The following is a 127,806-nucleotide window of genomic DNA, read 5'->3' as shown; positions in this document are numbered from 1 at the left end:
CATCATCTTTTTGCAGGAAATCTTCAGAATCGTCATCAATCTTCTTTCTATTTACTCAGCGTGCGCGCAGCTAGCAACAACAGTAAAAATCATTGTAATTTCGTTGTTTTATTATAATTCTTTTTTTTCGGGTCGGATTCTTCGAATTTCACTGCTTTTTCAAAATAATAAAAAAAAAAAACATGAGCCTTGAATTGAGCTGTCAAATCAACCGTGTTGCTAAACATGCCATTTTTAACAACCAAACAAAGTCAGCTCAATGACTAGCACTGGCACACTCGGCACGGGCTGCACAGCTGCGGAACACTGAGAAAAAAGTTGACGCATAATATGTGTGTGTTGATTGAACGATAAGGCGGTAAGTTTAATAAACCACGAAACCACAATTGGGTTCTTTAAAGCTGGGTTTAGACAGGGCAAGTCAATTGATCGACTCAGTTGAATTCAATTGGCTTGAAAAGTTGAGCATGATTCAACTTTTTTCAATTCAAGTGAGTTGATCAAGTCAGTTGAATGGCATGGTTTACACGTTCAATTCGCGTTCAAGTCAGTTGAATTCAACTGACTTGATCAATTGACTTGCTCTGTTTAAACCCAGCTTAAGGGTATTCAGGTAAATGCATATTCGTAATCTGCATTAAAAATTGAACCCAAACCTAAAATTTCACCAATTTTGGTACACTGGAACTATTTTAAATAAGTACGATTTTATTTGCAAAAATCACATTATTAGCGCCCCTCGGTGTCACTTTGTATAGGAACGAGCTGTCAGTTTGTCAGTTTAGTATTCATCTTTGGTTTAGTGTCAAATAGTGAAGTTATTATTTAGCTTTAAATCTTGATTTAAAAATCGAGATGAAAGTGTGTGGGTTCGAAAAAAATATCGCTGTGCTCAGAAAACGAAGCTCTTTCAGATGATATATAAAAACCGACATAGGGGAAATGCAGGTAATGTCGGCCTAAGTGTCCCTAATTTGGGCCCATACATAAATTCTGCAATCAACTAAATTTTCAATAGCAACCAAAAATATCCATTAGTAACATCCCAATAACGCGTTCATCTAGATAAAATTGATAAATAGCAGAATTTTAGCGATGGGCCCAAATTAGGGACACGTAGGCCGACATTACCTACATTTCCCCTATTTTTCAAAATTAAAGAACCCAATTGATGATAATGAATCTTGAACCTTGTTTTTCCTTTTCATTCTACTACTATTGTATCACTTTCACTTTCACTATTTACTTTCACTATTACTCAACTCTCCGTATCTCGATATAGAACATGAATAGCCTACTAGACTGTTGTCTGCTATTTTTTACCCACACACTTACAACCAACGCAAAACAAACACATGCGATGGTCGCGTACAGCTGTAAAATATGCAATGCAAAGTTCGTATATGTTTTATAGGCCATAAATGTATAGACCAGTTAAGGGGGTACTGTTAAATTTGCCTATATGGTAGTAACACCGACAAACCGACATCCCAACAAACAATTCAGAGTCACAAATAAGCATATATATTGAATTAATGCTGTATAACAGTGTACAATGCTGAATAAAACGTGTTGTCGAATTATGTGCTGAAAAAAGCTCATTGAGATCGATAGATGCACCCTAGGATGCACCTTTGTTCCACTGTTTGCTCTGATCTGATTAATTTACTTATTAAAAGCTGTAAAAGCGTTAAATGTCTTCCCAATTCAACGTCAGAAGTTTGATCTAATAACCAAGCTAATAACAAACTGAATAAGTGTAATTTTCACATACATTGACAGTTTAACTCGACTATTTTCAATTAATTTAATAACATGCTTAATTAGACGTCTAATAAATGTTTTCTAGCTCTATTATTAGATTTCATTGCATTGCTTTACAAAACTGTTGAATAAAGGGAAATACAGTCAGCATAATAGCAACAATCAATACGAAACCAACGATTTTAAATTGGATCACTACTTGATTAGCCTATTGGTCCCGAGCAAATCGATTAACGTGCTCCATTCTAGTATAAATTCCAGTACTACACTATGTTTGTTTTGATTCGCTATGAAATTTTGACAGGTAAAATGAGGGTTTCGTGGATTTTCCTATGCTTCGAGGGGTGCATCGATTAGCTTGGGACCGAAGATAGTACCAGAGCTGAGCCAAAAAGTTGAGCTCGTTTCTTCGGGACCTTCTGGTCTTAGAGTTACCTCTATGGTATTACTCCATCACTATTCGGTTTTGATACAGTTGTCATTCTTGCCTTCATCCCAAGGAATCGATTCTCATTAAAAGGTCCCGCTATTTATACCCTTCGGAGTGTTGAAAAACCCTCCAAAGGCGCGCCCCGTTGTCAGTCAAAATTGGATGTCTTAGCAACAAAAATAAGCAATGACACCGATAATGACCATGCATCAGAACCCTTGTCTTAACCACTTCAAACTATGGAACAACGAATAGAAGATTAGGAGTCACATAAAGGGTGATACGGTCAAAATTTGGTCAATATCAACTTGACGTATTTCTTTCAATTTTGCATTTAAAAAACCTGAACACCCCTCATTTTGAAGGTGTGTGTGTGTAGAATGTTGCTCCTATTTTGATTTTGGAATTCACTCTTCAGTTGTCAAAATGCCGTCCAAGCAAGAAGAGCAGCGTATCAAAATTTTGCTCGCGCATCGCGAAAATCCGAGCTACTCGCACTCAAAGTTGGCAAAATCGCTAAAAGTTGCCAAATCAACCGTTACAAATGTAATTAAAGTGTTTGGGGAACGTTTGTCGACAGCCAGGAAGTCTGGATCGGGGGGAAATCGAAAACCGGAAGCCGCTGAGACGACAAAGAGAGTTGCCGGTAGTTTCAAGCGAAACCCTAACCTCTCTCTCCGAGATGCCGCAAATAAGCTGGGTGTATCGTCTACAACCGTGCATCGAGCCAAAAAACGAGCCGGACTATCGACTTACAAGAAGGTAGTGACTCCAAATCGCGATGATAAACAAAATACGACGGCCAAAGCGCGATCCCGGAGGCTGTACACGACGATGCTGACGAAGTTTGACTGCGTGGTAATGGACGACGAAACCTACGTCAAAGCCGACTACAAGCAGCTTCCGGGACAGGAGTTTTATACGGCAAAAGGAAGGAGAAAGGTAGCAGATGTTTTCAAGCACATGAAACTGTCAAAGTTCGCAAAGAAATATCTGGTTTGGCAAGCCATCTGTACCTGTGGCTTGAAAAGCAGCATTTTCATAGCTTCCGGGACTGTCAACCAAGAAATTTACGTGAAAGAGTGTTTGAATAAACGTCTGCTGCCTTTCCTGAAGAAACACGGTTGTTCCGTACTGTTTTGGCCGGATTTGGCATCTTGCCATTACGGTAAAAAGGCCATGGAGTGGTACGCCGCCAACAACGTGCAGGTGGTTCCCAAGGACAAGAACCCTCCCAACACGCCAGAGCTCCGCCCAATTGAGAAATACTGGGCTATTGTCAAGCGGAACCTAAAGAAGACCAAAAAAACTGCTAAGGGCGAGCAGCAGTTCAAGGCAAACTGGCTTTCTGCGGCGAAGAAGGTGGACAAGGTGGCTGTACAAAATCTGATGGCAGGGGTCAAGCGTAAGGCCCGGCAATTCGGATTTGGAAAAGCGGAAGCCTAACTGAATATTTTTCCTGAATTTTATACTAATTGAACTTGAAAAAGAAATTTAATTTGATTTTTTAAATAAACGATTTCACCGATTTACACGCGTTTTCCCTTGACCAAATTTTGACCGTATCACCCTTTAGATGAAGACTAACTCAATTTTTCCTTGTTTCAAGATCATCCTCGGTGAAAAAAAAACTAATCTTATCACTATCAACAAGGCATAAAAAGTAACAAGGACTATAAGATGTGTTCCTTGGATTACTGTAAAATCCTTTTCCCCTTGTTTGAAGTAGTCAGGACTAGGATTCGGTGGTAGATCTTACATCCCGTAACGTACCACGAAAAGGTGATCTACCCACGTTACGGGGCAAGCACCTAGGTTAAAATGAGATGTAATTTATTTTAAATTTTAAACAAATAAAGAGCAAAAAAATCGGAGTTGTCACTACAGGTTGCATGGAAAGCAATTTATGCGTATTGCCGCGGTCTTCTAAATTCGTAGACTATTTTGAATAATATGTTTAGGTAATGGGCAGCAACAACGGTCAACGGATAAATGATTTACAGGTTTTATTTCTTAAATACTTGACATAACGATTGCCAGCAACGCCGGCTGGGCGTATCCTATGGCTTACCCTCCCTACTAACAAAATTCCACCCTTCCCGTGACACTTATGAGGGGTCGTAGAGTTCTCTGCATCTCTCTTAAGTAAGTGTCGGACTAACATTCCTCCCCCATCCCCACCAAATGCAAGGACGTGGCCAGGACAGCTCTGGTCTGTTGGAGGGAAACACATCCTTTATCTAAGAGGTAGTAATTAATCACAAATTACTATCTAACAGCAACGGATGAGGATGCGCCTCCTTCTTAACAACAGTTTAGAGCTCGTACCACCTACGACATTGTGCAACCTGGTTTATGCTATGCTATGCTATGCTATTGCCGCGGTCTTCTAAATTCGTGAAGTTTTTTGGTTGTAAAAAGCAACAGCTCTTAACGAAATCTATTTCGGTATTCCAGAATGGTAAAATGGTAAACCAATCATAACTCATATTTAGTTGTTTTTAAACAACTTCTGTAAAAAATCTCGCTATTTTAAACGCAATTCGCGCATTCGACCATGACAGTACCCCCAAAGAATGATGATTTTTTTCGGACTGGTTACGAATTTCGCATTAATCACTGTAATTAAATTTGGTTGGACAGCGATGAAGTGACCACAATTTGGTTTGGGATCACGAGAACGGGCCCGTAAAGATGAAATATTTTTAAATCATGCGGGTGTCACCACTCTGAGGATGACACCCCGGTGGACTACCTCCCCTCTCCCCAGGTAACGCCACTGGTTAGCACAACTCCACCGAATGTTTAAAGTAGTCAAGGAAATCACCAAATTGCAATCGAATGCGATGATTTTGAACGGGAAAATCCGTCCAATTAGTATACATAATTCAGGGGAACTACAAAGCAAAATCAACCCTGCAATAACCGAACATAAAATTGATCTTCTCTGAAGAAGCGATTCGTTTCAACTGTTCGTGAGTAGAATACTGAGCGACAGTTATGATGACACGCGTTGGAGCACATTAAACCGGGTAGGGGGATTTACAATTGATTGCGAATGCCATTCATAATAATGAGAGGAGTGAATTTCTAGACATAGTAACGAACGCACATTTTGTGGACCAGGTAAGTTCACGCCAAATTAAACGGGTTGATGTGATTGTGTCGGTAATTTAGTTCAAAATCTGCTTATCTGTAAGGGAGCAAGCTTCCATTTCAATTTTCTTATCAAATTATGACAGATGGACCTATTTGTATTGCTGCTGTTGGGACTTATAAACCGCATCTTTGTTTCCTGAAGCTGATATGGCCGTTATTATCGTTGTATGGTGGATGAATTTCACCATATTTGATGTTTTCACATGCTGGATGAGATAGCGCTTTTTAATCAATGTGCAAATATACTCACTACGTTAATTATTGCCAATAAAGCTTCTTATGTCTTTATTATGTGTATCATCGAATTACATTGGTCAAATCTTCTCAACAGTTCCATGGCAGTTAGCTTGATTTAGGGTAAATTATTCATCGGCCTTAGATAGCCTAGTCAGGAACGGTATTACCATAGAGATAACTCTAAGATCAAAAGGTCCCGAAGAAACGAGCTCAAATTTTAGGCTCAGCTCTGGTACTATCTTCGGTCCCAAGCTAATCGATGCACCCCTCGAAACATAAGAAAATCCACGAAACCCTCTTTTATCTGTCGAATTTTCATAGCGAATCAAAACAAACATAGTGTAATACAAGAATTTCAACTAGAATGGGGTACGTTAATCGTTTGTTTGGGACCAATAGGCTAGTCAAGTAGTGAGCCAATTATAAATCGTTAGTTTCCATCGGTTGGTATTACCAAGCCAGTCATAGACATTTTTCTGGATATTTCTCGATTTCCAATTGTGCTTGCCACACTATATGTAAATTTTCACAAAAAGTTTTCAATGTATAACTGGGGAATTCTTTTTTAAACTTTACTAACGTGATTTTAGCTATAGGCTAGTTCTACTAGAATAAGGAGCAAGAACACCCTAAAATCTGCCTATAGGGAAGGATGATCATTTGATTAACGGCAAAACAGATTATAACTCGGTGATGGGTTCAAGATAGTTGGTTTAAGAAGGAAACTAAAATTATTATAAATATGATTGATGCTACAATTTGACTCTTAATTTGAAAACAATAAATTAACCTTCTCCTCGAAGTTGCAAGCTTATTTTAGATGGTCATAGATTATATTACATTATGACTAGGGTATGCCACTCTCTATGTCTGTTTAGCCGTTGAATAAGAAAAAAGAAATCCCGAAAATCAGGGGAACTCCCTGAATCCCGCCACATTCCAAGAGAAAAGGAAATCCCATTTGCACTATACGAAACGCCATATTAATGCATGGCAAGTTACATTCATCCTCGATTCTGTACATAGCATCACCCACTTCACCCTTCTTCATCGTCTCCAAATTCCGCGCCATGCAAGACGTCCTTGTCGACCGCGTGGTGCATTCTGCATACATCAACCCATACATGTAGCTCGTGGACTGTAAACAATTCTCTCCTAGCCATCCAGTTCTACCGTTTCTACTAGAGCACATGTGCTGCACTGGCTCCGAGAGAGAATCATATTCAGGAAAGTCACCCATTGACTGTGGGAGAGCGCCGCCAACGCCGAGAACATCTCCCAATCACATCAGTAGGTACCTGAATAGTAGCAGTCTGTATCGGTATATACTAACCTTACACTTGAAATTGCATAAAAGTGTTTGAGTTGCTCCGGCCGAGATTCAGTCTAATGCGGCATTTCGCGAGGTCAACAGCTGATTTTGTACCTTTGTTTTTCCACTTCGAGGGGGGGCTCGTGAGTGTTTTTCCTTTTCCTTTATTTTCGGTTTTCCCGTGTGTCCCACCGTTCTTTTTTTTTCCGATTGTGATAAACTTTTCCTAAACGAAACCTATTTTTAAGTTTTGAACCTAAACGAATCGAGTAAAACATGTTGTGCAAGTTCCCATGTGCTGCGAACTGTATTTGAAAACAAACTAAGAAGATTTGTTTGAAATTTCGCCGTCCATTGACCGTACTGTAGAACTATTTCAAGGTGCCTCGTTAGTTTTTCGGTGGTAAGAACAAAGGAGTAAAACCGCTGAAAGTGTTACGGATATTTGTGTGTTTTTATTTGGAAACTCGCGTTAATCGCGTGGCAGATGTGATACGAAATATTTACAAACAAACTAGTGTGCAGTTAGCTTGTGTTGTTACAGTGGAACGAATCACTTGGACGAATTAATGGATAGTCACTCAAGTCGGTCCAAGCAATAATTACGGTGAGTGTTAATGGCAGCATGAAGCATAGTATTATTTACTTTTAGAATTTGGAAAAAAGTGCAACGTGTACCTAGTAGAATTGATTGGTAGCATTGGTGCTATTTATAGCAATTTTGTCATCGCTCTTTTTGGCACATAGCCATTCGATTGACTGTTCCATAGCAAGCAGTTAACGCATCTTACGATGGAAAATGTAAAATTAGAATCATCAAACCCAAATTCAAAATGGGAAAAATTATATACGATTCACCTGGTTAGCAGATACATACCGCACGTCTCCATGAGAAACACCTTACAATTATAACTGCCTCAAACATTCTACCACAGACAAACAGACATAACACATTGTATGTTTCTCTTTTTAAAACATCGTCGCTAAAATATTATCGCTATCTGTTGAGTACACTGGTGTGGGCAGTACGCTGAAGATGGCGGTAGTGTGTGAATGTCAAACGCAAGGGAATTGACCATGCGCGCCACAGGTGGCGGTACTACCAACTAAGATTCTTTAAAATATACCGTTAAATGCTTGTTCGATGAATAGCTTGAGAGTGTTATGTCTAATTGTCTGTGATACTACATTCAATTTAATTTGGTTTAATTGGGTTCTTTAATTCTGAAAAATGTATCGTTTTTTATACATCATCTGAAAGAGCTTCGTTTTCGGAGCACAGCGATATTTTTTTCGAACCCACACACTTTCATCTCGATTTTTAAATCAAGATTTAAAGCAAAATCATAACTTCACTGTTTGACACTAAACTAACAAACTGACAGCTCGCTCCCATACAAAGTGACACCGAGGGGCGCTAATAAGGTGATTTTTGCAAATGTAATCGTACTTATTTAAAATAGTTCCAGTGTACCAAAATTGATGAAATTTTGGGTTTGGGTTCCATTTTTAATGCAGAATACGAATATGCATTTACCTCAATACCCTTAAAGAACCCAATTATAAGCTTAATTATAACTGATTATCCAAAGTGGACAACACACGAGCAACCATATGCCAATACTCGATAATAGAAAAAAAAAATTATTTCGTGTTTTAAGTTTCAATATTTCACCTCACTCCACTACTCTTCGAAAACAACGTAATTTAACTCGGTTAAGCCCATCAATGGGATAGAACAACTCGGTATTAACAGTCCGAGTACCAAACCTGCAAACTGCTTGGCAATGCTGTGTCACAGCACCACTGTCCCGTTATCGAGAAACGAGCTTGCTCACAGAATCGATACACAGTTTTGGTACTGTGAGCATTATGAGCCCTACGATCGAAGTGTGCTCTGCTTCAAAACGGACGTGAAAAAATTCTGCTTTCAAATTGCTCGTATATTATGTTTTCGTCGCGGTTTTCCAAGTTTTATCTGAAGATGATTTGCCAGTTTTGAAAATCGATAAGTTTTTTTGAAGAATAGTTTTTCTTTTTATGGCCGAAAGAAGGTTTTTCCAAGTGCATTTATGACCGGTATTCCGATTACAAGTACAGTCAGATTCGAAAAACAAATTATAATCCAATTTTGTGCAAGATTAGCTTGTGAGACCACCGAAGTTACGCTTTATTCAACCAGTTTTACCACTAGGGTTTTTGATCTAATTTCCGTCCTACTAAGCACACCCCGCGCTTTACCTCTCTTTTTTAAACGGGTTTGAACAAAAAATTGAATATTTCCTAGGGGCATCCCACTCTAAACTATAGCTCTAGTATCAATTAAGTATTTCCAAGTATCTGAGAAGTATTCTTAAGTATTTTTAAGTATTTTAAGATTTGGATTTTTTAATCGTAGTGACCGGTTACTAATGTAGTTGTTTGTTGTTGTATATTCCGTCAATGATTACTTTTAATCACGTATTAAAGCATAATAATACTAGTTTCAATATGTTTTAAATTAAATGAAGTAGTGTGATCATGTTTATAAGGAAGTATTGTCGCGCTCTTGTTAAATTATCATTTGATGACGGTCGAAGTGCGCCGCTCATAAGCGCGATGCAACCCCGCCCATAAGGATTCTACACAGGTGTGTAACTTAGATAGTATTTCATGGCAGCGGCTTGAGGATCGAATCCTGGATAAAGAGCCGCCGCATGTTAAATCAATGGGCGCAGTCGTACGGCTATAAACAGAGAACAGGTATAATCCCATTTTGAGAAATTATCCTGCCACACACAATATTTTAATTCTAGTTATGAAATTGTTCATCAAAAACATTTTACTTTCAGCGAACCAGTTAGAGCAGGGATGGCGAATTATTTATGATTTCGAACTGGCTGTTTAGTACGATATCAAACTTTTGAATTATATTGCTTAGCTGGAGGTTAATGGTGCCGTTGTCGTTCGAACTCGTACACTCCCGATCATAAGTTTAAGGACACCCCCAAAAAAGTATGAAAAATTTGTTATGTTCATATCTCTGTCATGTTACGTCCAATTTTCGTTCTCTTTAGATCATTTGAAAGGTATTGAATGGAACATTCCTCGTAGGCAAATTGTTCAATATAATTTTCAAATTTTGTGTGCTAAAAGTTCACCCAAAGTTACAATATTTTTCAAAATTTACTCTGAAGAATCGTGACTGATTTTCTCAGAATTGGGTTGGCCAAATTTTGGAATAAAAGGAATAGTAGAACACTTATGCTATACCATTGATACCATTCAAATAACCTTTGGAGATCGAATATTGAACGTTAAATGAGAGCTCATTGAACAAAACATATTTTCATGGTTTTTTTGGGGGTGTCCTTAATCTTATGATCGGTAGTGTAACTAGATTTCAAACTGAACTGCCAAAATAAAAGCGTATGTTGAATGTCAATTCGGCTAAGAACTATCAGCAAGCTGCATGATTATGAAATTTTTGATTTCAAGCTGGCCAAGGATGCTAGGACTACAGTGGTTATTTGCCAGAGGCCAATGAAGCATAACTACCAGCAATTCGTTGTGCTGGTGGGCTCGAAGTTGAACTAATTACAATTGCCACTGGTGGTCGTATCGTACCGCGTTTTGATAAATTTACATCGGTAAAGATGAGTTATGACGGACTGGTGAGGGAGTTGAGTGAGTATCCTGATAGCAACCGAAGGCTTTATGTGAAATCAACATGAATTTCTCACTTTTACCAGTAAGTAAGGACAAGAAAAATATTAATCTGTTCTGAAATTATAATTTAAAACAAACCATTGATATACCAAATAAAACGATTTAGTTCCAACACGTTACTTATTTGTACTAATTTCATGTAAAATAATCCTAAGTTAAAATGTATGAATTTATTTCAAACCATTCCCCAAACAGTCCAAATTAAAGTTTTAACACATAGCCGTTTCTGATGAATGATAGAATCAATTAGAGAACGGATCTGAGATTAACACGGAGCGAATATGTTGGTTTGACCATGTCCAGCGTTATTACGGCTTACATCTTATTTTGGGCCTAGTAAGCACAACCCGCCCTTTACCTCTATTTTTAGAACGAAGTTTTTCACAAAATTGAATATTCTAACTGCAGATGCTTTCCAAATTTATTGAACTTTCCGTACGTATCGTAAGATTTGATAAAAAGAAACAAATTGTGGATATATTGTTAAAAATCTAACACTGCTTCTTGACGCCAAACTCAGCCTTCGGATTCTAAACTCATATCACACTTTCTTATTGACTTCGTTCGGTAGATTTGGAACAGAAGTATCGTACCAAACGCATAATTGACTTGTTAACGCCGTAATCATGGTTTGATTTGATGTTTTCTGCTAAATAGGCCCAAAATGGGTGATTAGGCCGAAGTAGCTCTCTACCCTAATAAGCCTTAAGCAGGAGAGCATCGAAGGTTCCAAATCCGAGGAAATGTGATTCCCTTCTTATTCGGCGGCAATCTATAGGAGATGTGGCTTTGCGGATGGTGCAGAAAGCTTTCGCAACTTCTTATTCAGCTTCAATCAGCGTAAAGGCCTGAAGTTATCGTCCAACGGTCAAGAACCTAATGAACGAAAAATCCATCTTTATGGAGACATGGTTTTGGGATAGAAACATTTGCTTAGGGAATTTGCTTCCACACGCAGTTTCTTCCACAGTAACTTTTCAAATAGTTCGTTATTCTTGCTTTGAATCACATGTGAATCGGTTTGGCAATGTAATATTCCTTGAATCAAAATGGTCGCCTCCTCGATTCCTACAGAAAAGCAATAAATTAAAAAATAATACTTGATTTTTCCAAATACGCACACAAAAATTCTCGGAAGACACCGGGTAAATAATCGAATGAAATCTGTCTAGCAACGGAGGTAACAAACTAGCGCTAAATATTTCTTAAGTATTTTTAAGTATTTGCAGGTATCTTAGATATCAGTAAGAACTTTCTGAGTATAATGCGAGAAATACAAAGTTTAGAGTGGGATGCCCCTAGAATATTTCTGTCAAAGATGACTTCTAAATTTATTGACCTTTCCATACGTACCATAGGATTTGATAAAGGATCACAAATTATTGAGATATTGTTTAAAATCTAATACTGCTTCTTGATTCTAAATCCGTCCTACAAGTTTTAATTCCGTCCTAACGCATTGAAACGCCATTAGATTTTCTTCGTCCTACGGATAAACGTAGAAAAACGAGATTCGCAAGGAGCGCTTCTTTTGTTTTGAGAATAATGAGCGTAAATATTCATACAATGCGCTCTAACAGGATTTATGTTGTAGCTAATGAACTAACACATCGGAACAAACCTATTATTGATTTGTGTACGGTGAAATCATTGATATTATTGATCTTTTCTGATCGATAGAACGGAAATAGGCGATCACGACGAAGTAGCGCTCTACCCTATTTGATCCGGAAAACAACCAGCAAAATGGAGTGGCTGTTCGGTAAGAAAATGTCTTCGGACGAGATGATGCGCAAGAACCAGCGGGCTCTGAATTAAGCGATGCGGGATTTGGATCGGGAGAAGATGAAAATGGAACAGCAGGAAAAGAAGATCATCGCCGACATCAAAAAGCTGGCCAAAGAAAATCAGATGGATGCGGTCAAGATTATGGCTAAGGATCTGGTCCGGACGCGACGGACTAAACATAAACACGAGCAATGACGAGGAGCTGCATCCCAAACCCCATGATAAACAAGGAGCGGATGCATCCAACGAAACTTTTAAGCGCAAACGAATCATTACCAACATAGGAGAAAATTCGGTAGGATCCTTCCATTGCATTATTTGATGATTCTTCAATATTGTACAAATATTTACACATTACACACAACTACACATAGTAACTCGGAGCGTTTGGTACGGTATGTCCACGCATCTTTCCACCCCTGTAGATTCAAGAAATGTTCCCATTCATTTCCAAGAATCAACTTTGCGGCAAATGCAACGCATTAGTCCTGGCCGTATTGATGTTAATATCATATCTCAGATATGCTGTAAACATTAATTAGACAAGAAAAATGATCAGACCTCATCTAACCTAATCATTTTCCAGGATGCTTTCTCGTACTGACTGCGTTTGTATTAGATTAGATTAGATTAGATTAGATTAGATTAGATTAGATTAGATTAGATTAGATTAGATTAGATTAGATTAGATTAGATCTGAGCATTATGAGCCCTACCGAAAATATTGCAGTAAATATTGACGTGAATATATTTTGAGGGGTCCCACTTATAGCCTGACACCGCCACTGAATGGCATAAAATAATCCTCAATCAATACTGTCGCTCATCGCAAGTCGGCCCCATTGCGTTTTTGTCAATAGAAATGGTATCAAATGACCCATATTTTCATTATATGGATGAAATCAGCAACTTTGTTCTGAAAAAGTTTGGAAAACACCAAAACGGGTTATCCCATCACATAAGAACGTATGGTGCGATGCAAATCTAAAACGCGTTTTTCTCGGCTTGCTGGTTTGTGCTATGGGACGGACTTGCCATGAGCGGCAGAATACCTGCTAAGAAATTCGATACTAGACTAAAGGGTGATACGGTCAAAATTTGGTCAATATCAACTTGACGTATATCTTTCAATTTTGCATTTAAAAAACCTGAACACCCCTCATTTTGAAGGTGTGTGTGTGTAGAATGTTGCTCCTATTTTGATTTTGGAATTCACTCTTCAGTTGTCAAAATGCCGTCCAAGCAAGAAGAGCAGCGTATCAAAATTTTGCTCGCGCATCGCGAAAATCCGAGCTACTCGCACGCAAAGTTGGCAAAATCGCTAAAAGTTGCCAAATCAACCGTTACAAATGTAATTAAAGTGTTTGGGGAACGTTTGTCGACAGCCAGGAAGTCTTGATCGGGGGGAAATCGAAAACCGGAAGCCGCTGAGACGACAAAGAGAGTTGCCGGTAGTTTCAAGCGAAACCCTAACCTCTCTCTCCGAGATGCCGCAAATAAGCTGGGTGTATCGTCTACAACCGTGCATCGAGCCAAAAAACGAGCCGGACTATCGACTTACAAGAAGGTAGTGACTCCAAATCGCGATGATAAACAAAATACGACGGCCAAAGCGCGATCCCGGAGGCTGTACACGACGATGCTGACGAAGTTTGACTGCGTGGTAATGGACGACGAAACCTACGTCAAAGCCGACTACAAGCAGCTTCCGGGACAGGAGTTTTATACGGCAAAAGGAAGGGGAAAGGTAGCAGATGTTTTCAAGCACATGAAACTGTCAAAGTTCGCAAAGAAATATCTGGTTTGGCAAGCCATCTGTACCTGTGGCTTGAAAAGCAGCATTTTCATAGCTTCCGGGACTGTCAACCAAGAAATTTACGTGAAAGAGTGTTTGAATAAACGTCTGCTGCCTTTCCTGAAGAAACACGGTTGTTCCGTACTGTTTTGGCCGGATTTGGCATCTTGCCATTACGGTAAAAAGGCCATGGAGTGGTACGCCGCCAACAACGTGCAGGTGGTTCCCAAGGACAAGAACCCTCCCAACACGCCAGAGCTCCGCCCAATTGAGAAATACTGGGCTATTGTCAAGCGGAACCTAAAGAAGACCAAAAAAACTGCTAAGGGCGAGCAGCAGTTCAAGGCAAACTGGCTTTCTGCGGCGAAGAAGGTGGACAAGGTGGCTGTACAAAATCTGATGGCAGGGGTCAAGCGTAAGGCCCGGCAATTCGGATTTGGAAAAGCGGAAGCCTAACTGAATATTTTTCTTGAATTTTATACTAATTGAACTTGAAAAAGAAATTTAATTTGATTTTTTAAATAAACGATTTCACCGATTTACACGCGTTTTCCCTTGACCAAATTTTGACCGTATCATCCTTTATAATTGTTGCTATTCTTGTCCCGTCAGTTGGTTCTTACGATAAACTGCAATATAGAGCAGCCATGCGTGTAATGTGCGGTTTAGCTATTTTAATTGCAGTAGAAAATGAATGCGGTCGCTATGCCAGTATGAATGTCAACAAACTAGGTGAATTGTACTCACCATCGTTGGGATAATATTCTTTGGAGCGCAATAAATGATAAGAAGAGATTCTATTCTCTCGTCTTCTTTTTCCCGGGTGAAGTTTCTTGAAAAAAAAAGTTGGGGGGTGGTGTACAAGACACAGCCGCATTGTTGACGTAGGACTACGAAATTTTTGTTCGATTTTCTAGTTTGTTGTTTTGGATATTGTTTTGGAATTAAGTGAATTTCATAACTCAACTCTTTTGTAGAAAGTTGTGGTGGCCATGAAAAGGGCTGATTGTTTGGGTGGTTTTGTATAACCAGCTGACGGTTGAAGAAGTGCCTTCCAAGATTGATGTTGTCCTCGGAGTGTTGGAGGCCTTGGGCAATATGGAGGCCCTGCAATACGGTCGAGAGCATGACACGATGTTGGATTGATGATTCACCTTAGGCACGCCAAGCGCAAAACCGTCACGGCCATGGTTGTCGTCTACGCTCTAAAGCGACAGGGACGCATTCTGTACGGTTTCGGAAATTAAAACTTATCACCAATGTAACAAAACGGCCATTTTCAGGGCCACCAAGTTCATTTCAGAAAAGAGTTAGAATATAATTTATATAGAGTATCCCCTGCTTCCAAGTTTGGTTACAAGATTACAACTCTAGAGACTGCTTCAAAAAGAACTATGTTCCGTCAACTGTGTGCAAAGTTATTAATCATATTGTCGAGCAGTTTTGGGACAACCTTCTACCAGCGATTTTACGGAAATGAAACAATAAATTCCAGATTTTTCAGCATATAACAAATAAGACCCTATTTTCTCGAGGTTGTAGAAGAAAAAATATCAAAATATTGTTCCACGTTAAAGTTCGAGTGGTAGGAAACGTCATTTTAAACTGCTCGAATGATGTGATCCATTAGCAAATGAGCAGTTCGTGACCAAAACTGTGTATGCCAAGCATGGGTGTGGGTAGCATTGGTGCTCAGCACGGAAAACAAATCCAAGGAAAAAAAACAGCATTTTGTGTGGTCGTTGGGGGCGTGTGGTTTTGAATTGCCAACAAAATGTTCCGCAATTGTATCCTCCCTATTCGTACACGCCCGAAGATCGGAGGCGAATGTCACTTCGACTTGTTTCATCTAGGAACCATTCTCTGATGACTGTGTTGGGGAAGCAGGACATGCATGTACGTAATTGGTGGATTTGTTAGTTATTTAGAAGCTTTTGGACAATGCTTGACATTTATCACTTTTTCAATAGTTTCAATTTGAAAATCAACAGTCAAGAGCATTGATATCGATGCGTAGAAATGTTTCTGATCGATTGGTGATAACATAATTGAAATTGGTCCAGGGGCAGCTAAGTTATTAACGTTCAAAATCTTTCATAATTTCATTTTTCGCTTTTCATAAATTGTACCCCTATCTTCCCGAAAGACGTAGTCCTACGCAAAAAAAAAATGGTGGGGTTGTGTATAAGACACGACCGCATGGTTGACGTAGACAACGTTATGCTGTATGTGAAATTCACGTGCATTTTTCTAGATATTGATTTAAAATCCAGTAGAATTGACCTATGAGTTCGGTCCTATGCACATATTTTGGATTTCCCGAGGGATTTCCTACTTAGTAAAACTTGGTTAAATTTAGGACCTCATAAAAATGCGATATATTTGGTTCCTAAATTACAATCAGATATGAGTAAGGCTTGCTTCCGGTGATTCATTGAAGCGTCTAACAATTACCGTCATGATGGTCGATATTCCCTATCACTTCCCGTTTCCTAGGGCACAAATCTTGGATGTTTGTGACATTACGCATGAAATTGAAACTCCTTGTGTACTACACTGCAGCAAACGTGCGGCTTGTGCTTAATAGGCCTTATATGCATCATTTGGCATAAAAACACTGAGCGATTATGTGGTGCAAAAAATAGTGGCTTCCAAATCTATCACAGATTACAAATTCGACAGTGAGCATACATAAAGACGTAACCGATGATCGATTTTCTCTTTTGGTAATAACTCGCTTAGATTAACATTTCTCGGTGCGTTTGCTGTTGCTTTTGATAGCCAATACAACCTGTTACAGCACTACATTGAAAAAAAAAATCAAATAATATTCAATCTGAACATTTCATTAGGTCCTAAGTAACTTTGATCGATCCTCTTCGACGACTTTCTCTTTCGTTAATAACTTGAGCACATAATCGTTTCTACATGGGAATGTCTTTAAATGGGCGAGGGGATACAAGAAGAAAGTCGACGAATTAGAGATGAACTAGCCAACGGCTAAAAATTACCATTATAATTACCAATAAAGTTAAAAAAAAGTCGACGAAGAAAATCTTGTCCATGTTAATTAGGACCTGATGCAATGTTCAGCTTGAATTGTTTCCCTAAGCTGTAGCAATGGAAAGAGAAAATCGATGAAGAGAATCTATCATTGCAAGTAAGCCCTTTTGAACCCTCACTGTCGAATTTCAGTACCTAGTACTGAAAAAAAAACTCGACGGTACCTATTTAAATGCAATTATAAAATCTCAGATTTTTTGCTGATGGAGGCGAGGCATGGCAAGCCGTTCTATTTCAAAATTCTCCAAGTAGGAGAGACTTAGAATGCTTACCTCGTAAGTCCCTCCTCCTTGGAGAATTTTGAAATAGAACGGTTTGCTATGCCTCGCCACCATCAGCAACAAATATGGGATTTTAAAAACCGTTCTATAGCATAAATTTCCAAGTAGGATGGACTTTCATAGCTTATAGCTGCAGCTGTGTAGGGAAATCCTTTTTTCCCACCACAGAAACACCATTTTTTCTTATGCAAAATAATGGAGAATCAAATGGAGGGATTTCAAGCTAAAATATATGTTCCTATCACGAGATATTCACGATTAATACCGAAATTTCACAAAAATGTCCAACCCGTTTTGTGTGTGTGTGTGCTGCTGATTTTCACTGTTGCCCAATGCTCAGGGAACTTTCATAAATAACGTAGTAGTCAAGGGGGATAGCAAAACACGCTACGAGGAGGAAGGGGGGTTAATTGGTCAAACAAATTGAGCGTATATTATGAATTTTAATTCCAAAGCTGTGTCCCAACCCAAGTAGCAATGTTGGTCTTACGAGGGTTCTGTAGACCACAATTTAGACTTGTAGCTTGCTTTAAAACCTCGGTAAAACTTGCAATGTTACTTGAGAATGGACGAGTTAAATTTAACTCGTGGTTAAAAGTGACAGATGAGTTATCGAATAACCCTGCTATACGAGCGATGTTATTTCGGACCGACTAGAAGTTAAAATTTGATAACCGTGGCTGAGTTCTATTTGAAAACTGATCAATTTCCGGGATTTTCGAACATTGAAAATAACTTTCGAAATGTCACGTTTAACCACGAGTTAAATTTAACTCGGCAAATGGTACACAGCCCAAGAAGTATTTCTCGATTACTTTTTCGAAGGGACGTATCAGCTTTTGTAAACAACGCATTTGATCGTCGATTTGGCGTAACTGGTAGCTCACCCACGCATGCTAACACTAGCATCAGATAGAGGCAATTTTCCCCTACCTGATATAGTGGTGTTAGTATGTGGGGCAAGCTATCAGTTATGCCAAACCGACGATAAAATGCGTTGTTTATAAAAGCTGATATGTCCTTTCGAAAAGGTAATCGAGATTTGTAGTTATCATTCAGACAAGGAGCGCTTACGCCATCGAGGCGACGCCGCTACCTGCAGCCAGTGATCTCGACGGGAACGACGCGCAAAGTTCGAGGTGCAAAAGTCGAACGCTGCGCGCTTGACAAGAACCGCCTTCCTACTGCTGCTGCTGCTGCTGCTACATGCTTACCCACCGTTCGAAGCAAAAATGAGTTGAGGCTTTTTTTTCAAATAAAATTTACCTTTATTTTCTGTTTTTTATGTTTCAACATTTGGTTTAACATTTCAATTGATTAGCCTTTGGCTCTTCATCTTTGTTCTAGTTAATTGGTTATTCTAATGTGATGATTGCGTTTAGCGCTAATTTACAGAATACTCTTTATGGGATTGTTTTGGTTTGAATTAAAAAAAAATGATAACCTACCTACTTGAGCACAGGAACCTGCCTAACTACTTAAACTAGGTTGCCAAATCACGAATGATCTGGTGGTTTGATCGCAGAACATCCAGGCCTGATTGTAGTTTACTCGCCAGAGCACGGATCACTCGAACCTTATAGATGATGGAGGTGTCATCTGCGAACATTGACAGGATACCACCACCCGGCAGGGGAGGAACATCTGACGTGAAAATGTTGAATAGGATAGGCCCAAGCAAGCTACCCTGAGGGACCCCTGCATCAACGTTGAACGTATCAGAGGGGACATTGTTCAAGTAGACCTGGAATGATCTGCCCGACAAGTAGTTTTTGATGATCTTCACGAGGTAGATCGGAAAGTTGTATCGATGCAGCTTGTACACTAGACCATCATGCCAGACATTGTCGAACGCCTTCTCGACGTCCAACAATGCCATGGCAGATGTATTGGAAACGGACTTATTCCGCTTGATGATGTTAGTAACCCGTGCGAGTTGGTGGATGGTAGAGTGGCCTTTCCTAAACCCGAATTGCTCTTTGAGAAAGATGTTATTGTTATTTGAAAACACCAGCAGACGGCTGAGTATCAACTTTTCGAATAGCTTCGAGATGGAGGACAAGAGGCTGATGGGGCGATAGCTTTGGGCACTGGTAGGATCCCGGCTTGTGTATTGGACTCACTTTGACTAACTTCCAGCATGCAGGGAAGTAGCCAAGCTCCAAACATTTGTTGAAGATAATGGTAAGATGGTTGAAGAACTTGAACTCGAGGTTGACTTCACCATCCATACCCGCAGCCTTCATGTCTTTAGTGCTTCTAATAGCTGCATTCACCTCATCAACCGATATTCTACTATCATCATGCTCTACTATGGGGGTGTCAGCGACTCTAGACATTGCCTCCAGTACGGCAGGCCCATGGGGGCTCACCATGGTTTGGCCAAGATTATGTGAAATCACAAATGTTTGCCAAGGGCATTGGCCTTTTCAACTGGGGTTATGAGTAGGGATGGGCCAAGTTCTGGTCAACAGAGAAAAGCGGAGGGATCGGTCTCGACTTATTTTTCAAAATTCATTTTCCAAAATGGTTTTGCGCAATCTGGGAGAGAGCGAATCCTGTTGGCAAAATCGTTATTTCTGAGTTCCACCATCCTGGCCTGGATAATTTTGGTTAGCCTATTGACATTGGTCTTCAAGTGGGGCAGCCCAGAACGCTGGAACTGCCTACGAATGGTGTTACGGAGCCTGATAAGATCTTTGGTTGGGCTGTCAAGGTTCAGAGTATGACTCACCTGTCTGGATGCTGGTACGTGTTGCTCCCTGGTACGGGATTCGCCTCTTCGATGGTTTGCAGACACTGATCGACTTCTTCGAACGACTACGGTAGGACGTCGTAATCGATTGCTGTGTCCACACAGCGCTGATACTGCTGCCAGTTGACACGATGGTAATTTCACCAGGAAACTTGAAACCTATTGGCCGAGGAACCTACTTCGGCCACCACCGGATAGTGGTCCGAACTCAGTTCCTGATAGGCGATAGGTTGAGAGATGTTATCGCCAATGTTACTGATGGAGATGTCGATGGTAGCATGAGCTCCGGATCGACTCAACCGGGTGGGAGTGTCCGGACACAGGATGTTGTAGTGGGCTTCCTGCAGATCGTTGTATAATATTGTGCCGTTCTGGTTACGCCGAATATTACCCCAGGCTTGATGCTTGGCGTTCAGGTCGCCAGCGATGACGAAATTTTGCCGCCGTCGTGTTAGCTTGATGATGTCTCTTCGGAGGTCTGCGGCCGAGCCGTCCCTAATGTTGGTTTGCTTGGGGCAGTAGACCGCGATGATGGTGATTGGACCAAGCGATGTGCTCACCTTAACTCCGATTGCTTCGATAATTTTCAGCTGGAAGCATGGTAGTAGCCGGCAGCTGATGTTCCGTCTCGCAGCGATGGCCACTCCCCCTCCCCCGGAGCTGGTGCGGTCAAGCCTTACGAGCCTAAAGTCGGGAAGGAAGACGTTCAGCTCGGGCTTCAAGTGAGTCTCGGTGATGACGGCTATGTCGATGTGCCGTTCGTTGAGAAAGTCCACAAACTCGATGTTTTTGCTCTTCAAGGAGCAAGCATTCTAATTTACGATCTTGATGGCTTCACGGTCCATACTTAGTGACAAGGGACAGGGCAGCGTGTAGCTGTTCAGATCGAGTCTTGCATGTGCGCATGATTATGATGACCTCCGTCACGAGCGTCACAAGTTCCTCCGAGGTGAACGGAGAATCGTCGACAGATTCACCTGAGACAGCACCAGCGTATGATAAACCAGGGGCAGTGGATGAACCTGGAATTGGCTGGGCCGCAGCAGCAGCGAGACGATGCTGAACTGTCCGACTGTTGGGAACCATTTGGATATTCGCAGGATTGACTTGTTGGTTGTTGAGAGGAAACGGGGCTATGTTCGGAACATGTCGATGGGGCTGGAGAGCTGGGTACTGGACTTCCGTGAGTACAGGAGGTGAACGATGATTACGGAGGCGACCAAGCTAGTTGTTGATTGTGACCTTCCGACGGATATTAATGAACTCCACTCGCTTGGGACATGGTTAGTACGGTACGTCTCCGTTCTATGATTTCCTGTGGATTTAATGTAAACCACTGTCTTTATTTAGTAAAATTATTCATTGCAATCTACATTTAACATTCAATAACCGCGGTACACAGTAGGCCTGGCCGCTTATTATTTGTATCACATAGCTACTAGCGACTAGATAAGCTAGTAGCATTAATATTGACAAGGAAAATGATGGATGTATTTCTATAATTTTCCAGAATTCTTTCAAGTACTGGCTGTGCTTGTGTAGACTAGACTAGGCTAGATTTATTGTTTATCCACAATTTTTTACGGACACTGAACAAACATACTAATTTCAATGTTTTACTTCCCTGTAGTTAATTGATATGTTCAATAAAAAAATTAAATAATAATTGAATCATTAAAAACATGTAAATGTCACTCTCATGAGTAGAATGACATATGTATTATCGAATACTGGTGAAATTAATTAGTGAAAATAGCTTAAAAGTGTTGTGTTGAAATTATACTAATGAATGGATGTTTTATCATATTGAATCCCCATCGTATCAAGCTGTAATGTATTCACAAATGTTTTACGGTACCCACAAATATGACTGTTTGCTACGTTCAATTTTGTGAAAACCAACAAGCAAGCCGGAAGAACAAATATTGATAATGCAATCCTCATCGCTGATTTCCTTCTCTGTTCTGCATGATCGAATTAAACATTCAAGTTCTGCCAACTATTTCACTTCATACCGCAAGTCTTCAAAATATGTCCATATCCATCACTCGATTGCAACACTATATAGTGACGAAAAAATCACTCATCCGATCGTTAGTCATTCGTTACCTTTTGTTAATAACTGCGCCAAGCCGTACTGCTTGTTCATATAAATGCAATCGATTTAGCATTATTCCCGCTATTAGCACCTCGCTTACCGTGCAGTAGTTTCTTATGAATGGACTGGTAGAAAGTGAGAATAAAGAAAAGCCCAGCTGGCTTGAAATTCCCACAGTCTGTTCGTGCAAAACCACCGCCGCCACCCAACGGCCGCCGCAGTCGTCATCGTCGTCAGCAGCGTGGGGTGTTAGAACAGTGAAAGGGACGCGCTACCGGCTTGTGTAGATCGATAATCAATTAGTGTCATGTTTCCACTAACCATCATCGGTTCCGATGATGCTCAATTGAAATTGCGAGATTAAGTCACCGTTACGTAAGTTCAAGGCTCCGTATGTTTCTACGTTAGTGTAAGGAAGTACAAACCAAGACGAATTCGCTGTAATGTTAACTAGCTAATGAAGCAGTGTACCTAGTTCCGTTCCGGCGTCGGCACAAAGAATCCCAAGCTGTCGAGACTCTGTTCTAGTGCCGTTATCAAGTGATGAGTTTCCTAATCGCTGTCTGGCTAATTATCAGACAGTTGATTTAGCATAACTGGTGGCAGCGTCATTACGTACAGATTCGCTTTTTAAACATTCCCGCTCAGACACTTCCGATGTAGCCGATTCACGGGTTCACAATGCTAAGCTTTAATTGCAACATTTACGCACGGCATGCTTTTTTCACGAAAAACAATTAAGAGAAATTATGCGCATAGATACCTTTGCTGAGTAGGGCGTAAGAATAGCTCTGAACACCTCATCGAACCCAGACGCTCGGATTCAATGTTGGAGATATCACGAACCAGGAAAACTATAGTAGGTATTCGTCACTTTAACACTCTTAGGTTATTCGTGGCTTTTCCGGGGATGAGATTTGAACTCGTGACGAGGTATGGATGCTAACCACTACGCCGAGCCCGTCTCCTTTGACGATAACATTTGTAGTAGGACGTTTGTTAGCTGAAAGCACACAAAACATGAGTTCCATGACCGCAAGGGTTTTCACGTCTTAATTGCTACAATAGTAAGCTCGGTAGATACATTGCCGTTGCGAAGCCGGCCGGCTGGCACGCACATTCGTCTCCGAGATTGTATTTATTGTCGTCATTTCAACGTAGCGTAGGTAGGGTAGAGCGCTACTTCGTCGTAATCACCCATTTCCGTTCTACCGAGCACAAAACATCAATATTGTCAATGATTTAACAATGCACAAATCGTTAATAAGTTTGTATCGATGCGTTAGTTCCAGAGCTGGTAAATATCACGGCCATCATTTGACGATGAGACAACAGGTCCTCTCACTATCACGAGACCACACTACCTATCATTAGCTTTCTTGTCATTTTTCGATGATCAAGCACTCATGAGAATAATTCTTATGCGGTTTTGACATCTACATTTCTAACTGATTTAGATGAATTTAAGCAAACTACCGTATGTAATCGGTAGAGAGGATATATTATTAAAATAATAAAATACAAACTTTAATAGTATTAAATGAGCTAGTAATAACGATGATCACAACACTGTCACGTTCTGTCATGACGAAAAATTCGATGAGATTTTGAAGAAAATCTCTATCATCGTTTTCTCATCCAATGATAGTGACAGAAGTATCTCTGAAAATATCGCGTGAGATCTTTCATTGAAAATGACATTTGCCAGCCCTGGTTAGTTCATAAGTTACAACAGCTACAAGCAATCCTAGCGAATTATTTTTTCTACCTTCATCCGTAGGACGAAGGAAATCCAATGCCATTTCAATTAGTTTGAAATAGAAACTTGAAATAGAAAATTTAAAAGTCATCTATAGTAGAATCATTCAATTTTTGTTCATATCCCAGCAAAAAGAGAGGTAATGCGCTGGTTCTGCTTAGTAGGTCGGAAATGAGATCAAAAACCCTATATCTGGCACGTATACACACTTGATCGATAAGGCCGTGTGTCATTCCAGTTGTTCTCTTTCACTGCTGGTGCACTGGGTTGTTCGTGATAGTTTAAATAAGTAACTGCATTAAATCTGAACGAGCTGAACATCTTGCTAAAGTGGCGTACCCAAGTTGATTTTTTCGCTTAAATTTGTAACGCAAATGTTCCTGAGAAAAAAAAATCATGGATCACTTTGCGAGCTTTCAGATCTCATTGACCGATAGGAATGTAGGAGAATTTCAGCACTGTCGCCCATGGAAAGTCTGTTCAATAGCACAAATCAGTTAGCGGTGTAAAACGCGTTTTGTTTGCTTCGTACCATTATTGCGTACATATTTTATTTATTTAAGAGGTTTTCAGCCTAATGGCTGGTTCGCCTCTAATTCTAAATAAATGTTGCCGCGCACTTCATTTTTATTCAGTTCCGGTTGAACGTTCAAATTTTCTCAACAGCATTGCGGCTCTATATGGAAGTCATCTGAAACCGAGTTGAAGCCACTTGAAGAAAGATGACATTGCCAAAAGATCCCTCAAAAACCGTGCTGCTGTTTTGATAGAAATTTTCTTTGCGCGTCTCTATCAACGTCTCTGCACTCTTGTCAGTTCCGAGTCTACCTGCAGAGTGCCTTGGAAGCAATAGTTTACACTCGTTCGGAAATCTGTTTGTAGTTGAGGATGGCTATTTTGTTTCTGTGGTGCTCGTGCGGGCGAATTAATTTTCCCATGCTTGATCGGCAGTTTCAAATTTTAAATTTCAACAAATTTCTCAAAAATAAACAAAATATGCAATATGATAAGATATCATATCATATCTGTGTACAACGATAGAGTCCTAGTCCTTTAAATTTGTCGAACCTCTTAACGGAATCCCTTTATGAAGAGCTTTGAGTGGGTTGGTTTATTTCCTTTAAATTCCGTTATAATTGCTTATCTTATAACGGAGTTTAAAGGAAATAAACCAACCCACTCAAAGCTCTTCATGATAGAGTCCTCATGGGAACTGGATTTAACATCCTTAGTTGATCAATGTTCTTTTTTTCTTATCTAATCTAATCTAATCTAACACCAACACAGCCAGTTCTTGAAAGCATCCTGGAAAATGATGGATATACCCCCATCAATTTTCTTGTCTATTTGATATATGTTTCACATCGAAGATGCGTCACACATATCAAAACGGCCAGGCCTACTGTGCAACATTTAAGGGGCAAGATGATTCAGAAAACATCAGGCCTGTTTAAATAGAAGATTTAAACACGATGCTCCAGAATACAATAAAGGGAAGAAACATACGTTCCGATTTTGGTAATTATATGATTGGTTGGTCGTTGGAGGTATCCAAGCTAGAAAGGTTAAGTGATGCTCCATTTTCTTCTGACGGTTGGGACATGAGCACTAATTCTTGTCCTAGCCTTTTATGGCTTATGGCTATAGCACCATTACTCGCTTTCTGAAAAGAGAAGAGGGAAAGGAAAAGGAGAAGGACAAGGGGGAAAAGGATTATGAACATAAACAATATTTTTGATTTGAAATATACAATATAGAAATGCATAACGGCGGTGGTCACTATCCGAGTCTTGTCACTATTATCAAGTCATAAAAAGTAGTAATCAAAGAACTTACTTCAAACTGGGGAATCAGGATTTTGCAGTAATCAAAGAATCACATTTTAGTCCTTGATCTAAAATGTGATCCTATGATTACTGCAAAACCCTTATTCCCCAGTTTGAAGTTGTCATGACTAGGGTTCGGTGGTAGATCTTATACCAGTAACGCACCACAAAAAGGTGATCTCCCAACGTTACTGGTTTGAACCGATAACATTTTACAAAATAGAACGAACTCACCAAGTTTAGTCAATTGAGCCTTAAATCGTTAGTTGATCAATGTTCTTTTTTGTGGAAATTTATTTTGATAAATACGTTAAATAGATATAAATTTGCCCCCGGTTTAAGGTCACAGTAACAGTAGTAGAGTAATCCTTTCTGACAATTTTAAGCGTCTTGACCAGTTACAAACCTGTGTAAACTGTTCTCGTCTTGTGAGGTATTTTATATGTACAGCATTAAGGAACAAAGTGTGAGAAGTTGTGCCATATTTTGGATAGCACATTTACGAGAGCTCACTAACTAAAACCACCAACAAACCATTGAAAGATTTATAAAATAACTAACTCCATCTAACTAACAAAGATCAGAACAATAAATATTAAATACTTTTACTTCAGCTGTCTAGCCGCTCAAAATATGGAGCTTTTCATAATATGGTACTTGCACGGTAAAACAATAGAAGTATAGAGTATTGTTCTCCTATCCTTTGCGTATACAAAACAACAATTTAGAATCAATTTTGGTTGAAAATCGACTTTAGAATAGCTAGATTGATGAAATATCCAATATCCCTCTATGCGGCGATTAAAAAATGACAACCACAGCATTTTCAGGGGCTTCCCCAAGCCCACTTGGTTAAAGCATAGATATAAAGCAAAACCATGCTAGAGGCTGTTGGTTTCAATTCCCGGTCCGGTCTAGGCATTTTTCGGGTTGGAAAATTTGGTTGCTTGATTTCGGCAATAATTGAACACATAACATCTTAAATAAAACAGCAAAAAGGTTATCTTCCATTTAATTCAACTAGGGGAAATGATGGCTTCGGCAAAACCTTAACCTATTATCGTCAGGGGGTAAACAACGTTCTTGGGAGCTCAATTTTAACATGTGTATACATTGTGTTTCAGAGCATCTATTGGTCAAATTTGAGTGCTCTAAGACTTTGTTTACCCCCTGACGATAATAGGTTAAGGTATTGCCGAAGCCAACATTTCCCATATATAAATTTTGGTATCTATAGTGGACCCTAGACGATAGCTTTTATTGACAATAATCGTATTGTCAATACATTCTATATTGACATCAATACATCGGTATTGACAATATTTCTGTATTAACATCATCATGTCAATAATTCCCCTCCGCGTCAATATATTGAAACGTGTGGGGTTCGCTTATGACAGATACGTATTTCGACTACAACGAAACTCCAACTATAAGAAAAGTATCCTCAATCTGTTTTGGCCAACGATGACAGTTAGTGACGGTTTGTGTTTGGCGCGCCTGACGTTCTCACGGCCAATGAGATCAACGTAAATGTGAGTCCAGTTTACTCATAATCATCAAAAACGCAATATTTGGGCAGCAGCAGTGGCGGAAACTTCCGCCAAAGATGCGACACCTGCAGAACAACAATGACGGTCGAGCACATACTAATAAACTGCCCTTGCTTCCACGGACCACGAGAACTCTACGGGATCCCGTGCAACATCCGAGACGCCCTTCAGAACGACCCGGTAGTAGAGGCACAACTGTTATGTTTCGGCAGAGTTAATGTACACGTGCATCCATCCCGCGTGATAGAGACACGCTTTCTATAAGATCGTAGGTGCCTGGTACATTTCGAGACGTATTATTTCGCGTTTCTTTTTTGTTCCTACGTGCCTCATGCGTGTCACATATGCTGTGTCTCATGAACTAAGCTCGGCGAGCTCCAAGGAGATCGGCAGCGTACCTACGTTCTGCGTGCATGCTAAAAGTGGCTGGTTGGTGCTAAAGAAAACAACAGAGAACTGTTGATCGAGTAGTCCTGTCACATTCTCGTGTTGCTGGTACAACTGATTGATTTCAGTCAGTTGGGGTTCAGTTTTTGAGGGTTAAGAGATTGTGGTTTTATAGAAGTATTTCAAGCGGAAGATGAGTTAAACGATTACGAACCAATTACCGGTGGGGTTATTTGTTACCGATCCATGCGCATGGAATTTTCATGGTTCAAAATATTGATTTAGCTCCACCAAGTTCAAACGATTTCAAATCAGCTCCTGATCATTTTCACAAAATTTGTTCTCATTAGGATGCGAACTCATACTGCACTTGGCCCTTTGAAGTTTATGTGGGAATTGAAAAATTGAACGTTAGGATAATTCGTTATTAATTGATTAGGAAGATGATGTTCTTCTGACATGGTTCATCTACTACTCAGCAGACAACATTGGAATAATAGGACAAAAAATCAAGGCTATTATGTCATAAGGGCAAGATGCAGTGTTGCCCTGAAAACAGCCGATTAATCCTACCAGCAAGTTATCAACTTGGAAATTAATTTATAACAAATTTCCTTGACGACATTCAATTAAAAAGTGGTTTTCAACAAAGTTGTAGCTGGAAAATTTTCACGTAAGAGGGGGGGGGGGGGCTCTGATGGACTACTTTTCCATAAATCATTATGGTGTAGGGCTAGAACGACAAAAAATACACTTGTCTTATAGTAATTCCTAAATAAACTTCAAAGAACCAGTGCAGAATCAGTTCGCCATCAAATTAGCTCAAATTTTGGGATATTGATCAGCTTGATTTGGATTCGATTGATCTTGGTGGATCAAATTGATAGGTATTTTGCAGCTGGCAGAGAACCAATAGTTCGGAGGGCCCTTTAAAAAAACTTCGTTGTTGAAATTGATTCGTGTGACTTCATCCATCAGCATTTTCAGCCTTTCAAGCTGTAGCCGACATAACTAGTTAATTCAAACATGTACTTAAATTTGATAACTGTTCAAATACATTTAGACAAAAAACATGGTGTGTGGGATGAATCCAACATATTTGTCACACTCAACGGTCAGTATCTGAATCGAAAACCATGTTTTCCAAAATGTTTATTTAGTAGGCTCAATATCTTTGAAAGCTCTGTGGAGCCGAAGGACTAAACAAATATTACAATGGAGATCTAAATCAATTTCCTATATATTTTTTGTGCTTGCACGAATCGAATCTCGACAGATCCGCAAACCCTTTCTGCCGGTGCCAATGACGATGTTCCTTAATAAGTAAAAAAAAATCTCCGTAAAATAGATCGGGTTGCTCCTTAAATGATTGATCAAAATACGTTAAAAATCTTAAAATGCTCAGTAAATATTTAAAGTACGCTCCCTAAAATGAAGAAAACTGTACATTAAGCATTTGAAAATGTTCCTTACTATGCACCGCTTTGCACCATTTTGAAGTGTAATCGTACCATATATCATCGGAAAAGCTGCTGTAGAAAGGTTAATAAAGGGTGATACGGTCAAAATTTGGTCAAGGGAAAACGCGTGTAAATCGGTGAAATCGTTTATTTAAAAAATCAAATTAAATTTCTTTTTCAAGTTCAATTAGTATAAAATTCAGGAAAAATATTCAGTTAGGCTTCCGCTTTTCCAAATCCGAATTGCCGGGCCTTACACTTGACCCCTGCCATCAGATTTTGTACAGCCACCTTGTCCACCTTCTTCGCCGCAGAAAGCCAGTTTGCCTTGAACTGCTGCTCGCCCTTAGCAGTTTTTTTTGGTCTTCTTTAGGTTCCGCTTGACAATAGCCCAGTATTTCTCAATTGGGCGGAGCTCTGGCGTGTTGGGAGGGTTCTTGTCCTTGGGAACCACCTGCACGTTGTTGGCGGCGTACCACACCATGGCCTTTTTACCGTAATGGCAAGATGCCAAATCCGACCAAAACAGTACGGAACAACCGTGTTTCTTCAGGAAAGGCAGCAGACGTTTATTCAAACACTCTTTCACGTAAATTTCTTGGTTGACAGTCCCGGAAGCTATGAAAATGCTGCTTTTCAAGCCACAGGTACAGATGGCTTGCCAAACCAGATATTTCTTTGCGAACTTTGACAGTTTCATGTGCTTGAAAACATCTGCTACCTTTCCCCTTCCTTTTGCCGTATAAAACTCCTGTCCCGGAAGCTGCTTGTAGTCGGCTTTGACGTAGGTTTCGCCGTCCATTACCACGCAGTCAAACTTCGTCAGCATCGTCGTGTACAGCCTCCGGGATCGCGCTTTGGCCGTCGTATTTTGTTTATCATCGCGATTTGGAGTCACTACCTTCTTGTAAGTCGATAGTCCGGCTCGTTTTTTGGCTCGATGCACGGTTGTAGACGATACACCCAGCTTATTTGCGGCATCTCGGAGAGAGAGGTTAGGGTTTCGCTTGAAACTACCGGCAACTCTCTTTGTCGTCTCAGCGGCTTCCGGTTTTCGATTTCCCCCCGATCCAGACTTCCTGGCTGTCGACAAACGTTCCCCAAACACTTTAATTACATTTGTAACGGTTGATTTGGCAACTTTTAGCGATTTTGCCAACTTTGCGTGCGAGTAGCTCGGATTTTCGCGATGCGCGAGCAAAATTTTGATACGCTGCTCTTCTTGCTTGGACGGCATTTTGACAACTGAAGAGTGAATTCCAAAATCAAAATAGGAGCAACATTCTACACACACGCACCTTCAAAATGAGGGGTGTTCAGGTTTTTTAAATGCAAAATTGAAAGAAATACGTCAAGTTGATATTGACCAAATTTTGACCGTATCACCCTTTAAGTACCATGAAATCAGCTGAAATGTTCAATAAAAATGCACAAATGCACACAATGATTTACTAAATATTTCAGCTGATTTCATGGTACTTATTAACCTTTCTACAGCAGCTTTGGATCAACTTTCAACACGGTATTTTCCAAATTTAAACCATACACTCTGGCAACATGGTGGCAACATGGTGATTTGATTGGTTGATCTGTTGCAGGTTGTAGCAATGGCTGTACCACTTTCTGGTTTGTTGTAGCGAGATGGTGGCGCTTGGTGGTCACTTTGTAGAATTGGTGCCGATACTCAGGCGCTTCCTTCTGACACTACTGTTGGTATACAAAGGCAAGGTCGCCCATTATCTAACCGAAAAGGTTATTTCTTCTTAGCGATTACGGACATCGACGAGAAAACGATGCCATCGAAATCCGCAGAGCAATGGTCAGCAGAAGCCACCTAGATCGTACCGTGCCAATCAGTAAGCGATTTGAAGGAACGGAACAGAAGGTCGGTAGACTTGGTGATATTAATAATTGGAATGGTAAATATTTATATCACTACACTGGTCTACACGCTCATCTGAGTTAAAGCCAACGATGCCCGCTCATGTCATTATTTTGCTGCAGATATTTCTAGATAAACATTTCAAAAGGTCCTATTTGCATTGAACGATTCTCTTCATCGACTTTCTCTTCCATTAATAGCTCAACTTCAAAAGCATTCCCTGCTGTGTTCAACGTTCTAAGCACAAGATATGAACTGCTGCTATCAAACTGTGTGGAAAAATTAACACCAAATGCATTTGCGTAGCGTGGTTATCAAAAGAGAAAGTCGATGAAGAGAATCGATCAAAGCAGATTGGATCATTTGAAATGTTCATCGAGATTTAGCACGGAGACGAACCAGCCCAGGGCTGAAAGTCTCCTTAATAAAGATATAAAAAAAATAAAAGATTTAGCACAGATCGCGCCATCACCCAGTGGGTCACCGCTTCTGTTATAGAATTAATCTGAATGCTCGATCACATGAGGCACATTAAAAAAAATTGAACATTTTTAAAGTAATGGTAACAAAGTACAAGTGAAAGCGTATTGGTAATACGCCAAGAAAAAAATGTTCTGCAAAAATTCTTCCACCCATTGAATTATCATAACATTGCTGCATTCGTAGCATTCCGATATAAACTATTCAAAATACGTAACATCCCATCTAACAATGTATACCAGTTGTGTTGCCGATAAATGGTTAAATTACGTTGACAATGTGTGAACGTCTTGCAACGGTCAAATCCCCGTACTAAACAATACTGTTACACTTTTTGTAGAATTTTTGTCCATTCTATATTTTGAAAATAAAATAGTCATGCAAGTGCAGTTAAGTGTTGAACCGAAAAAATTAACAAAGAATATTCTAATTGACCGGCAAATTAGTGGCTTTTGCTATTAGAGGATTTCAAGAATTTAAGCACTGCAAATATATGCTACCTTTCCTCTAAAATAGGAATGGTTTGTGCAAACGCAAATGAAATGTCGGTCAAAGCAACCAAGTTTCAACAGCCTGTATTTCGTTTACCTACACCTTCCAGAACTTAGAGCTCTGCTGTTCTAGCATTAATCGTAGCACATGAGATGAGGCACATGAGATCAGCGCGAGCCTCGCGCACGCCAGGATTTTTGGTGTCGCATTTGTTTCTCGCTCGTATCTTATTCTCGCGTGTCTCTTTCTCGCTCGTCACATGTTGTTTTCGTTGCGACGGGAGACGGTTTGTTGAGAGTCTCGGCATCACATTTTTGCACACACGAGGAAAATGTAACTCTGTGTTTCGCGAAGGAGGCCGGAATCGACAAGAGAGTTTAACCCATATATATTATTACAGGCTCTTGGCAGTTTCTACCGGTGGGGCTCTGCTGGGGTCCTCAAAACAAAACAGAAAATACCAAAGATGACAGCAACATAGAACAGTTAGGCATAATAAGTTCCCCTCTGGAACCGCAACCATCATTCAACTCCGTAAAATAAAAACTCTGTACCTTCTCTCCCTTTGGGATACCCCCTTCTGGGGTGTCCGGAGACGAACCAGCCCAGGGCTGAAAGTCTCCTTAACAAAGATATAAAAAAGCAATAACTCAGCGATGAGGAAATTTTCCTCATGTTGTGGAAACTACAATGTGTAGAATCGGAACCTATCTAACTTAAGAAGGGCATTACATAAATAATTGAAGAACCTTTTTTGATTTTAAAATATTGGTATGGATTTGGAAAGAAATATTGCTTACATCTTATTTTCGATACAGCTTTTATATGGGGTTTGATCCATTTATTGACTTAAAGCGTTTGCTATTTTATTTTATTTTTAATTGAGCACAGGCTGCAGTTAAAATGAATCTGTTAGAAGGAAGGGTAAAACGATGTTCAATTTAATTGGATAGCTTAAAACAAAAATTTGTTTTTTTGAATTATGAAATAATTAGATGCTATGATTATGTTTTTATTGTTAAGATATAAGAAGAGGTTGAAAAGAATGTGTTTGACACATTAAACTTGTTTAATTCACTTCATGAGAGTCACAATCAGCGATTTTTCACTCACACTCAGCGATCTGCAAATTGCTGATTGTGATTCATAGAAAGTAAAATTGATAGGTTTTATGCTGACGTAATGAAATTGGGTTGTTAGCGAAATGCTTAAATAAAGTAGCAAAATGGTTATCTTCCATTTAATTCCACTTAATTAATTTTGGTATCTATGACAGATACGTATTTCGACTACAATGTTCATCATTCCCACTAAAGACTTATCAAAATCTAAGAATGTCAAGATCATAGGTATAAAAATGAAACTACAATGTGTAGAATCGGAAGCTACCGAACTTAAAAAGCCAAAGATTGAGTGGAATTAAATGGAATATAATATTTTTCCTTATTAGAGAGCTGTAGAGATTTTTCTCTTTTACTATACTTATATCTTTGGTTTTTTTACTTAAGTAGGTTCCGATCCTGCTCATTGTAGTTTTATTTTTATATCTGTGATCTTGACCTAGGGGATGAGTACTTAAAGGGGTGGGAATGACACTGATGAAGACTGCACATTGTAGTCAAAATACGTATCTGTCATTGATACAAAAAAAAATAAATAAGTGAAGAATGGAAGATAACCTTTTTAGCTTTAAGCATTCGGCTAACAACCCAATTTCATTACTTCAACAAACACCTTGCAAAGGCTATGTCTAACGCTAAATGTTCCATTGATAGAATCCCATTTCATAATCTCAAGAGTCGGTACACCATTTTTGTTACGTCTAGAATCTGCTTAATTGAAATCTTCATTGATATAAATACAATTAACGTGTTTATGAGCGATATAAATCTTGCCCAACAAAAACAACATAAAAACAATGAATGAACACAATACCCTGTTGCCAGGTATGCCCATTGCAGCTTCCCTCGACCATCGTAACGTCGATAATAAATATCACACTCGAACAAGATCGTATCAGCCCATCGCGATAAATGATTTTCCCGATGTGCTACAATTGAAATGATAAACAGAACGATCAAAAGTTATCATACCAACTAAACTATACCAGAAAAAAATTCTCATCGGAAGTTTCCTCTCGATTTCTATAGGTGATACAGGTGCACCGCGTCGAATCGGCTCACTTTTTTACAACAACAGCAACAACAACAACCATCACCACTATCAGGTGTGCGCCTGCTGCAGCAATGTAGTGCAAATTATCCCATAATGCATACGAACAATAATGCGAAAATCATTAAGAATCACACTCCCTCCCTGGTAATTATGCAAATCAGAACACTGCACACTGTTAACCCGATTAGCCGATTGGGATAATCGGGAAGCAGTCGTTTTCCGCTCGTGTTTTCTGCTTGTATGAAAAACGAAATAAAATAAGAAGACACAGTTGCGTTTCTCAGTAAAGAGCAGTTCAACTGTCTTAAAATGAACAATATTCAACGTTGACAATACATAATTCCACAATTTTGTCTCAGAAGATTGACTTTTAAATACTATCAAATATGCACAAATACTTCCATTCTTCTAAGAATGCATTCATCGTATGATTTTACTAAATTGTACCATCATGAATGAAATTGGTGTGAGAAGCAGCCAAGTTGAATTATAAATTAAGATGTAACCGATCCGTTCCGTTGGTATAGATAGGTATTATTTCGATATCGTAAATCTATTGCGCAATCTACTTCACTGTGGTGGTTTCATACGGGAGGTTCCAATTAAGGGTTCGCTTGACATGCAAGGCTTAATTACTTAATCTAATTTGCGATAGTTATTATTCCGATTGGATGAAGATTTGATTCGATTCTGTAAAGCTCGAATTAACCGACGGACTAAACTCGATGAATTTCCCAGGTATATCGGCACGAATGAACTTTCCCGGTAATCGTTGACGTCTGCGGATTAATTAACCGTTTCATTGTTAAAGTTTATCAAATTTTCGATTGCATGAAAAATAAGAATTAATTTTCTTGGCGATGATTACCACCAGCCTTTAAAAATATTTGCTTTAAATACATTTTAAATACGTTAAAATGTAAAACTGACTATTATGAAGTATGTTTACATTCCAGACAGCTGAGGTTGTCAGGTTTTTATGCTTTCTTCATTGCGTGTTAGTTTATGCAGTAAAGTTAGTAAAGTTTTCATTTTGGGATTTGGGAGGCTGGCAAATGTCCACGTTAAACACTATTATTTTTTTAAATTTGTGATGATTGTCCACGTTGGAGGAGGGGGGCTAAAACCTCTCAAAAACTATCTGCATGGAATAGATTGCTGGAAAAGCATAATTTGTCATGCAAGTACATAATTATATAGGTGCCATATTGCTACATGTTCTCCTCACACTGGGATATATGTCATACTTTTATGTTGATAGGCGCCATTAATATTACCTACACTCCTTTGAGAGTAGAGATGAACCAGCCTAAGCCTAACACCCAGTGTGGATTTGGAAAATTTCAACCTTTCTTTCACGAACACAAACATGTTAAACTGTTAAATTACCATAAAAAATACCTTTACATTATGCTCTTTCAATTAGCATCAGAATTTAATTTCACAGCAAAACATTAATTTTGATATCACATCAAAGAGGATGCACTTCAATCATGTCAAAAATATGGTGTATTATTACTTGCCAAAAAGGACAAAATTATCATAAATACAACTTTTACGGCATTTGTTTATTTTTGTGGCCATAAAAATTACGTGAGATTTTCGACATGATCGAAGTGCATCCTCTTGGATGTAATATTAAAACTTATTTTTTTGCTGTGTTGAATTTTCATCAGAACTTGGATTTGTTGTTAAAATATATTTGGCATTCTTTGAATTATTGTACAAATATCCGGTGTATCGAAAGGCCTGCACACTAAGAAATAACTAATTTTACACGTGACGGAATCCATCTTTGACATAAAGGATCAGACGTAAACAAATATTTCATGTAAAATTAAGTGCTCCGGGACTGAAAAGTTCGTTACTCGCCGAAAAGTATGTTTTATTGAGTTGAATTTTGCGTCTGTTATGACTAAATTTTATGTCAAAATTGACGCTCGTATATGTCAGTCTCTGAGCACCTAAATTTACATGATTTTTTTCTAAGTGTGTGGGTCTTATATTGTACTGATCCATTTTCAATGGTCCATTTCAACGATTTCTCCATGTTTATTCAGCTTCAGTATGTTTATTTCAGTTTTCTTCTAGAATGTGCTGCAATTCGGGAAATGGACCATAGGCTTTCGATTGTTCAAATTGTTTTCGTTTCATAATTTTTACAGCTATTTTCCGGACTTCTATCCTGTGCGGTCTACATACATATAAGTGGAATTTTGGGACTATTTCTTGACAGTATGCGGTGCGGCAAAAGTTCGATTCAGCTGTGGGACTTGTTCGCAAACTTCATGACAGTTTTTGAGAAGTTTGACACAGGAAATCTTTGAATGCACAATGATGACACATTAAACATAAAACATTATAGCTTTTTGGCCAGAGATTTCCACCATAAATGCAATAGGACTGCATTTTAATGGTGTTTTTGGCACATTCTGCTCCATTTGTGTTTGTTTAAGATTAATAACACTTTTCAAACATTTGTGAAAACTTAGCAACTCATACAGGGGTTTTGGACACGAATTGAACTATTGCCCCGCTGTCTCTAAATGTTCTTAATTTATTTATAAATTGTCGTCAATCAGATTTATACTATTTTTTACAAGTTACAAGTCCTGTGTTAAAATTACGAATATAATTAAAGAACTGCTTCAAACTGGTTTTTGCCATTATAAAGTCAATAGTTTCACTGTTTATTGTAAGCAGTCATAATTTGATTTAGTGGACCAAATGTGGCATAATTTGGAGTAAATATATTTTGAGTTCGCAGTTGCCGAGAAGGTATGTAAAAATTAAGCTTTGATAACAGTTCTAGTGAGTCAATCCGACACTGAAAATAAAATTTCGTTTATACTACAAATGCGTTCGTTTACCCCACGAAACCATTCGTTGTTTTCTGCAACGAAATAAACTCGTATCATATAAAAAACTAGTTCAAATTCGCAAAATTATGTAGCTCGTAACATTCTTGTATTTTACGAAACATTTCCACACTCACTACGAATGTTCCATGAAATTAATACGAATTATTCGTATCTAAAAACCTATTGATTGAAAATAGTACGAAACATCGGTACGCACCCAACACAACATGATTACATTGTACGAGTAGCAGTACTTAGGGTTACGAAAATAGAGTTCAAAAATAAAATTGTGGTTGCGGTAGGCAAAATAAAAACTTTATAAATTTTTTATACTAGCTCACATAAAACTTTTATTTTTACTATGGAACCATTCCCATACACTACGAAGCTGCAATTCTGTGACATGCGAAAGTCGAAACCCGCTTTGGTTGACACACTTTATACTGCTCCAGTAGAAAGTAGGTGAGAGCCTTCCGGACCGGTAGCAAGTTCCAGAATCCCGATCCTCGATGCAGTGATCTAGGGGAATTAAATATTCGATAGTGCATAGAATGGAGGAAGTCCAGGTTGTGAGCCAGGTAACACTTGATATCCATTAAGTTTGCCAGTCACCTTCCGAAGTAACTCTGTCAATCGAATCGAGCGATTTCTGATATCAGCCGCTAGCCACTACTCACTGGCCAATTATATTTTGTTTACTTCTGCATTCGCGCCACAAACGAATCCAATTCTTGCAACAATTAATGCACTCGTAATGCTTACGAATATCGTACGAATGATTTCGTATTGTTCACGAATGCACGAATAATTTTACGTTCGTACGAAAAACGGTTCTTGTATTGACGAACTTTGCGTAATATTGGCATTATATCTGACGACGTGCAATATGAATATTTCGCTTAATTAACGAAAAAATTGTTTAATCTACCAAACTCATTTTACGATACGAGCGTTAGACAATTAAAGAAAAAAAATATTTTCGGTGGATGCGATACTATATCGTTCACAAACGAAACCATTGCAAATTTACGACGCACTTTTGAATTATGAATGTTGATGAGCATGCAGCCTGCTTCATAAGATGGAAGAGAAAATCTTATTCAACCTAATTTATGAAGAGCAAATAATAAGAATTCCTTTTGCACTGATTCTAATCGTTCCTCAATGTCCACGATGAAATTGCCACACTATGAAATTGCTCTAACTTTTTAACCGTTGGGTAGAATTTAATGAAAATTTGGAACAAGGATCTCTCGCATCGTTCCATCGCTAAAACGTTGGGAATCGCGAGTTCCACGGTGTCGCGAGTGATTAAGCGGTTCGAGGAACGGTTGACCACCGATCGGAAGCCCAGAAGTGAAGGAAAAAGTATTCCGTACAACACCAAAAATCACAACCGCGTAGTTGGGGCCTTCAACCGAAATCCGAACGCCTCCGTTAGGGATGTGGCTAAGAAGCTGCACCTAAGCCGAAGTTTTGTCCAGAAGGCCAAAACTAAGGCTGGGCTTCGAACGTTCAAGGTACAAAAGGCCCCTAATCGCGACGAGAAGCAGAACAAGTCCGCCAAAACCCGTGCCAGGAAGTTGTACCTCAACATGCTGACGAAAGTTGAATGCTGCATCATGGACGACGAAACATATGTGAAGGCCGACTTCAAACAGATCCCCGGCAACCTGTTTTTCACGGCCAAGGATAAGTTCAGCGTTCCGGAGCATGTCCGCACTCAGAAGATGTCCAAATTTGCGAAGAAATTCCTGGTTTGGCAAGCCATCTACACGTGCGGGAAGCGGAGTGCACCTTTCGTGACCCAGGACACGATGAACGGACAGGTGTACATAAAAGAGTGCCTCCAGAAGCGGCTGCTTCCTCTCCTGAAGGCCCACAACGTCCCAACAATCTTCTGGCCGGATTTGGCCTCATGCCACTACTCCAAGGACGTGCTGAAGTGGTATGCGGACAATAAGGTCAATTTCGTGCCGAAAATGTTCAACCCTCCCAACACTCCGGAGCTCCGCCCCATCGAGAAGTACTGGGCGATTATGAAGCAGCACCTTCTTAAACGACCTAAGGTAGTGAAGACAGTCGAGGAACTGAAGAAAGTATGGGTTTACATGCAAAAAACGGTTGATTCACAGGTTGTGCAGAATCTTATGGCCAGGGTTAAGGCCAAGGTGCGGGCATTTGCGTATGGACTGTAAATAAAATACGAGTAAAATGGTAAAATGAAGTTTAATAGTTATTTCTCAATCCCTGAAAATTTGATGGCAATCGGATGAAAACTCGAATTTTGCGAATCAATTTTGTGTGTGGCAATTTCATCGTGGACACCCTTTAATAGAGTGTGATCGATGAAATTGATTTGGTATAAGTATCGAATTAATATTTGCGCATTTTACTAAGATGTGAAAGATATATATTTTCCATGAACTTGAGGTTTTTGTTATAAGCTATCATGGATGTGGACTGACGTGAGTGAGATAGCTTATTTTGATTCAATTAAGTCAAAAAATAGTAAAAACACCGAGGAATAAACGTGAGGACTGCATAACCAGATGGTGCTCTACAGAGGTTCCATTATTTACGTGTATGACGGAAAATTTAAATATATATTTAAAGCATTTCTCACAAGAAAATAATTTTAAAAATACTATAGGTTGTGTCCAAAGCACGACCACATGGTTGACATAGGACTACAAGATTATTTTTGCTACTCCATTCAATTATATATTAATATCAAAATTTAGCTTTAGACAATCAGTTCATTTATTATTCATAATTAGGTTCACCCAACCTTACCACGCAAACTAACTAATTGTCACAACAAATCAACTTTAGAAACCAAAGTGCACCTTACACAAAGGATAAGTCACTTAGCACATGGTGCCAAAATTAGATTCTGCACAGCTTGTGCACATCCATCGGCACACCTTCGACACAATATCGTAGGCGTTGGATTGTTGTAAATAAAATGGGAGCACTGCTGGACAACTGTCATTGATGTTATTCACAAAATTACGTTCTGTTTGACTGTATATTCAGGAACATCCTCTAATTGATTGTACCAGATGAACTCAGACCAGCAGTTCACTTATAGATCAAAATATGAAATAGGTTCTAGACTGGGCTCAAGAGAAAGAAACCGTTAATCAGACCCTATTAGTACCCTTAATTCAAATAATACTGCAAATCACACAAAACAAACTACAGAAGTGTATTCATCATCCTCTATAAACGGTCTCCAACGATGTTCCCCACCGGTTCTAACTCTTTCCGGCCGCTGATAGACCGTTGCTTTTCACCTCCCAAAAGACTAGGTTTCTGGTCTGCCTTTGAGGGCATTATAAAACCCTAAAAAATACGACTTTTATTATCCTACGAACACAAAACACCGAAATTTCACATACCCGCCACTTCCCGCGTCGTTCCCAATCCGATTGGTGTGCGAAGTGATCCACCCCTTGACCTTACATCACAAATCTTATAGTTTCAGAACTGAAACTTATTTAACTTATTTTTGAGCTCAACTAAAAAATGATGCACTTCTGAACTATTACAAGTCCTATCTTTAAAGAAGCCCTTAAGTAAAAGATGCTGCATGAAATCAATAAAGTTATAAATCAAAATTTTCCACATGCCGGCGCCGGTTAGCGTGACTGCTTTCTAACACTCCAATGGGTCTGGGTTCAATCCTAGCCGAGGTCGGTGGGATTTTTCTGAGGCATAAAAATCTCTGGTCACGTCTTCCTTCGGAAGGGAAGTAAAGCCGTTGGTCCCGGCCCATGTGTGTTGAATGGGTGCGATATCGTTCGCAGGTGTGGAAGCTGCCTTCCTGCACATTCGATTGCCGTCAATGGATGGCAATCGATGTCCGTCGGTGATTGGCACTAGATTTTGGAACCAGAGACCGACATTAAATAAAGGAATGAAGAATGAAGAAGAATATTGAATAAAGATGTTGTAAGGCTAAAATGACCGTAACACTCCAAAATAGCTATAAAATTCCAAGAAAAGTAATCTTTTACCTGAAGCCAAAAACAATATAGTACGACAAAATAGTTTAAAAAAATGTAAAACAAATTAAAATATTTTGGAATGCAAAAACTGAGTTAAAGCTCCAAATTAGTCCAAAATTAGCAAAGATGATCTGAAAACACATGAGTAGTCAAAAAATGGCCTCAAGTGCAAAGGGCTTTTAAATTCGTAAAGTTTCCTGAAATGTCTTAAAATAATATTAATGGATCCGGAATAACTCAAAATCGTAAAATCGGCAAAAATTTCCGCACAATGGCTAAATTAGCCTAGAATTACCTAAATGGATTTAAAACTCATAAATGGCCTGACAACTCTTATAATAATCATGAAAACGAAAACTCTCATAATACCCTTGAAACGTTATAATGTATGGTTCAAAAGACGCTAAAAATGGCCCAATAAACTAAGCATTCAAAAATGCCTTTAATATGCTAGAATGGTCTTGAAATTTCCAAATTGGCCAGGAAACACCAAAATAGTCCTGAAAATAAATAGTGTAGCCAGAAATAATTACACTTAAATTGAAAATAAAAAATGAAATGTTTTAATGATTTTAAGACGGAACATTCCATTAAGAGAATTAAATTAGTAAAAGCAATGTTCAATGCTTGTGATCAAAATATCTGAATTTCCGTGGCCCATCTAAGGGCAGCTTGTAATTCACCATTCTATGGGCAAACAATGGTCCAAAATAACCCGAAATTCAATATCTCAAAAGGACCCTCAAGGGTAAAAGTTTAGGGAATCGATTGCACGTGGTTTCAAACGCCGCAGATCCATAGATGTATGTGTTTGGGCCATTTTACCGAGCATTTCACCCTATTTTCATCTATTTTCGAAAGAGAATGTTTTTCTCAGCTTCGTAAAACGTGAGTTGCCTTCTGGTTCTATCCCAAAATTTCCTAATATATAAAGTAATGGGCTCAATGCGCAGTGTTTTTCAAAATTTTATTGTGGATTGAAACTCATTAAATATATATAGATAAAAAACATGGAATGTGGGAAATCTTTAAAGTTAGATAAAATTTAAAGCATAGCTGATTTTAATCCAAAATACTTAAGAAGTCCTTATTTTTTTTTGCATTATATGCGACCCATTTAAATAATTGGAACCGTGGATCTACTTTAGCCCACAATCCCATATTTATTGAATTCCCTATACTTTGTGAACTGTTACATAAAAGCAAATTATTCGAAAAATATGTAGAAACATTAGTGAACGAAAAATAAGGCTGTGGAAAAATAAGTTCTTCATTAAAAAATGAAAATAGGGAGAAATGGCCAAAACCACATACAGTGAGGACCTTTAAATTAGCAGAATAGGCCGATTTTCATACAAATTAGCCAATTTGGCATGTTGCAGCAATGCTTTATTATGATCAATTGAGCTGAAATTTTAACACATAATTACAAATATGCTGAAGTTTGCGTGTACATCATATCAAATTATTGAAAACGCTTGCCGGAAATTGACGGGCTGGTTAAAAATGGCCAACTAATTTGCACGGTGTGCTTAAGAAAGTTAAGGTCAAAAAATTCCGAAATAGGTAGCCGCTTATAGACTATCTTCGTGGTTTATGGACAGCCCCAAATAATGCAGCTTTTTACAGCTTTTTTTCTCCAGCATGTGACGTTTATTGATTGCTTTCAAATATTTATCCTAAGGTGGTCTAATCAGCTATCAGGTAACAAGCTGGAGGTGGCACCAATCCCGCCAGGCCATTCTAGAAAATCTTCTGGGATTGATATTTCTCGATTCCTCTGGGCTTACAGTATCATTGTGCTTGGCACACAATATATATATTAATGCATTGGTAGGCATAGAAAGCTCTCATTTAATAACTGTGGATGTGCTTCATGGAACACTTTGTTAAGAGCGTCAAAACATCGAATAAGAATTAATATATCGATGATTCCATTTTGTCGGAAGCATGGCAAATCATTTAAATTCATTTCGTGCATTCATTTATATCAACAGAACTCCGTAAAATGATGTTTGATGCTCTTGTAGATTTTGATATTATCAAAAATTTTCGTACGTGACGTAAATCTGTACTTCTTATCTATGAAGAACTAGAGTGCGCAGGACATTATGTTTATTTAATTTTTGTTGCTCACATAAGTTGTAGTTAATATTGAAACCTACAAAAGCATCATATATCATTTTACGGCATTCTGTTGACGACAAAAGTTAGTGGCAAATGAATTCACGAAATGCACAAAACGATAATCACTACACAGCTTTATCTTGAAGCTAGGTTAAATATTGTTTACGCGTTTTTGTTGGAGGAATTTATTGATTTTATGTTGCTGCGAATCAAATTTATTTTAAATTAGTTATAGGGTAAACGCTCCTATAGTTGCGGTTCGTTGGAAACGGTAGGTTTCTATATATAATTGTATCTGTATGCTCCATACACATTTATATAAACCTAACGGTTTTAACGTACCGTGACTATAGGAGCGTTTACCCTGCAGCCATTCCGTAGCAAAACGATAAAATGGTTCTCAGAATTTCGTAAAAATTGGTAGTTTTGTTCCTTATCGCAAAATATTAGACCCGTTGTTTTTATTTTATTATTAGGGTGAACAGGTTGGAACATTTCTCGACTTTCCTTGGCCTAGAGAATGATTGTACTTGTCACACAATTATTCTGATGCTAAAATTGGTACAGCTCTCAATTAATAACTGTAGAAGTGCTTCATCACCCAACCGGGGGATGTAAGATTCGTTTACAATTATGTGGAATTCATCATCGGAGGATGTTAGTGGAGACCACATGAACGGAGGAAGCGATATACCGAGCTGCGGTCCAATGCAAGAAAATGGAGAAAGTAAAATGTGGAGTGTATTAGTGAATGAAATGAATCATTGACCACAAAATGCACGAAAATTGTAACTTAGTCGGTTTTCTGAGGTGTGGCCAAAATAGGAACCTATGGCCAATACTAATGTACTTCTCCTAGTAATTTTGTTTCAATATTTAAACGTTTCTTGTCTCGGGTGAAGTTTTTGTGCTTCAATTGGTGGCTGTAAACAATATGGTAGTCCTCAAATTAATTGTTTTTCAAAAACCAACTTTCATACAGTCTTGAGCAAAGTTGTCGCTAATTAAGTTAATTTCAGGCAACTTTGTTCTAACAACATTTTTTCTATCTCTTCAAGTTCTCGCTTTAAAGTAATTGACTTAGCATTTAAAAAAATCTCCAAACGAGGAGGGCGGCTCTATCTACGATGCAGGAAAGATTGTGTTTTGCTGTGGCTAGCTGCGCGCACGCTGAGTAGATAGAAAGAAGATTGATTCTGAAGATTTCCTGCAAAATGATGCGCGATGCAAGTTGATGCGAGAATTAGAGGAAGATTTTTCTAAGATTGATTCACTAGTGTGAGATTATTTCAGCTACTAGAATTGAAATTGTCTCACCCCCTCCACTCCAATTGACTTTTAAAACTTGTTTGAACGCTTGTTTTGCCAAAAAATAAAAATCCATACCTCTGACGCCAAAGTCACGAGTTCAAATCTCACCCCCGGAGAAGTCACGAATGACCCAAGAGTGTTAAAGTGACTAAAGAAAAAAAAAAAAAAAAAAAAAAAAAAAAAAAAAAAAAAAAAAAATTATCTGTAACTCATTTTATACAAAAGTTATATTCTGTTATATTTTAAAGTTGCATGACTTTTGACATGGGAAATTTTATTAAAAAAATGATTAATATAGCAACTTTAAGAGATTTTAATTCGTATAACTGGGCAAAAATGTGTATTTCAACAAGTTCTTAAAGTTTCATCAAGCCTATTTTCATTATAAATTTGATACAAAAGATTAACAGCTAAAAAACTACATTGTTGAGGTACACAAAACAGTAATTGTGAAAAATTGCTCTAGAATAAGATCGTTAACGTCGTTAAGAGATTAAATTTTTTAAATTAAATTAACTCAACTTCAACTTTGCTACCACATGTCTTTATTTAAAGTTAATTTTTGAAAATAAATTAATTAGAGGGCCACCCTAATGTTTACAGCCATCAAAAGAAGGGACTTTTCAAGCGCAACATCTTAACCAAAAACACCAAACGTCTAAATATTACAGCAAATGCTCTAGGACTATTCTGGCTGAATTCCCATTGTGGACCGCTAGATTGCTAGATAAGACAAAAAAAAGGAAGATTGATGCCTTGGGTAACGTTGTCTTGAAAAGTTAAACCAGCCTAACTTTTGAGGGGATAATCAACCGCCAAGAAACAATACTGTAAACCCCAAATCCCTACAGCGAAACGATCAAGTTTTTCACCTTTTGGACCACTGTGCATTGTTAACCGTTCTAACAACTTCCGTTAAGAAACCTTATTGAACTGAACTATGAATGACCGAGAACATTCCGGCTTGACGTGTGCCCCCATTCAGCTGAACACTAATTCGTACCAGAGAGAGAGAGGCTAGAACAGTTTTGAACAGATGCTAACCTATTGAACTACATATACGCCAAATTGGCTCACGTTTTCCCTGGGCACCCCGTAATCTTCCATTATCTCGCTTAGGTTCTGATTAGTTCACCAATAATACCAACCGATCGCTAACTGCGTCTGATTGTTTACACCTCCGCGATAGGAGCTGGCTGATTTGGCCGATTTGTTTATAAAGCGAAAAACTGAACTTAAGTAACATTTTCCCAGCATTGTGTTCCGGTGCAGAACGGCGAGAGCAGAAATTCTCACTCTCGGTAAGCTCCTTCACTCCCGTTTATCAGCGGGTAGTCGAGTCACAAAATCGGAGAGGCGCAAATTAACAGAGCTCCATCGTATTGGCTTTTGAGGCTCGCTTATGTAATTGAACTAATTGGATATGAACAAGCGAGTTCAACATCAGGAAGCCCATTTGTCGGAAGAGAGAGGAGATGTTTCCATTTTGGCGTTTGATTGTTTTTGACAACCGAAATTATGGAGGATGAATTCGCTGTCATCGTAGCGTAGGCAGAAACTTTTTTCATTCAGCATGCGATTGCATGGGATGATAAATTAGAATTAATTAAAGTGCTGACTTCGGTCAGTTATTTGATATATCATAAACGAATGGAAACCCGAGTGTCGAAGAATGATGGAAATGCGCGTAGCACACCACCATCAGAGAAATGTGCATTGCTTGCTCTTCGGTTGAATCGATGATGTTTGTTTATGAATTCATAAAGATAAAGATCTGTAACGGCGAAATGACGACGGTTTAGCGTCGGTTTTTTTTCTTATCCGCTTATTCCACGAAATCCCAAGTGTTTGGAAAATATGGCACTGCTATTGGACTACATTTCCGGTGCTTCCCCGCGCGGTATGTGAATTCCAGCTACACGACACGACACGACAAATCCACGAGTGATTGGAAAGACTCACTCCCCTAGCTTCCCTAGAAAAGCCGCAAAGAGTAGGGTAGGGACTAGGTGTTCACGATCGATCGACAGACTATATGCACTCTCCACCGGTAGCTGGGAAATGCTTGCGAGGTGAGCCTACGAGGAAACCACGCACACGGAAAGCGAAAAATGCGTCTGTTAAAGATCGCGCAGCCAACTCCACCCAAAGCTCATTCTATATACATACAGCATCAGCTAATTTCTCGCGTGTTGTTAAACGGCGGCGATTCTGATTGCCGATGGTGAGATGCAGCTGATTGGTGAGATGAGGGAGGATGCTGGACGCGCGATGCTGCCGATGGGGAGTGATCGGAGCAGCTATAGGGTGCGGAAATTCCTTCCCGAAACGTTAGTCTGTCGGTGATCGTCGCGCGGGTCGGATGCAGTAAGTCGGATACAAAGTGTCGGGTTTCTAGGTTTGTCTGGAAGTTATCACTCTGAGAACTGAACGGTTCTATCCGGTCGTAAAGATTGTGCAGTTAAGATTTTGTACCAGAATTATAGCGCCAAGTGACATTAGATAACAAAGCAAGGAATCGAATGTGTGTTCATTCAATGAAAATGAAAGCAGAATAATACAATTGGAGCGGTGGTGAAATCAGATTGTTTGTTGAAAAACAAAACAGCGAAGATATGTGAAATTGGTGTGATATCTAGATGCAAACGCATTCCTTGGATAAACACAGTGGTGTGAAAACAGCGCTTGATAATTTTTTTTTTGTTGCTTGTAAAAAAACGTAACGTGTAAACTGTTCCAGTAGTTTTTAAAGGTACGTTTCGCAGAGAAGAAATATCAATGAAACATAGAAGATATGAGGGTTGGCTTTATCTTAAAAATGTGTATGTGATTATGGTTAAAGACAATCCAAATGTTCAAACTTTTTATCAATTAAAAAAAGTTGTCATAAAGGAGTAGTGAATGGTACGGAAAAATCGAAAGAGAAAATATGACTTTAAAGCAGATACTGAACGAGCAAAAGTACTGTAAATACTCAAAAAGATTGTCAATAATAATGTGATATGAGAGAAAACTGAAAATATTTACGTAGAATTAAAGAAGTTAGATTTCGTGATTCACTTGTTCTATTCTTTGACTATATCAGCAGCATAGGTGACACCAGGGGGGCACAATCCCAATGGAAATAACTCGCTTGATTATAATATATAATCAAATTTGTACGTAGTTCGGAATATCGTAACTTTTTTCAAATTTCATATCTTAAAAAAAAAATTAAGTCTCCTAGAGTATCGAGTTTTTGTTGGAATCCAATATCTTGAAAAAAATTTAATCGGAACGATCATGGAATATTTCGATATATCAGATATTTGACTTATTGTCGTTTCAGCTGAAAAATAGGAAAATTCAATAGCGTAAATCGGTTTTACTCTCGTTCTGAACGTTATACATAGTGACGGAAGTAGTGCGCTGTAGCCGCTATATTGCGCACTACTTCCGACACTATGTATAATGTACAGAACGACGGTAAAATTAATTTTCGCTAGTGCCTTTTTCCAGTTTTCAACTGTAGTGACAATATATTAAATTAGCAATGTTAACCTGTCCGTCAACACAATTCATGTTCTAGAATCATTCCAGGAATGAATACTTTTCTATGCATGAAAATTGAAGAATAATCAGAAGACTCATAAGAGCATTTCTAGCTCAAATCGTTAAAAAAAATGTCAATTTTGTCTCGACCCCTTCTGATTTGAATGAAACATTGCTCACGTGTTCGCTGCTACTAATGGTTGCATTTTTCATTTAAATTAGATTTTTTTCTCCAGAGTAACTTTTAAAAAGGGCGTATAAAAAAATGGATTATTTTTTTTTCAAAAAATCATAACTTGAAAATTATTGATCTGATCAAAATGGCATATGAGAAAAAGTTTTAGTAGTAAATTAGTATTTAAAAAACGTAAAACGATGATTATCTCAAAACACCCCCCCTTCGATCTTCATAATTTTTTTTTTTCAAGAAAACTGAAAAAATGCTCTAATATTTGGTAAAGAGTATATGCTGGTAACTTTCTTAAAAAAAATTTATAATTTTTGAAATTTTTGTTGGTTTTTACAAGTTGGTGAAATTGCATATTTTTTAGTAAAATAGTAATTTATTTGGATTTTACGCATAATTTTCAAAAACTTTGTATGTAGAAACTTTTTTCTTAAGTCCAGCCGTTCTCAAGTTAATGCAATTTAAAAAAAATAATTATGATAATGTTCTACATTTTGGGCCATTTTCAAATGTTAGTCGTGATGTCCAGCAACGAGATGTTTTTCCATGAATATATATTAAAAAACAGACAATTCATTCTCATATATGGTAGCTGTCAGACTTACCCGTTTCTATTTAGACGCAGCGGAAAAGAAACAAGTTTATAAGTAAATACTCTCAAATATACCCAAATAATCAACAAGCCCACTCATGTGCCTTTTTTCTGTCCTCTATTAGTTGTTTACCTGGATAGAATTGTGTATGTCATAACAGAGGCTCAAAACATAAACAGGTAAACAAATATGTTATTAAACCTGTAATTGAGGTAAATTATCTAGGTACTTCTCTGACGTATACCATATTGTGCCTTAAGAGCTCATCCCGCGATATCACAACTACATAAAAAAAGCACCCCGTGGAGGCTTCTTACACTCACACCTAAAAAAGTTTGCTATAATCAATTGTACCTAATGAAGATAGGTATAATGTCAACATTGTAATTATTCTGCTACATATATATATATATATTGGGACGATCTTCACCTGTTCCATTCAGTTCATCTCTCTTAGCGTTTCAAGTTAAAAAGCAAGTAGTTTTTTACGATGGATAACAATTTCAAGTGTTGTAAACCTCTACCTAAATCAATTTCAAAGCATGACAAAGTAGCAGTTCAGTTGTTTATCTCAAAATTATTAGAATTTTTAAAGTTGCAAATAACAGTCCAAAAGTGTATTTTTATGTCAGATGTAGATGTAGATGTAGAAATTGAATGGCATTTTTTTGCAACTTCACACGGCAAAGGTCCTTGTGATGCGATTGGCGGTACCCTTAAGAGAATGGCAACCAGAGCAAGTTTAGCTAAGCAACACGAGCACCCTATAACGAACCCTAAACAACTGTACGACTGGGCAAATAGTCGTAAAGAAGATCTTCAAACAAAAATGTCATTTTGTTATGTTTCTACGGAAGAATACAAAAAGGCTGACACGGAATTTGATCCAATTTTTAAGAAAGTGAAACCAATTCCTGGAACTCGAAAATATCATTGCTATATTCCAGTTTCAAACAACCAAATTGCAGTAAAAATATTCTCTAATTCAAACGATACACCCAAATTATTCAATGTATTCAAATAATATGAGTTGTAAAATAAAATAATAAATATATACTGTTTTTTATCTCAACAAATCTTTCATTTGACCACATCAACGTGCTTCTCTTCCGCTGCCTCTAGATAGAAACGGGTAAGTCTGACAGCTACCATATCTGAGAATGAATTGTTTGTTTTTTAATATACAATCATGAAATAAAATCTCGTTGCTGGACATCTCGACGAACATTTGAAAATGGCCTAAAATGTTGAAAATTGTTATAATTATATTTTTTAATTTGCATTAACTTGAGAACGGCTGGACTTAGGAAAAAAGTTTCTATATGCAAAGTTATCGAAAATTATGCGTAAAATCCAAATAAATTATTATTTTTCAAAAAAATATGCATTTTCATCAACTTGTAAAAATCAACAAAAATTTAAAAAATTATAGATTTCTTTTTAAGGAAGTTATCAGCATACACTTTTCACGAAATTCAAGGGTATTTCATCAATTTTCTTGAAAAAAAATTATGAAGATCGAAGGGGGGGTGTTTTGAGATAATCATCGTTTTACGTTTTTTAAATACTAGTTTACTAAGTTTTTCTTTCAGTGTATTTTTTCCGCAAAGATAATTTAACTACCTAAAACTTTTTCTCATATGCCATTTTGATCAGATCAATAATTTTCAAGTTATGATTTTTTGAAAAAAAAATAATCCATTTTTTTATACGCCCTTTTCAAAAGTTACTCTGGAGGAAAAAATCATATTTAAATGAAAAATGCAACCATTAGTAGCAGCGAACACGTGAGCAATGTTTCATTCAAATCAGAAGGGGTCGAGACAAAATTGACATTTTTTTTAACGATTTGAGCTAGAAATGCTCTATAAGTAGATTTAAATTTAGGATGCTAATAGAACCATCTTGGTTGTTTCAATAGAATTCATTTTAAGATTCAGTATCAATGTCCTTCGAAGGTTCTTTGAAACTGTTTTTTTTTCTCCGAATAGCTCAAGAAACCCGAAGGGATTTTTGATTTTTTTGTGTGTAGAATTTCTATCCATAGAATTCTCTTTATATTCCCCCAAAATTCTTTAGAGGATTTCACTGTAGTTCCACTTAATTAAAAATCTCTAAAAAAGCGGATCATTAAATCAAGTTTTGTAAATTCGAACAGGTTCAAAGTCACATCTTGCTTTATTTTTTTTTAATTCAATCAAATGGTCTATTTATGATTCCGTAATTCCATAAAATTAAAAATATCAGTAAAAAAACATCTTGGACATAGTTAAACATACAAATTAATAGCGTTTTTTGCACCAACACATAATTTCTCAGTTAAATTTTCTCACAGGCCAACAAATTAAAAATCGACTTATTTGAAAGCAATGGCAGCTTTAAAACAGTACTGGGAAGCTTCACTAATGAATTTGACCTCTAGAAAACGTTAAGAAGCTCAATATTTTAGTTTTATGATCAGTGCGAAAATATTACTGTGTAAATACTCCTGTAGTTTGTGTGCCATATAAGCTTTATTTTACTATAGTTACTAATGGAGACTGGTGTTAAATACTTGGCACTGATGAAGTCTGCAAGTAGTAGACGAAATACGCGTATCTGTCAAAAGATAAGCAATTATAACGGAATTAAAAGGAAATAAATCAACCCACTCAAAGCTCTTCATAAAGGGATTCCGCTAAGAGGTTCGACAAATTTAAACGATTTATGGAGGTTGTTTGGCACAAAGTAAGCGGTGAATTTAATTAAATAGACAAAAGGTGATTTTCATAGATGAAGTGATAATCGTGCTCACTATCCACACTAGGGGGCACTTGCCCAACCTTGGAGCCACCAGTGATCAACAGTTGGGGTATGATCCTCGCCCAAGTAACAGCCTTTAGGCTGAAAACCTCTTAAATAAATAAAAAAAAAACAACCTTTTGGCTTTCACTTTGATTGATTGTGGTTATATAACGGCAATAAGCAATCTTTGTAGTTTCAATACTGCATTTAATAGTGCAAAACATTCTTTATTAGTAATTCAGCTTTATGCGGTTTATAAAAAGGTTCAGTAAATTAATCATAAACCTGCTAGGTATTTTAATGTATTGATGTCATGACAAAACACTCCAGAAAGGTGTTTTTTCATTATAAAAGGAATAATAAACCTGTTCTGTTTCAAACGGGATCCGAAAGCATATATTGTTGCTTTTTGGGGTCAATAAAGTGTATCTCAAAACCTCCCACTGTTAACTAATATAACTAAAAAGATAGATCCGTCTAGAGACAAGAGAAAAATTAAATCGAGTGGGGTTATCAAACGCCGAATCGCAAGGAAATGCCAAAGGATAGTCGAGTAATAATTCTAGCGATAGTAGAAGGATTAATGCTGTCGACGGAAGGGAAAAGAATCCAATTCCAAATCTTCCTGGGAGACCCAGCAGCTCCGACAAAACCGGTCAACAACAACAGAGCAGCCGACTGAGAAGAGTGAAGTGAATGCGGTTCACGAAGCCGTCAAATTAGACGCTTAAAATTAATGGGAATACAAGAAATATTGAAAATGGCAGCCTTCTCCAGAAATTGCGATTCGTTGATGATCCGAATAGCATCAGTGCCAAGCTGAGACTGCGGAAAACTGCCGACAGGAAACTTCAGAAGCCGTCACAGTCAGCTGATAATTGACTGCCTTCCAAACAATGTATTTCATTCGGCGAAAGGGTTAGCTGCTTGAACAATTGCAAACAACCGAACATAAACTTCATCGCATCATTCGGGAAAAGGAACACTTTTCGGAAACGTTTGAAGTTCAACCTGTTCCATGTTATGTAGATACACTTCCAAAGTAACTGCTTCCAATAAATGAAAATCGCCCTTACCGAGGATATCACGCAACTCGTTGATCCAACGCTGCAATAGAACCTCGTTGCAATGATCGCTCAACAAATTTATCAAAAGATAAACAAATTTTGACGTTTAGCTTTTTCCAGGCAATTTTGTTACCATTAATGTCGTCATAAAACTAAACGGAATATGATCAAGCAAAATGGCTTCAGATAGAAACAATTCAGTCTGCATATCGTTTTTCAAGATATTTGCAATGAATTAATAATGTTTTTGATTATCGGTTTATACTTCTGAATTCCTTTTCATCATGATTGATTTTTTTGTGAACTCAGCAAGCGACTAAGACAAACGGTGTAATTTTGGTTTTATGTATGCCAAATTGCTTTTATTGTAGTTAAAGTGTGGAACGCATTCGTGATATAACCGTTTGGCAGCATGTCAATCTTAAAGTGTCACGAAAATACACTCTTCAGAACCTTCTTCAGAGTGAGTCAACTAGCTAGATTCTAGTCTAATACCCCGTACAGACTATAGCTTATATCTAGATAGAGCTGGAATTAAGGCGTAATAGCTTTTGTAAACAATGACTTCTCTCGAAGATTTCTTGGAATTCAAGGCACGCCCACGCAATCCAATACAACCATCGGGTAAGGGAAGTCTTCTTCTACCCGATGGCGATGTTGATTTGCGTGGGCGAGCCTTGATTTTGTAGAAATTATTGAGATAAGTCATTGTTTACAAAAGCTGTTACGCCCTAATTCCAGCTCCTTCTAGATATCATGTAATATAGGCTGTCTTGCAATAATCACTCATACATCTAGTTTTCACTTTCCCAAGTAGCACATGTTGTCACCACTCCGGTGACAGAAACGTCTACCACGACCATTTTGCTTGAAGCCAAAGTTTTGGTTCTTTGGCTCGATTACCTATCTGCCAATCTAAGACAGCTGATGCAAACATTGAGAAACTATGCTCCGTCCACATAGAAGTTTGATTTGTTGCGCGACAAAATAATCGTGATAAATGGTCAAAATGCGCGTAAATGTAGGAATTAAATATTTCTTTTTTTTTAATTTTTATGATTAGCTTGCATGAAAAATTCAAGTTTCATTAATAATTATTTACATAAGATTTTTTAACGCATACGTGTCGTCAAAGCACATATAAACATAGCATAAAAACTATAGGCTACCCTCCTTCTTGGCAGAGGATTGGTTGTCACATAAAAGTTGCTGCTACTATTTTGTGACCAAATTATGTGCCGTAAAATTATTACAGCAACCATGAGAGCAACAGCAGTGCAACCAAAAAAGCGCAAGATGCGAGTTGATATGTAACCAATTCAATGTAACAAAACTAGTTACACATAACTATCACTATATTGGATTACATACAATCATAAATAAGTTAACTTGTAACGATGATTAACTTTAGTTTAATTTTGGGTTTGATTATTGTTTTACAGAGTAGTTTTTGTGGCATAATAATTTTGAGGCGTTGATAAAATTATAATAATCATAAGAGATATTTGTAACGAAAACACGTATCAGAAAAAAATATGCAGTTTCATATTTACGGTGAAGTTGGGAGTTTTATATTCATTAAATAAATGCGCTATCATATATATTAATTGAATTATTATCATATTTGTGATCATATATGATTCGGACAAAAATATTTTGTGTATACTGGGTTTGAGAGTTACACTTTTAACAAAAAGTTTCATTATATAAAAATTTTCTTGAGATTAGAATAAAAAAAACGTTTCGATTAATTTGTCCTTAATGTTCAGTTTTTACAATAGCATCACCATTAATTAAATACTCTACCATTTGGATTTAATAAAAAAAATTACTATGAACAAACAATTAGACTGTGATTGGCGAACCATTACAAAGCTGCAGAGTAGCTTTTATTTTTCCAGATCATAGATATAACAGTTGAGTTTCTATCTGGAGAAATGCGACTATTAAGGTCACATTGAAACTAAAATGTAACTGTAATGCGGCATACAATAGTTGCTTAGGTACATATTCGTCATAAAAATAAAGTTTCAGTGTAACAATTTTTCCGCACGAATTTGTGTGGCAACTCAGTTATAGTTCAACCAATTTACCATTTTATCTCAATATCGTGACAATCTGACTAAGTAGTTACCAATGACCATTGTGTGACATTAATGTGTCCTGTTACTTAGAAGGTCATGACGTAACTTCATGTTGACTTGATATGTAGCTGCATATATTTCATGGTTACTTTTATATAATAATTGTGTGACATGTTCCTCTTTCTCTCTTATAAAAAGATGTTACAGGTGCTACTTGGGTTAAATCCTATGTATGAGTGCTAATTGCAAGACAGCCTATATTACATAATATAAGCCATAGTCTGTACGGGGTATTAATGAGGTTTTGGTGAATGTATTAAAGGGAAAGCTATCTTAGGTTTTATGAATGCTTTTATAGTACCTTTGTAGTACTTATTAGTACTTATTTCTAATTAAATAACTTTTTGGACCCTCCACTAAATCAACACCGAAAATATTGTTAAAAATCTGGACGATATGACGAAACAATCGATTGACGAAACATCTATCGTATGAGGTGCAGTTAATGTACAAGTTACTTTCATGAGTTGGCGAAACATAAACCCAGGCTTGTTATGCAAAATGTCGGAAAGATTGCAATGCTCAAATGTGGTCATGAATATGATTTACAGCGTATCATAAAACTTATGAAACCCGTTAAAAATTTACTGCGTTATGAAACTCGGGTTTTTCTTATCGCCCCATTTGTTTCTTATTATCACATTTTCCGCTAATTATGGCTACAATATTGTTTCCCATAAAAACTACAATTACAAAAACAATTTAAACAAATCACCATAAAAAAACGTAAATAGATCATAAAATTCCAAAACGCGTTAACTGGTATATAGGTGAGGAGACTAGTGATGATTTTTTTTCCTATTTCGCTTCATGCATTTAAATGTGGATTGTCTAAATAGCCAGGCTTTATTTGTATTGTACTTTATTTGTGCTGAAAGTAATGAAGAATAAAGACAACACTATTGCGAAGACTATCATGATAAACTCTTTGCAATATATGATCGGAACGGTAGATGGAAAGCGATATATTGTTTGCAAGACTTTGTTGCAACAAAAGCAGTTGAAGACACCACTTTCTTGACCGTAGATTTAACGTAGAATTACGTGCTCGGTATCAATATTTCGCGACTGTGTTAGGGAAACCACTTTTCTCATCATGGAAACGCCTCGTTTTCTGATGACAGAATTACGCATATTCGTGCACAAAACGCACGCATTTTTTGATTTATTTAATAGATAATAATAAAAGCGAATTGGAGGAATTTCTTGCTAAAATTTTCTAGCCGCGAGATATTCGCGATAAATCATATAAATTCGAGATTTTTTTGCTTTTCCTAGTGAAGTTCTTGGCATAGATGGAACACAGCGACGAGCAACTGAATCCGATCAGTAGCAGTGCGGCTGCTTCCTCCTTCTTCGGTGAATCGAGTTCGGCGAGACCGGATGGAATTCAATTTTGAAATCTGTGTTAGGCAAAGCGCTCTTCCCAGGCAATCGGTGATAATTTTAATTATCATAGCAACAGGTGCACATTCGTGCAATTTTCAATGGTGACCTTTTGAAAATTGATAAAGTCTTAATTTTAACAGATTCATAGAAACATTTCAGAATTAAAATCCATTATCTCTGGATCAAAATCAGACCAGCTTCATGCCAAGACCGACTTTGCTTTTTGAAATTTCACCCCCAATGTTGCATTTAAAATACATGGTTTGTTAGATTTTAACTTATGGGAACTGGCATCCGTTCATGACCTTGACAAATGTCCAGAAAATACTCTTTAACAAATTTATGGTGGTCTTGAAAAGGACCGTTTTGTCGTGATGGTTGACTAATGCTGAGCTATTAGGGTGCTCAACACAGATGAGGCTGGCGAGCTTTATGTTGTTTGGAACGAGGATGACGCGCTTGGCATTTGGCTATTTGGTGTACAGCGAATCCGATCAGTAGCGGTGCGACTTCTTCTTCCTTCTTTGGTGAATAGGCGCTCATGTGGGCTGCAGCTCGCTGCTTGCGTTTAGCCTTTCGTTGTGTACTGGAGAACAATGTTCAACGCCACGCGCCGAAAGCACTACCGCTGCTGCTGATGATGACGACCAACTGGACACCACCACACACGGTGATTGAATAAGCACATAAGTTCGGCGAGACCGGATGGAATTCGATTTTGAATTCTGTGTTAAGGAAAGTGCTTTTCGCAGGAAATCTGTGATAATTTTGATCACTATTGCAACAGTTGGACATTTGTGTAATTTTCAATAGTGATATATTGAAAATTGATTAAGTGTTCATTTTATACCCCGTTCACATTACAGCCTATATCACGTAATACAAACTGTCTTGCAATGATCACTCATTCATAGGATTTCCAGTGAAAACTAGATGTATGAGTGCTCATTGCAAGACATCGTATATCCCGTGATATACACTGTAATGTGAACGGGGTATTATTGTTTAGAATTAAAATCCATCCGATATTGACAGAGTTATGAGTAGTCAAAGCCTGACCAGTTTTCGTAACGCGGTTGATTTTGATTTTTTGAAATTGCACCCTCAATGTGTTGCTGAAAGACGTAATCCTACGTCAAAAGAGCGAACGAGCTAAATTAGAATCTTTAATCAGAAATTATTGCTCATTTTCACTCACTGGATTATCAATGTGAGCTGTGTTTACCTGAGCTGATGCAAGAAGATGCTGATGTAGTTCGCAATCCATTTTCTTTCTCAATAGATGTGGAAGTCTTGATGAAACACAGGATGAATATTTGGACCTGAGAAATGATTCCTCATCTCGTGATTTGTTCCGTGAAAAGGATTTGAACCAGTGGTTCTGGTGTGCCACGTCGTATCCCATAGTCTCCTAGCAGACATTGAAAATCCTTGTCCCATTTGCATCTTCGTACGTACTACGAAGCGGATTTTCAACTCTTCTCCACATTAAAACCATGACAAGAAACATTTGAACGTTGACGAAGATATGTAATTGGCATGATCACAAACGCAGCATCGTAACTAGATTTGAGATCTACAACAATATTATTTTTGATTCCCTGAGCTGTGTCAAAATTTGTTCAAGATCACTCATTAAGAGAGATCATACAAATGACAAACACTGTGACATCCATTTCAAGGTCAGATAATATCAATTGGCCGCCTGATTGACCCTAACGCTATTCTAATGCATCATCCAGTGCAGTGCTGGTATCAGTACTGATTTACTACAGTACATTTGAAAATCAAACATTTTTTGTCGGCCCTACCATAAACCAAAACAAACGGGTCAAAAATGTCATGACATTCCTAAACTGATTTCTATCGGCTACGCAACATTTCAAGACCCAACGGTGCAACACAGTTTTGTATCGTTTGGAATATTGCTGCTTTCTGGCTAATTCCCGCATATATTTGACTTTCATAATTAAGTTATATGAACGAATACTAACCACTCCAATGTATATAAATTAAAATTGGGTAACAATTAGTGACTGCGGCTGTCGGCAAATGCAAGCGAGAACGAAAAAAAAAAAAAAATCACATCGGATGATGGTTATGAAAAAATTTCAACAGTCATACTGTCATAAAGTCACTACGTCATAGTCGTCTAACAGTGTTTACTAAAGCACAGAGAATAGACGTTGTGAAATTTATATAAAAGCAAGTGTAATGATTCACATTGCACTCAAGCGCCACCATGACAACATAATGTCGCTGGTGTTGCAGATGAACATGTCATTGGAACGGTAATATGGTCGCTATTTTGAAAATTTAGTCGATTGCTGAATTTATGTATGGGCCCAAATTAGATGAATTTAGGCCGACATTACATCCATTTATCCTAACAGCAATATTGACTTAAATTATATACAAATCATTAAAATTATTATTTTATCCTATCAGTATGAGTAAAATGAATAAACTGATATTTTACTTACCGTGCAGGCACAGACAAACAGACGTAACACTTCATTGTGTATCTTCGTTCACGCATTTAACGGTTGATTTGAATATAATAAGTTCCGCGAACTACTCGCCGCAGCGCTGGCATCGGATCACTTTGACGTTTCTATACATTCTATAGAACTTTTATGCAATATTGCTTGCGAGTTGAGGAGCAAGCTTGTTTTCCGCGAGAAGCCCTAGAGATGTCGTTACTGAGGTCCTATGTTTTGAGATACTATGTTTTCAAGAAAAACTTTTTCAAAGAGTCACGTCTGTTTGTCTGTGGTGCAGGTTACAAACTCTTCGGCAGACATTTTGCATAATTCATTTCGAACGCATCAACATGAAAAACAATTTCATTTGAAACTGATGTTATAGCCAAGACTTAATATGATCAAAATAACATCAAGATGAAACATAATTGAAAATCAAGGGGCAATCAGCTCTGCACACTGTGCCGAAACACATCGTGGCACACTGCTCGGTGGGTCATGGCACACGATGACAAGTATGACACAAAATATAATATGAAATGATCACGGTTTTGTGTTGACATTTTGCCAATCGTTGCTAAGGTTTACTTCTTCGTTTACTTCAAAGTAAGCGGGAAAGGGATTTTTTTGTCAGTGCCATTTTCCAGCGAAATTGTCTCCAAGCATAATAATAGATTGCATAATTGACGATACTCTCTTTGTCCTTATGCCTTCTGGGGGATGAACCTCTACAGAAAGTCCACACGGCTTTTGAGAGATGTCTATACTTTGAGGGAAGTTCAAACGATCTATTCAGAGTCACCACGCCCCGCAGAATAGGCCAGAATTAACTAGAATTAAGTTGAAGATGCTTATTTCGGCCAGTGGTGGCGGGGGGGGGGGGACACCCCTCACCATCCCTCTCCAAAGGGGGAGTTTGGTAAAGAGAGATGAAAAAACCGATTTGTACCTCCCTTAAAAGTTGTCCTAGCTCGCTATTCTAATATCTATATGCAATCTTCACACTGCCGTACTCTAACGGAACTATCAACTCTATGCTTACTTCTACTCCATCTATCGTATAAAAATTACCACTACAGTCTGTTATTTGAAATAAGCATCTTCAACTATGTAAATCGTTGACTTCACGTAGAAGTAATACTAAAAACATATAGTCAAAGTAGAATTAAGTATTAACTTGATGGCAATAGGATCCGGACCAAGAGTCAATTGTATGGGTAGTAAGGAACATTTAAGTGATAATTTACGGTGTTAACAACACCCCAGTGCCGAATGATCCTACCATTCTTCAGATGTATCTGTAATTACAGCTGTTTCTCCCGCAGAACACCCCGGTTCACCAATCAGTCAGCTCATTCTATGGACTGAACTCGGATTCGATTGACTGTGGAGGTCTCTCTACGCTGTTTCGCAACTGTTTATATCACCGACGGCAACAGCAACATTAAGAAAGATTCTGCTAACAGAATTGTGAAGGTAACCACACCGGAGGTAACAGAGCCAATCTAAATCGCGGTATTAATGAACGCAATCGGAACCGGCAGCAGTTTTAGGGGGATTAATATGCAATTCCGGCATGACCAAGAATAGAAAATATGAAGGAACAACAAGGTAGTCATCAAACGACTTCAACCAGTATCGAGTCAGACGAATTTAGTAGTTACCTAACCACCGACAAACCGACATGAAACTTAAGATTAACTCTTGATCGAGAATCCATAACGGCCGATTCAAATGTGCAGCGATTCCATCTGTCAAAACCATAGAAATGTTTTATCAAAATAAAAATAATTTGTCCGAAATAAATCAGAGACGAACCAACTCATAAATTTTGTACGCGTGTTCGTGGCTAGGATAAATATTTTCCGCGAACACGGCGGCAGATGTCACTTTTGTGCTTTGATCAGAAATTTCTTTGTAATTTGTATGATCATTCATGTCGGTTTGTCGGTGACCTAACCACGACTGCTGACACTGGGAAGCTACTGTAGGTCGATTGCTGCTACTACTACCACCGGTAGGCATTTTAGGTCGAGTCATTCCTATTTTTCAGATTGTAGCATTACCCGAGTAGCATGCTGATATTGCAGACAAGATTCATCTTCCACTTGCCGGTGGGGTACTTGGCTTCGGAAAACGTCTGCCAGAATGACGCACGGTAGAGAACTTTCTTCTCCTGAATGGACAGCTTCTGCCATCAGTCAGCCTTCTCTTTCTCGCGGAGAGGCTAATCTTCGAGTGCCACTTCCTTGAAGCGGATGACCGGTAACCAGCTCGTTGAATATTATCTTGGGATTAAGTTTCACGACTTTGCCTTGATAATGTAAATACACAATCTCAAAAGTCATAAATGCTGGGTTGCCAAACTCATGGGTTGCTGAGACTGATAGATTGATTGCCATACTTTGGCACGTTCGGCACAACGCTTGACCTAGCTTTTGGCACAAATAAAGTACTCGGCACAGATTGGCATAGATTGTTGAAAATACATTCACTCAGAAAATATTCAGATCTAAATAGTATAAAAGCTACGCTAAATCACAACTCTCCCGACCGACGCTTCGGTCGGTATAAAAAGAATACGAACTTAGTATTAAAATTGTTTATATATTGTAATGTTTAAAGCAGTGATATTGATAGGATGTACACAACCTGTTTATTGGTGTGGATGCTTTTTTTGATTTCTGTCGAGTAAATAACTGATTTTGAAAAAAATAAACAAAGTGGTGTTCTCAAATAGTGGAGATATTTGGCCCACACAGATAACGTACATCTAATTGATTCCCGTAATCCACCTGGTTTCATTGTTGTCATCCATCCGACCAAGCTCAACTACAGGGTCGTAAACGTTTCAGTTGCATGTCGAAAATTTTGTCTAATCCTTATAATTTAAATGTAAAAAGTTGTTCGTTCTTTGCCATCGAGAAGGCGTTCAGTTGTAGCTCCTCTCGAACACAATTCGGCGGGACTGATTATCATAGAAGTGTAGATTTATCAAATCCTTGCAGAAAATATTGATTTCATCTTTGAAGCTAGCTCCTCAATCTTTTTCAGCCCGACTCACAGCTCCTTAAGAATATTTAACTATTACTACCGGGTCCTTATTGTTTCTTGACTGCCACTAGAAGTGCAGTCTATAGTTGGTTTTTCAATGACCGATCCACTAGACGAACTGTGAATCGAAAATGAAATTAATTGTAACGACTATGGGTGCCATTGCGATTGATATTCCCAAGTTACATTGCAAGCTTTATAGATGTTTTATAGCATTCTACAAGTCTAAATCATGGTCTACAGAACCATCATAAAACCAAAATTGTTACTTGGGTTACGTCTTCTTCTCAATTTTTAGATGTAATACGAAATATGCTGAACGAATTCAACGCCGTTATTCGATCATAGTATATTTTTTAAATCATATTTTAATCCGAACAATGTATAAACATGTCTCAATTATAAAATGATTAAATGTAAATCATCCTTTAGTAAGTAATATTTTTGAGTGTACATAAAAATACTTAAGAGAGATTTAACCCGTAAAAGCCCGGGACAAACTTTTTATTTTCAAAAATTTGTATCTCAGAGATGCCATGACCGATAAAAATGATATTTTTTTACATCATTCCGGTGAGTGGTTCTTACATTTGTTGGGTGGTACTTCCCCCCAGGACCTTCCTTTTTTTCTATATATTCAAGAATGTGTTGCCATTGGTCATATTTTGCCGAGTAGATGTGATTTGATATGTCGCTTGGTATGGTTATGAGCGATATCAAATTTGACCATACAGAACCACTACCCGGAATATCTGGAACCGGTTCTACGGTAGCCATATGTCTCTGTGATAGTCGTTTTGAGTGCCATTAATCATATTTGGTTGAGTAGATGTGATTTGATGTGTCGCTTGGTATGGTTATGAGCGATGTAAACTTTGACCATACAGAACCATAATCCGGAATATCCGGAACCGGTTCTACGGAAGCCATATGGCTCTATAATTGTTGTTTTGAGCGCCATTGGTCATATTTCGTCGAGTAGATGTAATTTGATATGTCGCTTGGTATGGGTATGAGCGATATCAAATTTGACCATACGGAACCATAATCCGGAATATCCGGAACCGGTTTTACGGTGGTCATATGGCTCTGTGGACGTCGTTTTGAGTGCCATTGGTCATATTTCGTCAAGTAGATGTGATTTTATATGTTGCTTGATATTGTTATGACAGACAATAAATTTGACTATATGGAACCATAATCCGGAACATCCGGAACCGATTCCATGGTAAGCATGTGATCTTATGAATGTTCTTTAACATTTCCGGGAGTTCCTCGAAAAAAAAAATCAATATGTTGTCGCGATTATATGTAAGATATATGATAAAGATTGAAAACAAACACCCCCGTGCCAACACATTCTTGAATACATAGAAAAGAGGGAGGGTCTCCTTGAGTGCCTTCCAGTTTTTGGCAATACGACCTCTTCAACTAATTCTTTCTTCTAATTTGTGCTAGCGCTTTCTGGGGAATTTTCCATGGAATTCCAAGTAGATATGATCCTTAAAAAGGGGTCTGGTGATTTCAGAAATGGAATTAAGCGTAAAATTGATTTTCTAGAAAGTGAAGAAGACAAAAAATATATGTTGCCAAAAACGGGAAGGCACTGTAATACTTAATAAGTGTTGGACTTAAAGTTTAGAGTTGAATACCCCTAGGCTAAGACCATTATCTATCTACCGAATCCCATTCGTTAGGAGGGATGTTAGCAGATTTGTATATATTATTCAATCTTTAGATTCGTTATTGGTTTGGTCTACAGAAACTGCAGTTTTCGATTTTATTTTTCGTGATAAAGCTATCTTAACAAGCAACCGCTTTCAAAGTAATTAAATACGGACCTCATTTCTGATTGAACTACACTTTCTAAGTTATACCCGTGCAGCTCAACCCATCTCGTTATTCAATGCAAATCGGTTCCTAAAGATGATTCATTCATAATTCTAGAGCAGTTGGATATATTTGTCACCACATGGGGGATCCCACTGACCGAGGGGAAAAATGCACCCCATTGAACAATGTTTTCCGCAGATGACGGTAATCCTGTAACGTACAGGTGCAAGCCCCACGCAGGTCGTCATTTAAAATGCAAAAGTCGTATTTTTCCTCATTTCCAATAAATTTACCAATAACTTCCCCAACCAGTTGCAAGTGATACTTTCCATGCAACAAGTTCTGTCGATGAATGGTCCATTCGGGCTTGATTGTAACGAGATGAGATAACTCGCGTATAAACCGCAACTACCCAGGGCAACCGGCAGCGCATCGCAGTCGTCGTCACAAGGGGCAAAGTGTTATTGATTTATTCATTGGCTGATGTTTATAGTTCGCTTGTTGATTTGCATTTTTTAAAGTCTCCATGGCAGCGGAATAAATGGCATGCATACTGCATCCCACAAAATGTCTCATCTCTGGATCTGATCGTTTTAATTAGAATACCCGCATCAAATCGTGGGTCATAAGTTTTATTACTGGAGGTAATAATTAAAGGAAAAATAATTGGTTTAATGGTGGAATTCACTCAATCATTCGCAAGTTAACATTCTTGAATGGTTATTGTTTTAACATCCAATGTGAGGGTTGTTTACAAGTAGCAATTAAGAACTATGTATCATTCCTAAATAAGTGCACGTCAACTTTAACCGACTTTCATTGATCAATTTTTAAAAACTTTTCATTTCAGATTAGTTCGTTAGTTAGGCTACTAGGAAAGAACCAACCAGAATAAAAATGACAAATAAAGATTATCCTCAATGCAACGGATCGCAGCCATCGGCGAATCACAAAAATGGCATCAACAACGACGCGATGTCCGTGTCCAGCTACAAGGGTTCGAAGGACATTCTGAACGTGAAATTCAACAAACCGCCGGAGAAATCTAACAATAGTGTCAGCAGTACTCAACCCGTGTCGTACTTCAAATTGGTAAGCTCCGGATGGGATTTCGGCGATAAACGTGTGGTTGCCATAATCGTTTGTCTTTTTATCTTTCCAATCCACAGTTTCGCTTTGCCACATGGGGAGAAATAAGTGCCACAATTCTGGGAGTGATATTGGCCTCGATTGCGTCGTTGGGACTACCCTACGGTGTTATACTGTACGGTGAATACACGACGTTGCTGGTGGACCGAACAATCGGAATCGGAAAATCCACCGACACAGCTATTCTGTCGATGTTTGGCGGTGGACAAGTGCTGTAAGTATGCCGGCCCTTCCGGGAATGTTTTGAAAAGTGGGTCTTATTCATTCATATCCGAGTTGTGCATAACTTGTGCTTTGAAATTAACTGGTAGTATAAAAGTCAGTTTGACTTATGAAGCATTTTAAAATTTCTACCATTATGCGTTATAATGCTGAACCACTTACAAACTTGAACTCTTAAATTGCACCATGATTGGTTGATTACGATTGTTCTCAATATGCGGCAATGGATGCATTTGGTTGAATATAATAATATAGTATAATGTTTCGTAGTATAAAGCTCTAACGTCTTTCTTGAAATCCTCGAAGTCCACGATCGACGATCGTGTGACTTATTGATCTTTTGCCAAAGCCGTCATAAATCTATGGGTGGACTCAAAATGATTAAGCACAATCTCCATTACACGGAGAAAAAATAGTACCCAAAATTTGAGTTCTTTTTACTTAATATTGAGTTCAGCCAGTCACTTGCATTCTTTATTATTGTCCAAAAAGGAACGAGAGATTGAACCCAACGATATAGTCCAGCCCAATAAGTTACTTTTGAGTAAATTACATATTCTCAAATTTACGTGAATTAAACTTAATTTTGGGTAGAATATACTTAAAAGTAGGTTTTTTTTTGCTGGTGTTAAATGGAAACTACAATATGCGATTTACTCAAAATTGGGTTATTGGGCTGAACCCTGGAATTGAGGGAAAAGTACTTAATTTTGGGTAGTTTTTCATCTCCTTATAGATATACCTTCACCTTGCTAAGAAGTAGAACAAGATACTTTTTTTTTCTACACAGAGCATTCATCATTAGTTTCTCGAGATGCCCCTAATTTTAATGGCTTTATAGAAGAAACAAACGATGACTGCAGCAACGTCAACGCACTTGTTGTTCGTATCAGTTAATGATGCAACCATATGGAAACTATCCAGGAAGTTCCAAAATATCAACAGTTCTTAATGGGACTGACATGCGTAGAATTTTCTACTTGATAGCAAATTTCTTCGCATAACAGTCCCACTGAATATTTGTCGTATAAAAATAAACTTGACTGGTGCAATCATGAAATATTGGACGGATGACTCCCACACTGAAAATCTCGATAAACATTTTTGAAAGGTCGTATATGCCTTGGTCTATTTTTGAGACACATATTCTCAATAGGAGGTATATAGTTTGATATAGGAGGTTCTTATTTAGCATCCAAAACGTCAAATACAACAGGGAAAGGTTCTGCAGCTGAGTGATTAACGATAGAGAAAGTCGATGAAGAGAATCGAACAATGCAGATAGGACCTATTGAAATGTTTATCGATTGATTTTATAATAGGTCCTATATCCATGGTAGTAATTTGAAGTCCCCTATATCACACTGGTCAGGTTTAAGGATCCCCTGACCGAACCGAGACAAATGAAATAAAACTTAGGGCCTATTTTTTGACACTAAAAAAAAAATAAAAATTCAGACATGTAACGTAAAATCCCAAACACGGACGTAACGATAGAGTGCAAATCGAACCCACAAGATATTGCGCATGCTCACATGAGCAAGCTCAATGCTCGGTTGACCGCTCACCAGTTAACCAATGAAAGGAAGGGAGGAGAAAAGCAGCAGTAGTAAAAACGCTTGCCAAATCGTTTTCTTCGTCATTTACTTTCGAGCAACGGACGGATATGCGTCGGACACGAGCATGACTGAAAATTACTCCGTGAGAGAATAAACTCGCGTAAATCATTCCAGCTCTAAACCTTCCTGCAGACGTCAATTGGCCGCAGGATTATGCATTTCGTTTTAGTTCTCCGTCCACTAAAGCAAATACAACAGCAATATTAACAAATAGTGCCAAAATAAAAGGTTATACTTTTTTGAGCACGAAAAATCATCTGTAATTTTAGATTTTTAGTTGTTTATTAATTTATTTGATAAGGCTCAAAAGAAATAACTTTACAGAGCCGAGGAATCTTGGTCACTATACAATACATCTTAAAACTACACAGCTAAAAAAAAGTAGTGTAAATTTCCGTTACTATGATGCACATAAATGGAGCGTCATAAATCATACAAATTTACATTATAAATCGTGTAAATTTATGAGACATGTCATGCAATATTCCATATATTGTATGCAACTTTCCACCTTTGTTTGCAACATTTCTTGCAAGCTGCTAGTTTACGTGAAAAGGAAGTTTACATGCATGAATGTTTGCATGCATGGATGTTTACATCACCAGTAAAATTCAGATTTTTTTAGTGTGTATAGTCAAAAGGTACAACACAATAAACGCTTTATCTTCCGCTATCCAAAAAGCCTCTTCAATCAGAACTGGAGCCGCTTCCAGTGGTTTCATTGTATGGCAGTTACGCCAACGTGGGTCAGAGCGCTTCCATTGCAGTAATGGACGCAAAATGTGGGCAGCACTCACACACTCATCACTAAACGGTTGCTTTCCAAAGTCGACGACACATCGACCGAAAGAACTACTAATGAAGAACAATGAGGAAGACCACACAATGGTTGCTGCCGATCGCGTGGCACACATCGAGAGTGGCCTGCTTTTGTCGACAGCCGAGTGAACACTGACATCCGTGATTTTCACGGAGCTGAACTTCGCATGTTTAAATTTTTTATTTGCGTGTGTGAGTACTTCATTCACCATAATAAGCACACACTAAGAAAAACTCATGAAAATTTAGGTGCTCTTAAAGTGACATATACGAGCGACAATTTTGCCAAAAAATTTCATTCATAACAAATGCGAAATATAGCTTAATCAAACGTATTTTTCGTCTAGCAACGAACTTTTCAGTCTCGGTGCATTTAGTATTACATTACATGTTTGTTTACGCCTCATCTTTTATGTCAAAGATAGATTCCATCACGTATAAAATAAGCTAATTCTAAGAGTGTGGATAGTAAAAAAAGTGTCTTGAGAAAGCGAATATTCAGTACAATGTCGCAATATGATTCTGTGCAGTATATGTGCAATCTTCGCAAGCGATTGAGGGAACAAGAAGCAGATAACACCTCGAAGCGACCAAAAACTTCTGCCAAACGATTAACCGTCAAAAAAGGATCAAAAGGACACCAGAAAAAAAAACAAATAATGGCCCTTCTCAGGGCCACCAATTAAAAAACGAAAAGAGTTAAGAAGTTAAGGTTTGTTCTCATTCAAAGATGATGTTCTGGTCATGCTTGGATCTCATAAAAATTGCTCATGATTTGCAAAAGGAGAAATATTCCAAGAAACATCATAGGCCAAACATATTTATATATACGAGATCTCGAATTTTTTTGGCAGATTCACGGAAAATTTAACAACTCGGTGATCTTAAAAATTTGGGCTAAGTTTGTGATCCCAATTTTTTAGAATGAAATGCTGATTTTTCTTAGATCAAAACTTGGTTGTGTCTAAGACAAAGGTCTTGAAAATTGTTCAATGTTCCCAGAGTGTTGTGGCCTTTGGCCTAAATTCCCTATGATGTAACGGGTGTCCACTAAAAAATGGAAATGCAAAGTATGGGACGGGAAAAAACATCAGTGAAGTTTAGTTCAAAAAGATTTATTTCATACAAAGGGTTAGCTTAAGTCTTCAAACTGAGCTTAGTCAATATTGACATACGGTCCGTGGTCCGCTGTGCCTAGCACCTTAGCCATGATATTGGAACATGACCGTTGGAGGGCTGCCACATTGATTTTCCGGATGCAGCTTTTGATCCTGTTGGTGAGTTGCTTGGTGTCCTTGGCCTTCCAATTATCCTTGTTTACCATGTAGTTCAATAGACCAAAAACCATATCGATAGGACGGCACTGCGGCAGATTTGTCGGATTCCGATCTAATATATTTGGTATATTTTGGCTCTCCGTCGTTCTTCCGGCTCGTCCAGCGGCATTGGGATTTCACGGTTTGGATTTGCTCGTCGGTGTACTCTATGGATCTGATGTTCACACTATTCACGCCTTCATTAGAGTCTTGCAGATGAGTGACTTCAAACAACGGAAATTTCTGGCCGCTTCACTTTGAATTACCGAATCCTTATTGTTGAACATGTTGTGCAGCGTCTTCTTATTCATTATCTTCGTTGGACGGCCGCTACCTCTCTTCCGGGTTACTGCCATGGATGCCAGCATACGGTATATGGTGGATACCGTGTACTTTTACGATCTTCGTTCGCTTGAAAGAATTGTACATTGTTCCTGTTTCGATGCCATGCTGATCTGATTTAATGATTCATAAACCTACACACTTAAAAAATCATGTAAATTTAGGTGCTCTGAGAGGGACATATACGAGCGTCAATTTTGGCATAAAAGTTCAATCAAACGTACTTTTCGTCGAGTAACGAACTTTTCAGTCTCGGAGCACTTAATATTACATGACATGTTTGTATACGTTTCATCTTTTATGTCAAAGATAGATTCCTTCATGTGTAAAATTAGTTATTTCTAGGTGTGTAAGTTGACATTTCCCAGCGAACGTCTGTTAGAAAAGTATTGGGATCATTCTCATTTTTTAGTGGACACCCGTTACTATAAACATGCGCCTGTTCGACTTTCAAGCCGATGATATAAGTGAACGCAAACCACGGTTTCAATAATCTAAACGTTCAAGGTTCTATCCCAGTCTGCCGCCTCTTAAAGTTATATAATTAGGTTGATTTGACTGTAATGGGTTATGTTCTTGGGATTAGGCTCAGCAGTCTTATTTAGTGAAAAAACTGTGTTTTCTATTTGCAACGTATCGGTGCTTATTATATCTTTTTCAAGAATTCTAAATTGATGGAGTTTTCTTGGGAGGAGCTTCATAATAGCCTTTATCTACACACTTAGAAATTACTATTTTTACACGAGACGTAATTCAGCTTTGACGTAAATCATGGAACGTAAACAAACATGTTTACATGCCATGAAACTGAAACACATGCAACTCGACGAAAAGTGCGTTTGATTGAATTGATTTTCTCGTCCTTTTCAACTGATTTTTATGTCAAGAGGGCCGCTTGCATGTGCCGGTCTCAGGGCACTGAAATTTACATGTCTTTTTCGTAGTGTGTAGCCTATCGAGCAAGATTGCTGCAGTTCATTTGTTATAAACATGTTTTTCGGAATAATGAAAATCATGAAATTATATGATGATATTTTGTACGTGTAAGTTCCAAGAAGAGGTTGCAAAGTGTGTGTTTGACTCATGAATCCTGTCAATTTCACTTTCAGACAGTCACAATTTTATCATTGGTGAATATTCACTCTTCATGAAGAGTGAATACTCAATGATAAAATAATCACTGCTTGTGACTTTCATGCCATCATGTGAATTCTAAAATAACAAGAGATATTGCAAACAAGATCAATTATAGCCATACTGAGTGCCCAGGATCACATTGGCCACATCCGGACATGTAGCAGTGCTAGTGGTGTAGTGGTAAGCGTGACTGCTTTCTCACCCCAATGAGTCTGGGTTCAATCCCAGCCTTCGGAAGGGAAGTAAAGCCGTTGGTCCCGGCCCATATGTGTTGAATGGGTGCAATATCCTATGCAGGTGTGGAAGCTGCCTTCCTGCACTTCTTCTTCTTCTTCTTCTTCTTCGCATTCCAAGCTTATTGCATATCGCATATTAGCTTATTGCGTGCTCTCAACCAACATTAGTGTTCTAGATGCACTTCCACAGTTATTAATTGCAAGCTTTCGATGCCTGTACCATTTTTGCATTGGTATAATTGTGTGGCAAGTCCAATCATACTTCTATGCCCAGGGAAGTCGAGAAATTTTCCAACCCGAAAAATTCCAAGACCGGACCGGAATTGAACCCAGCCACCTCCAGCATGGTCTTGCTTTGTAGCTGCACCTTTACCGACTGAGCTAAGGAAGACCCCAGCGTAAACTCCTATCAACCACGAAATACTTTCTAGCTGCTTCAACTAGAGGGATCTTAGCAGAGACAAAAATGACTGCGACTACTTTCCATCACCAATCACTCGCGACACAACGGCCTCAGTTCTCTAGTACACAGCATGTAAGATGCAGCACCAACTCCTCATCGGCCGAAACAACGTCGAAATCAGAACCGGCAACTCCAGCGACCGAAAACAAACGCGTCTTACAGAGGCCACGGCACACTTCGATTTAACTATGGTTTTCCAGTGAAGCAAAAACTTGAAAGACTGTTGCATGCTCTAATTCTAGCTTATCATTTCACACCATTTCATAGGATCTTCAAAGAAACTCTTGCACAATCTGCCTCCAATCAGAATCATCGGGTCAGCCTACCAATCGCCTTTTTCTTCGGCAGCCATCCTTTTGAACTGTGTGTTAATCAGCAACTTGAAATAAGCCATATTTTGTCGTGAGTATATTCAATTTAATGAAAAATCTGGCATAACAGGATTTCTCAGTCATGAAACTGTGCTCAGATTGAAGCTGAAATACTAAGGAATCGTGTGAATACATTCAGCGAAGTGTTTTGATGGGAAAATACAATGAAATTAACGTCTAAATTTTGGTTGCCGAAAACAGTCAATGGGTGCCGAAGCCAACGTTTACCCTATGTTATGGACGAAAAAATACATTTTATTTTGTAGCATTTCCAAAACACGTTGAAACAAACATTTGGTTCATATCATTTTTGTAGGTAAACAAACTGCGGAATCCAATGGAAATAGTTTCAAGCTAAGCCGCGTTTTCCCGAAAAAATTAAACCGACAATTTGTCACTCGGAAAATTTTTCGCGTGGTGCAAGAAGCAGAGCAAACTTTGATCTCTTAAACACGTGACAAATTGTGTTGATTCATTGAATACAACTTTGATCACTTTGGAGAATTATGTATGAGTAAATTTGTTTGATTTAGCTCAACAGCGTAATTCTGGGTTGCATGTTAGGGAAGAGCGCTACTTCGTCATAATCGCCCATTTACGTTCTATCGAGCAGAAATCATCAATAATCAACATCACCGTGCACAAATCAATCATACGTTCTGGATCAACAATAGAAAAGGGCCCATCCGCATTTATAAACAAACCGTTCCAAAGCCCATTCCTCACAAATCGAAGGCCGCCGACACAAACCAACACCTTCATCGTGTAGGCAGAAGTTTCCCCTATCCGATGATGGTGTTGGTTTGCGTGGGTGGCCTTCGCTTTGTGAGTAAAGGGCTTTGGAACGGTTTGCTTACAAATGCTGATGGGCCCTTTTCTATTGTTGATCTAGGTTTGTTCCGATCCGTTAGTTCATAAGCCACAACATAAACCCTATTACAGCGCATTGTATGAATATTTACACTCATTGTTCTCAAAACAAAAGAAGCGCTTCTAGCGAATCCATTTTTTCTACGATCATCAGTTGGACGAAGAAAATCTAATGGCGTTTCAATGCGTTAGGACGGAATTGAAACTCGTAGGACGGATTTAGAATCAAGAAGCAGTGTTAGATTTTTAATAATATCTCAAAATTGTATGACTCTTTTTCAAAACGTATGGAAAGATGAATAAATTTAGAAGTTATCTTTGATGTAAACAATCCATGTTTTGTTCTTTCAAAAAAGAGAGGCAAAGTGCGGGATGTGCTTAGTAGGACGGAAATTAAATCAAAAACCCTACCTGAAGTGATTTGATGTTCCTAGCGGAACCACGTCTGGCGTTAGATTCAATTTCTCTGATCATCTAATACAATTGTCACGACATCTTAAGTGACAAAGAGCCATTTTACCTTTTACGCCATGCAGAATAACCCTACGAAGGACAACCCCTTGGTTTAGATATAGAAAAAAGCAGGCCAACCTCACACCAAACTTACACACAGTCATGGTCAAGCAGATTCTGAACTGGAAATGTGCAATTTAAGACAGAAATAAAAGGGTAATCAAATTGAACTTTTACAAACCAGTGTCAGTTTAAACACTCTTGTTTTCGCACACGTGGTGCTAGCTAGTCGAGTCAGAAGTCCGAGCAAACCAATCAATTTCAATTGATAGTTTTCACACTTTCTGATGACGATAGCATTCATTTCAAACGCAACTCTATATACTATATATATATGTATCTGATCGATTGCAATAGGCTCGAAAAACGTGGCCAATCTAATTCAATAAAAATTTTAATCAACGGATCTCTTTCAGGGTGAATGCCAGCGCGGAAGAAAACCGCTTGGCCATCCTAGAGGATGCCAAAGCCTTCGGATTGGGCGTGTTGTTTGTGTCATTGTTTCAGTTCCTAGCCGCTGCGCTCAGCGTAGACATGATCAACCGGTCGGCGAACCGGCAGATCAGCAGGGTACGAAAGTTGTTCCTACGGGCGGTCCTCCGGCAGGACATGACCTGGTATGATCTTAACAGTGATGACAATTTCGCCGTGCGAATTACAGAGTAAGTGGTGCTGTTGTGCAGAAGGTAATTACGGAGATTCTAACAATCGTTATCTGTTGCAGTGATCTTGATAAATTGAAAGAAGGCATCGGTGAGAAGCTTTCCATCTTTACGTACTTAGTGATGTCTTTCACCATATCTGTGATATTTTCGTTCTTCTACGGATGGAAGCTGACACTAGTTATTCTAAGCTGTGCACCAATTATTATCCTAGCCACCGCTATAGTAGCTAAGGTATGTCCTTGTAATTCATAACTAGTCTTGACGAAATGGTATTAGCTAACCATTTGAATTCCTTCCAGATGCAAAGCACGTTAACGGAAAAGGAGTTGAAGGCTTATTCTTCCGCGGGAACTGTTGCGGAAGAAGTTCTTGGTAGCATTCGCACCGTAGTGGCATTTGGGGGTGAAATGAAAGAACTGGACCGATATCGCAATCGCCTTAGCTCTGCGGAGAGTAACGGTCGCAAGAAAGGTCTCTTTTCCGGAATTGGAGGCGGTATCATGTGGTTCATTATCTACTGCTGTTATGCGCTAGCTTTCTGGTACGGAATCAGCCTGATCCTCGAAGATCGTGGAAAAGACGTCAAAGATTACACACCAGCCGTGTTGATCATTGTTCTGTTCGGCGTTCTGGCTGGAGCTCAAAATCTTGGCCTATCGTCTCCTCATTTGGAAGCCTTTTCAACAGCAAAGGGTTCGGCCTCTTCAATTTTCTCGGTTATCGATAGGATACCGATGATTGATTCCATGGGAGAAAGTGGCCTTAAACCACTTTCTATCAATGGAAACATCACCTTTACGGGTGTGCAGTTCCGATATCCCGCAAGAAGTGACGTTCAGGTTTTGCAAGGATTAAACCTAACGATCGAGGCAGGAAAGACTGTTGCATTAGTTGGCCCATCAGGATGTGGAAAATCGACGTGTCTTCAACTGATCCAGCGGCTGTATGATCCCTTGAATGTATGTCTTCATAGATCGGTTATTCGAGGACATGCGATTTAATAATGAATTTTCCTTTCCAGGGTAATGTTACCATCGATGGTATCAAGATAAACGAGTTGAACATCACTTGGCTCCGATCGTTTATAGGTGTGGTCGGTCAGGAACCGGTCCTCTTCGCAACCAGTATCGCGGAGAACATTCGCTACGGGAATCCGGAGGCTAGTCAACTAGAAATAGAAAAAGCAGCTAAAATTGCCAATTGCCACAGCTTCATCACCAAGCTTCCAAATGGTTATCATACCCTTATTGGTGAACGAGGAGCCCAGCTATCTGGTGGGCAGAAGCAACGAATTGCCATAGCAAGAGCATTGGTTCGTAATCCGAAAATTCTCCTGTTGGACGAAGCAACTTCTGCTTTGGATCCAAACTCTGAACGGCGTGTTCAGGATGCTCTCGAAAAGGCCAGCCGAGGCCGCACGACACTGGTGGTGTCGCACCGGCTGTCGACGATAACCAATGCGGACAAGATTGTCTACATCGATAAAGGCGTTGTGGCAGAGCAGGGTACTCACGAAGAACTGATGGCGAAAAAGGGACTGTATTACAACCTGGTTATTGCCAGTGGGTCGCAAAGGAAGGATGAAGATGAAATCGACGCTATTAAGGAGCTTAGTCAGGTGGGGCCCAAGAGTGAGTCTGTGGACGATGATGTATGCTCGGATGATGAATCTGATTCCAGCAAGTCGGCAGAAGCGATCGTGGACGACAAGGAAGACGTGTATCCTGTTTCAGTGTTTAGATTGGTGAAGTTAAATTCTCCCGAATGGCCGTACATTTTGTTCGGCTGTGGAGCTGCCATGGTTGTAGGAGCGTCATTCCCGTTGTTTGCCGTGTTGTTTGGTGAAATGTATGGCGTAAGTATCTTTGAAACGATCTGGTTGATATCGCATATGCTAATGTTCTGTAACTGTCGCTTGCAGATTCTATCAGTAGCCGATCCGGAATACGTTAAGGAAGAATCAAACTTTTACTCACTGCTTTTCCTGGTACTCGGTTTGGTGACCGGTCTAGGAACATTCTTCCAAACGTACCTATTCAATATCGCTGGAGTTCGACTGACATCCCGGCTGCGACAGAAAACTTTCAAGGCAATCATCAGCCAGGAGATGGCGTGGTTCGATGAGTCTAACAATGCTGTGGGTGCACTTTGCGCTCGCTTGTCCGGAGATTGTGCTAGTGTTCAAGGTGCCACGGGCACACGCATCGGCTCTCTACTACAAGCTGCTTCAACAATCTGCATTGGCGTTGGAATATCTCTCTACTATTCATGGAACCTGACGCTCGTCTCAGTAGTCGCTATTCCCATAGTTCTGGGATCAATCATGCTGGAGTCTTGGTATACGGAGTCCAGTGGTCTGAAGGAGAAACAGTCGCTGGAAAGTGCGATCAAACTGGCTGTAGAAGCTATTTCAAACATCCGAACTGTGGCCAGTTTAGGTCAGGAGCCTTATGTTTTGGAACGATACTACAAAGAAATCGCCAAAGTTGATGAAGCATGCAAGAAGAAGACCAGATTGCGGGGAGTGGTATTTGCGTTGGGACAAATAATGCCATTTATGGGTTACGGCCTGGCGTTGTTCTACGGTGGTAAACTAGTTTCCGAAGCTGAACTGGAATACAAAGATGTAATCAAGTAAGTTAGTGATTTATTTGGATTTGGGCAGATATCTTCAAGGTTATATTTTCACAGGGTATCTGAAGCACTGATTTTTGGAGCATGGATGCTGGGACAGGCCTTGGCTTACGCCCCAAACGTTAATTCGGCGATGCTGTCCGCTGGACGTCTTATGAAACTACTTGACCGCACACCAAAAATGCACAATCCATCAAATTCCTACCACTCGACAATTGAGGTAGCTACGAATAATTCAGGCAGTAGGTTTGATCTAATCATTTTATTTTATTATAGAATCACGAAGGCAATATTAAATACACCAACGTTGAATTCCGCTATCCTACACGACCTACGATCCCTATTCTACAGGGGCTTAACTTGGAAATCAAGCAAGGTAACACCGTGGCCTTGGTTGGACCATCTGGATGTGGCAAATCAACTTGCATTCAGTTGCTCCTACGCTACTATGACCCAGACAGTGGCAAAGTTGTATGTATCCATCACTTTATTCAGCTACCTTGCAAATTGTACTTACCTTACCATAATTACAGGACATTGACGGCACTACGACAACCGAGTTTCAGCTTGGCCGTATCCGCTCGCAAATGGGTCTCGTATCGCAGGAACCCGTTCTGTTTGACCGAACCATCGCCGAGAACATTGCCTACGGAGACAACACCCGTGACATTGCGATGCCGGAGATCATCGAGGCAGCCAGAATGGCAAATATCCACGAGTTCATCATTAATCTTCCCAAGGGATATGACACCAGTTTAGGAACTAAGGGAGCTCAGCTATCCGGCGGTCAGAAACAGCGCATCGCTATCGCTCGTGCTTTGGTAAGAAATCCACGAATCCTGCTACTGGATGAAGCAACATCGGCTTTGGATAATCAAAGCGAGAAAATTGTGCAGAATGCTTTGGACCACGCTCGGAAGGGACGCACCTGCATCATCATCGCACATCGATTGACAACCATTCAGAATGCGGACGTAATCTGTGTCATACAGAATGGAGTTGTCGTCGAAAGCGGCACTCATGATGAACTTTTGACTCTGAATAAGATCTACGCGAAGCTCTACAGCATGCAGCAGGTGGCTTAGAAGTGCACTTAACTTGCACGTACGCTCAGTATTTATTGTTACTATACATTTTTATCTCGATTTGACGATGAAAACAGAAGACTTTACGTGCCGTAACGGATGTATGTTTTAAGTACATTCGCCCATCTAACGCATATCGGTTCTGAGGACGTCTCAGTAATAGCTGCAAGCAAAGCTGTATTTTTGCGTTAGATTTAGATTAGATGTGATATTTTGAAAACGCCTCTTTAGTACTTAAAACTTGAAATGTGTACGATAAGAAAGCTTCTATAGCCATATACCGAACATCTTGTAATCCAAATAATCAATAATTGTACATAAACAGATGTTATGAAACTAAATCCAATGTACATCCATAACAGCCACTATATTCAACGTGCACATATATTCTACACAAAACATTGAGTAACATTTTTCCAGTTTTCTCCACTGACTAAAAAAACAAGCTTTCAAGTATTCATAACGAGTTACTCAACTATTTATAAACGCAGAATCTTCAAAGTGATAGCTGTAAGAATTTCGAATGCCTATCCACTCGCTTTTGTTATAATCTATTTGTAGTTATGAAATAAACTTTTACAATTAAAATGATAAAAAAAAATTCACTTTTGTTTCACTTTATAGAGAAAATTGTATGCATAACTAACTGAAGTACAGTAGATAGACTAATCCACGCAGATACAAGCAATCCTCTAGTCAAAACAAATGAATAAATAAATTACGAATCAAATCAGTGAGATCATTTTCCTGGGGAGCGGGTTGTTAGCACAGCGGTGCTCAAAACAATGCATGAAGATGTGCACGGGATGCCGTTTAATCAAATTTGAATTACGTTGTTGTTTACTTTCAATAGTTCTGCAATAATTTGCAGCTGCAATATATTTACATACGGGAATCAAAATAAATGTAAAATCAATCACTGAAATTAGCTTTAAATAAACTTTACTGATAGCAGTGTCGTAATCGAGCTTTCATTACAAGATACTTTCAGATGTTCCCAACTGCTTCTGTTAGTCGTTACCTCGTAATATGGATTACGAAACGATGAATATTCAGACCAAGGTCATATTCCGATTGCAAAAATAAATCCGGTTCACTTTTTCCTGATATACCTATGGCGTACTCGTACCTTATCTTCCCTGGTCCATCTTCCTTGGATGAGATTTTTCTCCTGTCGTACAATGTTCGCCAACTAACACAGTTCGAGGCTGCTTGTATCCAGTTTCTTTAGCGTCCCACACTTCCTATATATTGCTTCACTTAGTCTAACCACCTAGCTCGCTGCGCTCTTCTGTGTCCTGCACCGGCCGGATTCGAAGCAAACACGGCAAGTAATCAAAAGTTCCGATAGAAGGCTATTTAAGGCTTGCTTGATGGTGGTCTATAGCATTCTAAGCAGCATGGTTTTTTTGAACGGTCCTTTTAGAAAAAAAGTAAAAAAAAGAGTTTTAGTCCTCACACCAATTTTATATCATTAGTTTGCATTTATGAAAGTTGATTCTAAAGCTAGTGTCATTTATTATCGTGATAAAGATTTTTAGTTTTAGTACAGGATTAGTATTAGTACTATTTTATAGGGAGTCCTGTAAAGTATAAGCACAGTTTATTATTGGAATAAAACAACGTTATTTTTTTCCTCTCTGATCGGGACCTAACACCACTGCGACCAGTAATTTGATCTATTCTAGTATATCCTGTGTCCTTAGTTTAGTGCATGTCGTATTGAAATATTCGATTTTTTTGACAGTTGTCATTCTTGAATTTATCGCAAGGATCCGACTCTAATTGAAAGGTTCCGCTATTTATACCTGTTCGATCACACCATCGGCGTCGAGCTCTGCCACATTTGAAAATTTATAGCGGCAGCAACAAACCCTTGGTAGCGATCTGTTCTTCAGTAGTATAATTTTATCCGTCATTCCATCTGTAGATGTTTTTGTATGTTTCCAATATTTTGCTTATGTTTTGAAAAGTAGAATATATGATATATGGTCGATATTGAATTGCTTTGTGCCGCAGTATCTAAGAGAGGACAATATATCAATGAAATAAGTTAAGTGTTCGTACTACCTCCGAGCAGGCAGGATGCCTCTCGAAGGCAATAAACAGAATTAAAGTGGTGAAATTACGATTATACAAATATACAACGTAGGGAAAGACATCCTGGTCAAAACATTGGTGCCGTGACCAGGATTGTACTTGTAGGAAGTTTATCGTTATCGCCATTATCGCCATTGTTTCATCACTGCATCTAGTGCTAAATGGAACATTTCGCCATCGTTGTTCCAACTCACTTCAATCATCAACTACTGAGAAGATGCAATGCTAGATCATATTCAGACCATAGTATTGCTTTACCAGATCGTGGATGTGCTTTTTGGATTATGGATTATACTTGGCGAAACCCAGTGCCTTTGTTGGACTTCAGCGTGTTAGTCGGATTGCCCACCGTCTCTGTGTGCCGTGGACTTAAGTGTCGAACTGCACTCTTGGACCACAGCGTCGACACATTAGCCAATCGGACCGCAGCGTTATATAACGGGTGGCAACTAAAATTTTGGAATTTCTTTCTCAAGCTGTCAAAAAAGACAAACATACTTGAAAAAGATCTGATTTATTGAAATTGAAGATACATTGTCCATTGTTGAAAAAAAATTAGTGAACATTTGAAAACGGTCCGTAATCGGATGTTCGGCGAAGCTTTCGTTTGATGTCGGAACAGGAGCGTTGTACGGCCTTCATGTCAACTTTGCGAATGCATCTCTTGATTCTACCAATCAACTGTTTGCAAATCGTTGCTCTCCAGTTATTTTTGTACACCAAGGAGCTCAAAACCCTTCGATTGGGCGACACTGAGGCAGATTTGTCGGGTTGTGGTTTTTGGGTACAAATGGGATCGAATGGGTATTCAGGAACGATTGTGTTTTTTTTGGCGTAATGCGATGACGATTTATCCGGCCAAAACACGTATTGTCCATCAGCATGATGTTTTTGTAGAAACGGGATCAAAATTTTCTTCAAACATTCGTTCTGGTACACATATTGATTGATTGCCAAACCAGAGGGCTTGAACCATGGCTTAGAAATGCCTTTCTCGGAAATTTTTGCGTCCATAATTTTGGCTGGTCTTCCACTACCTTGCTTGGGAGCAGTTGTTGGGGATCTTAGGATATGGTAAACAGTCGAAGCCGCAACATTTTCGCTTTTAAAATGTTGCCGAGATTTCTGTGCAGTTCGTAGAACTGTACAACGCGCTCGCGAAATACTTCTTGTTTCGACGGCATTTTGAGCAAAACTTAGCAAGCATAAACAAAACCGAAAATACTAGCAGAAAGAGAAAAGAGAGAGCTAACACATACACACTCTTATTTCTCTCTGAGCTCGTTTGTTGTTGAGCATAGAGGCCTCGAAAAAATTCCAAAATTTTAGTTGCCACCCGTTAGTAAATTCAGCATGGTAATGATTTCACTTCTTTTAAAATTTATTAAAAGCATTCGTTTTTGGTGGGCAGTAAATTCGATCACACCATCGGCGTCGGGCTCTGCCACATTTAAAAATTTATAGCGGCAGCAACAAACCCCTGGTAGCGATTTGTTCTTCAGTAGTATAGTTTTATCCGTCATTCCATCTGTAGATGTTTTTGTATGTTTTCAATATATTGTTTATGTTTTGAAAAGTAGAATATATGATATATGATCGACATTGAATTGCTTTGTGCCGCAGTATCTATACAAATACACAACGTAGGGAAAGACATCCTGGTCAAAACAATACCCTTCGGAGTATTGAAACACCCTCCAAAGGCGCGCCCCTTTTTTCAGTCAAAATTGGATTCCTTAGCAACAAAATTAAGGAATGACACCGATAATGACCATGCATCAGAACCCTAGTCTTAACCACTTCAAACTAGAGATCAACGAATAGAAGATTAGGAATCAAATAGATGAAGACTTACTAAATTATTTTTTCCTTGTTTCATGATCATCCTCGGTGGACAAAGCCGAGTCTTGTCACTATCAACAAGGCATAAAAAGTAACAAGGACTAAGATGTGTTCCTTGGATTACTGAAAAATCCTGTTCCCCTAGTTTGAAGTAGTCAGGACTAAGAATCGGCGGTAGATCTTACATCCCTTTACTTATTGACTTATCGGCATCGTCAAACTTCCTGACCATCACGGACTGTGTAAGATTGGTCTCTCAGAAGCGTCTTGTAGTCAAATTTGACGTATGTTTCATCGTCCATGATAACACACGCCAATTTTTCACGCCGTCCAAAAGTTCCGAGCCCTCGGATGTGGCTTGTTTCTGACTCCGTTTCGGCTTCTTGAACGTTTTCAGACAGTTTCTTGCCATGACACGTTGGCAAACAGAGGCACTGTTCTTATTTACGATAGCTTGGTGAGCTTCTGGTCAGCTTTCGGTCCCCCGGTCCTGGTTTAGGGCCAGATTTTGATGTGTCCTCGAAGGTAACTTCTTCACTGAACTTCCGGATGGCAAATTGGAGTGCTCCGATACTTACTTCCTCCATTTTTGCCAACTTCCTTACTGATAAGTTGGGAATAGTGCACCATTTGTGCAGCATATGTTTGCGCTTTTCCGGGAAAATGTCTCGCATTTTGATGATTTTGTAAAAAAATTGCACTTTACGCACACAAACTTGTATAGCAAGAAGTATAGGGTGTCCCAGAATGTCTAAGCACATTAAAAAAAAACGATAACGTAATTCTGATTACAGCAAATTCAATTTTTATTTCGTATTCATGTTCTCTATAGTATTCGCTAACAGTTAAACGTAGGAAATCTGAGATCCGACCAGTCATAAGCCAAGGAGCGGATTTTTGATCTCACGCTACTCATTCGCTTAAGCCTTTCGCAAACTTTGTAACGGAATCCGCTGCCTTTACATGTTTCCGCAAATATGCCTTGGTCAGGGCACAAAAAGCTTCGATTGGCCTGGCCTGGGGACAGTTTGGCGGATTCATCTCCTTGGGTACGAATTGGACCTTGTTGGCTTTATACCAGGCTACCGTGTCCTTAGAGTAATGAGCCGACGCCAAATCCGGCCAAAACAGTACTGAGGTGTTGTGCTTTATTCATCGTCCATAATCACGCACACCGATTTTCCGCACAGCAATTGGTCTTATAACTTCCGAGCCCTCGGTTTGACGGATGCGGCTTGTTTTTCACTCCGCTTTGGTTTCTTCTGCTTCTTAAACGTCTTTAGATCCATTCTTGCTTTGGCCCGCTGGACGTTACTCTTCGAGCATCACACTTTTTTAGCCACGTCTCGAAGCACTTTTCTTGGGAGTGAAAGCTTGCACGATTCTCCGGTCCAGATTTCGGTCAACAGGGTTCGTTTTACGTCCAGATTTTTGCTTGTCCTGGAAAGTTGCTTCATCACCATACTTCCAAATCGCGTTTCGAATGGTTTCGATGCTTACACCTTCCAATTTCGCTAATTGGGTTGTTTAATTTCGAAAAATATACCGCTTTGTTTTATGAGCCCAACGATATTTTTATCTATCCCGTAGACAATCTTCTCGATTTTTAAATCAAGATTTAAATTTTTGATCGTTGACACTAAATCTATTCGTTGACAGCTCGCTCCCATACAAATTCCTACCAAGGGGCGCTAAAATGGTTATTTTTTCTAATGTAATCGTACGTATTTAAAATAGTTTTAGTGTACCAAAATTGATGAAATTTTGGATTTAGGTTCAATTTTTAATGCAAATAACGAATACGTATTTACCTCAATACCCCTAAACAACCCAATTGACTCAGAGAAATGTTGGGGATAGTCCATAATTTGTTCACGATATCTTTGCGCTTTTCCGGAGAAATACTTCGCATTTTCACGGAAATGTAAAGAACCGACACTTCCGATACACGAACCTGTTGGTCGAAATGTAAACAATGATTCAGCGTGGTAATCAGCTTTTTAAACGTCATCTGTATCAAGCTGGGCTGTTCCAAAGTCGTGCTTAGACATTCTGACAGCTGATAAACTTCAGTGGGGTAGAAATGGCGGCGAATTGAAAGTGTGATTATACTTTCTGGAACACACTATAGAATAACAAAACTTAACAAACAAAATTTAACAAAACGCGGATGGAATTGTGTTTTTTTTCGGTCGCTGTTTTTTCGTTGCCTTCTGTCACTTTTTTCAAATATTTTTGCATTTTTTTTTATAAATATCTAAAGCTATACAGCAGGAAATTAGTGCCTTTGAATAGAACTTTTGATGTGTGCTGCTGCGAAAAAAGCATCTACAAGCAAGAGGAGGAGGACGATGGCGACCATAATGTCTTAAGACAGGATATATAGACACATAATTTGGTGAGATCTTTTCATATTATTTTACTGACAATGGATATTTCCAATCGTGTTTTACATCATGCTTCATTAAACACGCGCTGGATTCAAAGCATTGATCTGAATCTGAAGGTGTGCTAGCAGTTCCATTAGCCATGTGATATCGGAACTGTAGACATGTGGAGCTTATGGCTTCTGAAAGTGACTTCGGAATTGGTACGAATTATCAAACATTTTAAAATGGGTTTCTGGATCAACAGTAGAGCTAGCACCTTCTAATTCCCGGACTAAAACTGCTTTCAGTTATCTCTAATATGATAATTTCAAGTATATTTCTTCCATAATACCACTTGCAAGAAATTTTGGCAAACAATATTTTGAATGTTAACTTGTATGATACATGACGCTCCTCTTATATGCATCATAGTGATAGAAATTCACATTACTTTTTTCAACTAATTTCTGTGTAGACTAAAAACCATTTTCAACCAACTTGGTCAAATTCGAGAACGGTTACTCTCAAGGAAATGATCAAAATGTGTTTTGAAATAAAATTCAGCATGAGACATTTTTATTGTTTTACACTCAATTCTGTAACGCGATTTGTTTTTTCGTTTCTATTTTTAATCCCGTAATCTCAAATTGCTACCAAGTGTAATGCAACATGTTTCAAAACATAAAAAAACCAAGAATAATATGATGGAATTAAAAAATGTGTACCAATCCTTCATAAGGGCGAATGTAATCGCTCTATTTAAAATTGTTAGAAGACACGGTTTTTCGAAGGTGCCTTCAACGCCAATTGAAGTAGAGTGTGAGCCAAGGGGTAGGTCACTCCACACACCAGTCTTGTGTCATCTTTTTTGTCAGAGTGCCGTAGGTGTGCCGATTGTTCCGGTCATAGAGTAAGCTGCGATTATTTGTAAAATACCCATCCTGGCAACCCAGTATTTCTGACACCTTGAATGTTTTGGTTTGAAATCGCAAGGATAAATCGGATTGAGGATGACGCGGAAAGTGGCTGGTGTTGCTGTTTTATGTTCATAGGATGATAAAAGTCCTGTGTTTTAATCTTCTATAATGCCCTCAAAGGCAGACCAGAAACCTAGCCTTTCGTGATATGAAAAGCATCGGTCTATCAGCGGCTGAAAAGAGTAGGAACCGGTGGGGAGCATTGTTGGAGACTGACTATGGAGGATGATGAATGGACTTCTTTAGTTTGTTTTGTGTGATTTGCAGCATTATTTGAATTAAGGGTACTATTGGGGTCTGATTAACTGCCTCTTTCTCTTGAGCCTACTCTAGAACCTACATTTCGTATTTAGAAGATTTTTATAAGTGAGCTGCTGGCCTGAGTTCCTCTGGTATATTAAATTAGAGTCAAACAGCACGTAATGATGTAAACAACTTCAATGACAGTTGTCCAGCAGTACTCCCATTTTATTTACAAAAATCCAATGCCTACGAGAGGTATGCCGAAGTAGTGTTGATGGATGTGCCCAAGCTGTGTCGAATCTAATTTCGGCACAATGTGCTGAGTGACTTACCCCTTAGTGTGAGCACTGAAATGATGATTCGCGGTAGTGGTAGAAGGGCTCTTCGCAATGCGCCGTGGTATGAGAGGAAGATGGACTTTGACGTCAAACTCCGTCATCCGTTTCATTGGTCTTTGTCTAGGGGCAAGCCAGCTGTACTCAAATTTAATATTTTTGCTCAGAGTAAATTTGAGTAACTCATAAGTACTCAAAAATGATCAAAGTGGCCTGGCCTTATATCCATCAACAAATACAAACTAGAGTATAAATCAACGTTATGTGTCAAAGGAGGAGGAGAATCAGAATGATTTTATTATATTCTTGTTATAAATCATTATTTAATCTATTGAATTCATAAACAGCATGACTCATACTGATAAGCGGAATCTAAGAACTTTGCTTTATGTAAAGGAAAACAAGGTAAAAATGCCATATACAAAGATGGCCTAAGAAGGAAAATGTCTCCGTATCACCCGGCAAGACGTGCTTTATGAGGCTTCATGTGCTTGAAAAAGCAGAGGTTCTGCATGTCTACACATTACAAATTTCAGCATCTCAAATAAACATGAATAAGTTGAGAATTCAAGATGGATGGGAGCTATATTTGGTTTGTTCGAAACATACAATTTTAAATATGACTATACGATGACAATGTATTGCTTTTTTATTAATCTCGGCTCGAACTTAGTGGCAAATAGAATTGCTTATAGTTAATTTTTTTTCTGAAAATCATGACAACCAGCAACCAAATTATTAATACAAGGATTATTTTTCTAGAATAGACTTCTCTGAATGCCCAAGTATTAGTGCAGAACTATGAGGTTGCTACCTCAACATTCTGCCCTAATTCTTGGGGATTCAGACAAAAGTCAGAGAATACTATTACAAAGCAGCAGTCGTAACTTTGATACCTCTCGAAGATTCAAACTGCGGTCAATTTAACCAAAAATGTACTTCAGCAAATTGTTCATATTTTGAATCTGCAAATGCTATGGACAACGTCGACCGATAACAGGGGCCACATTACGCATCTCTAAACGAAACACTTTTTCATACAAGCGTTCGTACAAAAAGTCTTTCGTTTCGAGATGCGCAATGTGGCCCCAGGCTGCACTAGATTCGGATGAAAACGGCTTACAAAGGATTGACACGAAGAAGTAGGAAGGCCATGGGACCTATGGATGTTTTTCCAGTGTAAACCACCTTCTGATCTCTTAATGTATACAGGTATTTCACTAAGATGCCCACATTTATCAGGATTCACCATTCGATAATGCGAAGCAGCAGAATTTAGAAATATTTATCACCGTTGAACGTCTTTGTTTGACAGTTCTGGAATAAACATAAAAAGGTTGCTGTGTTACCATGCATCACATGTTGAGCAACTCGAGTTACTCAGAGTTGCTCAAAATTAACTCAAATATTACTCACGATCAAAAGCTGTCTTGTCCCCAGGTCTTTGTCATGAAGCAGGATCTAAACTCCATTGATGATGATGATATTGAACTTCTTTCGGTTGGTCTGCTACAGTCAATTCTCCATAACTCTATGATCCCTTCAATATCAATGTATAAATTTCATTTTTATAAATGAAATTTAATAAATTCATGTTGATCTTCATCAAGTTTCGTCTACAATTTGGACTTCTACATCAACACATGTCAAGCAGCTAAACTTGGTGAGTTCATTCCATTCGGTAAATTTTTATCTTTTCAAACCAGTAACGTTGGAAGATCACCTTTTTGTGGTGCGTTACTGGTATAAGATCTACCACCTAACCCTAGCCGTGACAAATTCAAACTAGGGAATCAGGATTTTCCAATTATCAAAGGATAACATTTTATTCCTTGTTACTTTTTATGACTTGATAATAGTGACAAGACTCGGGTAGTGACCACCGCAGTTATGCATTTCTATATTGTATATTTGAAATCAAAAATATTGTTTGTGTTCATAGATTTCACATAATCCTTTTCCCTTTGTCCTTCTCCTCAGTGCTCATGTCCCAACCAGGGCGTCACAATATCAGCTTCAATCGACCAAATAGATGCGACGAAGAGACTGCTGGCTTTCTTTTTCTGTTAAAGTCGAACAGCTTCGCAGCATTCTAGAACCTCAGTCGGCGTGCACAAACAAATGTTCAATCGCTTGTCTCTCTTTCTCCCGTCGCTCCATTGGTCTTCCTTTCAAGCTTCGTCGAAATGGATGAGCGAAAGAACGCTCGAGTTTGATAGTTTTCTCTTTCATGAAACACATCAACAGAGGTTTCATGACGTATATGACGGAAAATGAAATAACACATTTAAAGCATTTCTCACGTCAAAACACTTGAAGATTACACGTCATATTTCTAATTTATCTTCCATCCATATATTTATCTAAAAAAAATGATCGAAAACGGGACCTAACGCATTTTAAACAAATTGAAAGAGCGGTGATAGAGTGTTCGTGAAAGGGGATTGAAAGCCATAATGAAGTTCGTTTAACTAGAAAATCGACGTTAGTTACATTGAAAGCTATGAGCAAAGCAACGACGAGAAGTTCCACAGCCAGCCTTTCCTTCTAAGCGTCCTTCTTTTTTATTTTCGTTTCTTGCTGATAGTCTAGCTAGGCGTTATAGAAATGAAGCGTCGAACACGTATGTATGAGAGAAACAAAACACGAGTTCATTTTAGAGCTTCGAAATTGTAGAGCCCTGGTCCCAACCGTCAGAAGAAAATGGAGCATCACTTAACTTTTCTAGCATTGATGCTTCCAACGACCAACCAAAATCGGAACGTACGGTACGAGATGACCATGTTTAATCTTCGATTAAAACAGGCCCGATGTTTTCTGAATCATCTTGCCCCTTAAATGCTGCACAGTAGGCCTGGCCGTTTTGATAAGTGTGACGCATCTTCGATGTGAAATATATATCGAATAGACAAGAAAAATGATGTAGGTATATATATAATTTTCCAGGATGCTTTCAAGAACTGGCTGTGTTGGTGTTAGATTAGATTAGATTAGAAATAAGAAAATAACCCAATCCTTCTGCGTGAGAGCCCTAGCAGGAACTGCTACCATAGAGGTAACTCTAAGACCATAAGGTCCCAAAGAAACGAGCTCAACTTTTTGGCTCAGCTCTGGTACTATCTTCGGTCCCAAGCTAATCGACTCACCCCTCGAAACATAGGAAAATCCACTAGGCCCTCATTTTATCTGTCAAACTTTCATAGCGAATCAAAACAAACATACAGGGTGCGTGACGAATTTTTGCAGTAAATGGCATATTTGAGAAAAATACACCAGTTAGTTATTCTAGCAATGAATTTTGTGCGATTTATTTTCTTTCACAACATATGGAAGTTGTAAGTAAATTTATTCAAAAAAATTGCCTTCCCTTTCGACGACTGTAGTTAGACGCTTCCGGAAACTGCAGTATGCACGTTTTAAAATGTTTCGATCCATAGATGTCATCACTGCCTTGATTTTAGCTTTTAGCGACTTTAAGTGTGGTGTGAGGGGTTCTATTGGTATCCCGTTGGACGACGCCCTATACAAAATAATCCAACGGATTGATATCGGGACTGCTTGGGGGCCAAATTTCTTCCTCCCAAATTTACGAAATATTTTCCGTAAGCCATTTCTGTGCTTTATTAGCAGTATGAGCATGTGCTCCGTCTTATCACTTTCCCAAGCCTTTTTTAATATTATACACTGTTCTTTCAGACACATTTACCGACCGAATTATTTCTTTCATGCATACTCCGGTGCGCAACAAAGCGACAACGGCTGACAGATTGCTCTCTTGTTTCGACATCTTTACGTTTACTCAACATTGTTTGTTTAATTCTTACACCTAACAGTATAAGCTATCCAGTGCTGCCAAATATATCTAAATCATGATGCACAAGCATGAGCAATTACTATTTGAAATTTACTGCAAAAATTCGTCTCGCACCCTGTAGTTAAGAATTTCGACTAGAATGGGGTACGTTAATCGATTTGCTTGGGACCAATAGGCAGTTAAGTAGTGAGCCAATTTAAAATTGTTAGTTTCCACCGGTTGATTGTACTGCGATTTGTAAATTTTCCAGGATCCAGAAAATTCACAGAAAATTATCAATTTTGTTTCTCATTTCGCGATACGCTAAATTCTGGAATAATTGTAAGCTTTAAATCTCGGAAACTAGATCCCCATTTCACTTGAAATTGCTACTGTTAGGTAAGGTGGAAGAAAAGTTCGTTTTGAGTTTCAAAAAAGTTGCGGTAATACCTACCTAAGTAAAAGAAATTTAAAGATTTTCATTATCAACGAAACCAGTTTGACCCAGATTTCGTAGTTTAGTTATCAATATAAATACATATATTAAAAAAATATAGTGACGCAAATTAATCTAATTTCATTCCATAAATGCCTCGTGTTCAATAACCACTGCATGCATAGCTCATAAAAATCATTCAAGCATAAAACCGCCACACTTCTGTCTAGCCGAGTCTTCGAAGTAAATTGAAAAACTAAACTCAATCCACAACTGCATTCTACCCTGAAACCACACATCAGTGCAGGTCCAACGCTCGAAACTATAACAATCAACCTGGCTATGGCGGTCATTTTAACGATCAACGGTCAATTGTACCACGGTGAGTTTATTGAAACACCTAAAGATTCTATTTGTGATTGCCTTTTTCATTGCGTCAAACTCAAGTCACCCCAGACATCATCCCGATCGACACCACACTGAACTCATTTATTCGAAACCATGCCCACCTGACCGGAACCAAGTTTATGTGTCTCGAAGGGAGCTGCGGTGTTTGTACGGTGAATGTGGCAGGAATCCATCCCGTCTCGAGGGAGTTAACGTCGTTTGCTGTGAACTCTGTGAGTAGATTTTGCGGTTGGGATAGAACAATTTATTTAATTGCTAATTGATCTTATTAGTGCTTGATGCCGGTGTACTCCTGCCATGGAATGGATATAACGACGATCGAGGGAATTGGATCGAAAGTCGAGGGATACCATCCTATTCAGCAACGACTTGCACGCTTCAATGGAACTCAGTGCGGTGGATGCTCTCCGGGAATGGTAATGAACATGTACGGACTGATGGAATCCTCGAAGGGCCAGTTAACCATGGAGGAGATTGAGAAGTCCTTTGCGGGGAATGTGTGCCGCTGCACCGGATATCGTCCGATAATGGATGCGATGAAGTCGTTTGCAACCGATGCCTGCAGTGCGTTGGTTGACAAGTGTCGAGATATTGAAGATTTGGGGGAAAATTGCAGCAGAAGCCGAAAATGTCAAGTCAAGTGCGCTAGAAGTGTGGAGAAGAAAGCACAGCACTTGTATTTTGAGGAAGAGAAAGAGTGGCATAAAGTTTATAGTGTTGATGAAGTGTTTGGAATTTTGAAAGCTATCGGTTGTAAACCTTATAGTTTGGTAGCTGGCTGTACCGGACAGGGAGTGTACCGTGATAGTGAGGATCTTAAAGTTCTTATAGACATAAATTCAATTGAAGAATTACATTCATACTGGATAGGAAGAGATTTGATCGTCGGAGCGAATGTTTCGCTTACTGAATTCACTGGAATTCTGAATGAAGCAGCACGGAGTGAGGCAAAATTTAAATACTGCGAACAACTGGCTAAGCACGTGGCCTTGATTGGTCAGGTGTCCATGAGAAATGTAGGAACGATTGCTGGAAATCTATGTTTAAAAAACAAACATCGAGGATTTAATTCCGATTTACATGTGATTTTGGCAGCAGTTGGAGCTCGGCTGACTATCAGTATAACATAATTTAGAATTTAATCGTATCGCCTTTTGACAATTATGCATTAATTTCAGCTAATTTAGATGGGTCAATCGATACCGTTAGCCCAGAGCAGTTTGTCAGGATGCATATGGACAAAAAAATGATCCTGAATATAACTTTTCCACCTATGCATGCAGATAATTATGCCTTCCGTTCATATCGTGTTGAACCGCGAGCTCAGAATGGGCGGCCCTACATCAATGGAGCATTTCTCGTACGATGGTGCGGCAGACAGCAAACCATCGAGTCAGCTGCCGTTTGTTTTGGTGGAATCAACCCAACCGTAACGTTGTTCGCTTTCAATGGTACGGTTTAGTTCCCGAAGGTCAGTTCTAATTGCATATTTTCATTTCATTCTAGTTTACTCACGCGATCGAAACGGAAAAGGCGCTATGCGGGAAAAATCCCTTCAACAATGACACACTCCAGAAAGCTCTAGCTGCCTTGGAATTGGATTTGAAACCTGTCTGGGACCCTTCCCAGGCTGATCCAGACTACCGTAAACAAACCGCAATAGGAATCTTTTATAAATTCATTCTGAGCATAGCTCCCAGGAAAGTGGTTGATCCAAAATATAAATCAGGAGCAACCAGCTTGGAACATCCACTATCAAGTGGATCACAATCCTACAAAACGTTCCCCCAAAATTGGCCTCTGACCAAAAACATCCCAAAACTTGAAGCATTTGCTCAAACTGCGGGTGAGGCAGCGTACATCAACGATATGCCCACAATGGCACATGAATTATTTGCAGCTTTTGTAGTAGCTACCAAGCCACGCACCTTTATCAAACAGATTGATGTAACAGAAGCCTTGAAGATACCGGGAGTTGTTCAATTTCTATCGGCGAGAAACATCCCTGGCAATAACAACTTCATGCCTTCGGTGATCAATGTTAATCATTACTTCCCGTATGGCGAAGAACCGGAGGAAATTTTCTGCACCGGAAAGGTACTCTTCCACGGACAACCAGTTGGAGTCATCTTGGCTGAATCCTTCCAATTGGCAAATCGTGCTTCCAAACTGGTCTGCATAGAATATTCAGAACAAGATGGGCCCATCTTACCAACTCTTCAACACGTACTCCAATCAAACGCCACTGATCGCATTGCTCCGGTGGGTTCACCCCAGACGGGCCCTAACTACGAAACATCCAGCGGAGGATATTACAGAATTTCTGGTCAAGTTTCGCTTGAAGGGCAGTACCACTACACTTTGGAAACCCAAACCTGCATTTGCGTTCCCAAAGAGGACGGCATGGATGTGTATTGCGCAACGCAAGACATCGACCACGCTCAGGTTACAATCGCCGGAGTTCTTAAGCTACCGCAAAGCAAGATCAACGTAATGTGTCGACGAATAGGAGGTGCATTCGGATCGAAAATCACTCGAAGCTCGCAGGTAGCTGGTGCATGTGCTCTTGCAGCCTACATAACTCAGCGCCCAGTTCGTTTTTGGCTTACAATGGAATCCAATATGGGTTCCTTCGGCAAGCGGAAGGGTAGCGTGAACAACTACGAAGTGTCAATACGAGGCGATGGCAAGATAGCAAAATTAACCAATACCTTTATTTATGACTGTGGAGCTCACTTCAGTGAACCTAATGCACCATTCTATAAGGCATATTTTCCAAACAGCTATGACAATTCAGCATGGAAGTTAATTCCAATGAAAGCTCGCACTGATGCACCCACAAACATTTGGTGTCGATCTCCGGGAGCCGCCGAAGCGGTTGCAACTATTGAAACCATAATGGAACACATCGCTTTTGAAAGAGGTCTTGATCCTCTGGAAGTTCGAATGGTTAATTTTGAAAAGAACAGTACACTTCGGGATCTGTTACCACAATTTAGGAAAGACGTAGACTTCGATAATCGTAAGAAGTCAATCGAAACCTTCAACGAAACCAATCGATGGAAGAAGCGAGGTATCTCGATCGTACCCTTGACATTTCCAATCGAATTTATGGGTGGCATGAAGGCTTGGGTTTCCGTTCACCACCTCGACGGATCGGTTTCCATTTGTCACGGTGGGGTCGAAATGGGTCAAGGGTTGAACACTAAAATGACCCAGATTGCTGCACACATCTTAGCGATTCCCATGGAAAAGATTGCAATAAAACCTCACAACACATTAGTGTCAGCCAATTCCTTCATGACTGCTGGGAGTTTTTCCAGCGATCAAGTCGGTCATGCTGTAATGAATGCCTGTCAGATTCTGGTTGATCGTATGAAACCTATTAGAGATGCGAATCCTAGTGCTTCCTGGGAGGTGTTGGTGAGCACATGCTTCACTTTGAACGTCAATCTTACTGCTTCGTATTGGTCAACCGAAAAAGAAGTCAAAAACTATAAAGTTTATGCCTTGGGATGTAGTGAGATTGAGCTGGACGTTCTTACCGGGAATATTCGAATTGCTCGAGTGGATATTCTCGAAGATACCGGTGAAAGTTTGAGCCCGGGTGTAGATATAGGTCAAATCGAAGGAGCGTTCATCATGGGCACAGGGTACTATTTCAACGAATCACTTCAGTATGACCCAGAAACGGGGGCTCTGTTGAACAGTAGAGCACTGTCATACAAGCCTCCAGGTCCGAAAGACATCCCAACAGATTTCCGCATAAAATTGCTGCAAAGTAGAGCGACTAGCCCAGCCGGAGTGTTGCGTTCTAAGGCTACTGGAGAACCAGCCTTTTCTGTAGCAGTTTCTGCCGTGTTCGCATTACGACAGGCACTCATGTCAGCTCGGAAGGATGCTGATTTGAGAACCGAATGGATTCCGTTGGGTATGATTTAGCCTATGTTTGAAATATCTTGAATTGAATCATTTTGGAACATTTCTTTTGTAACAGGACAACCAGCAACACCTGATCGTATTCTTCATCTAGCTGGAAATTCAACAGAACAGTATCTTCTCTCAAAATGTGCAGAAGCAATAAAGTAATTATGCAGAAATATTTCATGGTAGCTGATAATAAATTTATTAATAATAAGACCCGCTAAATAAACCATCAATGTCAACCTAACACTTTGTGTATATCTGGTACACATTGCTGTTATATCACTTAATATTTTTATTTTTATTAATTACGTCCTCTTTCCCCTTTATCAGATCTTTTGTCCGCTCGGTCACTCGCATTCACTCTACGAGGAGTGTCCGACATTCAGGAATCTTCCTGGGGTGCCCCTGCGATACTGATCAGAATATGAAATGAAGCAATACAATATATTTCACCTTAATTATTACTATCCCTTTTGTTGGACAGCTCGACTTCTCGTATTCATTCTAGAGGTGGATAAAACCCATCCAGCTCACTAAAGGGAGTCGATTCTTTTGAACAGCTCTTCAGTTCACATTCAAATTATAGAAATTATGACACAAATTCAAAATCGGTAAATTAATTAATGGTAGAGAACATTACTGTGAACAACTTTGCTGAAGACTATAACTTTTGAGCTCTTACACGGGAAAAAAAGAGTTCCCATATTCGTGAACCACAGCCGTGAACCATAGTTCACGGTGTATATTTGAGAAAATTTTGTTCTGGATAGTTGGCCGTGATTTTTAGTTCACGGTCCGTTCCCGTTTTCGGGAACGGATTTTTTTCCGAGTATGACTGCTGAGATATAAAGGTTTTCTTGTGGAGAAATAGTTAAAATCAGTTTTGTATCTGTAACTTTTTCTAAAATATTTTTACATTTTTGGCATATTCTACAAAAATGTAAGAAATATCAAATAACATATCTTTTTAGAAGACTGCAAATTGCTATCATTAATATTTGAAAAGTTATTTACATTTTTTGGATGAAAATTACCCAACTTCCAACACCAAAAACTTCTAAACGGGCAAAAACAAGCAGGCCATTCTTTTAACGATTGAAAGTACAATAAAATACAATAAAGTGGTGAAGAAACCAGACCGCCCCTTAACCGAAATACTTGCATTGAAACTTGTCACTTTTCAGAATTTTAAATGGTGATTTTGTGAAACCACGGGACTTTTTTTTATAATCCATTTATTTGTAAAGGCTCAAATGCGGTGGCTTTGCGGAGCCAAATTAATTTAAATGTAATTTTTTATAATTTGTTTTACAACTAAAGCTAGTAGAATGGGGGCCGAATACTCGCGGTTTACTCGAGATTAATAAATATACATTTATTTAGAAGATTGGAAGGGGACAAAGGGAAAGGGATATTGGTAAATATTTTTTTTTTGCTTCTTTCGACGGATGAGTGTCACTGCACTGTATTGGCGGGCATGTGCTTTGGATATCGAAGCATTGAAAGCACATCTGAAATGATACAAGAGGGGACTTGGGTTGGGATAGTGATGAGAGAATTAAAACACAAAACACTGCTACATACACAAATCAGCACTTTTTAAAAATACGTAAATTAATCTCATAACATCGAGATCACGGCAAGCCAGAACGTCTCTAATTGGTGTATAAGGTTGTTTCCCTCGGGCCCTGAGGGATTCAATTAGTTCGGATCTCGCCACATGATGTGAGGTGCAGGACCAGACAACATGCTCGATGTCGTGATGGCCGTTTCCACAGGCACACAAACTGCTGTCTACAAGCCCTATGCGGTAGAGGTGTGCGTTTAACGAGTAGTGATTGGAAATGAGCCTGGACATTACCCGGATAAAATCGCGATCCACGTCCAATCCCTTGAACCAGGGTTTGATCGACACCTGTGGGAGGATCGAATGTAACCATCTTCCCAGTTCACCATCATTCCACTTTTATTGCCAGTTGATGAGGACTTGCTGACGAGCAATTGTGAAAAAATCATTGTAGACGATTTGTCGCTCGTAAATATCGCCTTCCATAGCGCCCACCTTAGCCAGCGAGTCTGCTTTCTCATTGCCCGGGATAGAGATGAGAAGGGACCCATACTAAGGTGATGATATGTGAGCTGTTTGATAAAGCACTCAGTGACGATCGTATTTCGTTCAGGAAATACGTCGAGTGCTTCATCGGCCTCATAGAACGCATAGCCTCCAGAGAACTTAGACTATCCGAAAAAGTGAAATAAAGATCAGGGGGACGTGAGGAGATCTGCTCTAACGCATACAATATAGCTGTTAGTTCCGCAACGTATACCGAACATGGTTTTTGAAGCTGATATGAGGCGCCATGGAGATCATTGTATACACCAAAACCAGTGGAAGTATTTATTGTGGACCCATCAGTGAAAAATCTCTTCTCGGCATTGACGTGGCGGTATTTATTCGCGAATATGGATGATACAATCAGGGGGCGATGGGGCTCTGGTATTTCTTGAATTTCCTCCCTCATTGTGAGATCGAATCTTACGGAATAACAACTGAAATCGTGGGATACTTCATTGGTATTGAACGGTGAGGGGCTAATTTCCAGAGTCATGTACTCGTAGTACAAGCTCATGAAACGTGTTTGAGGATTTCGCTCAAGCAGCTTCTCAAAATTCTCGATCACCAACGGGTTCATGACTTCACAGCGGATAAGGAACTGAAACGACAATTCCGCGAACCGATCTAATAAGGGAAGTACGCCCGCAAGTACTTCCAGACTCATTGTATGCGTCGAATGCATACAACCTAGTGCGATTCGTATACAACGATATTGAATCCGTTGCAGCTTCAAGATGTGGGTGTTCGCCGCCGATTGGAAGCAAAAGCTACAATACTCCAAAACCGATAGAATGGTGGTTTTGTAAAGTCTTATCAGATCTTCCGGATAGGCTCCCCACGAAGTGCCGGTGATACAACGAAGAAAATTGATTCTTTGTTGGCACCTCTGACTCAGATACGCAACGTGTTTTTCCCAAGTGCATTTGGAATCGAACCAGACATCTAAATACTTGAAAGACATGCTGTGAGTGAATGTTTTACCCATAAGTTGAAGCTGCCACTGTGCTGGATAAAGCTTCCTAAAAAAAACAACCATCTCAGTTTTCTCCGGAGAGAATTCGATACCCAGATTCATTGCCCATGTAGACAAATTATCCAAGGTATCTTGCAATGGTCCTTGCAGGTCCGGTGCTGTTGGTTCAACCACGGAAACCACGCCGTCATCTGCAAGCTGCCTTAGCGTGCAATTTTCGGCAAGACAATCGTCAATGTCTTTAACATAGAAGCTGTACAGAAGGGGACTTAGACATGAGCCCTGAGGGAGGCCCATGTAGCTAATTCGTGAAATTGCCGAGTTGCCATGTAAGAAGCTCATTTGTTTCCCGGACAATAAATTGTACAAGAAATTATTGATAGTTGGTGAAAGCCCACTGGTATGGAGTTTGTCCGAAAGGATGTCGATGCAAACAGAATCAAAAGCCCCTTTAATGTCCAAGAAAACTGAACCCGTCTGCTGTTTTTCAGCGTAGGCTAATTGGATTTCAGTTGAAAGCAACGCAAGGCAGTCATTCGTTCGGTTGCCCCTTCGAAATCCAAATTGCGTATCTGAGAGTAAGCTATTCGCCTCGACCCACTTGTCCAAACGAAAAAGAATCATTTTCTCCAACAATTTCCGAATGCACGACAGCATCGCAATGGGACGGTACGAGTTATGATCCGACGCGGGTTTACCGGGTTTCTGAATGGCTATAACTCTCACTTGTCTCCAATCGTCCGGAACAACGTTGTGCTCCAGGAATTGATTGAACAAAGTATTCGTAGGAACCGTGCTTACAAAGTTGTTTAAACGCAGCTGACTTCTCATTATTCGCGTTGGTGCATTCCTTGTCCCACCACACTGGGAGGACGTTTACGAATGGAAGCACCAGGCACTGGCTTCGTTTGAGCTTGAAGCGCGCAATCCACGATGAGGCAAGATAAGAAGGAGTACTCATCCAGAGGAGAGAAAACGTCGATCAAGTCTGAGCCGCCACGGACCGCGTTCGCGTATTTTTCCCAATCGATGTTTCTCGTGAGATCGTATGCGATGTTGATTGGATGTTGCGAAGATGAGCCATTAGAGATCGAGATTTTGATGGGCAAATGATCACTACCATAGGGGTCTTGGATTACCTCCCACATGCAATCCAATGATAGTGAGTTCGAACAAAGTGACAAATCCAATCTGCTCTCTTTTGCTTTTGCGATTGTCATCGTACAGCTCTCCCAAGCCTGTACCATGGGAATTAAAATCTCCTAAGATCAAACGCGGCTCAGGTAACACTGAGCAGATGTCCGATAAAGCTCGATGAGAAACAGCCGTTCTCGGAGGGATGTATAGCGAGGCAATACTGAGGCTTTTACCTCGAATAGTCACCTGGCATGCGACAATTTCAACACCCGACATTGCAGGAAGGACAATTCTGTAAAAAGAGTGACGTTTGTCGATCCCCAAGAGCACACCCCCATAGGAGTCTACACGATCGAGACGGACAATGTTAAAGCTGAGAAGAGAAAGATCGATGTCTGGAGAAAGCCATGTTTCGCAGAGAGCAAAAGAATCACAATTCAGGTTGCTTAGCAAGAATTTGAACACGTCTAGCTTCGGAAACATGCTTCTACAATTCCATTATAGGAGAGATACCGTATCGTTTTTTGGAAAATTATCCATCGAAGGATACGATCGAAGCAACGAGCGGCCACTTGGAAGCTAGTTGCTTCAGAAGAGGTTTCACGATTGGAAGCATCATATCAATGATGTTCCTTAGAGGGTCAGAGATGTTAAGCAAATCGAGAATGCTGTTCACTATTCCAGACAACGTGAACATGGCGTTACGCTGTTCTGGCTGTGAAACTGGGATATCTGGGGTTTTAGATGTTCCCGGAAGCTGCGGAAATGCTTTGTCGTAATCGACAGGCTTGAAACCCGGTGGAACGGGTTTCGGGACATTTCCACGGCCTCTTGATTTATCCAAGGGGGCTTGGAAGTCAGTACTAGTGCTGTTTTTAGTTTTCTGCAAACCATTCCTGGCTCGCTTCCTAGAAGGACCTTGGAAAACAAAATGACTTCGGTCATTGTCCCCGGCATCAGTGTCGTCCTCATCAACTGGGAGAAGGTTGAAAGGGTTATTGTCGTTTTTTTTCCGGAGTGATTCTGGGAAGAGGATTAAAAGCCTTCAAGATCTCTGCAAAGGAACTCTGAGCCTTCAGTGACCGTTTAAGTTTTTCCCCATGTTGCTTGTACTTAGGGCAATCTGCGAGAGGATGCGGAGATGCCAAACAATAAACACATTTGGGAGGAGTACTACAAGCACCCTCCGCATGCTTCTCGCCGCACAGATCGCAGCGTGGCTTGTTGCCGCAGAAGGCAACAACGTGGCTTAATTTTTAACACTTTATGCAGTTCATCACCCTCGGTAAAAACAACCGCACAGGAAGTCGAACCCTTGCAATCCTAACGTAATCTGGCAGTGCCGATCCGGAGAAGGTCACCCGAAACGAGTCTGATAGCAAGTAGGTTTTTTTTCGTCCCATACAGGGCCGCTGACTGCATTTGAATGCAGTCGAGAATTTTTACTTCATGAAGGGTGGGGTTCTTGAAGACACCAACCTTCCTCTTCAGGAAGTCGTCGCTGGTCACACTCAACTCGGTGACCACTCCATCGATTTCCACGTCATGACATGGGATATAAACACGATACTCTGACGTAAAGAGCTCGCAGGCAACAATCTAGTTTGCCTGCTTACGACTAGCAACAGTGACGCGCAGTTTGTCTGGCCACACCTTCAAAACGTCGGTCACGGACGAGAAACGATTGAAAAGATCCTTTTCGATCCGGTTAACATTTAGAGCTTTTTGCTTGGGCCGGAAGAAAACAACCCATGGACCTTTCGAGGCGTCTGGGTATGCCTTGTGGCGGGGGCAGCTTGCATTAGTTTTACAGGGATAGGCGGTGTTGGCGGAGACGGTTTAGTCGGTGTTGGGGGTGACGGGTTAGGTGGGATAGAGAGATACGGTGTGGGTGGTGAGAGGGGAGAAGGTGGGGACGGTAAAGGCTTAACCTTTGGGATGGTTCCGGTATTCTTTTTTGCAATACGGGATTTCATTTCTACATCGGACTGCTCATCGTCAGTGGGAACGGCAGAAAGGGAAGCCCCCTCGCCATCACTACTACTATCCATTGCGTGGCAACTCAATGACTTTTTTCAGTGTAGGCATGAAAAATATTGAAATATTGAGACTCTTGTGAAACCTACCACTCAACCGGATTTCACTCATAAGCTCCAAATGAAAGGTACACCAAAAAGGATATTGAAGACGTATTCAATTCCTGGGGGTGCGACACATCTCAAATCTCAATTTTAGATGGTCGGAAAATCTCACGTTAGCGAATCAATCGACGAAAAATCTTGTTTCAACTCTTGCATCTAAATCGATCTATTCACATCGCTCTCCAACTATTTGAAGGAAATCTTAAAAATCTTCATCAATCTTCGTTCTATCACTAAGCTTGGGCGCAGCGAAGCGAAAATTTTACTGCATCTTAGATAGAGTCGCACCCCTCGTTCAATCCTAATGTGAATGATATAGAAAATTTAATTTTAATGTTATGTTTAATTGGCAGAGTATGAAAAAAATTATGTTCTTATTTCATAATTTTTTCTTTTATCTTATTTAGAGAATAACTTATATATATATTATTTCTTAACATTGTCAAACAAAGTAATTTTTTTTGATGCTCCGTTGAATTAGAATTTTTTTGGCTTCAATTTGATTATCGGCAATCGGCTGAAAACTGTGAATTTTTTGAGCACCAGATATCGTTTTTGCGTGGTGAAAAAATCTTCCAGTTCTTCTGACATTTTTTTTGTATTGCTCAGTAGATATATAACAGAAATTCAATTTTGTGATGCTTTTCTCTGTTTGTTTAACTGCCCAGTCGTAGAGCTCTCGTGGGGTTGTAATAGTAATTCCGTATGCTTGGGCAAGGCTTGCTCTTTTTGCCATTCGTTTTAAAGTTCCACCAATAGCATCACAGGGACCTTTGCAATGAGATGTTGCAAAGAAATGCCAATCTGTTTCAATTTGTGCATTGATTTGATGTGAAAAAATCTGTTCTTATAATGAGCAGCTGCTCCATCTGACATAAATGTAATTTTGGAGAAATCTATTGATATTTTCAAGAATTCTATCAGTTTTGAAATGAACAATTGAACTGCTATTGTATCATGGGCTAATACCTCTGATATTATTATAAAACTAAAAGGGTGAAGAGTTGCCTGAGCGTTATTCCAATGGTAACCCTGAGCAGCGTTCTGAATAATAAATGAATAGTTCTCAGAGAAATCGCAAATTACAATTAATTCCTCTTCTTTCAGAGAATCTTTTTTGTTCCTTATAAATAAAGACTGTTTTTTACAAAAAATAAGTCATGAGTGATTAACTTATCAATTTTATCTACGAAGCACGTGGCAAACTCATCTGCAGGCTTCATAATTTTCTCCAAGTTACAACGACCCGTAGTTAGCCACTGTTGAAAAATTGCATCTTCTTTACCACTTTCTTCTAATAGTGCAGCAAGTTCGTCTGCAACTTCTTCATTGGTGGCACATTTCTTGCAAGCTTGAAAATAGCACTCTGTCGTCCTAATAGAAAAATTACAAAGCAGTTTATCCATTATTTCTTCCTGGGATACGATTCCTAAACTATTTAGCATTAATTCTACATTTTCGTGGATTGTGCACACACATACGTTAGGAGTACCTTAACCATCAAGTAGCTTACAATGTTTAGGTCTCAACATTGTAAATAAGGTGAAGCCAATTTTTAATACTCGCATACGTTTCTTCAAATATTGTATATGCCTCTTTGAGAGACATCATAAGAAGTCGCTTCTGAACCCGTTCTTTTAGGCCATTTCGGAGTTCAGACACGTAATCGTTAATTCTAGGCATTGGCCTGCTTATATCATTACTATCAAAGAAGTCTATAACAGTATTTTTGTCTAATTCACTGATTCCGTGTCTACTTCGTGCACTAGTGGTACAAAGAATACTTTGATCTTTCACTATTTTTTTTTTCATTTGTCTTACCATATATACCGGTGCATTGAACTCTTCTACGATTTTATTCATTGACCAAGAGTGCGGTAACACTGATAAAACTTTTATCTGCCCATTTCTATCATCAGGAGATTAATTAAACTTATGTTTTAATTGTGTTACCATTTCGTCGAATGCTTCTGGTTTACTGATGTCTGTTGGATCCATATTAAAAAATTTCTGTCGTACTGCTTGTGTGATGTTTGCTGATTTTGCTACACGGTCATCCATGGTCCTCATGTTCCTTAATGAAATTGGTGAAACATTCAATGTGTGAACGATGCTATTGAATATTTCCACATAATATGGTACCTGTAACTGGTCCGCTGATGCAATTGATTCTAATGATGGAATTAAGGGGAAGTTCACCGCTTCGAAAAAAATAATTACGTTTTGATTTTTCTAAAAATATTGAAAAAAAAGTATCAAAAATCTAAAATAATCACATTTTTTTCTAATTTTTAAAGAAAATTCACGTGCAAAAACATGTTTTATAAGTCATTATGGCAGAAAGTTGGACTCAAAAAACCACAAAACATCAACTTTTCGGTTTTTCTGAGAGTCCAATTTTTTTTCATGATGGGATAGAAAATTTTTTTTTGCATGTAATTTTTGACAAAAATCTAAGGAAGAAGTTGATGTTTTGTGGTTTTTTGAGTCCAACTTTATGCCATAATGACTTATAAAACATGTTTTTGCACGTGAATTTTCTTTAAAAAATTAGAAAAAATGTGATTTTTTTAGATTTTTGATACTTTTTTTCAATATTTTTAGAAAAATCAAAACGTAATTATTTTTTTCGAAGCGGTGAACTTCCCCTTAACGGTACTTCTGTAAGACAAGAGAAGTAAAACATGAATTAATAAGTGTGCAAGGTTTAAACAAGTATTTTTTTAGCCTACAAATAAAAAAGGTGTAATTTTAAATTATCGATCTGAGTATTCTTATCTGGTATATCATCAGGTTGGTGGCCACTTTTTGATGGTTGTTCATCACTTGTTGGTAGTTCATACCCACTTGTGGATGGTTGTGGATCGCAAAGATCCGAGCGCGGTTTTTTTTATGTATATCTATTGTGCTGATCCAATGCACGGCATGACTCACAAATGCGCATCTGTACATTCACTTGGTAAGTATATCCCTTCTTCTTTCTTCTTATTCGCATTTCAAGCTTTTGCTTAGCGCATATTAGCTTATTGCGTGCTCTCAACTTAGTGTTCTAAATGCACTTCCACAGTTATTAATTGAGAGCTTTCGATGCCAATACCAATGCATGAATTTGTATATTGTGTGGCAAGCACAATGATACTCTATGCCCAGGGAAGTCGAGAAAATTTCCAACCCGAAAGATTCCCTCGACCGGACCGGGAATCGAACCCGCCGCCTCCGGCTTGGTAATACCGTGCCTTTACTGACTAGGCTATGAGACCCCCTAATATCCCATAGATTGCATTTTTTGAATTAATGTTGGTGTTAAGTAACGTAGTTTGTTTCGGATGCACTTGGGATTCGAAATACCAGCACATCGTACCTTTTTTGTAACTACATCTTAAACGGGAAATAATATATATTTTCTAGGTACATTTTGTGACATTGAAACTGGTTTTCTCACTCGTTAAAAATATCTTGTTTGCGATTTATGTGATTTGATATATCGACACCCATATTTACCATAACATGTTCCGTCCATATCTCCGAAACTAGTTGACCCTTCCTTAATATTCAAAAGCTTTATAAAATATCATTTTATTTTTCATTTGGAGTTTAACTCAATCTTATTTAGTGGTAGACGTGAAACACGTCTTTCAAAATTATTAAATTTGTCGTACTGTAACCTATCAAATATGTTACATTATTTTTGTAAATAGTTTCTTTTAGTTTTTACCGAGTAGCTTAGTTAAAATGAAAATTGAATTGAACTGATTAAAACAAAATTGAATTTGAAATCGAATTCCACGAAAATATCCACTTCCTGAACATCCCTATTCCCACCCTTAATGCACCTTCCGTCAAAAGTTACCACAAAGCACAGCCACAGTTGACTACCACGATTATCGTCGGTGTGGTAGACGATCAACACCATCACACCGAGGCCGATAAAAAGGTCTGTCACCGTGGGACAACTCTCTAATAGGTGAACGAAGAACACCGTTGCGAGGTTCAGTCGCACGTAGTGCTAAAGTTAGTATTTTTTTATAGTGAACAAATCAAGTGAGATTTCCCGCGTGCCGTCGCTCGAAGAGGAACTTCCGACGCGGCCATTGTTTAAGTGCCGGTGTGCCCTCCAAACCTGCGAGTGTAGAGATCCGATCCAGAGATGCAGCTAGTGAACGCCTCCAGTGGTCCGCTCGTACCTTATTCCCGGCTGGTGATCGAACCCCGTCGTCTGGACCGTTTTGTGAAGACCGCCGAGTTTTGAAGCACGCAGCGAGGAAGGAGGAATCGTCCGGCAAAACCAAAACACTAGGCCGATGTCAGCCAGCCAAACGACGCCTCAAATCGGTAATGTGCCAGTAACCCTTGATTCCTTCATTTTCCCAATTTTTCCCAAAATTTAACGCCTAAAACATGAAAAACACGAATACACTATGTTAAACTAAGCTATTTTTGTATTATGGAATTATTTAACCACGCTATTCCCTATTTCCTCCATCTCTTTTGTTGGATCCACCTTGCTTTTTTTTAAAAAAGGAAGTATTTCCACCAATTTCTTCCTGGAGCCCTTCAAACGACCCTGAATCTCCAGACAAAGCCTGGAGAGGGACAAAAGTAGTCCCCATACAAAAGAAATCTAACAGTACCCATCCTGAAAAAAAATTATAGATTTTATTCAGTGCGAACACGAAAAAGTTTTTGTTGAATAATTTTTTTCCTTTGAAAGTGCCCATCTCGGGATGTATCAACAAGTTGTAGATAAATGGTATGCCTATCTTTAGAAAAAAATTCAGATGAAAAAAATGGCATTTTTGAAAAATTTCATTTTTAAGTTTTAAAAATAATTTTTTTCAGTGTAGAAAAAAAGGCTTTAATTATTATTAATATATAATAAAATTAATATATTTTTTTACAAAAACTCATTTATTTCTCTACAAATCATCCTTTGGCAACATTTTTGTAGGACTTGACATTATTGAGTTATAATTTTTTGAAGAAAATTATGACAAAAAAGTTCTGCCATTTCCAAAAGTTGGTCTAGATTTTTTTAAAGATAATAAGTATGCAAAGTTGCTTAAGTAGACGAAATCTATACACTTACAAAAGTTTCATTGACATCTGAGAGGGTGGTGCCTGTGGTGGTTCAGTCTTTATAGAAGGATCAAAACAGCTAGGGTTGATGTCCCTAACATTGGGCCCATCAAAAGAAAGCAGTTTAACAATGTTTCACTAGCAACCATTTGTGTTTTTCCATGCGACACATTGTTCTACGAAAAATTTAAGAACAAGAGATTTTAATCGATGTGCACAATCTTTAGATCCATAGGCCAACATTAGAGCCATTTCCCGTATATAGTTTCTTGACCAGACGTTTCGATCCCGTAGCTGTAACCAGTTCAATTTTGTTTGCAAATCTGGTTAAGATGATTAAACTAAATTATCCTAAAGATAGATCGTCCAGATTAAAACTTTGTAGGGGTAAGATGTGAGACCATCATCATCACCATCATTAGCTATGTACTAACCATCATTCCTTTAGTTTCACTAACTCACTATTGGAAAATAGGTAATGGTAACAATTCAATGTGATTTAGAGCAGGACAAACAAATGATATGTTCCAAGCCATCCTACCCAACCAATCAACTAAATTTTAGCCTTAGGCTTATTTAAATTAAATATAATTAGAAACTGCAATCGGTTCGAGCAAGCTTCTACTCATGTGCAAGTTCACTGAAGCATAACATAAGCTATGACCATAAACCCATTTTCTCCCTTCAACTGCCCGGCATTCCATTGATGGCGATGCATTGTGAACTTCTTGCGCCAGTTTGAAAATAACGTTCTGCAAAGTGTGTTCATTTCTGATAGATTTCCCACGATGGACATCGAATTCAGCATTAACGGGGAATTGTTCAAAAGTAAGAATATGCTCTGGGAATATGGAACACTCTTTTGACTAATTGCTTTCTCTTTACTACAGTTAATCCTAAGGAGGTACCCATCGAAACTTCTCTGAATACCTTCATCCGAGATTATGCCCAGTTTAAAGGAACCAAATTTATGTGTCTGGAAGGAGGTTGTGGTGCTTGTACAGTTAACGTCACGAGTGTTCATCCCGTGACCAAAGAAATCAAGACATTGGCGGTCAATTCGGTAAGTTTGAATAGCAAAATGAATAAAAAATAAGGATCCATCAAACATTCCGTTTCTTCAGTGTCTTCTACCAGTGTATGCCTGTCACGGACGTGACATCCTTACCGTTGAAGGCATTGGTAACAAGAAGATTGGATATCATCCTATCCAAAAACGACTTGCCCAATTCAATGGCTCACAATGTGGGTACTGCTCTGGAGGAATGGTGATGAGCATGTTCAGTTTAATGGAGGCTAACGATGGATCAGTGACCATGCGGGATGTGGAGGATGCATTCGATGGGAATGTTTGCCGATGTACCGGTTATCGACCAATCTTGGATGCATTCAAAAGCTTCGCCACGGACGCCAGCAAGAGTGTGACGAAGTTGAGCCGAGATATTGAAGATCTTGGAACAGATTTAAGTAGTTCGAGGAGAGCTTGTAATGGGATTTGCAGTAACTCGAAGAGAAGCGAAAAATTGATTCGCAGTATCTGCGGAGATGGGCGGCAGTGGTTCAAAGTGTATAAGATATCTGAAATATTCGAAATTTTCAATACGATTGGGAATCGACCGTACATGTTGGTAGCAGGCAACACTGCCCATGGAGTTTATCGAAGAAGTGATAAGTTGGAGGTTTTCATTGATATCAATTCCGTGGAAGAACTTCATCAACACAAGATTGGGATGGATCTTACTGTTGGAGGTAGCAGTACTCTTCATGAGTTTATAGAGACAATGGAGCAAGCAACGCTTGGGAACATAAGGTTCCAGTACATGAAAAGAGTAATCAAACATGTAAGGCTAATAGCCAACCATCTTGTGAGAAATGCTGGAACACTGGCTGGCAATCTTATGATCAAGTCTCAACATCCTGATTTTCCATCAGATATTTTTCTTCTGCTAGAAACTATCGGAGCTAGGTTAAACATATGTAGGTAAAGCTTCACATTTAGCTATAATAATAACGATAAAGCTCTCTTTCTCGACAGTAACCGAAGGCCTACCGATCAACGTATCTCCAAGAGAATTGCTCATGTTAGATATGTTCAAAAAAGTTGTCCAAAACGTGGATCTTCCGTCACTCGATCCCACGCAGTGTGTTTTTCGATCGTTCAAGGTAATGCCTGTTACCCGAAACAATCGTGCTTACGTAAATGCTGGCTTTCTGCTGAAGTTCTGTAGATCAAGTGAGGTTGTAGAGTCAGCAACGATTTGTTTCGGTGGGATAAATCCATCCTTCGTTCATGCCTCGAAAACTGAGGATTTCCTCATTGGAAAGCCACTCTTTACCAACGAAACTCTTAACGGAGCGCTTCAAACACTTTCCGACGAACTCGAGCCGGATTGGGTGCTACCAGATGCCTCACCAGAGTATCGGAAGCGTTTGGCTCAATCTCTGTTCTACAAGTTTCTGCTTAGCATTGCTTCCGAGAGCTCCATCGTTCTGAATGCTCGTTTTAAGAGCGGAGGAACAGTTCTGGAACGACCACTGTCCTCCGGTAAGCAGAGCTACGACACATATCCCAGCAAGTGGCCTCTCACACAGTACACGCCTAAGCTGGAGGGATTGGCCCAAACATCAGGAGAAGCTGAGTATGTCAATGATGTCCCTAAAATGCCGAACGAATTGCATGCCGCCTTCGTACTGGCAACAGAGATTCAATCCCGAATTGTGAAGATTGACGCTACGAAAGCGCTGGTATAATCGTGATATGGATTTGTTGAAACATTTGTTAACGTGGTTATTTTCAGAGTCTGGAAGGAGTTGTAGCATTCTTTTCAGCTAAGAATATTCCAGGCATCAACAACTTTACGTCCCTTGAGTTGGGCTTTAGTGAAATTGAAGAAATTTTCTGCAGTGGAGAGGTAGCGTTCCATGGACAGCCAGTAGGAGTAGTGGTAGCAGAAACCTTTGAATTGGCCAATCATGCAGCTCAATTGGTAGACGTGTGCTATGAAAGGATTGGTAAGTTGTTCAGAATGTAATTATCATAATGGTTTCAATCCGCAATTTTCCGTAGCCAATGAAATGGTTTACATAACCCCAAAAGAAGTTCTTGAGGCCAGATCGGACAACCGAATCATCAACCAAAACTTTGATCGACATGGAAAAGATTACAGAACTGCTTCCGAAGGACCTATCAAGATCAAAGATCAGATGGAACTTGGAGGACAGTACCATTACTCTATGGAAACGCAGACCTGCTTCTGCGTTCCTATTGAAGACGGTATGGACATCTATGCTTCTACGCAAAGTACGAACTTCATGTTGGCAGCTGTTTCGCAAGCATTGAACGTTCTGGAAAACAGTTTGAACATCAGTGTTCGCCGCGTTGGTGGGGCCTACGGCGCAAAATTGTCGCGATCTTCTCAAATTGCATGTGCCTGTGCGGTGGCTGCACATCTGCTGCAACGACCCGTACGAATGCTACTGAAATTGGAGACCAACATGTCCGCCATCGGGAAACGATCTGGAACATTTTCCGAATATCAAGTTAACGTGGATCGGAATGGTAAAATCAACAGATTATCGAATACGTACACTCAAGATGGTGGAGCCGTTTTGAATGAACCGTTGGCTTTCCTCACAAGTGACTATTTCAAAAATTGCTATCGAACCGATACATGGAGCTTGATTGGTAATATGGCACGAACCTATGTAGCCACGAATACCTTCTGCCGCGCTCCAGGAACCATGGAGGGTATTTCGATGGTAGAGAACATCATGGAGCACATTGCACATGTCACAGGAAAGGATCCCCTAGACGTTCGCATGATGAACATTTCCAAACAAAATAAGATGTACGAATTACTGCCGAAGTTTCGTAAGGACGTAGATTTTGATGAACGTCGCAAGACCGTGGACATGTTCAACATACAAAATCGTTGGCGCAAGCGCGGTATTTCTATCATCCCCATGGAGTACCCGATGGAGTATTCTGGTACGCTAAATGCCTTGGTTTCCATCTATCATATCGACGGATCCATAGCGATTACTCATGGGGCAATTGAAATGGGACAAGGTGTCAACACAAAGGTAGCTCAAGTAGCTGCTCACATTCTGGGCATTCCGTTGTCAAAGATATCTGTCAAACCCAGCACCACGTTGACATCTCCAAACTGTGCCCCATCAGTTAACAGCAGGACTAGCGAGAATGCTGCATTTGTAAGTAACTGACTAAATATTCACAAATCACATAAGTAATTCTTGAAATAACAGGCTGTGAAGAGATGCTGCGAAATGCTTCTGGATCGCCTGCGTCCTATCCGACAAGCTAACCGTTTCGCATCCTGGGAAGAAGTCATCAACCGGGCGTTCATAACCAATATCGATCTTTCAGCTACTTACTTCTATGAGCCATCCGATCTGAAGGCCTATATCATCTGGGGCTTGACTTGTGCCGAAGTCGAAGTGGATGTCCTTACCGGGAACGTTCAAGTTTCCCGTGTCGATATCCTGGAAGATGTTGGCGAAAGTATGAGTCCCGGAATCGATATCGGCCAAATTGAGGGTGCGTTTATAATGGGTTTGGGATATTATCTGACAGAAGCACTCGTGTACGACCCATCCAATGGAGCACTGGTGAACAATCGCACCTGGAACTACAAGGTACCCGGGGCGCACGATATTCCGATCGATTTTCGCATTCAGTTTCTTAAGGGCAGTTCCAATCAGTACGGGGTGTTGCGGTCCAAGGCAGTTGGAGAACCGGCGCTCAGTATGAGTCCGGTATTGACGTATGCGTTGAGGTATGCACTGCGGTCGGCGCGGAAAGATGCTGGGTTACCGGATGATTGGATTCCAATTGGTAGGTACCTTGGAACTACGAGTTAAATATAAATTGAAAATGTTGATTTCTCCTTTAAGGATCTGGAACTACACCGGAGAAAATATTTTTTATGGCTGGAAACTCCATTGAACAATACAAACTTGACTAGGCATTGCTTGTAAACGTTTGATTTATTTAATAAAACTATTGCGCACAATCAGTTTTGAAAGTGATCTTTCGTATGTGAAAAAGTGATCTTTCGTATGGTTAAGATACATAACAATCCCCTTGTTCTATTGTAGATTTTCCCCATTCCCCATTATATTGCTTAAATAATAAATTCTATGGTTATTTTATCGTTGTGGACAACACGATTTATTATAAATATAATAATGTATATTGTATGGTTATAATACATTTCATTGTATCCCTATGTCTGTTTGTTTTACCGGTTGTGCTAAATGTTGCAAAGCAACGCATATTAAAATAAGCAAATTCACAAACATCTCGTCTTAGGATGGCATTTTGCTATCAAACTTGTTTGGAACATTTATCTTAGAGCGGTAGAAGACGCAATTGTGACTGTCTCAAAGAGGAGTTATGAGGAAATGGGAGAGTTGCTATGTTGTCGTCGATTTAAGCTAATCCCTGGATATATTTTAATTTTTTAGTACTGATTTATCTAAATATGGCCGGCTCATATAAGGTTTAAGCTGTATTAAACGAAACTCTCAATCCGAAACATCGCTGCATCTTTTTTTTTATTCTGGTCGAATTCTGGTCCCCTAGGCTGAACATCATTAGGCCTAATTTTGATAAAATGGAAAATTGCGAATTTTTCCAGACGTATGTCTGAGAAGGTATATTGGATACATAACAAAGACTCGAATTTTAATTATGTGAAGAATTTGCAGTTTACAAAAATATCAAAATTGTAATATTCTTGGTAAGAACGATAATTTGGAACTAGGAAAAATTCGGACTTTCTATCTTTAATTATTATTTAGATCTCACTCTTAGAAATATCCGCATGGGAGGTCGAATTTCGAACGCCTTTGGATACGGTTGTGTTTTAAGTTCGTTCTCTGTTTTGTGCGTGCATTCGCTTTCATAGTTTTCGGCTGCATTTGCCGAATTAATGCTGGCACTTTGCCTCCCGGACGGTTATACGTGTGTGAGTGGTGGTTTTCTCGCTTTCCGAGAAGTTTTAGAATCAAGAAAGAAAACACGATTCATCATGTTTGCAAAATTACAAGCATCAGAAGATTTGGCGCTATCTGCGTGGTTTGATTTTTTCTCCCGGACAAGAAATTTGTGGCTTCGCGAGTGAAAATTTGAATTTCAGTTTATTTACGAGGTGATGAGAACGGCGCTGATCTATTGTTAGGGTTTTGCAATGTGCATTGCTTTTGTGCACGGTTCAAGCTTTAGTTGGCGGCGGTGGCTCTTCTTGACCTTCTACCCCCGGAGTAGTTAGTGTGAATAAGGGCGTCTATGTGATGTTTTGCTGTACCTGTTGTGGATAACTAGTGCATCCTGTTCCCTTAACTTGTTGAGGACACCCTGTCTTGGCTCAAAAGTTACCCTTTTTGAAGTACTAGTCTTCACAACATAAAGGGCACCATTACATAGCATGAGATTTGATCAAATTATTCGCAGTTCTACTTGTCCAACGCCCCCGGCTGGGTGAGGGATAGAGGATGACACACACACACACACACACACACACACACACACACACACACACACACACACACACACACACACACACACACACACACGCACACACACACACACACACACACACACACACACACACACACACACACACACACACACACACACACACACACACACACACACACACACACACACACAGGGCTACAAATGGTGAGTTGACAACCTAGCTCTGGTTCTCACAAGTTCCTACCTCACGCCTCCCCGTGGTGTAGCCTGGGCAATGTTGTCCTTCTGACAATAGCAAAGTGAGGGGGTGCGACGCGAACACTGGCGCGGTAACCATAACACGGCGATAGAGGAAATGCTTCGTCAACCCGCAGGAGTGCCAACCGGCACATTAGGATCGACGCCAGTAAGATCCTTATTACGGCATACTGGATACGGCATGGAACTATGGACACGACACGGCACAATGGATTGGATACCACGCTACAGGGCTGACAGTCGTGCTATTCTGCTCCCTAAGTAAAGAAGGGTGACACCTTCTTGAAATGGCGAGTGGGCTAATAGTGCGGCTGCCCCCGTCCCGGTAAAACCTTGGCAGGCCTCCGGATACGTTCAAAACTCGTCACCAATTGGTGATTGGTGAGTAGTAGGCTCAGATGTAACATTCCTGACTTACGCCGATCTGGCTCTGAACACGGCCCCCATGAAGGACCGTGTCAACCCTAGCATGGCCTCCCTGCTTGCATAGATAACCATGGGATCACGATAGGAGACTACATACAACGAGTGGAGATAGCGGCCCGAAGGGGGGACCCATCAGAATGGATAAAATTGGAGAAAAAAATAAAAATGAAGAAAAAGAAAAAACCAAAAAAAATATGAAGAACGACGGCAATACGCCAGACAGTGAAAACGGAGGAGCAAACGTGTTCGCAAGGAGTGGGATATTGCAGAGATCACCAGTGTCGAACCTGGGGGTCACTGCGAGTTCCAGCAGCAGCAGTAAGTTTCAAGAAGAGCAGCCAGGCGTTGGGCTAAGCCAGATATTCACACCAATATCCAGTAGTAGCAAATCCCAAGAACTGCAGCTCGGGAGAACCAAAATGACGGAGGTCAGGAGGAAGATCGATGATCTCTATGTGTTCGTGAAGGATAAAAACAACGTACACAAAGAGATCAAGCAACTTGTGACCGGTATCAAATCCGGCATAACAGTGGCAGATCGGGAATGTCAAGAGTGGAGAAAAAGGGCCGAAAATGCCGAAAAGGCTCTGCTGGAGGCCAAGGAGAGCATAAGACTGGCTCAAGCACATGAGACTCCGAAGGGACCCACAAATCCACGTCCTGAAAAGAGAGATAGGGACACGCCAGGAGATGAGGAGGAGCCCAAAAAACGCAGGGACGACGAGGAAGGCATCAAGGAGATGGGAGAAAATGGTGCGTGGCGTAAAGTCGAGAACCAGAAGGAGAGGAAGAAAAAACAGAAGGAAGATGAAGTGAGGAAGAAGGAAGAGGAAGCGAGGAGGAAGGAAGAAGAAGCGAGGAAGAAGGAAGAGAAGAAGAAGGAAGACAGGAAGAATAAGGAGAATCCTAGGCCTCGTAGGGAGAGAAGCAAGGGTGACGCTCTGGTTGTTGAGGCGAAGGACAAAACGTCCTACGCAGCACTCCTCCGGAAAGTGAGAGATGATCCGGAGTTGAAACACTTAGGCGAGAATGTGGTGAAAACCAGGCGAACCCAGAAAGGCGAGATGCTATTCGAGCTGAAAAGGGACCCTACGGTTAAGAGCTCAGCTTTTAAGGAGCTCGTCGAAAAATCTCTTGGCGAGACGGCGAACGTAAGAGCCTTATCCCAGGAGTCAGTGGTCGAGTGCAGGGATCTGGACGAGATCACAACAGAAGACGAGTTGAAAAGTGCGCTAAAGGTGCAATGCAACCTGGGAGACGTACCGATGGCAATTCGGTTGAGAAAGGCGTATGGTGGCACGCAGACGGCGTCGATACGACTTTCTTCGGACGCAGCTAACGAGCTGCTGAAGACTGGCCGAATCAAGGTTGGGTGGTCAGTGTGCCCGTTGAAAGCTATTCCTCGGGTATCTAAGAAAATGGAGAGATGCTACAAATGCATGGGCTTCGGTCACCAGGCGAGACACTGCAAAGGCCCTGACAGATCTGATCTGTGCAGGAAATGCGGAGAGAAGGGGCACGTTGCAAAAGACTGTACAAAGCAACCGAGGTGCATGCTCTGCAAAAAGGAGGACGGAAATGGCCATGTGACGGGAAGTTTCAGGTGCCCTGAGTTCAAGAAGGCGATGGTGGGCCAGCAATAATGAAGGTAACCCAAATAAATCTCAATCATTGTAACACAGCACAGCAACTGTTGTGGCAGTCAACAACGGAAACAAAGTGCGACGTTGCAATCATTGCAGAGCCATACCGAGTCCCTCTCGATAATGGTAACTGGGTGGCGGATAGAGCAGGAATGGCGGCCATACAAGTCATGGGCAGGTATCCCATTCAACAAGTGGTGGCAAGCTCATACGAAGGTTTCGTGATCGCCAAAATCAATGGAATCTATGTATGTAGTTGCTACGCACCCCCGAGATGGACAATTGAGCAGTTCCACCAGATGCTAGATGGGCTCACCGAAGAGCTCATTGGACGGAGACCAGTCGTCATCGCAGGAGACTTCAATGCTTGGGCAGTGGATTGGGGGAGCAGATGTACCAACGCAAGAGGGTATAGCCTGCTGGAAGCTCTGGCAAAGTTGAACGTCAGTCTGGCCAACGAAGGAACCATCAGCACCTTCCGCAAAGATGGTAGGGAATCCATTATCGACGTTACTTTCTGCAGTACGTCGCTAATGGCAAATATGAACTGGACGGTGTGCGAGGAGTACACCCATAGTGACCATCAGGCGATCCGGTACAGTATCGGCGAACGAACACCGGTGGAAATGCGGAGGACGAAAGTAAGCGAGCGGAAGTGGAAGACGAAGGCATTCAATAAGGATCTCTTCATCGAAGCTCTAAGGGTAGACAACAGCGTCCCGGGCCTAAGCGCGAATGAGTTGACCGAATTATTAGCAAGGGCATGTGACACAACTATGCCGAGAAAACTGGAGCCAACGAACAGGCGGCGTCCAGCCTACTGGTGGAACGAGGAAATTAGCACCCTCCGTGCTACTTGTCTTCTAGCCAGAAGGCGTGCTCAGAGAGCAAGAACAGAAGCAGACAGAGAGGAGCGCAGGGTGGTGTTCCGAGAGGCCAGGGCTGCACTGAAACGAAAGATAAAGCTGAGCAAGTCAAATAGTTTCAAGGAGTTGTGCCGCGATGCCGATGCCAACCCCTGGGGCAACGCATACCGAGTTGCGATGGCGAAGATCAGAGGCCCAACGATGCCGGTTGAAATGTGTCACAACAAGCTGAAAGTCATCGTGGAGGGACTTTTCCCACAGCATGACCCAACGAACTGGCCACCTACACCATATGGCGAGGTAGATGAAGACAACGTTGAACAAGTCTCCAACGAGGAACTCATAGCAGCAGCGAAAGGGTTGAAAGCGAATAAAGCTCCCGGCCCGGATGGAATTCCCAACGTGGCGTTGAAGGCGGCGATCCAGACGTTCCCGGACATGTTCAGGATGGTGCTGCAGAAATGTCTGGACGATGGTCAGTTCCCTGATAGGTGGAAGGTACAAAAGCTTGTGCTGTTGCCGAAGCTCGGAAAACCGCCGGGGGATCCTGCATCGTATAGGCCAATATGCTTGCTGGATACTGTAGGAAAGCTCTTAGAGAGGATCATCCTCAACAGACTGACGAAATGCACGGAGAGTGAACACGGATTGTCGGAGAGACAGTTTGGATTCCGGAAAGGGAGATCGACGGTGGATGCAATTCGGACAGTGATTGACAGAGCCGAGAAAGCTTCCAAACAGAAGCGGAGAGGAAATCGATACTGCGCCGTGATTACGATCGATGTCAAGAATGCATTCAATAGCGCCAGCTGGGAGGCCATCGCCAAGGCGCTCCATAGAATGAGGGTTCCAGGCTACCTCTGCAGGATTCTAAGTAGTTATTTCCAGAACCGGGTCCTTGTCTACGTGACAGACACGGGGCAGAAATCGCTTAGAATCACGGCGGGGGTTCCCCAAGGCTCCATTCTAGGTCCCACGCTGTGGAACGGAATGTACAATGGCGTGCTGACGCTCAAGCTGCCCAAAGGAGTTGAGATCGTTGGCTTTGCGGACGATGTCGTCTTGACGGTAACTGGTGAGACGCTGGAAGAAGTGGAAATGTTGGCGGCTGAGGCGATAGATACGATTGGTAACTGGATGCAAGGAGCGAAGCTGCAGATAGCCCACCACAAAACAGAAGTGATGTTGGTCAGTAACTGCAAAGCAGTGCAGCGGGCAGAAATTACCGTTGGAGAGCACACCATTGCTTCGAAGCGCATGCTTAAGTATCTGGGAGTGATGATCGACGACCGGCTAAACTTTAATAGCCACATCGAATATGCTTGCGAGAAGGCGACGAAGGTCATCAACGCAATAGCCAGAATCATGCCGAACAATTCTGGTCCAAGCAGCAGCAAGAGACGTCTTCTGGCTAGTGTTTCCTCATCAATACTAAGGTACGGAGGTCCAGCCTGGATTGAAGCGCTGAAAACGAAGCAGAACCAAAGGAAATTGAGCAGTACGTTCCGGCTCATGGCCATGCGAGTCGTGAGTGCGTACAGAACCATTTCGATGGAGGCAGTATGCGTTATCGCCGGTATGATCCCAATCGGCATCACCTTGGCGGAGGACTACGAGTGCTATATGACGAGAGAAACCAGAGGAGTACGAAAAATGGTGAGAACGGAGTCGATGGCTAAGTGGCAGCAGGAGTGGGATGCAGCAGAGAACGGTAGATGGACACACAGGCTAATACCGACTCTTTCGACCTGGGTGAACAGGAAGCATGGAGAAGCCAACTTCCACTTGACGCAGTTCCTGTCTGGTCATGGCTGCTTCAGGAAGTACCTGCATCGGTTCGGACACACAACGTCACCCTTCTGTCCGGAGTGTGGGAATGTGGAAGAATCACCAGAGCACGTGGTTTTCGAATGTCCTAGATTTGATGATGTGCGAGAGGATATGCTCGCCCTTAGCACGGAGAATGTCGTCGAAGAAATGTGTCGAGAGGAGGGCACCTTTAACGCCGTCAGCAGAGCAGTAACGCAGATCATGTCAGCGCTGCAGCGAAAATGGCGGGAAGACCAACTAGAAAGTAGTAATGTGCTCACACAAGTGCGAACTGAAAGCCGAAGCCGGGAGAACTCTCCGTCAGAGTAGGCTGTATCCACCACCAGGGATAACCGAGTAGAACGTGACGCTGGGAGATAAATGGCTCACAAATTGGAGAGACGATCAGCGAACTGGAAGCGCCAATTAGCTGAGGTAAAGTGAGGTGCGTAATGCACGGCCCCCTCCGAAGTAATACGACAAGTGGTTCCGGGGGAAAAGGGCAAGGCGTCTAAGGAGGTTTTAGTGCGGTAAGAATCCCACACACCGTGTCACCGCGACTGTGCGCCCAGTCGTCAAGCGGTGGCACGATGGCCTTTTTGAAGGTTTCCTCCTTGCCAAAAAAAAAAAAAAAAAAAAAAAACACACACACACACACACACACACACACACACACACACACTTAGAAATATCCGCATGATCCCAAACTTAATTCTGATATTAAGATTACAATCTAGGATACTCTTCTAAATTTGAATATAAAAAAAATATGATCAAGGCCGTAGCAAATATTTTTAGAACTGAGACTTGGAATGATTTTAGAGATCGCGTCTGGCTGAGACTCTCCTTAACCCTCCGTTATCCGCGCCAACTTTTGTAACACGAGTACTCGCGCGTTGTACTTTGTACAACAGTGTGAGTTTTCCATTGCCATTTTGCAGCCGAGCTACCAATCGATATGAATTGTAACCCTCGTCTAGGGTGACAATTAATAACCCACCCTTTTAAGGTGTTTGCCATGAGCGTGTGCCTTGTCTGTTATGATTTGTTTTTGTTTTGGCGCACGCTCGGCAACATACTCACCACTGCTTTATTTGTAAATATTTTAATTTGTTATTTTCATCGTAGATTTTATTCGTGTAGGCATGTTTTTAGGATTAGAATATAGTGTAAAAATTATCGTTCAAAATTGTCTCGCGTGTAGAATAAAGTTAGGTCCCATTTCTCCTCCCGCTGCAAAATAAGGCGAAAACATAAGCAGCACAACATTCGAGCGCGGTTGCAGGAGAACGATGGCGGTTGTTGTATTGTCCGTGATTGTAAGCTAGTACAAGAAAAAAGAAAGTTACGAGCCACGGTTGGAAGTCGACGCGGTTTTTGCCCGGTCCGTTTCAGTAAAAACGAGAGTTGGAGTGCCGTTTTCGTGGCGTGTGTCAGCTGGAGGGATAATTCCCAGCATCGTCGCGTGAAAGTGTCGTCCTTTCCTGGAAAAGTGCCGTGGTTCGTGAGCTTAAGTGAAGGGTGTCGGATCGCCGCCAAGGGAAGCTAAATTTCAAGGATTTTTCCGCTTCCCGGCTAAACCCCAAGGATCCCCGAACACCCACCGTCCTCACTGCGGTGGCTCAGCCAGTAGAGCCAGTCTCGCCGCCGCAGTTAAGAGCCAAGGAGGGACGAAGCAGGTCGAACCGAAGGAGCGTTCGCCTGGGTGACTACCGGGACCATCTACGGCGAGTAGTTGGTCCGGTGATTCGTCACCATCGTCGCCGAGGGGGTTCCAATAAAGGAGCCTTGCTCATCCCCCCCGCTAAACGCCAAGGACCGCTGCTACGCAGCTAAAGTGAAGGAGAAAACGCTCGGCACAGACCGTGTCTGGAGCCAACGTAAAGCAGTACGATCTGCAACCGCCGCCGCTATCGTCGAAGGGCCCCACCGAGTGACACCGAGGATAACGAGGAGAAAAGGGAAAGGTTAGAGGATAATAGACGTCTTAAATTGTACTTTTCTTTCTCTTTTCTTAACAATCCATCCAAATCCGAACGTCTTTGGGGGAAGTACTCTGCTCGTAGCCGCCCCGCCGGGGTAAATCGGGCCAGCTATAGGCTGGCAAGTAAGCCGCAACTTACAGAATCCAACGGGTATTCCTTAAAATACTTGTTTTTAACTAAACAAGCTAAACTGTTATCACAGTTAACCCCCCAAAAAATGCGGATAATAGAAAAAATGTGAATGGAAACCGCGTAAACGGTGTCCGTACTCCGTGGGATTTGACTTAATTGGTTACAACATGGAAAATTTCGAGATCCTGACCAGCTAGAATGTTACTGTCTGCGGCAAAGATGTTCTAAAGATCATAATATTTTTGCTGGTGGATAGTAGTTCAGAATTTTCTCACTACGTAGCGCTTGAAATTATCGCATGTGATATATCTCGAGATCATGTCCAGATAGAAAGATACTGTCATCGACAAAGTTTTTGATGAGATCAAAGCATATTTTTTGTGCACAATAGTTCAGAATTTTCTCAATACGCGGCGCTAGTATACACGTGAAATTCTCATATAAATATCACAAGACCCTGACCAGATAGAAAGTTACTGTCTTCGTCAAAGTTGTTCAGAAGGTTAAAGCCTTTTCGTTGGTGGTTTAGTTTTGAAAATTATCACTACGTGGCGCTCTTATATACGTGCAATAACTATTGAATATGCGAGAAAGGCACGTGTATACTAGCACCGCATAGTGAAAACAAAATTGCAATTTCCGGTAAACTTTTTCAGGGGGTCAAGTATTTTTGGCTGGTGGAGAGTAGTTCAGAATTTTCTCACTACGTGGCGCTAGTATACACGTGAAATTCTCATATAAAATATCTCGAGATCCTGACCAGATAGAAAGTTACTGTCTTAGGCAAAGCTGTTCAGGAGATCATAGCCTTTTGCTGGTTAACAGTAGTTCAGAATCTTCTCACTAGGTAGTGCTCGTATACATGTTTAGTTTTCGCATGTGATACATCACTAGATACTGACCAGAAAAAGAGTAAATGTCTTTGGCAAAGTTGTTCAAGAAGTCAAGATCTTTTCGTTGGTGGACAGTTGTTCAGAATTTTCTCACTACTTGGTGCTAGTATACACATGCAATTCTCGCATATACAATAGCTCGAGATCCTGAGCAGATATAAAGTTACTGTTTTGGACAAACTTGTTCAGGGGGTCAAGACATTTTGGCTGGTGGACAGTAGCCCAGAATTTGCTCACCACGTGGCGCTAGTAAACGTGTACAATTCTCGCGTAGGTAGAAAATTACTGTCTTCGAAAAAGTTGTTCATGAGGTCAATGCCTATTGCTTGGTGCACAATAGTTCAGAACACTTCGTGGCGTTAGTATACACGTGAAATTGTCGCATGTAAAATATCTCGAGATTCTGATCAGATAGATTTCGCTAGTGGACAGTAGTTCAAAATTTTCTCACTACGTAGCGCTAGAATAAACGTGACATTCTCGCATGTGGCTTGTGTCGAGATCCTGACCAGATAGAAAGTTACATGACAAAGTTTTTCAGGAGGTCAAAGCCTTTTTGGCTGGTAAACAGTAGTTGAGAATTGTCTCACCACGTGGCGTTAGTATATATATACACTTCTCGCATATGCTATATCTCGAGATCCTGATCAGATATAAAGTTACTGCCTACGACAAAGTAGTTCAGGACGTCAAGGTATTTTGGCTGGTGAACAGTAGTTCAGAATTTTCTCACAAATGCTAGGCTTTAACCTCCCGAACAACTTTGTTCACGACAGTAACTTTATATCTGGTCAGGATCTCGAGATATATCACAGGCGATAATTTCACATTTCACTAGCGCTACGTAGTGAGAAAATTTTGAACAACTGTCCACGAGCAAAAATTTTGTGATATCCTGAACAACTTTGCCCACGACAGTAATTTTCTATCTGGTCAAGAACTTGAGATATTTTATATGCGAGAATTTCACATGTATACCACATACCTTGACCTCCTGAACAACTTCGTCGTATACAGTAACTTTCTATCTGATCAGGATCTCGAGATATAGCATATGCGAGAAGTGTACATGTAAACTAACGCCACGTGGTGAGAATTTTTTTAACTACTGTTAACCAGCCAAAAAGTCTTGACCCCCTAAACAACTTTGCCCAAGGCAGCAACTTTCTAGTTGATCAAGATCTAGAACTATAGAATATGCTAGAAAGGCACGTGTATACTTGCACCGCATAGTGTAGAAATTCTTTACCATTGTCACCCAACAAAAAGATCTGGACTTCTTGAAAAACTTTGCCGAATATATTTACTTTCTATCTGGTCAGGATCTAGAGATATTTTATATGCAAAAGTTTCACATGTATAGTAGCGCCGCGAAATGAGAAAACTCTGAACTACTGTCCACTTGCGAAAAAACCTTGACCTCCTGAACAACTATGCCGAAGACAGTACCTTTCTATCTGGTTGGGAGCTCGAGATATTTTATATGAGAACTTCACGTGTATACTAGTGTCGCGTAGTGAGCAAATTCTTTACTATTGAGCACCAAGCAATAGGCTTTGATCTCCTGAAAAACTTTGTTAAAGACAGTAAGTTTCTATCTGGTCAGGATCTCGAGATATATCACATGCGAGAATTTCACATGTATACTAGCGCTACGTAGTGATAAAATTCTGAACTACTGTCCGCCAGCGACTATTATCCACAATTTTAGGTGTTTACTGTAATCAAAGTTTACCTTGTTTAGATCAAAACAAGTTTTTTGAGGAATACTCGTTGGTTTTAGATCGATTGGTAACTCAGCAACAAAATGGCAATGGAAAACTCATGTGTGTTGTATTAAGTACAACATCGCGAGTAACGGAGAGTAAAGACAACCAACCAACCATTTTAGAGATCATATATATTTATTTATCATAGAAGATTGTTCCGTCTTTGAAGCGGTTCTTTCTCGATATTGCAACAATGTATTCTGACACCATGAATCGTCGATCTATTTTCTTAGCTGCTCATTGTATTTTTAATCTGGAACAATACAGATGCCGTAACATAAAAAGTGGCCTGATCGCCCATTCGGCCTATTGTCTTTCGGTGTAATGGAATGCAGCCTAGTAGTATTTGGCCTAGTGACATTCAGCCCAATGAACCCTCACCATAGCAGGTTGCGGTCTTCGGAAAAGTTGCTCAGATACACGGCCGTTGAGTCCGACTCAAATTTAAATTCCATTTACTCAAATTCGCAGAATCGTAGGATACTGATAGACAGTAAAATTTTCCTAAACTTTCCTCAAATACCTACTTGGTTGTAAAGAAAATCGAATAAAAAAAATAAGTTGCATTCATGAGCCATGAAAGAGTTCAATTTTGCATTCGCTCACCAGGTGGCGGAAGTGTGCTAGTTGTGTTCTAATTACTTACTTCTCATGATATATCGACTACATAGAAGGTTTCTGTACTCGGCAGAGTAGTAACATTTATTGGATGGTGTATAATTCAGTTCCGAATTTCCCGTGAGTTAAAATTAATTATATGATTTGAGTAGTAGCTATACTGAAGATCCGAGAGATGTCGCCCCTTCAGTGGTAGGAAAATCATTTTTGCAGTATGGAGAATTTCAGAAAATCCACGATTTGTGACTAAACATGCTTTCACAGAAGGAAACAAATAAACGAGTGTTTACCTTATCACCATAGTAATGTACTCGTGCATCTAAAACTACCCATAAAGACGATAATGAATAAAAACTGAAATTTTTTATGCATTTCCAAATGGTTTCCTACCAATCCCATACATTCGAAGTGACTGGCCCTCTGGATGTGGATGATGTCAAAAACAACAAAACATGATTAATTGATTGCATTAACTCAATGGCTTGACTATAAATGCAAGATGCTGTCTTCGGCAAAGTTGTTCAGATTAAAAGACCTATAGGTTGATAGCACTATTGAGAATTGCGACACAAGGTGGTGCTCGTGTACAATAAACCGGGTACACGACGTTGGGCATACGGTAATTAGGCATACGGACGTTAGGCATAATGTACGATAGGCATAATGGACGTTAGGTATAATCGGGTAGAAGGATGATAATGGGGACCGTCTATTGATTGCTGACTTCGGTGACAATAATGAAAGACCCTTAATTTTTGGGACTCATGAAAACTTGCGACGTCTTGGACAGGAAAAGTATTGGGTTGCAGATGGTACGTTTACCACAGTTCCTTGTTTGTTTCGGCAACTCGTTACTGTTCATGGAAGTATCGCTCCCTCACATCAGCAGACAGTTCCGCTTGTTTTCATTCTGATGACAACAAAAACAGGATCGTTGTATCGAAAAGTATTACAGGAAATCCTGGAAGTAGCAGGTTTTTTTTTTTAATTCTTTATTTAAGAGATTTTTAGCCTTAGGCTAGTTCATCTCTAAAGAAGTAGCAGGTATGTTTTTTTGTTATTGAATGAAAAACCACAGAATTCACCATTCTTCATTTAATGAGCTGTTCTTTGGCATCATATTTTATTCAACCTTAGCAACTTTTTTTTTGTTATTGAATGAAAAATCACAGAATTCACCATTCTTCATTTCATGAGCTGTTCTTTGAGGAAAACCTTTTCTTCTTTGACAATTGCAATATGTGTGTAAGATTTTTTTTTTAATTCTTTATTAAAGAGATTTTTAGCCTTAGGCTAGTTCATCTCTAAATATGTGTGTAAGAATATATTACAACAAATGTGTGATTTTTTATTTCTTGATGCGATTGATTTCAAGACAAAGTTCAGAACTATGCTGAGTTTTCATTGCCAGATTACTTAACCGCTATCGCTACTAATCTTATATCTAAGTAAATATGTAGCTACGTCACTTATGATATGATAAATAATGGATTCCAAACTGTGCTTATTAGATAAACTATGTTTGTTTAACTTGTATTATTTTTTATTCAGCGCCTAGCCTAATCCAGGCATTGCTAACCATGCTCAAAACAGATTTCTAGAGCTGCACAGCAGCAAGGTATTTTATGCCTAACTTCCATTATGCCTAACGTCCATATGTCTAACGTATTTATGCCTAATGACTTTATGCCTAATGTCCATTATGCCTAACGTACATATGCCTAACGTCCGTATGCCTAACATATTTATGCTTAATGGGGTACACTCCAATAAAACATCTGATTGTTTGCTTTGGCATGACAGCACTACCATAGAGGTAACTCTAAGACCAGAAGGTCCCGAAGATACGTGCTCAACTTTTTGGCTCAGCTCTGGTACTCTCTTCGGTCCCAAGCTAATCGATTCACCCCTCGAAACAAGGGAAAAACCAATAACCCCTCATTTTATCTGTCAAACTTTCATAGCGAATCAAAACAAACATTGCGTAGTACTAGAATTTCGACTAGAATGGGATACGTTAATCGTTTGCTTGGGACCAATAGGCTAGTCAAGTAGTGAACCAATTTAAAATCGCTAGTTTCGTATTGATTGTTGGCACTACTGGATCGAAGGTTTTTTTCCTTGATTTGTTTTCCGTCGATCTTGTTTTCCGTGCTGAGCACCAATGCTACCGACGCCAGGGAGGCAGCTCCCACACGTGGACCCTACCTATCGATCCATAATCTCATGAACCGGGGACCAACGGCTCTACTTCCCTTCCGAAGTGATCAGAGATGTTATGCCTCAGAACATCCAGGCGGCGCCGACTGGGATAGAACCCAGGCCTGCTGTGGTGAGAGGTAATCACGCTTACCACTACACTTCCGGCTATACATGTTTTATTCGAAAAAAGTACAACTCGAAAGAGCTGCTCATTTTTATGAAGAAGGAAAAATACGTACTTGAAATATTATATTAAATTTTGATTTCTTCACAAACTGTTAAACCTGAAATTCAGGTGATGGGTATATGAAATTTCATCTTTTCTTGGAAACTTGAAACCACAATCCAAGCACTTTCGAATAACATCATTAAATCCTTAAAACCTCAAAAATTTCACCGTATAGTTTTGAAAAATATCTAAGTGTTAACAATATCGAAATCATTACTTCTGGAAGCTATCTAAAAACTCAATTCAGCCAAATATACTTACTATATACCTTACTAATCAGGCTAAGGCCTTGATGTCCTCTAATGTCCGAAGAAGTCGTCTTCGCTCTACTCGATCCATGGCCACATGTCGCCAGCCTCTTAGTCTGCGAAGGGTCCGCAGGTCGCCTTCTACTTGGTCGATCCACTTTGCCCACTGCACGCCTCTTCTTCTTGTTCATGTTGGGTCGCGAACCATGTTCACTGGATCGTTGTCCGGCATGCTTGCAACGTGCCCAGACCACCATAGTCGTCACCATATTGATATGTGGACGATGGATGGTTTTCCCAGCAGCTGGTGCAATTCGTGGTTCATTCATCTTCACTGCGTTCCGTCATTCATCTGCACTCTACCGTAGATGGTACGCAACACCTTCCGTTCGAAAACACCAAGGGCGCGTTGGTCCTCCACGAGCATAATCCAGGTCTCATGGCCGTAGAGGACCACCGGTCTAATCAGCGTCTTTTGACAGTCAACTTCGTGCGGCGGCGAATTTTATTCGACCTGAGCGTCCTCCGGAGTCCAAAGTAGGCACGATTCCCTGCCATAATGCGTCTTTGAATTTCTCTGCTGGTATCATTTTCGGCGGTCACCAGTGAGCCCAAATACACGAACTTGTCGACCACCTCGATTTCGTCACCGTTAATCTGAACTCGTGGTGGGAGGCTAACATTGTCTTCCCTAGAACCTTTTCCTCTCCTGTATTTCATCTTCGATGCGTTGACGGTAAGTCCAATCCGCCTTCAGCCTTCAGTTTGATGTACGTTCCCGCCATCGTCTCAAAGTTCCGTGCCATGATGTCGATGTCATCGGTGAAGCCAAGAAGCTGGATGGACTTCCTGAAGATCGTGACACTCGTGTCTATTCCAGCTCTTCTTATCATACCTAACGCGATGTTAAACGCTAAAACTAATGCATGAATTTGTATATTGAGAGGCAAGTACAAAAACTCCGAGCACAGGCAAGCCGAGAAAATATCCCAAACGAACAATTTACTAGGTCAGACTGGGGATGTATCCGCCACTTGCCATGACTGGGAATTTAACGTCCAGCTTGGTAATGCCGTGCCTTTACGGACTAGGCTATCTGAGGCCCTGATCACAGCAGTAGTTAATTGAAAACGTTCTAAGACTATATTATCTTTGTTTATGTATTAGGAGGCAAACAAGTGCTAAACAATTTTCGAAAATGTTTACCATAGGGAAAGGAAGGGCATAGTGAGCTTCCTGTTCTTTAGCCTACTGCCAATAAATTTGTTTGGAACAAATAGAGGTTTGGCACTGTAGTGCGGGATGCTCATTATGCCCCTCTTATCTCTATTAAATTTTCTTATATCCGCTTAAATATTTATTATCTTCTATTGTATTAAAAATATATCAAAGCTCCAAAAGGTGCAATATTGTTTGTGTCCTGATAGATTATATCTCCAAACTGTGCAGTGATGAACGTATTTGGTTTGGTTTTGATTTCAATCGATCAAGAATTGCTCCTTTACATTACCAGTTAAAGGTAGCACCTTATCAATCGTCATCGATGAACCTAAAACAAAAAAACGAACAAATAATTAACATTTCCAAAATAATACTAAATATATGTTACCTAACTCCAACCAATCGCCACCAAGTCCGGCATCTTTTCGAGCAGCCATCAGTGCATATCTCAAAGCAAATAGTGCCGAAATACCCAAACAATACGCCGGTTCACCAGTTGCCTTTGAGCGTAATACTCCAACCGGATTGTAAGCATTTCGGAGCAAGCTTATCCTGAAATCAGTCGGGATATCTTTCGCTCCGGGTGGCTTGTAGTTCCATGTACGATTATTCGTTAACGCTCCGGTAGCCTTGTCGTAGACCAAAGCTTCTGTTAGGTAATATCCAACGCCCATCATGAAAGCTCCTTCGATTTGTCCAATATCGATCCCCGGACTCATACTTTCACCCGTGTCCTCCAAAATGTCTACTCGTGGCATTCTAACAGTCCCCGTCAGCACGTCAAGTTCCAGCTCGGTGCAACACAGTGCCCAAATTGTATACGAAATGAGTTCAGTTTGCTTAGCGAAATACCTGGCAACTAAACTAATATTGGCCGAAAAGCAGGTGTTGACCAGTTCTTCCCAAGATGCAGCAGGATTGATTTCTCGAATCGGTCGTATGCGTTCAAGGAGAATTTCACAAGCCCTCATGACGGCATATGTCACACAATCGGAAACGTTACTTCCACCCGATATTGAAGCATTCGGCGACGTCACACTGTTCGACGGTTTTATGGAAACCATCTCGAGGGGAATACCAAGAATATGAGCAGCGACTTGTACAGCTTTCGTATTGACGCCTTGACCCATTTCAACTCCGGAGTGAGTTATCGAGACGCTACCATCTAAGTGATGGATTGCCACCCAAGCGTCGAACGGTCCTCCATACTCAATCTGATAAGCCAGTGGAATCAATGATATACCTCGTTTGCGCCAGCGATTAACAGCATTGAACTCGTTGATTTCTGTTCTCCGTTTGTCAAACTCCGTATCTCTCCTAAACATAGGTAGAAGCTCGCGTATTTTACTATTGATTGGAATATTAGCTAAACGAACTTCCAATGGATCCACACCTGTGTCATGGGCGATATGTTCGATAATAGTTTCAATCGATGCGAACGCTTCTGCTGAGCCTGGGCCACGGAGCCACGTATTGCTGACAGTATCGGTTAGTGCTACCTTTGGTATTGTTCGCCACGAGCTTTCGTCATAACAATTTTTAAAAAATCTACTATAGAACATGGAGAGTGGTTCGTTGAGGGAGCTTCCCATATCGTGAGTGTAAGTATTTGAAAGCTTCGCTATTTTACCATTTTTATAAACAGATACTTGGTAGTCATTCCAGCAGCCTTGACGCTTTCCAATCGAAGTCATGTTCGCTTCGATGTTCATCACCAACCGTACTGGTCTTTGTGAAAGATGAGCTACAAGCGCACATGCGCTAGCTATTTGGGCACTTCTAGTAATCTTCGATCCAAAAGCTCCGCCAACTCGTCGACAGTAGCAATTAACTTTAGTCTGGGGTATGTTTAGTAGCAACGATATTGAGGAGCTCACCAGATCAGCCCATTGTGTCGAACTGTACACATT

General features: G+C 39.8%; 4 protein-coding genes across 5 annotated transcripts in view; 3 read left to right on the top strand and 1 right to left on the bottom strand.

Annotated features, from left to right (window-relative positions):
* The first annotated feature begins 6,988 nt into the window (after positions 1-6,988).
* Mdr49 (Multi drug resistance 49) lies at positions 6,989-77,800 on the top strand. Of its 2 annotated transcripts, none has more exons than XM_065223151.1 (11): positions 6,989-7,509; positions 64,632-64,873; positions 64,951-65,144; positions 73,255-73,500; positions 73,563-73,734; positions 73,803-74,462; positions 74,525-75,358; positions 75,425-76,137; positions 76,195-76,357; positions 76,414-76,608; positions 76,671-77,800. In XM_065223151.1, the coding sequence occupies exons 2-11, from the start codon at positions 64,679-64,681 to the stop codon at positions 77,220-77,222; spliced, it is 3,924 nt and encodes a 1,307-aa protein (XP_065079223.1). In that variant the 5' UTR covers positions 6,989-7,509; positions 64,632-64,678; the 3' UTR covers positions 77,223-77,800. The 2 variants fall into 2 exon arrangements, with proteins under 2 accessions (XP_065079223.1, XP_065079301.1); XM_065223229.1 differs by lacking the exon at positions 6,989-7,509 and adding an exon at positions 47,428-47,468.
* An 11,859-nt stretch (positions 77,801-89,659) lies between these two features.
* LOC135717607 (uncharacterized) lies at positions 89,660-93,814 on the top strand. Its single transcript, XM_065239763.1, has 6 exons — positions 89,660-89,699; positions 89,765-89,937; positions 89,998-90,844; positions 90,904-91,154; positions 91,232-93,656; positions 93,723-93,814. Exons 1-6 carry the CDS (start codon positions 89,660-89,662, stop codon positions 93,812-93,814), a joined length of 3,828 nt encoding a protein of 1,275 aa, XP_065095835.1.
* Positions 93,815-105,883: 12,069 nt separating this feature from the next.
* Positions 105,884-110,080, top strand: LOC135699546 (xanthine dehydrogenase/oxidase-like). Its single transcript, XM_065219856.1, has 8 exons — positions 105,884-105,923; positions 105,986-106,158; positions 106,220-107,072; positions 107,131-107,840; positions 107,894-108,107; positions 108,163-109,307; positions 109,362-109,950; positions 110,010-110,080. Exons 1-8 carry the CDS (start codon positions 105,884-105,886, stop codon positions 110,078-110,080), a joined length of 3,795 nt encoding a protein of 1,264 aa, XP_065075928.1.
* Positions 110,081-126,153: 16,073 nt separating this feature from the next.
* LOC135717516 (uncharacterized) overlaps positions 126,154-127,806 on the bottom strand; it is a 5,136-nt gene continuing 3,483 nt past the window's right edge. The window contains exons 6-7 of the mRNA XM_065239678.1: positions 126,285-127,806; positions 126,154-126,224 (exon numbers count right to left, since the gene is read on the bottom strand). The exon at positions 126,285-127,806 is cut by the window's right edge and continues 736 nt beyond it. Coding sequence (XP_065095750.1) covers positions 126,154-126,224; positions 126,285-127,806 — 1,593 coding nt within the window. The remainder of the gene's footprint in view (positions 126,225-126,284) is intronic.

Source organism: Ochlerotatus camptorhynchus, unplaced genomic scaffold (genome assembly GCF_037179485.1).
Source record: "Ochlerotatus camptorhynchus isolate MF236.1 unplaced genomic scaffold, CSIRO-AGI_Acam_v1.1 ptg000002l, whole genome shotgun sequence".
In the NCBI taxonomy this organism is placed as follows: domain Eukaryota; kingdom Metazoa; phylum Arthropoda; class Insecta; order Diptera; family Culicidae; genus Ochlerotatus; species Ochlerotatus camptorhynchus.
The sequence above is the reverse complement of the archived record's forward strand: the minus strand, read 5'-3'. Positions and strand labels throughout refer to the sequence as shown.

Bases quoted from the DNA above. Each gene is read 5' to 3' on its own strand.
- Mdr49 (XM_065223151.1), top strand. From the start codon at position 64,679: ATGACAAATAAAGATTATCCTCAATGCAACGGATCGCAGCCATCGGCG. The intron at 73,501-73,562 runs GTAAGTGGTGCT...TATCTGTTGCAG, and splicing joins TTCGCCGTGCGAATTACAGA to TGATCTTGATAAATTGAAAG. The intron at 76,609-76,670 runs GTATGTATCCAT...CCATAATTACAG, and splicing joins ACCCAGACAGTGGCAAAGTT to GACATTGACGGCACTACGAC.
- LOC135717607 (XM_065239763.1), top strand. From the start codon at position 89,660: ATGGCGGTCATTTTAACGATCAACGGTCAATTGTACCACG. The intron at 91,155-91,231 runs GTAACGTTGTTC...ATTTCATTCTAG, and splicing joins TTGGTGGAATCAACCCAACC to TTTACTCACGCGATCGAAAC. The intron at 93,657-93,722 runs GTATGATTTAGC...CTTTTGTAACAG, and splicing joins AACCGAATGGATTCCGTTGG to GACAACCAGCAACACCTGAT.
- LOC135699546 (XM_065219856.1), top strand. From the start codon at position 105,884: ATGGACATCGAATTCAGCATTAACGGGGAATTGTTCAAAA. The intron at 107,073-107,130 runs GTAGGTAAAGCT...CTTTCTCGACAG, and splicing joins CGGAGCTAGGTTAAACATAT to TAACCGAAGGCCTACCGATC. The intron at 107,841-107,893 runs GTATAATCGTGA...GGTTATTTTCAG, and splicing joins TTGACGCTACGAAAGCGCTG to AGTCTGGAAGGAGTTGTAGC.